The 143,556-nt window shown below is 40.9% G+C and overlaps 4 protein-coding genes and 17 non-coding genes across 28 annotated transcripts in view; 12 read left to right on the forward strand and 9 right to left on the reverse strand.

Annotated features, from left to right (window-relative positions):
- Nucleotides 1-37,434, reverse strand: part of znf423 (zinc finger protein 423) — a 189,833-nt gene extending 152,399 nt beyond the window's left edge. The window contains exons 1-2 of one of the 3 annotated variants that reach the window (XM_047351984.1): nucleotides 36,243-37,434; nucleotides 7,210-7,272 (exon numbers count right to left, since the gene is read on the reverse strand). In XM_047351984.1, the coding sequence (XP_047207940.1) occupies nucleotides 7,210-7,272; nucleotides 36,243-36,282 (103 nt within the window). In that variant the 5' untranslated portion in view covers nucleotides 36,283-37,434. The remainder of the gene's footprint in view (nucleotides 1-7,209; nucleotides 7,273-36,242) is intronic. The other 2 variants (XM_047351989.1, XM_047351997.1) reach the window with 2 other exon arrangements.
- A 22,369-nt stretch (nucleotides 37,435-59,803) lies between these two features.
- On the reverse strand, nucleotides 59,804-76,797 carry si:ch211-216l23.2 (uncharacterized protein LOC565061 homolog). Its single transcript, XM_047380746.1, has 9 exons — nucleotides 76,578-76,797; nucleotides 76,340-76,426; nucleotides 74,399-74,472; nucleotides 74,112-74,250; nucleotides 67,450-67,649; nucleotides 62,357-62,635; nucleotides 62,099-62,272; nucleotides 60,831-61,076; nucleotides 59,804-60,725 (listed from the first exon to the last, which is right to left on the reverse strand). Exons 1-9 carry the CDS (start codon nucleotides 76,637-76,639, stop codon nucleotides 60,688-60,690), a joined length of 1,299 nt encoding a protein of 432 aa, XP_047236702.1. The 5' UTR covers nucleotides 76,640-76,797; the 3' UTR covers nucleotides 59,804-60,687.
- An 8,567-nt stretch (nucleotides 76,798-85,364) lies between these two features.
- Nucleotides 85,365-119,117, forward strand: cnot1 (CCR4-NOT transcription complex, subunit 1). Its single transcript, XM_047381795.1, has 49 exons — nucleotides 85,365-85,502; nucleotides 87,821-88,119; nucleotides 91,129-91,236; nucleotides 91,558-91,656; nucleotides 91,993-92,061; nucleotides 92,205-92,259; nucleotides 92,379-92,582; nucleotides 92,674-92,842; nucleotides 93,878-94,004; nucleotides 98,499-98,609; nucleotides 99,579-99,749; nucleotides 99,854-99,981; nucleotides 100,175-100,415; nucleotides 100,539-100,658; nucleotides 100,781-100,903; nucleotides 101,016-101,167; nucleotides 102,004-102,154; nucleotides 102,334-102,547; nucleotides 102,771-102,881; nucleotides 104,100-104,224; nucleotides 104,823-105,109; nucleotides 105,185-105,263; nucleotides 105,396-105,635; nucleotides 105,712-105,852; nucleotides 105,947-106,126; nucleotides 106,265-106,381; nucleotides 106,467-106,577; nucleotides 106,878-106,955; nucleotides 107,890-108,067; nucleotides 108,276-108,430; nucleotides 108,618-108,914; nucleotides 109,008-109,148; nucleotides 110,511-110,615; nucleotides 110,739-110,858; nucleotides 112,416-112,610; nucleotides 112,754-112,896; nucleotides 113,011-113,119; nucleotides 113,227-113,396; nucleotides 113,978-114,209; nucleotides 114,307-114,555; nucleotides 114,703-114,866; nucleotides 115,891-116,008; nucleotides 116,089-116,190; nucleotides 116,365-116,538; nucleotides 116,609-116,758; nucleotides 116,843-117,023; nucleotides 117,795-117,927; nucleotides 118,013-118,147; nucleotides 118,227-119,117. Exons 2-49 carry the CDS (start codon nucleotides 88,018-88,020, stop codon nucleotides 118,303-118,305), a joined length of 7,143 nt encoding a protein of 2,380 aa, XP_047237751.1. The 5' UTR covers nucleotides 85,365-85,502; nucleotides 87,821-88,017; the 3' UTR covers nucleotides 118,306-119,117.
- Nucleotides 119,118-120,149: 1,032 nt separating this feature from the next.
- trnap-agg lies at nucleotides 120,150-120,221 on the forward strand. Its single transcript has one exon. It is a non-coding gene; the product is annotated as a tRNA-Pro (tRNA).
- A 990-nt stretch (nucleotides 120,222-121,211) lies between these two features.
- setd6 (SET domain containing 6, protein lysine methyltransferase) overlaps nucleotides 121,212-143,556 on the reverse strand; it is a 78,895-nt gene continuing 56,550 nt past the window's right edge. For 3 of the 6 annotated variants that reach the window (XM_047381745.1, XM_047381721.1, XM_047381752.1), the window contains 8 exons: nucleotides 130,626-130,700; nucleotides 128,990-129,134; nucleotides 128,763-128,904; nucleotides 128,501-128,695; nucleotides 128,266-128,401; nucleotides 126,662-126,842; nucleotides 121,718-121,854; nucleotides 121,212-121,614 (listed from right to left, as the gene is read on the reverse strand). In XM_047381745.1, coding sequence (XP_047237701.1) covers nucleotides 121,291-121,614; nucleotides 121,718-121,854; nucleotides 126,662-126,842; nucleotides 128,266-128,401; nucleotides 128,501-128,695; nucleotides 128,763-128,904; nucleotides 128,990-129,134; nucleotides 130,626-130,700 — 1,335 coding nt within the window. In that variant the 3' untranslated portion in view covers nucleotides 121,212-121,290. Of the gene's footprint in view, nucleotides 121,615-121,717; nucleotides 121,855-126,661; nucleotides 126,843-128,265; nucleotides 128,402-128,500; nucleotides 128,696-128,762; nucleotides 128,905-128,989; nucleotides 129,135-130,625; nucleotides 130,701-130,978; nucleotides 131,127-143,556 lie in introns of those variants that run through there. The other 3 variants (XM_047381727.1, XM_047381761.1, XM_047381736.1) reach the window with 2 other exon arrangements.
- trnap-agg lies at nucleotides 125,800-125,871 on the forward strand. Its single transcript has one exon. It is a non-coding gene; the product is annotated as a tRNA-Pro (tRNA).
- On the reverse strand, nucleotides 132,336-132,407 carry trnap-ugg. Its single transcript has one exon. It is a non-coding gene; the product is annotated as a tRNA-Pro (tRNA).
- On the forward strand, nucleotides 132,538-132,609 carry trnap-cgg. Its single transcript has one exon. It is a non-coding gene; the product is annotated as a tRNA-Pro (tRNA).
- Nucleotides 134,103-134,174, reverse strand: trnap-ugg. Its single transcript has one exon. It is a non-coding gene; the product is annotated as a tRNA-Pro (tRNA).
- Nucleotides 134,305-134,376, forward strand: trnap-cgg. Its single transcript has one exon. It is a non-coding gene; the product is annotated as a tRNA-Pro (tRNA).
- trnap-ugg lies at nucleotides 135,189-135,260 on the reverse strand. Its single transcript has one exon. It is a non-coding gene; the product is annotated as a tRNA-Pro (tRNA).
- trnap-cgg lies at nucleotides 135,391-135,462 on the forward strand. The gene has a single exon. It is a non-coding gene; the product is annotated as a tRNA-Pro (tRNA).
- trnap-cgg lies at nucleotides 136,481-136,552 on the forward strand. The gene has a single exon. It is a non-coding gene; the product is annotated as a tRNA-Pro (tRNA).
- On the forward strand, nucleotides 137,569-137,640 carry trnap-cgg. The gene has a single exon. It is a non-coding gene; the product is annotated as a tRNA-Pro (tRNA).
- trnap-ugg lies at nucleotides 139,131-139,202 on the reverse strand. Its single transcript has one exon. It is a non-coding gene; the product is annotated as a tRNA-Pro (tRNA).
- Nucleotides 139,333-139,404, forward strand: trnap-cgg. Its single transcript has one exon. It is a non-coding gene; the product is annotated as a tRNA-Pro (tRNA).
- trnap-cgg lies at nucleotides 140,421-140,493 on the forward strand. Its single transcript has one exon. It is a non-coding gene; the product is annotated as a tRNA-Pro (tRNA).
- Nucleotides 141,983-142,054, reverse strand: trnap-ugg. The gene has a single exon. It is a non-coding gene; the product is annotated as a tRNA-Pro (tRNA).
- Nucleotides 142,185-142,256, forward strand: trnap-cgg. The gene has a single exon. It is a non-coding gene; the product is annotated as a tRNA-Pro (tRNA).
- trnap-ugg lies at nucleotides 143,070-143,141 on the reverse strand. Its single transcript has one exon. It is a non-coding gene; the product is annotated as a tRNA-Pro (tRNA).
- Nucleotides 143,272-143,343, forward strand: trnap-cgg. The gene has a single exon. It is a non-coding gene; the product is annotated as a tRNA-Pro (tRNA).

A 143,556-nucleotide genomic window follows, 5' to 3' on the forward strand; every position in this document is an offset into this window, starting at 1 on the left:
ACAACCAATATCTGGCAGATTATTTTATTAAATAAGTGCACAAAACCACAGCTTGTCTTCCTAATGTTCCATTTTCAATTGGACCAGAGCGTCCAGCCTACCGGACCATCCAGCAGTACCATCGGTGGAGAGAAGAATAGATGAATTAAGTTTAGGCAACATGACCTGATCAGCGATCAAAGCAAGACATTTTCAGTTAAATCCAAATGTTTACATAGACTGCAGAAAAAGAAACATAACCTATTTTGAATCACCTAACATTTTCTGTTTTAGGTCAGCGATGAGAGAAAGACACCTAGATACTTGAACTCCTCCACTTCAGGCAGAGGTTGAGCCCCGACCCGAAGGGAGCAGTTCACCTTGGCCTCAGATTTAGAGGTGCTGATTCTCCTTCCGGCCACTTCACACTCAGCCGTGAACCGGTCCATGATCGTCATCATGCACTGAAGACAACACCAGAGCCACATAATCTGCAAAAAGCATCAAGTCCATGACCCCACCTTGAGATCCTGTCCACAAACACCACAAAAAGGACTGAGGACAACAGGCTGCCCTGGTGGGGCCGACTTTGTGCCAAAACTGTGGACCCAGCGCCCCAAACTCCTGCACCACCCCTCATAAATGCCTTGAAGGACATCGTTGCAAGTCTTTGATTCGGGTGTGTCGGAGCAGGGATGCAGAATGTAGTTTGTAACAGACATGAACCCAAGTATTTCTTTGAAAAAGGAAAGCAGTGTGCTTAGGCTGTGAACATGCATGTTTTCAGGAATTAAAACTTGAATTTCAGTCATCAGACTAAACATACAGTGAAACACAAAAACTGCTAATTTTTGACAGTTGATTTTTAAAAGATATCCAAGTTTTATAGACATCTTTGTTTTTTCAACTATAGTTTTTACGACGTTCCGTGTCCTCTCAGCAATTTCTCTGTCATTAACTTTGAATGCATTTATTGAATACACTACTGTTTTATTGATTTATTTTTTTATTACCTGGCATTGAAATCCCTTCAAACTTTGATGTGTTTTTTTTTCTCCCTAGGTGAAAATAGACTTACAGTACATAAAATAAATATTCTTTTTGTTTGGAAAACCCACCGCCACCGACCTCACAAAAAATAGAAAAATAAATGTATAATATTGTCATGGCAATCTTCAGTTCTGTCCTGTCTGCAGAAGGTAGTTTTATGAAGTTTCAAATGTTAAATATTTTTCAAATTATGATTTTCTTGTAATTTCAGAATGACTCAAGTAAAGGATTTACTTTATTAAAATTTTGCACTGTAAGATTATGCTACTGAATTATAAGATTAACTTTTTTAAACACTTCTTAGACTTCTTTCTGGGAAACATTTTTGAAATATTTCTTTTTCAGAAAATAATGTCCCAGTAATCCCAAAAATATTTTCAAGACAGCGTTGGGGCTCAGCAGTGACAGACACAAATGTCTGGTCAAAACATCACAAATCTCAAAACGAATGTGACATAAATTATATTTTTGTTCACCTTTCAAACCTTTTATTGTTTGTGTTCCTGCTACTGTAACGTAATACGAGACGAAATAAGATGCTGTAAAGGTAAAAAGATGAACACGTGGGGGCAGAAATGAATGTGGCTGAACACAACAACAACAGGCCTGCACTGTGTGTCCCAGGAGAGCCCCACCACCATCCACTGTGGTACCTTTTGCCTCCTCTGAGGCAATGCTCAGATGTGTGTGTTGGGTAGGTGCATAAAGAAGCTAATTTCTCCTCGACGGAGGTGTTGAAGAGGGGACATAAGGAGGTTCTTGCAGCCTGTATGTGTCTGTTTCCACAATGCAAGGCTTCCAAACCTCATGGGAGAAGATCTGCTGAGCTACAGAGACCACACTGAGATACACGCATACAGCTAAACATGCACACACTCCTCTGGGACATGATGTGCTCAGGGAGGTTAGCACCCAACACCAATGTCTGGAAACAGGATGATGAAAGACCCATTAACGTCATGGAAGGAAGAGAAAGAGACACACAAACATACAGACTGAACAATATATTTTAAAAAAACATGTTGAAATAATAGATGTGAACCAAACTCCAACAGATCACCAAAGAGTACGAAATAAGATGACAGCTTGGTAATTTTCTTATTTATGATTTACATAAATTCCAAAAATAGACCAACAATGTGCTTAAATGGTGCAAAACAGACAGAAAAAACAGAACAGACACAAGCAGACAATAGGAGGTCAGTCACACACACACAGAGACACAGGAACTGTTTTCCTGTGGCAGCCTTGGGGAAATTAAAACTACATTACGGACCTCCAGAGGGGAGCAGTGAGAGAGCGATGGAGGAAGAGGACGATGGGGAGAGGAAGCAGGGGAAGGGACAAGAGCAAGAGGAAGGAGTCCAGTTTTTCTCAGCACCGGCCAACATACGGACCTCACAGATAAGCAGAGCTTTGATCTGCAAACCCTGTTTTCTTACTGATGAATCCACGCATCCATCATTTCCTATACCTGCCTAATCCTAGGCAGGGTCACTGGTCAGGTATCTAGAGCAGGCAACGAGCTAGAGGCAAGGCACGACCTGGATAGATAGCCTAAATCTGAAGAAATGGTGCTGAAGACTTCAACAAGACCAAGACCAGGTTAATACAGATAACTGATCTTAAATAAGGACAGCTGGACGTTTCCCATTGCACTATGATAAGGATTTGTTTGACATCACTTCTGGAGAAATGTTTTATTGAGGTTTTATTGAGCTTTTTGGCCACAGTGACGAGAGCTATGCTTGGACCTAAAAAAACAAAAAAACACTGTATAACCTTTCGACCTGGTGGCAGGATCATACTGTGGGGCCGATTCACTGCCTCTAACACCAGTGTGTTGCACAAATTAGATCCAATACTGAAAAGGAACTACCCCGAAATTCTTCAACTTCACCTCATATTAACCTTATTCTGGCTTGTTTACAATCCTAGTGGTAGTAATTCATTGTTTCAAACCTTCATTTGGGGTTCTTTCCTTTAGTCATTTATCTTGCATCCACAAGGAGGTAAACAACAAGACAATTAACCCTAAATACACCTCAACTGGTTATGGAATCAACGAAGAAGTCCCACAGCAGTGTGTGACTAAGCTGGTGACCAGTATGAGAAGAACGTGCCAGGCAGTTGTGGTTCTGTCTGGTTCTCCCACGCACTTCCGAGGCTCTTGTTAATTCAAACTTCAACCATCCAAACCACTAGGTAACACCAAACAAGAGTTAATGGCAGAAAACAGCTGTTTAGCACTGGTAGAGAGGCTGGGTTTTCATGGCTCCAACCCACAATCATCTCTGCTGCACACAAATGCATCCTCCTCACAAATGTGGCACCATTTAAAGGAAAACAGACTTTCCAACTGTACAAGATTTACTCCCAAAAAGCAGCATTACAACAAAGAAATAATCAGTCAAAAAGAGAAAAACTTCTATCCAGAGCTGTAAATATCCATGTTTTCAAAATAATCAATGGCGTGTTGGATTTCTAGATTACTGGATAGCTGCAGCTCTAAATTTGACACAGATCTGTCACATGATAGTTGCAGGCGGCTGTTTCTCAGTACTCCACTCAAGTGTGTGACACCACACAGCGAATAACAATAATCCGGTTGGTCTCAGCTTCTCGGTTTCAGCCTGGGGACTTGACAAACCTTTTCCACGATGACTCACCGTCTGTTAAGAGTGTCAGCGTGAACACACAGAACGGGCAGCGGAGTGTAGTCTGTAGCAGACTGAGAGAAATGTCACAGACGTTCAGAGGAAAACCGGATGTGACTGTCTCATATGCATTGCCTTCTTCTCTTCTCAGTTTTTGCCCAAGTAGACTGGAGTGAAGTGAAAACAAGGAAGTAAGCTGTTTTTCTGATTTTCTGAGAGTCTGAAAGGGCAGAGGGGAGCAAGGGAGGAGGATGTTGAGACACCTTCAGTTTCAGTGAACTTATCTGGGACAGAGAGGCCAAGGAGAAAAGGAAAATTGAGGAGGAGGAAAGGGAGGTTAAGCTGTCTTGATGCAGTTCCCTCCGACTTCACTCCTGTGGGCCTTTTCCCAACCCAACACACATTTTCCAGAAAAAGATAGATGGAAATGGTGTTAGAGTAAAAAGTATAGAGAATGATGGAAGGATAGGTAAAAGTCTCTGAATCTGGTAGCAGAATGGGAAGGTGCTTTTTTGTTACATCCCGTTGCTACATCCCTGAGAGCAGAGGAGTTGTCATTTTGAAACTAGGGAATAAGACGTAATTCTCACTCCCAACTCCTTCTACACACATAGTTAACAAGCAAACGAAGGAGAGTAAGTAAGGAAAAGAAAGTAAAGAAAGTAAGTGGTTAAGGGCTGCAGAGGAGAGAAAACAGCTAGAATGGGAGAAATTTGCACAGAAATGGTGAAAATCTGATGCAGAAAGCTGCAGGGATCAGACACAGGCAGTAAAACTGAAAGTGTGGCTGAGTAAGGGAATATGGGACAGAATGTTTTTACTGGAGGAACACTCAGATAGGTGTGTGTGTGTGTGTGTGTGTGTGTGTGTGTGTGTGTGTGTGTGTCATGGGACTCCAGCTTCCTGCAGGAACCGACACACACAGCATTTCTACTGAACCACTCAGGACCAAAGTCAGCACCCCGCTGAAAACACACACACTGCGGCAGACTTCAGGCTGCACGGCAGCCCCTGGAGGAGCGTTAACAGAGGTTCGGATGGGGTTGGAAATGGGAGGGTTTGGCACGTCATAGACACCCCAGGAGTGATTCCTTTCCTTTCATCCCCGTAGAGCTGAACGAAAGACAGGGCCAGGAGAGGCTGAGAGGGAGCTAACTGGATATTTACCACATTCAGCAGTATCTCGTTTCCCTGCAGAGATCCAGTTAGAGGAAGTGCTTTACCGCTCCCTGATATGTTTAAACCAGAGCAGAGAAAACTCAGAGCAGAAACTCACCTAACAGTTCTTTTTCTGCCAAGATATGGAAAAGGTATGCTGATACAAACTAAAAACACATGATAGAAGTGAGAATTCAGTCGCCTAACATTTGGTTTGCTCCTGCCAACAGCTCAGTAGCCTGCTCTGATGTTTGTTGGCACTTCCAGGACAGATCACGACATTGATGGTCCAAATATACGCCTGGTATGCTGCAGGATTCAACTCGGACCTCCGTTAGCTTCCTCCACGGCATCGGCAATAAATGAGATACCTGTAACAAGGCCTTACAGAAGTGCACAGATGTTAAAGTTGTTGAGCAGCGTTTACATATCAGCCATCAGTGCCAAAAGGTCTCTTAGAACCCATCCACTCACTAAAACGGTTCAGAACAGTTTGATGTTTCAGGGACTGGATCATTTCGGTCGTCTTTGGCAGGAGTCTATCAGCGTCCCACACCTTAACCTGGCAACCTTTGGTCACTCCACCTTTAAAAGTTCTCAGATCCCCTCAGATTCTGAGGCCATCTCTGGACCACAGCCATCAACGGTTCTAGACAGGGGCCAACAGGGGCCAGTGCCGCTGTAAAACTGGTCCTGGCCCCTGGTATGAAGACATAATACTAAATCAATTTCTCATGATGATATGCGAAGGCACAGACACCATAACTGATTGATGCCTTGGACCAATTTTATTTTTTAACTTTACAGTTTTACTTTAACGATTAATTAAAAATGAAGGTGTTGCACTTTTAGCTTCAGCCATATTGAGATAGGATTGCAGGTTTCATCTGCTAGATCAGTGGTCTGCAACCTGCAGCTCCAGAGCCACAAGCCTCTCTGCAGCTTACTTAATGTATGAAACGATGAAATATTGCCCTATTTTTGTTTTGTTTTTATTCTTTTGTTCTCTAACCCCATGAAAAAACACTGGCCCCACCCTGAACCCCCTGGCAAATTTGGTCTAGAAACACCACTGTCCGCAGCACTTTTCAGGTGAGCCCAGAGATTTCGTTCTGGACTCATCAGCTTCAGCTTTCCAGCAGACATCTGAAGGTTTGGAGCCAAGACCAGAACACATTCTCCCTCAAGGTTCTGTGAGATTTTAGCCAAGCCGGGAAGTTTTCTTTGGAAGACAAAAGCTTCGGCCTTTCAACCTACTGTTTGGTCCAGTTATATGGACCAAACAGGATACTGTTGTAACATGTAGAAAATGACCAGTACTTGTGGAAAGATTCTCTAACCTGGTTCTGATTTCTTATCTTATCAGTTTTGGAGAAACATCTGATTTTTGGAGTGTGCCTGTTGACTCATGTTTTCTCAGATTTATTGACCTCTGTCTTTATTTTTACATTAAAAATATAAAATATAATACTGTGTAACAATACTGTGGAATATTTTGTCCCTTTCTCCTGACTGATACCTTTGAACAATGAGATCCTCTGGATTCTTTGCAACCTCTCTGGAATCTTGATGCAAAATCACAGTGCTTCAACCATATTTTCATTTCAGGCTCTGCACAGTTATGTAGCTAGTTTTTGTTTGTTTGTTTTTTTGCAGAAATTTCTTTTTAACCCCTAGTAGGTTAGAAAATCCCAATAAAATATAAAATTATGTTTAGTATTATGTAGAGCTGAGAATTTACTGGCTCCTCAACAGGGGTTTGATACTTCTTTTAAGCAACGTTTCACCTTTCCTTGATTTCATAGCAGATATGATTGTTGCAACTGTTATTGATCTTCACTGTCCATGCAGATCTGCAGAAAATGTACTGCATTTTTTTGTTTTAATAAGAAAGACAAATGTTGAAATATGAATGCATTTCTAAATTTTCATGTGGGGGTGAAAACAAGAAGGAAGAGATCAGGGACCGAGAGGGAGAGACAGAACAGAGATGATCTTAATGAACAACAAATCAAAAACAAATATAGAAAACAGACAGAGAGAAAAAGGAAAGCTCATCCATCTCTACCTCTTCATCCCAAGACATAATCAGACCACAGAGGACAGAAATCCCTCTCTCCTCCCTCCATCATCTCTTCCATTCAGTCCACATATTTTTCCAGTTCATTCCCATCATTCCTGCTCTTCTCAAATCCCCTCTTCTCTCCAACATCCTTTTCCTTTAACTAAAACTTTAACCAAACCCTTCAAGCTTTGTTTACAAAGTCTTTGTCAGCAAGCAGTTATAAATCACAGTCTGTTGGACCGTTTGAGTTTACCAGGAAGGGCTCTTTGGTCAAATGTTTCCTTATGATTTATGACTAACCTGTCTGGACGGCAGCTTCATCCCAAGTCCCACTTCCCTCCGAGGGTTCTCCCTCTTCCACCGCTGAGGAGAAAACAGGAGGGACACAAAGAAGAAAGAAACATTATGGGTTGTAAAATTCAAAGGGAAAAATACAACTAAAGATAATGACCAAAAACGATTACTATTTTTTCCAAAGGAAAAGTTCAGCAAAAACATGAAAATGTTTTCCTTTTACTTTCCAATTTGGATTCAAGTTTCAAGCCGTCTGCATAAACCATGATGGCTGTATGCAGTGCACAACCTGGTGTTTGGAGAACTTTGAGCTGTTTGGGCCAGAGTTTAAACTGAACGTGACTAAAGGTTACAGGATTAACCCCTATTCAACCAAGCAGTCAGAACAGAGGCTATAAAAAAAGTTTATAAGGCTTTAAATATGTTAGAAAGTGGTTTTCAATTGGACTTTCAGGAAGCACTGAACCACTACAATGCTTGGATCAAATGTTCGCCATGTCACAACTTCCTGGTTGCACCTTGAGATGAGAACAACTGCCTCAAAGCTCCTGATAGAAATGTTTGTAAAGTTTGTTCTAATAAATACGGGCTAAAGGTTTTTGGTACACATTATCTTTACAGCGTTAATAATGTGGATTAACACTGCGCACCTGGCCAAGAAGGACGCCGAATGCTTACTAAAGACCTTATGAGGACCGAGCCATTAGAGGGTCCAACCTGAGGAACCTCCAAGATTTTATCATGTTTCAAATATTCAGAATTTTAAATGATGAGAAAAATTAAACTAACTAAAATATAAGAAACATTAAATTAATAGAAAAAAAAAAATCTAAATTCAGATTTTAACAAGCAAACTGACAACTGAAGTTATAAGATTCACACGCTGAGCCGATCACAACAAGAATGTGATACCAACTTCCTGGGTACAATGGGAAGGAGGAAAGCACAGCTGGCACACAAACAGGAAACGGCTGGAGTCAGCACACAATGGGATTTCCTCCTCTCCCCTTCCCTAACATGTAGCGTCGCACATCTCCCTTACGCACAGCCGCTTCTGATCCCTGCAAATCCTTCGCTCTCATCCCACTCCCGCCGCTGACCTCTGCCCTCCTCTTCCAGAACAGAATACCTCTCTCCACATCCTCAACAACTCCTCCCTGACCGCCACCATCCTCTCATTAGACCTGAGCCAAGATCTCAGATCAAAACAAGAAGTTATAAATCCTCAGAGGGTTCCTTTATGAAGATAAACACTGGAGCAGGAGCTGAACTCCACTGTTCACTTACTAAATATGGGTTTTGTAAGATTTTCAGGTGAAAGATCTGACTAGCTCTTTGAATAAGAGCATGGGTAGATATTTATTTAAATAAGTTCCTGCAATTTTTTGAATAAGTAAATGAAATTAGGCATTAGTTGAAGGTTTTACCTGTTTTATGGGTCGGGTTCCATTTTGATGCAATAAAGTGATTTTGGTTTCAAAATTATAAAAACTTCCTTTTATACTGTTGCTGCAGCTTAACCTCATTTCAGTGAGAAGACAGAGAGCTGCTTTCTGGTTGTATGGTGTGTGGGGGTAAGGATGTCTATCTGGTTGCTGCTGTCAGTCAGCTGTGTATGTTTAAATCTGCTCATTTATGTAAAACATTTTCTTTGTATACAGTTTATGACATCACTATGTATTTTCTATTTGTGTGCAACTTTTTTTGGCTGTAAGAAAAAACTCCCAAAGTAAAATCAGCAAAGAAGCGACGTGGAGCAACACAGGGCCGTGCCATTTGGATTGGTGGCCTCAGGCTGAAATCCATTTCGACATCAGTATCAGGTTTGAAATAGATCCTGGACCGGATCATCCACACTGCTAAATGCTCTTAGAGACATGAGTTTTGCCTGAATGGGTCTGAGCGGGTCAAAGCTTTAAAAAAAACAAGAGATCAGAACAAGGCCACAAACCTCTGACTGTTGCATCTCTATGAAAAGGTGATTAAATATTGTTTTTAAAAACTGTGGCAGATGTAAGAATAACTTTGATTCTGATAAAAGCCCATTTTTCCTGATGAGGCTGCAGGGAATAACATGCGTTTCATTAGCCGAGCACACACACAGCTTTATTTAGACTCTATGCGTCCTCCTCAGAGACTGCCGCAGAGTGTTACCGTGAACCGTGAGAGTCTGTGCATCACATGTGCAACTGTGTGCAGGTACTAAAAATAATCAAGCCAAAATCTGCATTTCATCATTAAAGTAAGAGAGGAAAGAGGTAAAAAAAAAACAACAACAAAAAAAACAAGTGAATCAAAGCATCAAATTAATTTCTTTACACCTCACACAGAAATCCACCTTCCTGTATTAGGCCTGTTTGGATTTTTTTTAAACTGGCACAAGAAAACAATTAACAACCCAGCAACACCCCAGTAACTCTGATTTTACACCAAAAGTAACACCTTCATACTCTTTTCCTCCCGAACAACTGCAGAAACAGCTCAATTAATACTTTTCCCAGAACCTGGTTAGTCAAAGCCTGCAGACACAGACAGGAGTAATGACCAGTAAATTTACAAACGTACAAATCATGAAACCTCTGGACTTTTTAGCACAGTAAGATTTTCTGCAGAAAATATGCAGTGACTCCATAAAAGAAGAAGTATTAAGGATATTAATTTACACAGAAGGCATAACATGAAATACATTTCATTAAATCTGTATGAAAAATGTTAGAAGAGGCTCCCTGCCTTATGCGCATAACACTAGACCTCTGTTTGGATGCTTCCTAGCAGTTACAGAGCAAATCCAAACCAACAAATATGTGAGCAGAAAAACCTGCTGTCTGATTTCCTGGTGCAGTAACTCCTCTAAGATTGCCGCTGTACGTATGCAGAAATGTGAAAAAATGTGAGCCTTTATTGAGATGCTTCTTGTAGCCATCTACCATCTCTGACATCAATTTGAGGAAAGTCTGCTCCACTCCTCACTTTCAACTGTGAGATGTTTGAGGTGTTTCTTAAATGTTCAGCCCGTTTTATCCCACAGCAGCTCAATGAGATCAAGATCTGGGCTTTGACTCGCTCCAGAACGTTTCTTTTCTTAATTTTTGGTGGATGTATTGGGATCATTGTCATGTTACAGGGTCCAGTTCAGCTTCAGTTTTAATATCTTTCCAGATGTTCTCATATTTTTCTCTAATACCATCTGATAAACAATATCATTCATGGTGGAGTCTAAGACGGTGAGCTGGCAAAGTCCTGCTAGAGCAAACATCCCCATACCGAGACGCTTCCAACTCCATGCTTCACAGGAATGTATAGGGTTTATGCTAAACATGTCCTCTGTTCTGGTGTCCATACAATAACATTTTCGACTCATCTGTCTAAAGACCGTTATTCCAGAAGACCTGGTGTTTGTGTTTGTTTTTGCTGGAAAACTCCAGTCTGTTTCTTCATGTTTTTCATCGAGAGCAAAAAAGGTTTTCCTCCATGCACACCTTCCATGAAAGTTTTGTGGGCTTCTTTCAGCATCTTGCAGTCTGCTTTCAGGGTGAAGCTGCTTGGATGACCGGACATGGTCATGTAGGCAGCTGTTTTAGTTAGTCTGATCCGAGTAACGATCTTCTGATCGAGTGCACCTGATACAATACATCTGTGTGTGATTTTAGTCATTTTAAAGAGGAATAAATGTGCAAGTCTCCTTCTTTATCATCAGAAATCCCTTCGTATTACATTATATGCAACATTTTACAGTTTTTATGATTAATTTATATTTTTCATTATAGGTCAGATTTATATTTATATGTCCAAATATGCTGCAAAAAAAACAAAAGTTGTCATAAGGTAACCTAAGTTTTTCATGAAAGCTTTCTTCTGGAGTAAACCATAATCAGATGCAAAAACATGCATCTCACAAGCTGAGGAACACACTCCAGCAGTAACCTCTGCATTACAACAGCTGCAAAACTAAACAACAGAACACTCCTGTCTCTGTTGTAATGAGATGCTACGCTTCATTAAGCACACAATTATACCAGGTTGTCCACAGCGACAAACCCACATTTACATGCAAATCGAACCTGGGATGCAAATTAGAATTTTTTTCAAAACCAGGGTTTGTGGTCAAAAGCAGACAGGAGTCTTGATTTAAATACGAGTGCTGTCAGCAAAACTCCAGAGCCAGAGGATATTAAACCAAACACAAAAATTACTGTCTGTTGTTTTTGGCTTTATGTATCCATCTTCTGAATCTTAGGTGAATATAGGGGTTCTCAATGAGATGAGAGTAAAATTTAGCTTTTCAGCAACAGACAAGACCCACAAACCCATGTGGGTCTTGTGTAAAATCCACTGTTAGGTACGCTGGAGAATCTGGGATGCTGTGGGCCTGGTTCTCTTTATAAGGCTCTGAGAACCTTATAGTGCAATGCATCATGAACTTTTTCAAATATCCGGAAATTTAAAACAAAAATCTGGTGGACTTCGTCAGTTAACAGAGAATGAGCCGTCAATGGTTCACCAGACATAAAATTAACTGTCTTCCAGGACCATCTCAGTTCTTAGATCTAAATGCTACAGAAGACCTGTGGAGCTGAAGAGAAGAAAGCATCAGAGAGGGCCCAGGGCTCTGGATGATCTAGAGAAGGGGTGCCCAACCCCAGTCCTGGAGAGCTACTACATGCATCCCTTCTCCAACACACCTAAATCCAATGGCTGAAATGATCTCATCCGCATTCATTCAGCTCTTCAGAGGCCTGGTAAGGAGTCATTTATTTGATTCAGGTGTGTTGGAGAAGGGATGCATCAATGCACACTCCTAGCTTGTCAAATGTTATAGGATAAGACAAAGTGCTGTTCTATAAGCAAAAGTAGATTGTGCAAAGCATTAACAGCACAGGTACCAAAAATTATGACAAGGGTGATTTTGTTCAAAATAATTATTTCTCACCTTTTTATTACCATGATTCTGGGTGAAAACCCCAGTAGATGATTACATCCTGAAATACTCACACCAGCTGATCTGGCTCCAACAGCTATGCATTATTCTAAGTCACTTAAATTCCATCTCTTCCCCACTCTGATGGTCACTTTGAACTTCAGCAGGTCATCTTTACCACGTCAGGATTTCTGCATGCATTGAGCTGCTGCCATGTTTTGGCTGATTCGCTATTTGTGTAAACAAGCACCTGAACAGGGGTGCCTAAAAAAGTGGCCATTTCCATGTGCTTGATGCTATTTTTAAGCAAACTGAAATAAGGTTCATTTCTTAAATTCTGGTTTTTATAATGGCTGTTTTTTCATCCTCCATATTTTTCTCGTACACCACAGGCGATTTGACGGCAGACAAATGCTACAGCATGCCTGAGCATCATCACCATGTTCTCATGAACAAATATTTACATAGTTGTTGTTGTCATTAATTATCTGCTCACGCTCCTGCAAAGCAAAGCAGCCCAGCCCTCTTCTTCTTCTCCTGTATTTTTAACCCATTTTCACTGTTTACATGCACCTCTCATTTTTAGTTCTTCCTTGATCTCTTAATGGCTCCGGCTTTTATCCCGTCTCACCCTCAGTGTTTTATTCTCATTTCCCACTTTTCCTTCATCTACCACACAATAGGCTTGCTACCATCTCTGTTTAATGTCCAGTGAAAGGAAAGCATAGCTAAGAAAATCCTTTGTCTTTTTTCGGTCTAAACAGCCTGCACACACAGTATCAAGGCCATATAATCCCAAAGCAGCCCTAGGTTCCAGTTATTCCCAGACCTATTTGATGAACGGGTCACTGTGGCCAATCTTACATCGGCCAGGCAGCCCAAAGAGGCGGGATGTGGGTCAGAGTAGCCAATGATAGGCGGATTCTCCTCCCAGAGGGCCGAGCTGATTGACAACCCGTGTTGGATGGAAGTCAAGAGGGTAATTGTCATCTGAAACTCTCTCCCTCTTTATCTGTCTGTCTCCCCCTTTTCTTCGTGCCACCTCCCTCTCTGCCCCCCCCACCCCATCTTCCACCAAAACCAGGATTCCCTCTTGGAACCAGAAGGACACTCTCATTGGCTGGCCCTCCCATCCCTCAGGAGCGACTTTGTGACGCTACTGGCCTGGAGCTGATGCCAATCTCCATCCCCAGCCAGCCCTCAGGGACCATCTCCCCCCCCCCCCCCATCCCAACACCAACATCACAAACTTCAATAGCCAGTGTCAAACACACACACACACACAAACAGATCAAGTCAGGGGACGGGGACAGAAGCTGATTAACCAAATACTTTTATCAGCAGTAAAACTGCTCTCTCTGCCTGCCTGCACTCTGCACAAAACAGCCTTAAAACACAAAAACATCCCCAGCAGTGTGTTACGGGCCAGAAACACCAGGCCACTCTGAGGTTTGGGACTCGCTGAGTGTTTGTCCATGTCTGCCTTTGTTTGTGGCAGTGTGGATGTGTTGAGAGACAGTGTTAGCATTGGGCTTGGATGGATGGATGGAAGAGAGGAAGAAAAACAAGCACACAAAGCCTGGCGGACAAGCTCCGTCGCCTTCGCTATCTTTTCCCTTTCCACTGCCTCTGTTATCATAAGTCTCTTCCCTTTCCCTCTGATTTGACCCAAAAGGCTTTTGCTATCTGATTCTGATTCTAGCTGCTACAGCAAAGTTGGTTTAGTCTTTACAGCCTGCCAGAGTCTCAATTTTACAACAAACAGCGCTGTGAAAAATATTTCCCCTTTAAAGATTTCTCCTGTTTTTGCTTTTTGATCACACTTTAAAAACTTCAGATCATCAAACCAATTTCAAAGAAAACCAGAGTAAATACAAAACGCTGTTTTCCAAAGAGGATTTTTTCTCAAGAAAAAAACACAACATGGTTCTATGTGAAAATATAATTACCCTCTTTGTTCAATCATTCATTAACTGAGATTTAAAACATATTTGGAAAGCTGAGTTGAATTTCATAACACACACCCAGAGCTGATTACTGCCAGATAGGTAGAACCAAGAAATCACTTAAACAGAACCTGTCTGACAACATGAAGAAGTCCAAAAGATCTCAAACAGCAACACGTCAGCTGAGATGCAAAATTATTCAAATCTATCAGTCTGGAAATAGTTACTAGACTATTTACAGGCCAGTGGTGCCCAAATTTTAATTCAGGTGGGCCACATGTGTCAAGTTGAAAGAACTTGTGAGCCACAAAAAAATAAAGTATTGTTAAATAAAAACAAAAATGTAAACTTATTGCGACTTTTTATTTTTTTGCTCACTGTATACTAAACATGCAACATTGCAGAAATAGGATTTGTAAATCCTCTTAGACCTGAAAAGTAAAAAGAATGTTTGGCTTATTAAAAGAAAGACAGAATGCCCTAATTTTTGGGTTAATTATTTTGCTTTTCCTTGGTCTACAAAACAAAATTATCTATTCTTAGGAACAAGAAGAGGATATGAGGCAATCTTTATTCGATAACGCTTTCTGTATTTTGCTAAGTTTCATTAGTAAATAAGTGCACAGAAGTCTACATTTCTATCAAAGTTGCTGGATGTTTGAGGTCCTACATACTGTAAACTTAAAATGAAAGTAAAAGATTTGTTTACTAAAAGACAAATACTTTGCGTTGTATGCTGCTAATAATCATTCCGAGGGCCTCGAATGGCCCACGAGCCTTACTTTGGAAACCCCTTCTGGCTGTAACGCTGATCTGGACTTCGGATCATTGGACTCTGTGGTCTCTCTTATAGTCAGTTAGAAACATAGCTTTTTAGTAATTTCTCATTTTTGTTTTTTTATGCATTGTTGGCTCTTGTTAGGCATTTGTGATTTTATATCTGAATCAGAATGAACTTTATTACCAAGTTTGTACAGACAAACAAGGAATTTGACTCCGGTACACTTTGCTCTCAGTGAAGATTACTATTAATATTTTCTTTTATATTTATATAATAATGGAAATAGAAAATATCTTTTTAAATTTTAAATATCTTCAAAGGTGCTATATGAATAAGGTTTTACTTAGTTACACAGAATGCACACAGTATTAGGACTGTTATTATGGGGTTATTACAGATGCAGGGTAAACAAATTTGACAACTCAATCAAAAGCAGTTATTGTTTGGAGCAAAAAAAAAAATCTTACTTTCATTTGTATCTGAATTTCTGTGTCCAATGATCAAAAACAGAAATTCCACCTGGATATAATTAATTTTAACAGCTATTACATTTTATTATGGATATAATTAACTTAATTATGCCAACTGTGAACTTTTAAACTAATTTCTAGTTTACATTGACCAGATAAAGACAGGAGAGAACAGAATCTGTCCGGGTAGAAGTTGAGAGGTCAGAGGTGATCTGTGTTGAGCCTAAAACACAGACAAAACGATGCTTTTATTGTTCGTAAAGGCTTGTTTTAGATCAGTTTGCTGTGCGTATACAGAAACAAAGACTGCACATTTACAAAGCTTTACAAATGCAGAAAGAGCTCCAACACTCAACAAACACACAATTTTCTCTCACACACACACACTTACAATCAGATGAGCCCAGAGTTGATGTTCAGGGCCAAACATCACAGCTTGAGATTAAAGAGCCTCTCTGATCTGACATTTGTTTTTCTGTCTGTCAGAGCGAGAGAGAGAGGCGGGAAGAGAAATCGATCGCAGAAGAGACGTGCAGCAGAGGGGGAGGTAAAAACAAGGGGAAAAGGAATGAGGCTGAGGACTAAAGTTAGAGCAAGAAGGTTACAGTCCATTCGCCAACAATTCCAGGGTTTTAATATATGAACGGAGTGGTTTTGACAGGATCCAAAAAGAAAAGAACAAAACCACACACCCCACAACGCAAAAATCAAATGAAAAAGTGACAGAAGGCAAATAAGTCATGATTATAGGCAGACTATAAGGTAAGTTGACGAGTTTTCTAAATGTGTACATTCCTCCTGATAGTGACTGGCTCTTTTATAAATACGTACTCGAGATATTGACAACAAAAAGCCAGGGCACCACAATCTGTGGTGGGAATTTAAAATCTGTATGAACCCCAGGCTGGACTCCACCAATGCCAAAACTGAAGTTCTAAGTATTCACAGAAAACGCAAGATTTTAATGAACAAACTGGGAATAAAAGATGTGTGGAGGGAAATAAACCCTTCAGGTCGATCTTGCACTCATTATTCATATGTCCATTTGGACAGCAAAATTAAATCCAGTTGTTGGAGGCTTAACACAAATATCCTCAATAATGAAATTATTAAAGAAAAACTGAAAAGCGAAACTAAATGTTATTTGGAAAATAATGATAATGAGGAGAGGAGGTAAATCCGGTAACGATACTTTAAAGGCGGCCATTAGAGGTAAAATTATGTCATTCTCTTCCCATTAAAATATTTTTTGCAACAACAGAAAATTAGCACATTAGAGGCTGAATTCATGAAATTGGACAGGGAGCACCTTAAAGACCCTTAAAGATTGTACAAAAGCTAGGATTACAACCCTAAAAAAAGAGATAGCCCAAATCAGTACAGTAGAATTACAAAAAAAAACAACTCTTATTTACAAAACAACAATATTACGAGGCAGGGGCAAAATCATTGAAGCTTTTGTCATACAGATTGAGAAAGCCACAGGCAGAAAGATTAATACATAAAATAAGAAATCCCTTAACAAAAGCAATAGAAACAGACTTAGGGAAAATTCAAAAAATGCTTTGAAGACTACTACAAAGAACTGATTTCTGAGATAACAAAAGAGGAATTATACACATGTGGACAAAATTGTTGGTACCCCTCGGTTAATGAAAGAAAAACCCACAATGGTCCCAGAAATAACTTGAATCTGACAAAGGTAATAATGAATAAAAATTCTATGAAAATGAACAAATGAAAATCAGACGTTGCTTTTCAAACACGCTTCAACAGAATTACTTAAAAAAATAAACTGATGAAACAGGCCTGGACAAAAATGATGGTACCCTTAACTTAATATTTTGTTGCACAACCTTTTGAGGAAATCGCTGCAATCAAACGATTCCTATAACTGTCATTGAGACTTCTGCACCTCTCAGCAGGTATTCTGGACCACTCCTCATGAGCAAACTGCTCCAGTTGTCTCAGGTTTGAAGGGAGCCTTTTCCAGACGGCATGTTTCAGCTCCTTCCAAAGATGCTCAATAGGATTTAGGTCAGGGCTCATAGAGGGCCACTTCAGAATAGTCCAATGTTTTCCTCTTAGCCATTCTTGGTGTTTTTAGTTGTGTGTTTGGATCATTATCCTGTTGAAAGACCCATGACCTGAGACTGAGACCAAGCTTTCTGACACTGAGCAGCACATTTATCTCTAGAATCTCTTGATAGTCTTCATTATACCCTGGACAGATTCAAGACACCCTGTGCCAGATGCAGCAAAGCAGACCCAGAACATAACAGAACCTCCTCCATGTTTCACAGTAGGGCCCGTGTTCTTTTCTTCATATGCTTCATTTTTCCATCTGTGAACATAGAGCTGATGTGCCTTGTCAAAAAGATCAATTTTTGTCTCATCGGTCCATAGGACATTCTCCCAGAAGCTTTGTGGCTTGTCAAAATGTAGTTTGGCAAATTCCAGTCTGGCTTTTTTATAATTTGTTTTCAACAATGGTCTCCTTGGTCGTCTCCCATTAAGTTCACTTTGCCTCAAACAACATCGGATGGTGCGATCTGACACTGATGATCCTTGAGCTTAAAGTTCACCTTTAATCTCTTTAGATGTTTTCTGGGATCTTTTGTTACCGTTCATATTATCCATCTCTTTGTTTTGTCATCAATGTTCCTCCTGCGACCACGTCCAGGGAGGTTGGCTACAGTCCCATGGATCTTAAATTTCTGAATAATATGTGCAACTGTAGTCACAAGAACATGAAGCTGCTTGGAGATGGTCTTATAACCTTTACCTTTAACATGCTTGTCTATAATTTTCTTTCTAATCTCCTGAGACAACTCTTTCCTTCGCTTCCTCTGGTCCATGTTGAGTGTGGTACCATGTCACCAAACAGCACAGCTGGTTCAAAACACATCAAACAACTGAGTCCTTTACTGAAACTTAAGCTCTATGCTTACCAACACATTTTAATGGACTTCAAACCACTGCAGACTGCATGGTTAAAATGTGGTCCAGGACTGAAGTTGGGCACCTTTACTCTACATCTAGATCTACATATACATAATATTTGGGTTTGGTTTATGTGACAACAATAAAAGGCAGCATCAGTGCTCTAAGTTGTACATACCAGCAAATACATTGATAATATGAGCACAGATGATGTTAAAATAATTTATTTTAGGCATACTGAAGGTGGAAGTGGAACGATTAGGATAGGATGCGTTCAGAATCCCAAGATGTGTTTCAACCTTATAGAGGTATTATGTCCATTTTTAAAGGTAACGTATTTAAACATTTAATCATAATAGTTTTTATCTGAACTGAAAATGTGTTTTTATGCTTTTTGAAACAGCTATCATGGGATTAAATGGTGTATGTTTCAAGTTTTTTTATTTTGAGTTCTTCTTGGTTGTTTTTTATTGATCCATGCGTTTGAAATAAATGTGAAAAAGGTGAAGAAGAGAACACATGTGAGACAGGAGGAGAGGTGAAGGAGGGCAAAGAATGAAGAGAGAGAGGGCAGCAGCAGGAGGATGAGGAGGAGGAGGAGGAAAGCATTCCTCTGGAGCACCTCGACTCTTGGGAGGCCTCCAGAAATAACTGAACTAGAAGACACCCCCGCCTCCCAGTAAATACAGCCTGCATTTACCAGTACAGACTGGGCTCAGAGCTCACCATCAGAACACCTAGCTGCAACACAAATGCTGTGGAGAAGAGATGAGCTGTGTAGTTTGGCTGCAGCAGTTCATGCATAACCACAAACACATATGCAGTACATGAACGAGGGCATGGAGGGTTGGAGGGTGCATAATTGCTTTCTCTTGTAGTGCAGGCTCAGGAGTGCTTTTTGACTGAAGACACCAATTTCACGCTAAGGCATTATTTAGCTTGATACAAACTTGATTAGGCTTTAAGGACGGTGAGACAGAGAGAGAGAGGGACCGTCAGAGAGGAAAAAAGGGAAATAAACAGCTTTGTGTCGCTGGCGGACAGATTAACTCGCTCGTCATGCTCCTTCTGGGAGAAACGGGGAAATTATACACACAGCACAGCGAGTGTGCTCTCAAAGTGTGCCTCGTTGTTTGCTTTATTATTCTCCACCAGCCTTGTAATCAAATATGCTACATATTTTCTATTTTTAAAACATTACCACAAAACCAACTACTCAAACTGTTTCAGCCTGTTCATGTGCTTTCTTTTAAGAAAAATTTGTTCAATTTATCAATAATGTTTTTTTAAATGCAGATAACTCTCCAGAATTTAGAGAAAACTCCCCAGTCAAGACTGTCACTCGCTCAGTCACAAGTAATCAAGGAGGAATGTGCCTAGAAACCTTTTCACACTGAAAACCTTTTGATCCTTCCCTGCAGGCATTTAAGCACAAGTTCCCGCCGAGTTTTGCTAAACTCATTGGTTCTGCATGCTGATGTCTACAATTAACACAGAACAGAGTTTATTTATTGCTGACATCCTCCAAATATTATAAAAATGTTTAAAACACATAAACCAAACATTAGGAAAGAGATATTGCAAATATAAAATATGCTTTGCGATGTACAATATCCAAATCAAGTAAATATATGATTGAAGTAAAACATTAGTAATCCATCTTGCAGGCGAACAGGAAGACAACTTTCTGCTATCTGTATACACACACAAAAACTTCCCCTAAACCAACACCAGGTGGAGGGCAACAGTTGCCATCAAGTGACAACAGACGATAACTATTTTACCGCTTTTACAGATCGGACCAGTAAAAAGCCCGCAACCTTCAGTCATGCAACATTTAAAGGGTCTCTTTATGCACTTCTTGCAGCAGCTAGCTGTGCTACAATGCTAACAGGATTCTTTTAGAGACTTTGTAAGTAATTAAAAATGTTTTGTCAACATCTTTAAGCAGCAAAAACCTAAATTAAAAGCATGACAGACACGAAGCTTCATAAGAAGGGAAGGAGATCAGTAACTTTTTTTCTCAGCTTTTCGTTTATGATCAACAATTTAACATTTCTTTATCAGATGCAAGTGAAGAAATTTAAAACTTAATTTACCGACACTGCTCGGGTCTTATTTTTCCATGAAACAGTTTTTACAACATCTTTTTCAGCGAGGAGCCTCTGTCTCTCGCTGTTTTACTCTTTCTCTTTTCTCCTGCTGCAGCTCGCTCCATTGTAGGGCTCCCAGCAGGACGCCGTTGCCTTTTGACTGGGAGGTGAATGGAAAGGAGTTAGAAAAACCAACTGAAGACTCCAGCGCTGAAAGGAAACATCGCTGGGTCTATAGTGAGGCGCGCTCTACAAAGAGCAGGAGGAAGCGCTCGATAAAAAGCAGAAACACAACAGAAGCAGCTTGTTCTGCAGAAGACTCCCCTATCCGAGGACAATGAACATTAGTTTGGGTTTCAACCTGGGTTCTGTGCTTTTTGGGGCTGTGGATACGTTTTGAAATGTATGTGTATGAATTAGCCAAATGGTGAAGTGGTAAAAGTAATAAAAGATAAACTGTGGGAACCTCTTTGGCCAAATGCTTTGGATCATTATCCTGCAGAAAAACCCAATGATAATCTATTTTTAGTTCTCTAGCTGAGGTCACCAGATTTTTATCTAAAATGTCCTTTTAAAGAGCTCTAACAAGATTTGTAGGACCTTGGAGAAACAGTCCCACAGCATTCCAGATCCCTCACCATACCGAACATTGGGCATGATGTGCTTTTTCTTCCATTCATCCATTGTTTCGCAGGGGACCCACCTTTTTCTCAGATTTTCCATGTGAGATTTTGCTGCTATGATTAAAGATTCAAATATCTGTACATCTTTACCAAGGATTGCCAAAACATCTGCCCTATTCTGCACTTATATATGTCATATAAAAACTAGTTATCCAAAATGAAGTTTTAGTGCAGCAATAACTTTTTTATGAAATTTGTTTATTTTAATCAGCATTTTGTCCGAAAACATTACTGAAACAGGGACTTTTGACCTGGCCTGAAACTCACACTCAGGAGGTTAGACGAGGTCAGAACATGAAACACAAAGCTCCATCTTAGACGCACTAACAGTCCTTTTTCCCAAAAGTCCTCCTTTCATCAACATCAGTGCGTGGCACACAGAGTGGAAGGGGAGCACAGTAAATTCATTATGCATCAGCCAGGTGTGCAAAGGGGAACTGCTAATTGCCCCCTCCACTAATGTTTAATGTACACAATATGATTGGGTGGGAGAAGTGGAAGAGGAGAGGAAATGGAGAAGATCTAGGTGATTTAAGAGCTTACAAGTAGAAGAGTACAGAAAACCTTACGCCCAAAAGTTTTAAAATTCAAATATAATTACAGATATTCTGTTGATGAGCTTCAAGAGGTAGTCACTTGAAATGGTTTTCACTTCACAAGTGTGCCCTGTCAGGTTTAATAAGTGGGATTTCAAGCCTTATAAATGGGGTTGGGACCATCAGTTGTGTTGTGCAGGAGGTGGATACAGTACACAGCTGATAGTCCTACTGAATAGACTGTCAGAATTTGTATTATGGCAAGAAAAAAGCAGCTAAGTAAAGAAAAACGAGTGGCCATCATTACTTTAAGAAATGAAGGTCAGTCAGTCCGAACAATTGGGAAAACTTTGAAAGTGTCCACAAGTGCAGTCGCAAAAACCATGAAGCGCTACAAAGAAACTGGCTCACATGAGGACCACCCCAGGAAAGGAAGACCAAGAGTCACCTCTGCTGCGGACGATAAGTTCATCCGAGTCACCAGCCTCAGAAATCGCAGGTTAACAGCAGCTCAGATTAGAGAACAGGTCAATGCACACAGAGTTCTAGCAGCAGACACATCTCAAGAACAACTGTTAAGAGGAGACTGTGTGAATCAGGCCTTCATGGTAAAATAGCTGCTAAGAAACCCCTGCTGAGGACAGGCAACAAGCAGAAGAGACTTGTTTGGGCTAAAGAACACAAGGAATGGACATTAGACCAGTGGAAATCTGTGCTTTGGTCTGATGAGTCCCAAGTTTGAGATCTTTGGTTCCAACCACTGTGTCTTTGTGCGGTGCAGAAGAGGTGAACAGATGGACTCTACATGCCTGGTTCCCACCGTGAAGCATGGAGGAGGAGGTGTGATGGTGTGGGGGTACTTTGCTGGTGACACTGTTGGGGATTTATTCAAAATTGAAGGCATATTGAACCAGCATGGCTACCACAGCATCTTGCAGTGGCATGCTATTCCATCCGGTTTGCGTTTAGTTGGACCATCATTTATTTTTCAACTGGACAATGACCCCAAACACACCTCCAGGCTGTGTAAGGGCAATTTGACCAAGAAGGAAAGTGATGGGGTGCTGCGCCAGATGACCTGGCCTCAACAGTCACCGGACCTGAACCCAATCAAGATGGTTTGGGGTGAGCTGGACTGCAGAGTGAAGGCAAAAGGGCCAACAAGAGCTAAGCATCTCTTGGAACTCCTTCAAGACTTTTGGAAAACCATTTCAGGTGACGACCTCTTGAAGCTCATCAACAGAATACCAAGAGTGTGTGGAGCAGTAATCAAAGCAAAAGGTGGCTACTTTGAAGAACCTAGAATATAAGACATATTTTCAGTTGTTTCACACTTTTTTGTTCAGTATATAATTCCACGTGTTAATTCATAGTTTTGATGCCTTCAGTGTGAATCTACAATATTCATAGTCATGAAAATAAAGAAAACTCTTTCAATGAGAAGGTGTGTCCAAACTTTTGGTCTATAGATATCTATGTAGCTAAACCATTAATGTAAAAAGCTACATTTGTGGTGGAAACTTCAGTCTGAGCTAACTGAAATCTCTTTAAACATTTATAAGACAGACAGATGACAAAACATTCTGTTCATACAGTAGGACCAGCATCATCTGACTCTTCTTCAAAGCTGAAGGCCTCTAATATGCTCAGGGTTGTGGTGGCGAGAAGGACGTGGGGAACAGGGATGGTGTTAAAGGTTCAGTGAGTTTGCAGCTGATAAACAAGGCTAGCTAAGCTGCTATGATGGCATGCTCCTTGTCCGCTTCTCACCACACACATGCACCTGCACAACCACACCAGGTCGGCTGCTGATAAGAAGAAGCGACTGGCAGATCTCACTGAGGGACACTCGGAGCAAAACCACATGAACCTGGAACAATCTTTTCTCATCCATTGTTTCAAACATTTATTTGTTTGGTTCCATAGAAAGATCATCACATGCCATGCCTTAAAGCTGTTCTGGTTGATAAAAATTAAAATGGCTTCAAACTTTGTCATCAACCTCCAGCTTCACTGCCATCTCATCCTTGGCCTCTTTAGGATTTCAGAGCTTAAATTGAAAAACTGTATTTATGCAAAGGCATGACAGCTTTGCTGTGGCATTCTTTAAAAACCTGAAAATGAGAGCTTCCAGCTTTTGGCTGAAGAACAGCAACAAAAGAAGGGATCATAATTCTCCAACTTTATCGTCTCTTCATTTGCTCTTTGTTATATCCAGGAAAAAATGTCGTTTCAACAACCAAGGAACCATCATGGCTCAAGCCTATACCGTGAACTGTAAACTGCTAGATCAGGGAAGCCTGTTTTACATCACTGTGTTGCTCCTGCTCAAAAACTGACACCTTTAAGCTAGACCAACATTTTAAACTGTTCACAGAGACAAGCCAATTGCTTTCGGGAAAAAAGTTTTACAGTCAAACGAAACAAAGATTGAGCTTTTTGGCTACAATAACAAGAACAAGTTAAGGTGAGGCTTCAAAACTAAGACACTGTACCCACTGTCGAGCATGGTGGCGGTAGTATCATGATTAATTCCTAAAAGATATATTTCAGGTGATTTCAAAAAGCCTAATGCAAAGGGTGTCCAGCTCCAGTCTCTATAGGCTGGTGTCCTGCGTGTTTCTTTGGTTCAACACACATGCATCAAAAGAATAGTACTAAGGAGGTAACTTAACTATTTGGATGTGTTACCAGTTTGCCAAGGTCTGAAGGAAGACCCAAACGGTCCCCTTCAGATGAAAAGAAACTAGTTAGGATGTTTAGGAACAACTCAGAAGCCAGCAAGGCACAAACTACAAACTGGAAATTGCTGGAACTAGTATCAGTGTCCATAGTGAGCTCTGTTTTACATCACCATAAACTGAGAGGGTGCCAAACACGTAAGGATTCTCTGCTTCAAAACTGACACCTTCGAGCTTGACTAAAATTTGCAGTGGAGCACACTGACAGCTAAATGCCTTATGGAGAAACATTGTATCATCAGATCAGGTGCAGACTGGCTAGAAATATGTTAAGATGTTAATCTGACTGACACTCTAGTCTGACATATCTCCAGGAACTCTAGTTTAAACCTTTACTGAAACTGTCTGATTTAAATCTTACACGTCTTTGTTTCAAAAAGGTATCATAAAATGGAAAACTGTTTAGGCTGGAAAGACTCAACATTGATCTATATTCTAAAGAAATACCGGCTCATATTCCTGAATAATATCTAGAATCTATTCTGGAGCAGCTAAAAAAAAGTCAGGAGTGATTACATCCAATATTTGCACTTTGTTTTCTTCCCAGAGTGAATCTACTTAGCTATGTGTTACTCTCTACGCTTTCCATTTTCAAATAATTTGGTTGTAATTGTGCATAGATCCACATGAGTCCATTACATTCAATTCATGGTGCCACTAGGCTCCGTCAATCACCAATTACATTAGCTTGTTTTGTCTAGTTAATCAAAAAATAGCAAAAACTCAAATCCACCCCCTGCTGAGGAGTCAATAGAATTTCTAACAAAGCTTTTAAAGAGCCATTTAATGGCTAAGCAATCCTTAATTCAAAGCCACAACAGGCATTTTGTTCAGGAGTGACACGACGTGGCTACATGTGCATCGCAAACCCGATCTAAAGCTACACAAACACTAATGAGATGTTTTAAAAGGGCACACAAAGCAAGACCCAGTGTTGCTAAAATTCAGAAGTACCTGTGAAACACTGCAGCCTTCATGTAATCTGAGCCACATGTTAGAGGTTAGAGTTTTATTAGAGTGGGTCGTCCTGTGAAAAAGTATGCGCTCTGCCAAAGCGTGACACTAAAGACCCCGCTGATGGTAAAGCCAGATGGATGGAGAAAGACAAACAGACAGGAGATTGGTGCTTAACACATAATACTTGTGTGACATAATGCACAGCCTTTACAGTAAAACACAAGAACCATGCTACGTCTTTCCAAACAAAACTTATTCTGTGCTGCTTAATAAATGCTACTCTCAAACTGGTTTCTAACGCCATGTCATTTTCAGTGAATTTAATTTTGACGTGTTGCAGTTGTTTATTTCAGCTCCTGAGCTGGGAACATACAATAACTCCGTTTTTTCTATTCCCTTCTTTTGATCTGGATTTTCCTGTAACATTTAAAATAAAATATCTTGATCCTTGATTCTCTAGGCTTTGAAGGTCTTCCATATGCTTTTTTTTCCAATCACTTCAGTCTAGTATGTTGGTTAAATTGGTTAATCTGACCTACCTAGAAAGAAAAACGCTCCTAAACTCAAAAGATCTACCAACACAAAACAAAAAACTAAGCAGGGGCACAGTTTTAATTTGTTTGACGGGCAGAAAGGGTTTTAGGATTGTAACTCCAGCAAAGATGATTCCCCAAAAACTGCTGAAACTATAGGCCTACAATAGATGATTAACCAAAACATTATCCATTCAATTTATTTTTACTTGATAAACACTTTCATTTCAGTTGAGTCGCACTTAATTTATTAGATGATATTAGTTGAGCTTAGCATTCTATAGTTTGGCTTAGCTTAGTATTCCATAGCTAGGGTTAACCTTATTTAGCTAAGAGCTCAGTGTATGTTCTCCTTGATTAGACAACTGGATGCAATCTGCTGGGTTTCCTTAGACAGAAAAACTTTTTATCCATTTATTTCAATAAATAACTAACTTTGACTGCACTGTTCAATGGTTAGGACTAATTGGAATGTATGAACCTGACTGTTGTGAAGTGCCTTGAGACAACATGTGTTGTGAATTGGCGCTATATAAATAAAACTGAATTGGGAAAAACACTGAATTGAACTACTTTCATTAACTTTTGCCTGTTTTAGCTATGCCTACTTTCACCTGACTTACAATACCCCATTCTAGTTCAGCTCATCATATCTTAGCCCAGCATAGCGTCGGCCTGTTATATTTGCTTAGCCTACCTTAGTTCAGTTTAGCTTGGCCTACTTTCCTTTAAGGCACTAAACGTATCTCTAATCTAACATTTTTTTGTTTAAATTACTTTATCCCCACAACACCCTGTCCTAATGCAGTTTAACATAGTTTAGCCTACCCTACCTCTGTGTTTATTTTGCTTTGCATACCTAAAGTCAGTTAAGCTAAGCTAAAATGTCAGGTCTCTTCTTATTTTAGCATGCTTTATCTTAGTTTAGCCTACCTTACCTGAGCACATTTAGCATGACATAGTTCAGCTTTGCTACTTAAGGTTACTGCATGTTAACCATACTCAGCTTTCCATACCTTAGTTTTAGCCTACGTTAGCTTAGTTTACACTAGCTTTGATAAATTAGCTTACCATGGCTTCACTTGGTTCCTTGCCTGGTTAAGCAAAAAAAAAAAACACAGTAAATCGGATGGTCTGACTTTCTGAAGGTGACTGAACCTACCCATAAGCAGATCTAACTATTTTATTTTCTTTCTAAATATTTTTAAGCACTTTTTGCTTCAAGTTGACCTAACCAACTTTCACATTATATTTAACATTCCTTAATGAACACTTTATATCTGTCCTCCCTAAATTTTGGTAAATGGACATCATTCGTTGTTTATTATCCTAAACCATTATAAAAGCACTGTTTATCTTATCATCAGTCATTCTTGCATCTGGCTGAGTACTTCAGTTACTAGAAATGTAGCTGTACATGTAAAAATCAGGTCTCACTAATTTAAAACTGCGTTAAAAGGCAATCAAAGTCCAAAGACAAAAAAAGTTTAAAGCCTGAAAAATTGTAGATCAAGACTACTGTAAAAGTTAAAAGGAAAGTCTATTAAGAAATTAATGGAAAAACAGTAGTATTTTTTTCAAGAAAGACCAACAGCACCATTAACAATGAGGTAGACTGATGTAGTATTATATAATTTTCCCTTAGGAAGGTTGAGCAAATTTGACTTTCCTTATTTTACTTTAAGATTGATGCAAAAAAATAGGTTTTGTTATCATTTTTGCAAATTAACTACAGGCTGACCATTAATGTGACCTTCAGATGTCAAATACATTTTTAACACACTGCTTATACAGTAAATGTGTACTAATTCCCTATATCGATGGACGAATGACCAATATATCGGTCTGACTGTGAAGAAAGCATTGAAGATCATGTGTCACGGAGTGACATTTTGGACTTTGTTTTACGGTTTCTTGTGATGGTTTATTTTGTCTAGTTGTTTCTATTAAGTTTATTAGTTTGTCTTTTCTCCCTCTTCCGCCTCCTAGTGTTTACTACTTAAGTTCTTTTATGGTTGTTTTCTTTGTATGTATTATTATTCACCCTTGGATTCTTATTTAGTATCTCTGTGTTTCTGTTTATTTGTTTATTAGTTACTTTGCCCATCCTCGGCCTTTGTATTTGTTTCACCTGTTCCTTCTGCTTCCCTGCCTCCTTGTCACACCTGATCCCTGTTCCGTTGATTATCTGCCTTTGTTATCTCACAGTATATAAGTTGGTTTTGTGTCTTTGTTCAGGGCTGGTTCCTTGTGTTCGTCACTACCCCTTTCCCTACCATGATTATGCTTTGTTTATGCTTCGCTTGGAGACTTATGCTATGTTTTGCCATAGTACCTGCAGTGTTTTGTAAGTTTTGGATTTTGACTCTGATGGCATGGTTGCAATGGTTGCTGCAGGTATGCAATTCATACCTGCAGTGTTTTGTTACGTTTTTGACCTTTTTGAGAATAAACTAAGATGCGGCTGCCAAGCTCTTGTCTGCACTTTGGTCCGACCCAAAATCCCTTCTTGACATCATGATGTTTTTAGGGTATACAAACTAATCTGAAAACTCATACTCGTTGCCTGCCACTTATTCGGAGCTGGGTCATGGGGGCAGCAGTCTCAGCAGAGAAGCCCAGATATCCCTCTCCCCAGACATCTCCTTCAGCTCCTCTGGGGGAAGTCCTAAGCGTCCCAGGACAGCTGAAAAAACATAGTCCCTCCAGTTTAACCTGGGCAGGCCCCTGGACCTCTGCCCAGTGGGATGTATCTGAAACATCCCATGAGGGAGGCGTCCAGGGGGCGTCCGGAACAGATGACCGAGCCACCTCAGATGACTCCCCTCGAATGGGTAGGGGCCTTACTCTGTTATCCTCCCGAATGTCTGAGCTCCTCACCCTATCTCTATGGGAGTGTCCGGCAACCCTTCGGAAGAAGCTCATTTCAACCACTTGTATCGTCTTTCTTTCGGTAACGACCCAAAGTTCATGAACATAGGCGAGTGTAGGAACGTAGAACGACCACTAAATTGACGGTGTAGCCTTTCGGCTCAGCTCTTTCCTTACCACAATTGAACAGCTCAGAGTCCACATTATTGCAGCAGCAGCACCAATCTGTGTCAATCATCCACTCCATTTTCCCCTCACTAGTGAACAAGACACCAAGATACATGAACTATTCCACTTGAGGTAAGGACTTCCTTCCACCTGGAGGGGGCAAGCCACCTTTTTCTGGTCAAGACCTGTGGCCTTGGACTTTGAGAAGCTTATTCTCTTACTCACCACTGGTCTGCAGACCAGACCCATGCCTGCCCTAAGCTGCGCCTAGAAATCCTGTCTATAAAAAAATTAACAAGACCAGAGACAAGGGGCAGAGTCGGACATCTACCTGGAACAGGTCCAACTTAATGCTGGCAATATGAACCAGACTCCAGAACAAGACCAGATTGCGCACAGCAAAGGGTCCCGGACATCGTATTCTTGAAGCACCCCCCACAGGGCACCATGAGGGACACGGTAAAATGCCTTCTCCGGGTCCAGAAAGCCCATGTGGACCAGTTGGGAAACCTCCGATAAACCCTCTAGCACCCCGTAAAGAGTGTAGAGCTGGTCCAGTGTTCCACGTCCTGAACAAAAACCACACTGATCCTCCTGAAGCTGGGTTTTGATTATTGGCCAGACTCTCCTCTCCAGCACTCCTCAGCAGAATCAGAATTGACAGAATCATTGAGAGAATCATTTTTCTGTCCAAAACTTTGATATCATCCATTCTTGATTGAAATGAAAAGCTGATGATTCCAAGGTCCAGCAAACAAGCTGAAGCCAACTCTGAAACCTGGATAAAGGCAAAGGATCCTGATGATGTAACTCCACTGAGAATCTGTTTACACTAATCAGTGAAACACTAAATCTGTATGCATGCAAGGATGGGACAGAAAGAGCAGAATGGTTGAAAAGCAGAAAGGAGGAGATGGAGTGGAATGATATCATTAGCTCAGATCCCTCTAGCAGCAAATCCAACCTCCATAGAGCTCATTTGGCTCCAAAGAAACAGTGGAAAACAAAGCAAAAAATGTCTGAAAAGTTAGCGCTCCACTCCGGTCTTCCTGCTCTTCTCCATCTCCCTGTCACATGTGCTCAGCTCCCGTTTAATGTCCTGCAAATGAAGCGGATTTATTAATGTGTAATTAAGTAATAATCATCACTACATAATGCATGAGAGACTCCAGGGGCTGAGGGCTGAGAGGGAGAGAGAGAGATAGCAGACACAGAACGAGATTTCTGCCTTCCTCGCTTCACTAAAGACACACATTAAAAACGGATTAATCCACTGAAATAATATTTTGATAAGAGCGAAGTGGAGCTCGCTTTCATTTCTTCCTTAGGCTCATCTCTGTTTTTTTTTAAGCCAGGAGCTTGTTTTATGGCACCATCATCGCACCATTAGTCCATGTTCAATTAACAGACAGCAATTAGTCAGGTCCCGTCCCTGCTAACAGGGTCTAATCGCCGCAGAGGCTTAACTGCTCCACTAAATCCGTCAAAACGCACACAGACGCAGCACTCAGGACTTCTGCTTATTGAAGCAGCACTGAGAAGATATTCTTAAACATGACCACATATCTTCATGCAGAAATCTGGGCACCTCGTCAAAAAGAGCCATGTGAGAAAAGGATGGACTGATGAAACAAAGAACAGTATAGAACAATATAATACAAGTAAAGTTGACCATGACATCAGTAAATAATAACCATGCAATTAATAAGCATCCCACTGAATTAGAAGTAACTAAAACGTTGTGCAGCCTCATTATTTCCATTATTTTGAGGATCTATTTAAAGCAATTGCTCAAGCAAACGCACATAAACTACATCCATTATAACCTTATTTAGCTAGATTTGTTAATTTTATTTGCAGTTTCTACAGATGCTGTGTGAAAGTTTTGACAGATTTAAAGCTCCCGGATAAATTCATCAAGGTTTCAGTCTCTCAGACTTGCAAGTGCCTTGAGTGCCTTGTTGCTGAAAAGCGCTTTATAAATAAACTTGACTTGACTTGACAAGGAAAATGTCAACTGATGGATTCTTTGAGCAGCTATTTAACACGTAGTTCAAATAATGGATACATAATAGGCAAAAGAAGACCAGAAGGTTATATGAAACATTTTATATGCATTTAAGTGCTTGTTTGCATTATTTTTTGTCAATTCAATATATAAATGTTTACAGAAACAATGTTTGTAAATATGTGCAGAGGACTGTCATCAGATGAGTTATTTGCTAATCTGAGAGGTCATATTTTAAAAGAATGTTGCTTTGCACAAATATAAAATTTATCAAAGAAAACCCTAAAAGAAAACCCAGAGTTTGTGTTGACAGGATGGGAAAAATAAATCTGCTTTGTCAAATTTTGCAAACACACATAGAACATTAGAGTTTCGGGACATACAGTACAGGCCAAATATTTGGACACACCTTCTCATTGAAAGAGTTGTCTTTATTTTCATGACTATGAATATTGTAGCTTCACACTGAAGGCATCAAAACTATGAATTAACACATGTGGAATTATATACTGAACAAAAAAGTGTGAAACAACTGAAAATATGTCTTATATTCTAGATTCTTCAAAGTAGCCACCTTTTGCTTTGATTACTGCTCCACACACTCTTGGTATTCTGTTGATGAGCTTCAAGAGGTCGTCACCTGAAATGGTTTTCCAAAAGTCTTGAAGGAGTTCCAAGAGATGCTTAGCTCTTGTTGGCCCTTTTGCCTTCACTCTGCAGTCCAGCTCACCCCAAACCATCTTGATTGGGTTCAGGTCCGGTGACTGTTGAGGCCAGGTCATCTGGCGCAGCACCCCATCACTCTCCTTCTTGGTCAAATAGCCCTTATACAGCCTGGGAGGTGTGTTTGGGGTCATTGTCCAGTTGAAAAATAAATGATGGTCCAACTAAACGCAAACCGGATGGAATAGCATGCCACTGCAAGATGCTGTGGTAGCCATGCTGGTTCAATATGCCTTCAATTTTGAATAAATCCCCAACAGTGTCACCAGCAAAGTACCACCACACCTCCTCCTCCATGCTTCACGGTGGGAACCAGGCATATAGAGTCCATCCGTTCACCTCTTCTGCACCGTACAAAGACACGGTGGTTGGAACCAAAGATCTCAAACTTGGACTCATCAGACCAAAGCACAGATTTCCACTGGTCTAATGTCCATTCCTTTTGTTCTTTAGCCCAAACAAGTCTCTTCTGCTTGTTGCCTGTCCTCAGCAGTGGTTTCCTAGCAGCTATTTTACCATGAAGGCCTGATTCACACAGTCTCCTCTTAACAGTTGTTCTAGAGATGTGTCTGCTGCTAGAACTCTGTGTGGCATTGACCTGTTCTCTAATCTGAGCTGCTGTTAACCTGCGATTTCTGAGGCTGGTGACTCGGATTAACTTATCGTCCGCAGCAGAGGTGACTCTTGGTCTTCCTTTCCTGGGGCGGTCCTCATGTGAGCCAGTTTCTTTGTAGCGCTTGATGGTTTTTGTGACGGCACTTGGGGACACTTTAAAAGTTTTCCCAATTGTTCGGACTGACTGACCTTCATTTCTTAAAGTAATGATGGCCACTGGTTTTTCTTTAATTAGCTGCTTTTTTCTTGCCATAATACAAATTCTGACAGTCTATTCAGTAGGACTATCAGCTGTGTAGTGTATCCACCTCCTGTACAACACAACTGATGGTCCCAACCCCATTTATAAGGCTTGAAATCCCACTTATTAAACCTGACAGGGCACACCTGTGAAGTGAAAACCATTTCAAGTGACTACCTCTTGAAGCTCATCAACAGAATGCCAAGAGTGTGTGGACCAGTAATCAAAGCAAAAGGTGGCTACTTTGAAGAACCTAGAATATAAGACACATTTTCAGTTGTTTCACACTTTTTTGTTCAATATATAATTCTACATGTGTTAATTCATAGTTTTGATGCCTTCAGTGTGAAGCTACAATATTCATAGTCATGAAAAAAAAGACAACTCTTTCAATGAGAAGGTGTGTCCAAGCTTTTGGTCTGTACTGTAAATCCATCTAGAAAAGAGAGTAACATACCAAATTTTTGCAAAAGATTTGAACATTCGAGTGCTGACCAAACACTACACTTTAACCATTTTTTTTTTACATTTTTTGTGATTTTCAAAGCAAACTGTATCAACCTTGGCTTTCTACCTAAATATTGAATAAAACGTACAAATCATAGTCTGACATGGTACTTGTAGTGTAAGGAATTAATTTTCCATGTAATTGCATCATAAAAGACACCTCAGTTAGAGCTCCACAACATAAAATCGTAATCATCATGGTAATATCTTTATTTGTGCTATCGCAATCCCAAGGGACCGCTTCGATGCAATATTCATTAGATAATTCCATTTCAAGCTCCATGATTTCATCCTCTGCATGACAATATTATATATGATCAGCTGAATGGACTTTTACTGTCCTTGCTTCCTTTCAAAAGCATTGTTTAATGATGCACCAATCAGGCATTTCTTCAGCCGATACCAGTTTTAATCTGGTCTGACCAGCCCATTCTGATTATTTTTTTGTAAGGGTTGTCACACAAAGAGAAAATTTGCTGAAGGTTCCTTGACGGGATACTAAAAAACAAGACTGTCCTCGTTTATTCTTCAATTACCAGCCCCAAACCTACGTCTGATTTTCATCAGAATCAATAACGGGCATGCCGTTGGTTGATGCATTTATTGATTGAAAATAGAGGGACGCATGAGATTTGATGCATTTAATAAGGGAAACAACTTCTATTTTTTTTTTCCAGTATTTGACCTGCTGACCCCCCTTCACAGTCAATCTAGAAACAATTGATCAATTCCAAGCTTGCTAATTGATTGGTGCATTTGTAGTTAGTTTATTTCAAGCTCTTTGCATTCAGGCCTTGCTTGCTAATGATGCATTTGACCAGTTGTTTGGACCTTTACTGCTTCTGCCACTGATTAGGGATTCACTGATCAGCCTTTTCCTGGCCCAAACCAGGTTCTAATGAGAGGTCTGACCTGCTGATTCTGATTTGGACCGATTACAATAAATTTTAAAGGGCTTTAACACGTAAAGGAAAAAAGAACGTGCTCCTCGAGGTTTTATGATAGAGGTGGTGGCTTGGAATTAAACTATTTTAAAGAACATTATTTGTTCAATGGAAATATCTTGGAAATAGGAGGTTGGTGGGTGATGAATATCATCTGCTAAACAAGCACACAGCATGTTTAGCAGGCAGCTTTTCTTTGCACTGTTAAGTAGGTGGGTTAAGAGAAAGCAATAAATATAAATGGAAGATAGACTAAATTTGACCGCATTTTAGCTATAACCTCAGATTGATGCATGAATGATCCGTTCCAGAGCAGGTCACTGTGATTCGGTCCAGACCTGCAGCAGCAGAAATGGATGAGCAGGGACTCTGCCGCTCTTTGTTGCCGTTTTCCTGCGTGTGGCTGGACAGACACTAAGCCAGGCAGCCAGTCAGAGTTGGGTGAGCAGGTGAAAGACAGAAGAACATGAAAACACAGATAATCCCTCGGTGATGTTCACCTCAGCCTGGCCCTTCACCTGCTACAACCCCCTGCCTTTTACCCTTCACTCCCTCCCCTACTTTCTTTCTCCACCCCCAACTCCGGGTCGTGCCAAGCTGTCAGAGGGGCAAGGTGTGAACTAGAGATAGCAAACACACACAGGAGTAAACATAACACATGGTGCTTAAAGGCAAGACAACAAGGGCTGTATTTGCAGAAAACACACACACACACAGAGAGAGAGAGTGGTGGTCGTCTGCATCGGCTTTGCCTCGCTTCGCTCCGCTCGGCTGCGTCGCTGAAGCTAAGCTCTGGTTATCCAGGCTGCTGAGACCTGCCGGCCTCAACGACGAGATCCCACTTCCAAAAACATGAGCTCAGACAAACACACACAGAGCGCAGACGGATCCACTGATCCGGATGGGTTGCAACAACCATGTTCATCCCATCTTTCACATTCTGATCAGAGAGAAATACCGGACCCACTGCAAAATTTCATGTTTTCCGGATCTGAGCAGGACTTATCTGTGTAACTGTTATAGCAGTCACCATTTACAGCCAAATGTTGTGTTACAAAGTTAAATGCATGTTTTACCTTTCTTACAGAGCCTTCAGCCCAGCTGCACGTAAAGTTTGAGCGTTCTGAGCTAGAATATGCACACACTGTTAATGAATGTGGAAAACATTCAGCATTTTTATAGTAGAAACAGATCTGTGTTGCAGGAATCAACCCAAATTGAGCCCGATTGTTGTACTGATTAATGAGGCCGCTGTGGGAAGTGAGACCTCTCTCAGCCGATCAAATCTTCTTCCCTACGAGACCTAAGAAGCAACAGTTTAAAACTGTTTTCCTGTACACGCACCCCACAGTAGAAAGACTTAAAAAAAACAAAAAACAATCCCTGAGGGAGCGCGTTAACACATTATGTCAGAGATTCCTGTACAGCACATGCAGCTTTGCCTCTAATGTGCACTAAATGAATTGGGTCCTGCCTAAAAACTGAGCCTGAAAACCACTAAACATCACAATGCTCATCCAACAGTTCTGGAGTTATAATTAATGCCAGAAATGCTTCAGGGACAGTCACATGAAAAAGCAAAGGAATAGCCTGGATGGTTTTAGGAAATGGGGAAAAAGAGGGGGAGGGTTGGTCACCACATGGTTGGACAGTCCCGTTGCCCATCTGGGTCCCATAAAAGAAACAGAGAGGCCAAGGACACCGCATGTCCCCCCTCTACCCCGCCCCTGCCTGATGCCCACTCAGCCATCCACTGCAATGAACACCGCTCCATGACGATGGCGGAAAAACTCACGCCTCACTGAGCAACACTAAAACTTATTTTTGGAACCAAAACAATCAGAATGTGAATATGATCCCAAGCGTTGCACATGTAAATAATAGCAGTTATTGGAGTTAAATAAGATGCATAACCTTCCAGCTGGTAAAATATGATTTTCAGTTTTCTAACAACCTCCTCACCACCACCTATTAGTAATACAAAACTGAGATCTCTAGACTAATAAGGATCATAACTATAAACCAGTTAAGCCAGGGAACGCAAGCCCATTCATTAAACCACAAGTTGGTGGGAAAAAACACGCAGCCCACGATGTCAGAACAATGATCCACCCGTGACAGCTAATTAAAAAAAACAATTTCCACTCAGTCAAGTACACGGAGAAGACAAAACTATTTTATTTTTTGCTCAATCTGACCAAGTCAAACAAAAACAGATTTGGGGTTTTAATCAATCAGTTGCAGACCTTCACACAGCCTGCTTATAGCCCTTTGGGGGGAAATTAACTTAAATTAAATTAAGAAACAATGCAGCAGCAGCGGCTTAGTTCCCATTCCGCTCCCAAACCAGCACTTTCTTACCTTTAACAGAGCGCGGTTTGGCCTGTTTCCGTCTGGACATCTCCGCTTGGCTCTCGGAAATTTTGATTTTCTCTAACTGCTCTCGTTCCGCTCCTGGTTTCAGCTTCCCATGCAGGCAGCGGAGCAGCCGGGCTGTCCTTTCCTCTTCCTCCCTCTTCTTCTTCACCTCCACCACCTTTTCGCTGCCGCTGCTTCTTCGCCTGTTGCAATGCGGCAGCTTCGGCCACTGCCGTCAGTCCGACCACGAACAGCCCAGCACACTGTGAGTGGGAGGCAGTCAGCGGCTGCTGGGTTTTCCCTTCGAGGAGGAATAAAAATAAGGCTGGCGCAACCTGTGGGATGAGCGGACACAACTTCCTTGGTCGTCGCGACTCCGACACCCGCGATTTGTTTCGGCTGTTTCTTCTCTTCGCCTCGCTGCCGCGCCGCCGTCGCGCCGCCGCCGTCGCGCCGCCTGCGTTCCGCTTTCTCCGACCTCTTCCAGCGCTCGCGGACGGACCTGTGCGCGAGCTGCCACCCACGCGCGCGGCAACGCAAACACCTGGACAGGACCTCCACGCGTTGTGATAGAGAGAAGTGACAGCCACGCGGCGGTCCACGCAGAGTGTGGTTGTTTTTCTGTTGTTGTTTTTTTTTTTTTATAATTTCTAATGAAGCGCGCCTTCTTCCGCCCTGCGCTCCTCTCCTCTTCCTCTGAGCTTCTGTAGTTTAGTGTCACTGTTTCAGTCGGTTCTGGTTCCTTTTACACCCCTTCAGGAGCCGAACCGGACAGTCTCCTTGTGTTCCGTCCCTTAGTTCTACTCTAGGTAGTGTGGATCTGGTGGCATAGACAGTACGCTCCACCCCGAGGGGAAAGCTGATTTTACAACCCACGCTTTCTGTTTGTTAATATTTCCTACAGCGGCGCTAATAATCAGCAGCCTGATGTTTGCAGCGGTCTAACCCTGCGCTAGCCTCTGTCTCCCTGCTTTTTCTTTGTCCTGACTCGGGCTACCAGCCTCCCTCCTCCTCTGCCTGCCTCTGCTGGCGGGGCTGCGGCGCAGACACACATAATAAAGCCAAGGCAGGCAGTGCTTGGCTGGAAATGTAGCCACGTCCCAGCAGGGGGATGTGAGAGAAGGGTCCCGGCGGGGGAGCGCTCTGATCCCGCAGGGAGCAGCTCGGCACAGCCCGGGTTGGCTGAGGCAGAGAGGCAGGAGAGAGAGAGAGTGAGAGGGAGGCTGGGCAGAGGGAGGGAGAGAGGGGATGCATTGGAGGAGAGTTATGCAACAGCGGCGAGCTGTGGCCAAACGGCGCAACTGCGACGTGGACTTGAAATAACGGGGAGTGGAACTGAGGGAGAAAGTGGACTTGGACTCAGCAGAGGCGTGAAGGGAGGTCATAATGTTTAGCAGAAATGATTGTCAGCAAAGTGTCAGAGTGTGCAATTCTCACAGAAATAAAAAAAACAAAGCTCTGGTGGTCTCTGTTAACAGGTTAAAGTTAATTAAAGTAAATGCCTATTTTAAAAAAAAGACCAAAAGAAATATGACTTGTTTGGACGGCTTGAAGGAGAAAGTGTCTTCTCTCAAAAAAAAGATTATGGCAAATTTTCAAAGCTGCATCCGAACGACAACAATGTCATGGATAATTCCAGTAGAAATGTTTGACCACAATGCACAGAACCATGTTTGGAAAAAACAAAACGCCGCATATCACTACAAACACTGTAAAGCATGGTAGTGGAGGAATGGAGATGTGGGCATGTTTTAAACCCACAGGAGCTGGATACCTTGCATGAACTCCTCTGTATACCAAAATATTCTTGTGTCAAATAGGAGTCCATCTGTCCACCAGCTCAACCTCAGCTCAAACAGGGTCATCAATAGGATCCCAAACAACCTGGGTTACATGTTGCTCTTCTACAGTATATCACTGTGGCATTGTTTCTATAAGCTTCTGCAATGTCTGCAAGATTTATCTGTCCGGAGTTGCATACATTTTCTCCAAGATCTTGTAGAGATGATGGGAGAGATGGACCAGTGCACAAATTCCTCTCCAGCACATCCTAAAGATTATGAACAGGGAAAAGGTTTGGTCTCTGTGATGGCCAGTCCATGTGTGAGAACGGTATATCATGCTCTGTGAACCACTCTTTCACAATTTGAGCTCAGTAAAACTGCCATTGCCTTGATTCTTTGGGTTCATAACACAAGGCAACACAGAGCCATGCAGACACACACTCAGGCCCAAGGAAAAATTTGTGAGATCAATTTACCTAACAGTCTTGTTTTTGGGCTGTTGGAGGAAGTTTGAGTACCCTGAGAGCACCCAAACACAAAGTGCGTAAAAATACCGGGCCAAAATTCAAACACAGTCCTGTTTTTTTTATGATTTGACCTCACAAAATGTTTTAGTGATCACAGATCAAGATCATTTATTAATTATTTTCAACCACATTTCTTCCACAGAGATGAAGTTTCCCCACTATCCTCTCAGTTTTCAATAATGTGTTGGACAAGTCTTAATGCAATTTTTCTAGTTTCAGCATTCGTCTTTCCAAGATGCATGTCAATAATTTGACCATTCTGCAATAGATAAACATGTTGTCCAAAACCACAGGATATGTCTTCTGACATTAGGCTACTCCTTGCATTAGTTGGGTTTAAATAATTTGTTACCAACTAAAACATACGGTAATCATCCATGCACTATCTATTGCAGGCTGTCCATCCATCCATCATCCAATGGGAGGCTCTGACCTATTGGCTTTGTGAAATCCAGGTGGTGACTTTAGTTTGAATAGTGAAAACATGTTGCAGAGAGCACATGGATTCGGTTATTATTGGCCTCTGCCTTCCATGAATTTTCATTACATGATTTAGAGAAACTGGCAAGAATTTTTTTACACTAAAACTCTTTTTTTGTGAAGGTTTATAACTTTACATACACGCAGTTTCAGGGCTGCATGGTGGTGCAGTTGGTAGCATTGTTGCCTTGCAGCAAGAAGGTCCTGGGTTCAACTCCCAGCCAGGGGTCTTTCTTCTTCATGGAGTTTGCATGTTCTCCCCATTCATGCGTGGGTTCTCTCCAGGTACTCTGGCTTCCTCCCACAGTCCAAAAACATGGCTGTGGGTTTCTCTAAATTAGGTGTGAAGGGGTGTGTGTCTGTAAGGACTGGCAACCTGTCCAGGGTGTATCCCACCTCCTGCCCACACACTGCTGGAGATAGGCACCAGCTTCCCTGCGGGGGTCTTTCTGCATGGAGTTTGCATGTTCTCACGGGGGACTCCGGCTTTCTCCCACAGTCCGAAGACTTAATTGGTCTCTCTAAATTGCCCTTAGGTGTATGAATGAGTGTGTGCTTGGTTGTTTGTGTGTTGCCCTGCGATGGACTGGCAACCTGTCCAGGGTGTACCCCGCCTCTCGCCCAGAGATTGCTGGAGATAGGCACCAGCTTCCCTGCGACCCACTATGGAATAAGTGGTAGAAAATGACTGACTGAAATAGTTTCAGTGCTTGATGAGCATTTTTTTGTTCTTTAGATAACATACAATGCGCTTGCAGAAGAGCATGGCCTGTTGTGTAAGAGGGATGTAACCTCAGAGGTTTATAATCTGTTGACATTTTCCTTAAAAAAAGTGTGCCTCCTCCACTGGCCTTTGCTCTGTGAGTTTGGGGGTGCTGTGTCCCTTCTGAGAGCTGCTTTCACAGCGAAGCCACAGTGAACAGAAAGCATCTGACTCACTGTATACACATAATTCAATTAGCCACACATGTGTGTGCATTTATGTCTACATGGTTGTGTGTGCCTGCGTCTCCTTTGAAGCTCCTTTATTCCCAGTAAAGCAAAGAGGGGACACGTCTGTGGACAATATAAAGCAAACAAAGAGGGAGAAATGAAAATCACTGGATGCTTTGTTCTCATCTCTGCTCCAACCGAGCACTCCCTGACCGCAGCTGAGCTTTTCCATGTTCCCTGACTTTCCCTCTCTCGTCTTTCGCTCTGGTTGTCATGGATAGCCGAGCAACGTGGAGCTCCCAGTGCTGACCAGCAGGGCTGCAGATTGAGCCTCCCTGCCCCCCTACTACACCCCGTCCCCCCCACGGAGAGACAGAGAAGCCTTTAAGATCGGCCCCCCTGCTGGAGTTCCCGAAGGTAGGAGGAGGGGAGAGTTCTTTTCTCTATGCTCTCCTTCCCCTCCCTTCTCTCACCCTCAAACCTTCACCCTTCCCTCCACACAAAATGAGTCCACGCCAGGAGACCACGCGTGCATGTCTTTATGTGTATGTGTTTGCGTGTGAGGCTCCCCCTGTATGCTGCCAGTGGCATGGAGGGCCAAAAGCCCTCACTCAGTGGTCGGTCCTCCCTCCACCTCCGGCGCCCCTCCTCATTTGTGCCTGTAAATACAAAGAGCAAGGAAAAAAAGCCCACATTACAAGCTCCTTAAGGGTCAAGGACAGGCCCCACTCTGAATGGCTTCTAAGGGTCTTATTGTTGAATCACATAGCCAGCGATTACACCCTCTGTCATCTCCACCCGGATTTGGCTTTTTAATACACACAACAAGAGAACATCAAGCAGCAGCTTCTGAATAAGTCCGCCAACAGACATGCAGCGGGAATTGGTACAGACAGGACATCAATTGAATAAACCAGCAGCAGATGTAGCTTTATGGCTCCAAAATAGGGATTTGGCTCTAAGATTTCATACCTTAACAGCAGCGAGATGGAAAACAAGGAGCCAGAGGTGATTCCATGAAGATCTCGCTGATCTTACACTTTCACATTAAATGAAAGCTGCCGCTTGCTGTATACTTGTTTACTCAGTGAGATGGAGTTTTTAGCTACTGTTACTTTAAATTTCAAACCTGTATAAGCTATTTCTTGCAGGCAACATTAACATAAATGTATATTTTTTAAGATTTTGCAAAGAGTCCAGTTTTCTTGCATGAATAAAAGCTTGAATTAATGAACAATTAAAGCCTTGTTAATTGCAACTGATTTCTTTTATTGCTTCTCAAAGAGAAAAAAAAGTGAGGCATTATTTTGTTTTCTGGCATAGTTCTTGTATTTGTATTGTGTTCAGCTTGTCAAATACTCGTACTCGTTCTTGTCGTCTTCCACTTTATCTGGGGCTGGGTCACGAGGGCAGCAGACTTAGTAGAGACACCCAGACTTTCCTCTCCCCAGACACCACCTCCAGCTCCTCCAGGGAGAGTCCAAGACGTTCCCAGGCCAGCCGAGAAACTTAGTCCCTGGGCCTCCTCCCGGTGGGATGTGACTGGAACACCTCCCGAGGAAGGCGTCCAGGAGGCATCCGGTACAGATGTCCGAGCCACCTCAACTGGCTCCTCTCGATGTGGAAAAGAAGCGGCTCTACTCCGAGCCCCTCCCGGATGGCCAAACCCCTCACCCTATCTCTAAGGGAACAGAGGAAGCTCAATTTTGCCGCTTATATCAGGGATCTCGTTCTTTCAGTCATGACCCGGACCAGCACAGCGTCCTCATTTCTGCAGCAGCCACAGCAGTCCGTCTGCCGATTCTCCTCTCACTCGTGAACAAGACCCTTAGATACTTGAACTCCTTCACTTGAGGCAGAAGCTCCCCTCCATGGCCTCGGACTTGGAGGAGCTGATCACACTCGCCTACGAACCGCCCCAGTGCATGCTATATGTCTTGACTAGAGGGGGACAGCAGGACCACCTCATCTGCAAAAAGAAGAGATAAAATCCATTGCTCCCCAAACCAGAATCCCTCCGGCCCTTGCCTGAGCCTACAAATCCAAAATTATGAACAGGACCGGTGACAAAGGGCAGCCCTGCCAGAGTCCAACACGTACCAGGAACAGGTCTGACTTGGTGCCGGCAATGCGGACCAAACTCCTGCTTCGCTTGTACAGAAACCGGATGGTCCCTAATAAAGGGCCCCCTAATCCATACTCTTGGAGACTATTTTATGTGATTTGGTACACTTAAAGTTAGATTTTCAGAATGTTAGAACCTAAAGATTTAATTCGTTTTGGCATGATCTGGATCTGTAAAACCCTTTATTTGGAAGGTGTTTACCATGACTCTACAGGTAAATCATTTATTACACTGCTGAATACATTGAAAATGGTGCAAAATCTATTAAAAACATCAATATTTGTGGATTCTCTTCTTGAACTAATATATGCATTCATAAAGAAGTTAGCCAGATGGGTTAAGGAGTCAAAGATATACATTTCTGTTACTTTTTATGTGCTGAAAGCTGTATAAGCAACAGCAAAAGAAAGGTATGTTGTCAAAAATAGGTTGAAAAGAAACTAAACAAAACTGGATCTATGTATTATACCCTGAGAAAACTGAAGATAATTCAAAACAGATTTGTAAAAGTATGACATTTTCAAATCTTTAAATTAATTAATGAATAATGTAAAGACAATTATTACAAATGGGCTTGAGAGGAAACCGTTGTTCATTATTTAGCTTTCAGAATATGTTAATTAGGGTTAGTTTTGCTCCTTTTTTATCTTATCTCTCCATCCACACACAACCTGATGCAGAACGTCACACGACTCTAGATTTTTACAGCCATGTGGACATAGATGGATGACAACACAATGCAAGGTGTGAGCATCTGCAGCAGAAAAAAGACTGATAAGCTGAGTGCAGAGTCTGGGTCAGAAACCGCTGCGAGCTGTTTCCACATCAGTCCGCTTTCTGTCTCCCAGCTATCAAAGCCTGATATTCCTGAGGTGAAGAGGCAGTGAAGTCTATTCTCCACAACTGAACAAAGTGCTCCTGAACATGTCTCCTCTGCATTGTGCTGCTTCCCCACCTGCCACCTGCGAACACAGTTCATGTTATATTTATGCAGCCTAAAGCACACTCTCTCCCTGCCTGCCTTAATCCCTCTGCTGCCTCAGTTCTCTCTCTGCCTGTCCTCTGCTGTACTCAGATCTCAGGCGTTAACACTTTTTATTGTCTTCTTTCATTTGAAACAAGCAGATATGTGACTGATTATAATGCTGACACGAAGCTGCATCCTGTATCTGCAGTTAATGTGACCTGGAGTAGCAGTCCAAAAAAAAGAAGCTTGTTGTTCTGCAGATTTCCATTGAGCAGGTGCACTGCAGTCTTCTGCATTATTCCAAACTAGTTTGAATTTCAATTTAATGCATGCAAAGGTGTACATGGTACATCCATGAATGAAAAACAATGATCTGATTATGCGTGATCACTGCTGCTTGTGTGTTTGTCTTACTATAAGCTGCATTTGTCAGCTGATCCAAAGGTGAAAACAATGGAAAGAGTTTAGCCTGCAGCCACCTATCAATAAACATTCAGCATGGAGACAGAGAAAAAAGATCAACATCATTATGTTTGTTTCGAGGCTTTGCTAATTTCCAGCCTGATTCGCCTGCCAAGGATTTTGCAGAGGGAATAATGTATTTATGTGTGTTTGGAGTGATTCTATTAGTCAAAAAGATAAGACTTGACAAATCTGAAGTCTTTTTAGCATGTTCTCAAACGAGGTTCAGGTTCAAGTTCTTCCAAGCTCCTCCCAAGACTTTCTTGTAATCTTTTAAAGTGGTCTGTATCAATAAGTTTAGCAATAGGCCTTCATTTTTCACAGCAAAAGCAAGAATCGCATCCCTAGAACAGGGGTCTGCAACCTTCGGCCCCGGAGCCGTAAGTAGCTCTTTGGACCTTCCACAATGACCCTTAATAACTTTGGCAAAAAATAATAAAGAATCAACTAATGTTTCTAAATATAGATATAAAAACAAATGCAGGTTTTTAAATTTTCACAACAGAATGAGTCTAATGCCCCCTTTCCACTAGCTCGTTTTAGCCGGCGTGGCTCTGCTCCACTCGGTTTCGCTCTACTCGGTACTGTAACTGTTTCCACGATGTTTCCACTGACCCACTGATGGCTGAAGCCCCGCCACCAGCCATCAGTGCAGTGCTGCTATTAATGTCACTGTGTTACACTGTCACATTAATCTGCGTGAAAGGTTAAAAATTTTAAATAATAATTACATAGAATACTAATAACGTTTGTATTATTGTCTATGCAAGAATGTGTTCAAAAATGATCCATTGGGATAATCTGGACCACAGCCCATCCAGAACTTATAAAGGCTCAGGGGTTCTGATGTGGGGGGGCTGTGACAGGAGAAGCAGAGAGGAAAGATACTGCTGTCTGGACTGGTGAAGCTGCAGAGTTGCTTGAAGTTAACATTTTGGGCTTTATGAGGACGTTTTTATCTTATATTGGATATTCTTGCTCCGTGGATTCAGCAGGGACTTCCTCCTGTTTGATCCGATATAGGCAGTCTGATTACGGGCAGCTGCTCTCTGCCTGTTCCCTCGTCCTGCAGATGCTGGTTCTTTTAGGGTACGTCAATACATTTCTGAACCGAACATGCTGTTTCATGGTGGTATTGTTTTGTGTGTTTTGAGGGAAATGTGTCTGTGTCTGAAAAGTTAATTTTATGTGTGATTAGCTGGTTTAGGATGTTATTAAATACTGCGCCCCCTACCTGTGTGTAATTCAAAAAGCTGATGTGTCCTTTTTCTTTTCTTTCAGCATTCAGGCATAGTTTAGGATTTATAAATAGCAAAATTATATGTCGGTTATACCCACTCCGGCAAATGTGGTCCTTAATATTGTTGTAGTCGTTCTTGAGTTTTATTAACTTTTCTGTGTACTACCTCGGCAAAAACCTTCTCATTTCTCCTGGTCCCACAGCCAATCAGTGAACAGCAGTCTGTCCACACCACATGTAGGGCCAAATCGAGCCAGTGGAAAAGGGGCATTTAAGTATCAGCAATATGTTTTAGATCTCTTTTTCTTGTTATTAGTTTGGAAACTACATGCTTTTTTCATAATTTTCCCAAAATCTTCCCATAGAAGGAAGTGTATCCATCCTCTTTTTTGAAAAAGTTTTATGTTTTTCTTTATTTTAAAACCTAAAAATAAAAATAAAATGCCCATTCTTTAAAAACGACAACAGATTTCATGTAGTAGATATTTATCAAAAATTCTAAGTTGTCGTTTTTCAAAATGTTGTGTAATATTTGCGGCTCTAAACTATTTTTAATTAGCTGGACTGAGGGAAAAATTACTGTGAAGGTTGCAGAGCCCTGGCCTACAACAACAAACCGCTGGTGGTTCTGAGGCACACTACCATGTCTGGGTCACAGATACATTCATCAACATCTTAAGAGCAGAAAAACAGTTACAAGTATAACAATCAGAACAGCAATGGGAAAAAAAAGTATGGTTAAGGAATCAAGGACCTTTCACAGGTAAGAACACTATATCAACTGTCAAGCATGGTGGTGGTAGCATTATGCTGTGGAGCTGTTTCATTGCCAGTGCTACTGGCACATTAAACAAAAGAGATCGAAGAAAATGGACATGTCATGCTTTGTGAATTTGTAAAATTTGCAGACAGGAGCCTGGAAGTAGCATGGTGGAAAAAGGTTTTATAATGAAAAAGGTAAAATTACAGTATGAGCGTGAGGAGAACAGGACCAGAACCAGTAATGAGCAAAGAAAACCAGGGAGTTTATAGACTAAGGAGAGGAGGGAGAATGACATTGGATGCAGATGAGCTAATCAGGGAAATGTGGAACAGTTGTGGAGGAAACAGAACGTGGAGACAGAGGAAAGGAGACTAATTAACACAGAGGGAACTGAACTAAACACAAAGGAAACTACAAACTAAATGTCAGATAAGACTAATAATGATCTGAGAGGATAAGCTAAAACACAGAGAACAGAGTGCAAGAGTTAAGTAAGAAACTAAACCTAAATGGTAAGAGCTTTCTGAGACGACCTCCAAACTCGTCATCTTCACCTCGAACCACAATGACATGGTGGAGACTTGGACACGGTTTGAAGTGGACAATGATTCTGAATGTTCATCCGACCTGGTTCTGGAGTGGAATACAGGAGAATATCATCAGCTCATATGTCAACCCTGTTGAAAATTATTGAACTATGATCTGTACTATAAAGCAAGCAATATCATTCAGTGTAAATCAATTAAAATAATATTTTATTTGGTAGATATTTATATAAACGTTTATATTAAAGCTAAAATAATATTTCTGGGACCACAAGACTAATGAAAGTCATATAAACTATATCCACACTTTTAGCCACGAAGGCCAAAATCTTCAAGTTGAAAGTAGACACAGACAATACAAATTATATTTTTTTTAACTAAAAATGCCAAACATACAGTACAGACCAAAGGTTTGGACACACCTTCTCATTCAAAGAGTTTTCTTTATTTTCATGACTATGAATATTGTAGCTTCACACTGAAGGCATCAAAACTATGAATTAACACATGTGGAATTATTGCTATTAACATCCCATAATAATCCACCAGCATCACTGGCTAATAATCAAGCTCATCCTTTCACAGTAAAACAGGCGCACCAGCAGCACACCGGCTTCCTTTCACTCTTCATCACATGAAACAAAAACTGCTACTGAGACTTGAGTCTCAGACCACGACTGCAAGTCAAGTCTCAAGTCTTTAGCGAAAAATCTCTGTTGAGTCTCAAGTCTTATTTTTGTGACCCAAGTCCCCATCATTCGTGTTGCTGAGAACAAACATTTTTTATGAGAAAAAAATATATAAAACCAAAAAAACAGAGCCTTTCTATGTGTCCAGTGCTGAATGATTTATAGATCCCTTTTCTACAGAAGTTAGACTAATTTGTTTGTTTCATTAAAATATTTCAAGTTTAGATTATTGTTAAGCTGATAAAAATAAATACAGAAAACTACAGTACAGACCAAAAGTTTGGAAACACCTTCTCATTCAAAGAGCTTTCTTTATTTTCATGACTATGAATATTGTAGCTTCACACTGAAGGCATCAACACTATGAATTAACACATGTAGAATTATATACTGAACAAAAAAGTGTGAAACAACTGAAAATATGTCTTATATTCTAGGTTCTTCAAAGTAGCCACCTTTTGCTTTGATTACTGCTCCACACACTCTTGGTATTCTGTTGATGAGCTTCAAGAGGTCGTCACCTGAAATGGTTTTCCAACAGTCTTGAAGGAGTTCCCAGAGATGCTTAGCTCTTGTTGGCCCTTTTGCCTTCACTCTGCAGTCCAGCTCACCCCAAACCATCTCGATTGGGTTCAGGTCCGGTGACTGTTGAGGCCAGGTCATCTGGCGCAGCACCCCATCACTCTCCTTCTTGGTCAAATAGCCCTTACACAGCCTGGAGGTGTGTTTGGGGTCATTGTCCTGTTGAAAAATAAATGATGGTCCAACTAAACGCAAACCGGATGGAATAGCATGCCGCTGCAAGATGCTCTGGTAGCCATGCTGGTTCAGTATGCCTTCAATTTTGAATAAAACCCCAACAGTGTCACCAGCAAAGTACCCCCACACCATCACACCTCCTCCTCCATGCTTCACGGTGGGAACCAGGCATGTAGAGTCCATCTGTTCACCTCTTCTGCGCCACACAAAGACACGGTGGTTGGAACCAAAGATCTCAAACTTGGACTCATCAGACCAAAGCACAGATTTCCACTGGTCTAATGTCCATTCCTTGTGTTCTTTAGCCCAAACAAGTCTCTTCTGCTTGTTGCCTGTCCTCAGCAGTGGTTTCCTAGCAGCTATTTTACCATGAAGGCCTGATTCACACAGTCTCCTCTTAACAGTTGTTCTAGAGATGTGTCTGCTGCTAGAACTCTGTGTGGCATTGACCTGTTGTCTAATCTGAGCTGCTGTTAACCTGCGATTTCTGAGGCTGGTGACTCGGATGAACTTATCATCCGCAGCAGAGGTGACTCTTGGTCTTCCTTTCCTGGGGCGGTCCCCATGTGAGCCAGTTTCTTTGTAGCACTTGATGGTTTTTGCGACTGCACTTGGGGACACTATCAAAGTTTTCCCAATTGTTCGGACTGACTGATCTTCATTTCTTAAAGTAATGATGGCCACTCGTTTTTCATCACTTAGCTGCTTTTTTCTTGCCATAATACAAATTCTGACGGTCTATTCAGTAGGACTATCAGCTGTGTACTGTACCCACCTCCTGTACAACACAACTGATGGTCCCAACCCCATTTATAAGGCTTGAAATCCCACTTATTAAACCTGACAGGGCACACCTGTGAAGTGAAAACCATTTCAGGTGACTACCTCTTGAAGCTCATCAACAGAATGCCAAGAGTGTGTGGAGCAGTAATCAAAGCAAAAGGTGGCTACTTTGAAGAACCTAGAATATAAGACATATTTTCAGTTGTTTCACACTTTTTTGTTCAGTATATAATTCCACATGTGTTAATTCATAGTTTTGATGCCTTCAGTGTGAAGCTACAATATTCATAGTCATGAAAATAAAGAAAGCTCATAAAAAATGTTTGTTCTCAGCAACACGAATGATGGGGACTTGGGTCACAAAAATAAGACTTGAGACTCAACAAAGATTTTTCGCTAAAGACTTGAGACTTGACTTGCAGTCGTGGTCTGAGACTCAAGTCTCAGTAGCAGTTTTTGTTTCATGTGATGAAGAGTGAAAGGAAGCCGGTGTGCTGCTGGTGCGCCTGTTTTACTGTGAAAGGATGAGCTTGATTATTAGCCAGTGATGCTGGTGGATTATTATGGGATGTTAATAGCTCATAGCAATATGTTGATGTTAGATGTAGCTTCATAATAATGACCACATGAATTTCTCTTCAAATAAACGCTAAATTCAATGGACCATTTCAGAATAAAATAAATATAACTTACCCCTGACTGCTAAGCTAGCTGTAACATGACAGGGACACTTTCGGAAGAAAATATCAAAACAAAAGCACTTCCTGTTCCATTCACTTGGAGGTTTAACACTCATTTATTTACGTACTACACTTTGTCTTGTTCATTGTTGTAATTTATACCTTAAATGTGAACATGTTTAAAATTTTGAATTGATAACAAAGGTTTTAAATGTGGATTTAGACAATGGTTTCCCAAGATTATTAAAACTTTTGCAGCTCAGAGTGAGAAGAAAACCCTCCAAACCAGATTTAGTGCAATAAACAATAAAAGAGAGAACAATATGAAGACAGGGATAAACAGGGGTTAACTTAGTCATTACAAAGACAAAAAAGCACCTTGATTTATTCAGAAATTCAACATAGAATTTTAAAGCACAAACAGTACCGGTTTGGACTCCTAACCTACAGTAATGCAGGGTTGGAGGTGACCTAGGTATTCTGGGTCATTTGTTGTGAATTTGTCGTTGGAGTCTTGAGATTTGGCTTAGAAAAAAAGACTTGTGAACATTTCTGTAAGAATGCAATATGTGTCACTCTTTCTTTGAAAGAGGCTGCTGTGTTTTTGGCAAGTTTAGTGTATGGGTCAGTCCAAACCTGCAAAAGTCAGGTTTGTGGTCCTTACATTTTCCATTTTTTTAAAGGTTTTAATCTGTCAATAAAGATCTTGCTCTAAAGTTTGAATGAAAAATGTCCATCTGCATTAACAGCCTGTGCTGGTGGTCCACAGGCCACAGCTTGGACACCCCTGAATAAAAATGACCACAGACAGGAACCAAACAAATGAAAATACCAGTTATAATGGTGAAAAACTGAAATATAGTGTTTTATAAATGTTTGCTTATTAATGGGGAAATGTAAGATAAAATTCTTTGTTTTATTATTATCGATAGTCAGTATGATAGTCAGAATGATAGGAAAGGTAAAATATGAATTCATGGAGAGTGAAGAACATTATTATGACCACCATGAGGCAGCTCTGCTCAGTCTGACTTGGTCATAACAGCACACACCTTTGTTCAGTTTAACTGAAAGCTGTTATTGCTGCTCTCTCTCTAAATTTCTTGGCTCAGCAACAGGAAAGAACCTTTTCTTTGTGTTAATTTTGAACAGAAAAGTAGGAAATAGTGTCTCTAAAAGCCCTGTCCACACACACAATGACACGCTTGTATTCCTGAGTGTGTGCCACGTCTCTCAGGGTTGTGTGTGTCTCTGTCGTGAGACGTTGTTAAAAAGAAACTGTGGCAATGTGAAAGCCCCACAATGAAAACCAAATCTACTTTCCTTCACTTCCTTTTCTTTTTTCGTACTCTCGTTTCTCATTGGTGTTTAGCTCTGAACAATGGCACACTTCCCCTGACAAAGTTCCTCTGCAGGGAGCCCACCCCCTTCTTCCTAATTTTCCTTCACCTAAAACAGAAAAGAGCCCTGTTAAAGAGCGCCATTATTGCCAGGCCATTTTTTGTTTCTGTAGTCTCTGAAGAAAGAGGAAGTGTTATCTGTGGCGGACAAACTTAACCCAATTAAGATCTGGAGGGGCGCAGGGGCTTGGCTTGGGACACAACTGAGGCTGGTGAGCTTGCCAACAAGGCACTGGGCCAACCAGTCAGCCAGTAAACCAAGAAGGCAGGCAAGAAGCCAGTCGCCCACTCAGACAGTCAGTCAAACAGTCAACCAGCCGGAAAACCAACCAACAGCCTGTTCAGTACACCTACCAGGCCGTTAAAGAACTCAGCCTCCATGAGAGGCAGTCAGTATCAAACATCCCGCTACATGAAGAGCTGTTTGGTTTCTAAAACCTTTTCTTTAAATGTGATAACTGATTATGTTGCTGCATTTTGTCCACATAAAGTGATCTTTGATTAATTAGGTTAATGTGTTTTAATAAGTTCTTTTTTTCAAGTGTTTTTTAGCTCTACCTGCCTAATCTTTCATTGTAATCAGTCTTATCATCATTGTTTTCCTTACTAGTCATAAAAAGGAGCGTTGATTAAGTAAAAACAGGATGAAATGGTCACTATGTGGAGGTGAGAATTGCACTCATTCAAACAAAAAACATACAGACAGATTTGGGTGTAATTTGTTCCTCGTGCAGTCTGCTGATGGGTATTTAAATGATTCTGTTTGCAAACTGTCTGGAACAAGACCAGATGGGGTAACTGGGGGTATCACCAGTGGAGGGACTGTGCTTCAGGCAGTCACAGGAGCATCTGACAGCCAGAAAGGATTTTTTATAGAAGTGTTAGACCGCATCACCCGTACCTAAGGAGATGTCATAGAGGTCACTGTATAGGTTTGCTCTTAGGCCGGTGCTAAAGGAGCTAAAGATTAGGATGATGGCAAGGAGACCATACAATGTAAAAGACTTGAAGCTCATCATCAAAGACAAATGTGAAACACACCAGTGGAACACCATTCAAACCACTGTACACTAGAGCCAAATTCACAAACTCGCACTCGTTCGTACACCACTACACAGATCGGTAGGCAAGTCTGGGTTAAGTGTCTTGCCCAGGGGCACATTGACATGTAGCAGGAGGAAGCTGGAATCGAGCCACACTTTTTCAGATTGCAAGGCGACTACTCTCCTCACTGTGCCTCAGTTATAAGAAGGGTTTGATTGCTGTGATGCCACTGAAGATTTTCCCACTCATTAAGAAGAGTATAGATCATTTTTGACATTTTTAAATAAAATGTAAACAAAATTGTTATTTTTAAAACTGATGCCACTTTTATGTTGTTATATTATCTTTTGAGATATGCCTGTCTCATTTCTTTTGTGAAACGTATTTCCTGGTAAAATGAAAATTGGTTTAAATCTAAATCAGACAGGGGTATGAATAACTGACTATACCACAGGACCAGATTTAAAAGAAAAAAAATCTCTTCAAATGATCTTCCAATCTGGCTCTCCAGGATGATCCTGAACCCTGTATGGCCTGCACATGACAAAGATCTGGCCATTTCTCTCTTTGCTGAAAACAACAGATACGTTCAGTGGATCGCATTGCAGTGGTGTCATTCCTCAAACAGAGCCTTTTGCAATTAACTACACAACAAAAGACCTCTTGTCATATGCAAATCTGGACTGAGACTGAGACATCATCTCCCCATACATGAGAGCATCCACCCCTCACACAGACGCAGGCACAGCAGCATGTTCGAAAATCATCAAACCTTCCTCCCCCGGTGCCACACCTCACACTGGCACTCAAACAGACACGATCACCCCACGATCTACGTGCAAGTGCCAGATACACACTCTAACAGCCAAACATGTTGATAATTAGAGCCTTGTTATTGGAAGGTGTTATCACAACAATTAACACCCTAATGTGTGCGTGAACGCATGAATGTGTGTGGACGCGTTGTGTGGATGCTGGGTGTTGAGGACCTGTTTGTGTGTGCGTGTGCATTCCATTAATTCTGCCACAGAAGCTTGACGCACTCCTTCACAAAAACACACACAGCAAGAGTTCGATGTAACAATAAAACAGTTTCCTATTCCGTGAAGTTCCTGTGAATTCTGACACAAAGGAAATAGGTGGATGATATATTCTGATTGATATCCAGTAGGGAGCAGAGAAAGGAGGAGGAAGAGGAGGGGAAGTGAAAGGTACATGGAGAGAGAATGGGAGTTAAGAGGAACTGGAAAAAGGAAGGCAAAAACTGAAGCTGTACACCACAGAAAAATGGATTTCTCTAACTACCATTTTAATGACAGAGAATTGTGTCGATCGAGGTGGAAAGGTGCAAAGAGAAGAGGGGAAAATAAGAAGAATCGAAGTGAATGATGAGAAGGTGGAGGAGACGATGATAAACAAAACCTGTTTATCTGTTTTATTCTGGAGGCCAAGCCTTTTTTATTGGGCCTGAGATGTGAGCACTACAGAATATAGCCCATATTTTCCTGGAACGTACAGGTTACTTTTGTAGAACTGGGTACTTACTGGGTACTTTCAAGAACTAGGCTGTGTTATGTGAGTTATTTATTAATGACTTACATTGGGGCATTTTCTCAGAACCTACAGGGTAAAACGAACAAATATAGCCTGGTAAGTTTTGCAACATAACCTCTAAGTTTGGCGACAGTGATGGTAAGTTCCGAAAAGTACTTGGTAAGTAGTTCTGGTAATGTAAATTCTAAGTTCTGAAAGGTAACCTCAAATTTCTGGAAAAGTACTCGTACTCGTCGTCTTCCGCTTTATCCGGGACCAGGTCGCGGGGGCAGCAGTTTCAGCAGAGACACCCACACGTCTCTCTCCCCAGACACACAAAGTATCATCGAAGTTCTAAGATAGTGACCTCTAAGTTCTAGAAAAGAAACTTGAAAGTTCTGGAAAAGTGTTGATGAGTAAAACAAATACCGTTACAAAAGTTACAGAAGCTGTCCTGTATGTTTTTAAAAAGTGCTGATAAGTAACAAAAAGTAACTTGAATTTTATGGAAACTATTCTCTAAGAACTGGTAAAGTAATCTGTAAATTCTGGTAGAGCACAAGCTTTATCAGAGCTTTCAGTTTATGCACATTCATGTTCATAATGTGGAAAAGTGCTCACATTTTTCTCTGATCAGTTGTTTTTCAGTGGGTCTCCAAAGTCTTTAATCCAACATGAACTTTCTGTCATGCTTCTGTCAAAGTTTGTGCTGTCGATTGTCATTTGGACTTTGATTATTGGTTTTTTGAGTCAGAGTCATATTCTGTGACTGGTTTGCTTATATATTGTCTTTTCATGCTTACCGCTCAGCTTTAATACAGCTTGTTGTGCTTCACTGTGAAATCAGTTCACTTTATGCATCCTGGTTGGCTTTGCTTGATTCTTTTCTGGATTCTTTCGGCCTCCTAACACCTCTTAGTCTCACTTTGATTTTCTCTTTTTCTGTCAATTTAATTCGAAACTTTTATTACTCCCATCTCCTGCTCACCATCTGTTTGCCATTCATTTGTTTCTTTTGATTTCAGACAAGACAGAGGTTGTGGTCTTCTGAGGATCTGAAGAACAATCAATTTGGTGAATCACAGACTCTGGATGGGTTTGATGTGGCCTCCACTTCTTACGTAAAGAACCTTGTGTTGGCCAAAAAATGTCCTTTAAATCCCATATTAAACAGGTTTCTAGGATAATTTTCTTTCACCATCATTATATCATCAAAACCAGGAATATTTGATCTCAGAGCGATTTGGACTGAAGTATTACATGTGGTTGCAGAGTGTTGGAATTATTTCAGAACTTTTTCTCCACGAGGATGGACAGGAATGATGTTGATAGTACAGACTGTATTGCAGGTGTTGTCATGGTAGGAATAACTGGTACGATTGGGTTCAACTGCCTCCATTCACTCGGTCGCTGTCACAGCACTAAAATTAGCATCCAACATGCAGCTTTTTATTCGGCATTAGGATAAAAATGTCAAATCGTGAAGAGACGCTTGCTTAGGATGACAGACTGCTGCATAGTCAACAAGGCGGTGCTACCGGCTGATTTTCTTTGATGTATTGTCAAACGTTTTAGGAAAAGTCATTCTTCTGAACCTGACATTATTGTACTATCCAGTCATCGTCTGCAGGGTCACAGGGGGTCCGGTGCCTATCTCCAGCGTTTATTGGGCAACGCAGCAACACACACAACAAACAACCATACACTCACACACACTCATACCTATCAGATAGCCTAATCAACTTAATAGTGATGTTTTTGGAACGTGGGATGAAGTTGGAGTACCCAGAGAGAACCCACACATGGACAGGGATAACATGCAAACTCTATGCAAAAAGATCCTAGGCCAGGGTACAAATCTGGGACGTTCTTGCTCTAAAGCAATAGTGCTACCAACTGGACAACAGAGCAGCCCTTTATTGTAATATGAATGCATTGAATTGAAATGCTTGTAACTGGATTTAAATCCGGCTACTGGACTGCAACATATTGGAATAAATTTGGACTGAATCTCATTGTCTAAAGTAAGAGATTATTTGAACCAATTTGTATAGAAACGTGTCATCAGATAACTTATTTTAGACTTGAAGCTGTATTGAAATGAAATTCTTTAAGCCATATGGCAATACTTGAATTTCCTTTCAATGTCAAACAGAACCCCAGTGTCTTTTACTACATGGCTCAAACTATCCTTTAAAACGGACCCATCCATAGCTTTACCTTTAACTGAACTGGTGGGTATGTTGATATTTGGATTTATTTAACATGTATTTTATACTTTACTTGCTTATTGTATTTTAACAATCCCTCACAGACTCGGGATAGGCATTATAAGTCAGAAAACTCAGTTCTCAACATTTTCGATCCAAAGCCAAGCTCATTCCCAGAATTCTGCTCCTTGCCTCCAAAACCATTTGTGGTCTTCATGGGCAAGATTTCAAGGCGTAGTCATGGAGAGAAGGATTTCTGGTTTAGAAATGTCAAACTCTGTTTCCTTCTTGCAGATGTTGTGCTTCTGCTGCCGCTTTCAAGACACTTCAGCAACACTGGACTGCTACACAGCTGAGAAAGTGCAGAGAATAAAGGTCCGGGACTCTGAGGTCATGTTTGTCCCCTGGGAAAATGTGTTGTGCTCCATCTGGGTCGAGAATGAGTATCTGGTTAAATCAGAGGACCTCAGATATGTCAGTATTTTTCCTATCCTAGATGGATAGATGATTGCTCTGGTCTTTCGCAGTGAAGACGGAGCTGAACTGTAAAGTAAAGCTCAGGTCCTCTTATTGGTTCATCTACGTTGAAACCCTCACATATGACAGAAGGAATGAGATCTTGTTAAAAAAAAGAGCTTCCTTCGTTAGAAAGGCTAGGTTTCCCTCGTGACATGCACAAAATCATCCCAAAACTGAGTAAGAGGAACACAAAGTATGGATGAATGGTTGTGTTGTTCCTTACTATGATCCACCTTTTTATACCTCCATGTAAGTTTTTATTCAGTAGAACATTAAGGTGATTAAAGACTATTTCTTCTAAATACAAAAAAATTCTAGTGGCCACTGTTAAAAGGCCATCAAGAGCTAAATTTAGAAAAAGGATGTAATTCAGCCAAATTAGAGACAATTTTTACAATCTTGCAAAACCAAAAAGATCATCAATTTAGTTAGGATGTAATCAAAGGGTAACGGTACAAAATAGTGATTAGAAACCTGCAGAAATCTCTGTTAAATGCAGGAAAAATAACCAAAGTGAAATGTTTAAATTATGAATTTCAGACACCGGAACGGCAGCATTATCCTGTCTTCAGACACGTGTCCAATCAGAGTGTGTGTGTAGGCTGGTTTAATGAGGTGGAGACAGATGTCCATTACTTCCTGAGATGATGGGCTCTTCGCAGCAGCGCTCCCACAGCTGGAGAAGAAGAGGAGGAGGCACCATGAGGAGAACATTCAGCTATATTCACATTGTGTATGTTTGTGTCAGAGCATCTTTAACTCCCACTTCATATGCTATGATAATAATAATAATATTACTTATGTTACACTTTTAAAAGTAGGAGATGGGTTTTCTTTTTCTTAAGGAAAGGAATTGGAAGTTTATGACCAAAAGAACATAACTGGTGAGAAATGTGTGAGAAAAAAGTAATAAATCATTCCTTTGTTTAATGCCTTATCAGGATTAATTGAAAAACAGAATTTCTTCCATATTCAGATTCAACACAGATCAGGATCACTAATTAACTTTGTCTCTTCCAGCTCTGCACATCAACCTGGCTAAAAATTTATTCTTTGCAATGTAGCACATTCAGACTGGATGGAGAGTTTTGCCAAAGATTCACAATTAGATTTAGCGCTGGACTTTGACTAGACTAGGCCATTGTAACACTGTGTTAGAATGGCTTGGTGCCGGAAGGTGAACCTCCACCCTGGTCTCAAGTCATCTACAGCCTCTAACAGGTTTTCTTCCAGCATTGGCCTGTATTTAGCTCCATCTATCTTCCCATTAACTCTGAGCAACTTCCCTGTCCTTCTGGAAGAAAAGAATCCCACAGCATAATGCTGCCACCACGTTTCTCATTGAGGACTGTGTGTTTAGGTTGATGTGCATATCTAGTTTTCCAACAAATATTGAGTTCTACATGTGTGGTAAAAACTTCAATTTTGGTCTCATTTGACCAGAGTACTTGTTTCACATGTTCACTGTGTCCTCACACACCTTCTAACAAACTGCAAACATGTCTTCTTCCTGCTAAATTCTTGCCACTCTTCCATTAAGACCAGGTTTATGGATGTTTGCTTCTTATTATCCCATAAACAGATTCTCCCAATTAAGCTGTGGATCTCTGTAGCTCCTCCAGAGTTACTCTGAGTTTCTTGACTACATCTCTCATTAATACTGTCCTGACAGCTTCAGTGGAAGAACAAGGTTTGGTAGGTAGAATTTAAGATATTCTTTTAGAACCTAACTCTGCTTTAAACGTCTCTACAACCTTCTCACTGACCTGTCTGCTGTGTTCCTTGGTCTTCATGATGCTGCTCGTTCTCTAGAAAACCTTATTCTAGACTTTTCCTTTCTTCCTTTGCTTTCCTTTTACTTGTTTTGTGTAAATTGACGAGAGCCTGCATTTTATTAGATTCTTTTGTAGATACTGTCTCTTTTTAAATTTTAACTCCTTTTATGACATTTTTGAAAAATTATATTTGCATATATTATAGTAACTACACGACTGATTTAATTTAAATGACTTGATGTTTGGGGCGTTTGCACTTTTAGCTGTTTGAGATAAAATTCAATGATTGAAAGGGGCTCAATCAATAAACGCCTGCTTACATTCTATGTTTTCCCTCTGTTCATTCTCAGTCCCTTATTGTTATTGCTGTCTTGTTTTTGCATTTAAATATCACCTCTGTAATATCTTGATTTAGGCTTATTTCGAAATAAAAACCTATGATTTATCTGCCTGTTTGATCCTTGCATGTCTCCTCAACTTACTGAGGTTTAACAAAATTACGTTTCTATAAATGTTAAATTCTTTTAATTATTTTCTAAAACATTTCCTTTGTTATTAAATGATTAGTAGTTAAAAACACGGACATGAAGGTAAAAACTGAGTTGACTGATAAAATCCTGTTTTCAGTGCAGTCATAAAAGCTGGAGTCTGTCGCCATCTAGAGTTGAAAATGTTCTTAAAGCAACACACGGTTTGGCAGAGGACAGACACAGGCTCTTTCTTTATAATCACAATAACCAAATGCTCAAACAAACAGAATAAAAGGGAAGTAGTTTATTCATTTCTGTTCAGGCACACAGAAGTCCTGCAGGGCAGATTATTTTGGGTCTTTGGTTTTAAATCGACAGAAACTACTTGTTTTCTTCATCACAGCAGTTAAATGCTCCACAGCTGAACATCTAATGGGTTCTCCTGATCTCTTTTTACCAAATGTTGATGTTTTATTATGTTTAATATACTTTTCCACAATCATCATTTTTTGTGTACGGTATAAAGTTGTGAACAAATTAGGACACCCCATTATATCTTCATTAATAAAGTGTTTGCACATTGTATCATTCCAAAATGTAACCTTGTTCTATTCATTAAACAGAAGATATCAACAAAATGTGTTTTCTGGCTGAGAAAAAAGTTAGGACATCCTAGACCCAAATAAAAAGTTTTAGCATTCTTGGTTTAAAATACCTTCAGTGTGACGCATCTTGCATCCATCTGGAATCTCCGACATCGGTCTGAGAAACATGTCCCACTCAAATGGGGTTTCATGCAAATTAATGATCAAGATCTAGGCTTTGACTTGAACTTTCTATTTCCTATTTCTCAGCGAATCCTTGTTGGATTTAATGGTATCCTTGGAGTCATTGTCATGTAGCAGGGTCCAATTCTGCTTCAGCTTTCATTAATTTACCGATGGTTACACAGGTAGGTTGGGTTCCATGATGGTGAGCTGGCAAGGTCCAGCTGCAGCAAAGCATCCCCACACCATGACACTTCCACCTCCATGTTTCCTAGTTGGTATGAAGTTCATTTCCTTGAATGTGGTCTTTGGTTTATGTCAAATCGGTCCTGGAGTCAGAATAATTCAGTTTTAGATCCACTTGACTGAAGAAACTTTAGTCTGGTTTTATGTTTTCTTAGAGAGCAAAGGGTTCCTGCTTGCAGGCTTGTCTGATCGGATTGACCGATATTCCAGTTAGGCAGATCCGTCCATCACCGCTCCCAACAAACTAAGTTATTTCCCTGCTATTATTTGCAGTTTTCCATATTCTTGTTTCTGCATAAATACACAGAGAACAGTTTGTACATGTTTAAATGATTTCACTCAGATACACATTTCTTGGAATCTGAGTGTGTTAGTTGTACATTTCACCTGACTGTGAAGTCTTTGTTTTATTTTTGCTACCTTTTTTTGTTTCTGCATGCTTCCATTTGCCTGTCACTTTGCTGCTGATGCACCTAAATTTCCTCAGTGCGGGACAAAAGAAGATATTTCTATTCCCATGTCCCTTACAAGTAATGATTTGATTACCGAACAAGCAGCGCAGCTGTTTTCGGTTACTCTACCAACAGCCACTAGTACATTATTTGCAACAGATATCTAATTTCTACTAAAAACAGTGACTGGCCTGGATAGTGATGTTGGACTTTTTGTTACCACCTGTATTCAGTTTATTGCCACATCTGTGTTTGGACTCTGATTCAGATCAAATGGAGGAACGATGAGTTTTCCAGAGAAAACAAATCCTAAATCTTTAAATAATTTAAATAGAGCAGAGATGCAGAAATTTCCTTAACCTCAAATCAATGTCTTCGGCCCAATAACGTTAACAGCCAAGAAAAACAAAAGAAATGAAAGGATTTTATTTGAGGTTCTGCTGGTACGTCAGTTACCTTTTACTAAAAAAAATTATTAATGCAGAATATTGGCTAACAAAGTGTTAGTTACATAAATGCAATTTTTAATAGTTTGAAGATGACAAAGTTCTCCATTTCTAAACTAAACACGGAAGCACTTTAAGACTTTTTATCCTCCCAACATGAACTTTAATACAGCTGCACTTCAACAAAAACATTCAGAGACTCATTATTTACATCTAAAATAATTACACCATGTACAGGAATTAATCACCAGCAGCAATACAGAACAAATAAGAAGTTTAACAAAAATATGCTTTTAACAGGTGTTCTCTTTAAGGTGTGCAGAGTGTGAAGTTTTCTGTCCAGTGGCACCAACAGAACCAGTGTTAGAGTCCATAGACGTCTAACCTCTCCTTCCACAGCGGCAGTAATAAAGACGATGGGTGGCAAAGTGCTGATAATTTACAGCTTCAACTCAGTTTTATATAAAAAAATAACATGCAATGCATCAGAAATGAATTAAAATGCAATATATCAGAAATATTTGCAGCTAAGTAAACTTAGCATAATTATTTCCCGTGTCACAAAGAGCAACATTTTTAGTTACCTCCACTCTTCTCGTTACGTTTGAAGCTCCTTCATCGGAAGAAAATAACACAGCAGACAGATAAGTAAACATAAAAGGACTGTTTGCAGCAATTGCAATTTTTAATCTGCAAACTGAAAGATAGACATTATAAAGTGAACATGAAAATATCCATATTATATTTACATTGTTTTATTTTTTAATAGGAAAAGAAACTCAAGCAGGAGAGTCCTGCTCTAAAGTTGTCTGAAATGCTAAAACGCTCTATATATTATAACACCGGTCTTCAGTGTCGTGGTCCACTCAGCCGGGGATGGGGGCCACCTGAAAAGATGTAAAATGATTTTAGTAATATTTGCAACTAACCTTAAAATCTATCCTGCAGTTAGCTGGTCTGAAAGGCCAGAGATCTCAAATGAAATGACTCACCTGGCGTTGAAAGAAGAGGAGGACGAGAACCCTTTAAGGTAGGAGGGCCCACCCTGGGCCTGATCGGGGCCCTAAGGCCCGGATAGAGTGAAGGAGTGTGGTGGAGCAGGGGTCCTCGAGACAGACCTGGAGCACCGTATGGATCGAGTGAGGGGGGAACCCGAGAACCTGGGGGTCCCAGTGACATACCAGGAGGAGACCGATGCAAAGAGAGGAGTGGCGGAGGTTTGGTTTTGGTGAAAGTGCCTGAGAAGGAAAATGTTTAAGAACATAGGAATGAAAAGATGTTAAACTTATTATAAAGAAACATACAGTACCTAGTGGTCATAACATGAATTTGTTTTCCCATTTTGTCACAAAATTGGTAAATACAGTCCATCTGTAGTTAATTAAGTCTCAGTATGAATCCAGCTGTTCTATGAATGCTTCAGACATTTGTTAGAGAACATTAGAGAACAAACAGCATCATGAAGACCACAGAACATAGACAGGTCAATGAGAATGTTGGGTTTGGTTCTAAAACAATACCCCAAGCTTTGAACATCTCCCAGACCTCTGTTCAATTCATCATCTGAAAATGGAGAGACGATGGACCACCTGCAGACCTACCAAGACAAGACAAGCCACCTAAACTGACAGGGTGAGCAAAGAGAGCATTAATCAAAGAGGCAGCCAAGAGGCCAATGGTAACTGGATGAGCTGCAGGGATTAACAACTTAAGCGGATCTGCTGATTGCAGTCATCCACAACTCTGGCCTTAATGGAAGAGTTGAAGGAAAAAGTCAAGTCCTGTTGGCAGTTTGCTTGGTGAAACATGTTGGTGGCAGCATCATGCTGTGAGGATGTTTTTCTTCAGAAGAACTAGGGAACCTAGTCAGAGATTATGGGAAGATGATTGACAGAGTTAAATCCAGGCCAATCCTGGAAGAAAACCTGTTAGTGGAACCTTTCTTTTCCCATGGAGATGAGACAATCCACTAAAGACCCACAGCTGTAACTGAACCAAACTATTTGCCAACAACAGTACTGGCTCAGTGGGTCTAAACACAAACACACACCACTGTTCAGATTTTCATGTGTAAAACATTTTAAAAACCAAGAACAAACAAGTTTATGCTACTTTCTCTGTAACACAAAACATTTACAGTTGTAAGACGATAGTGAGAAAGTTAAACCAGTGTCCCTGAAAGGCTCAGCAAGTTATTGCCAGTATTTATTTACTGTATCGACATTCAGTAAAATAAGAGGCGGCTGCTTGCAGTCCTAACCTGGTGTCGGCAGGAGACCTACAGATGCAGGTGGGGAGCGCTCCCCAATAGAACCTGCTACAGAGGCAGACTGAGGCTGTGTTGGTCCAGGTGGGGTAGGGAGCAGAGGAGGTGGTTTACCCAATCCTGGGGGAATCATGTTCCCCTTATCATCCTCATCATCTAAGGCCAGAGCTGAAAAAAGATAACCAGGAGCGTAAAGGTCAACAGTTTGTTCAGACAACGTACAAGACCTGGAATCAATCAACAGAGTTTCACCTTGCAAATGGTCCTGCCGGGAAGCGATGTACTCCGAGATGGTTTCCAACTCCTCAATATACAAATGCACCCCCTCGGCCAACAGCGTAAGGAGATGTCGGGTTTCGGAGGGAACCGTGTGCCGTGCAATTTTTTCTCGATCCAGAAAGTCATCTAGCAGCTGAGATGCCTGCGCAGCAATATCTGCAGGATCCCTTGGTGAAGTCTCTTTAAGAAGTCCACGACTGTACTCAGCTTGGACAAAGTCCAGAGCCTGGTCTTTAGGCATGTTGCGATGGACTGGGAGGAAAATGGGAATGTTAAAGTTAATTTTTTTCCCATCGTACTGAGATGGATTTTGTTTTTCATTACTTGTTTAGTTAATAGATTAATTTGAGTTTAAAACACTTGAAGTTTGAGATTAGGTCTTCTAGGAATGGGTAGCGCTGTGGAGGGTGTAAATGGTGGGAAATGTATTTCTTTTGCAGTTTTGCATTGTGCATTTTCAGAAAATTCAGTTTTTGACAATGCATTTAGCCGTTTCATCTAGTCATTAAGGACCAACAAGGTAACACATTTTAATGTGCCAAAAATCATCGCCAACTCAATGGCAAATTACTGAATTGTTGAATCCATTTTGGGTGATTTAACACCATGTTTTCTGAAGTGTTTTTGGTTATAACTAGATGATCTACTCATCAAAAATCAGAATGTGTCTACTGAACATTGTGCTATAATTGTTACCATTTTGAGGTAAGCAGTAGTCCTATGTGGGTGAAAAACTGTTTCATGGGTGTGAAACGCCTTTTTGTTAGCTTATGTTAATGTTGATTATTTAATCGGAGAAATTTGGAGGCAAAAGTCTCTCTTACTTTTGTGTTGAAAGTGAAAGTTTAAAAGTTTGGTATGTAGGTTTGGTGCAAATGATAAACTTGTGTTTGTTCAATCATTTTCTTTTTCATATAATATTGCTTCTTGACATTAAATGGTATACCATTAAAAGTCTGTATTTCCCCTAAATGGTGCCACATTGGTAAGGAAAATGTGTGTCTTAAGCAGCGGAGTATGTGTTCGAAAAAGGCAGAGAAGCCTGCCTGCAGTCCTGACCTCAACTCTACTGAAAACTTTCATTAGCTTGGGCGTGCTGTTCATGCCAGTGTGACAAACACTACCACCTGGGTGACCTGCGACAAATGCTGGTTGGGGAATACAATGGCATCCCACAGCACTGCGTGACCAAGCTGGTGCCCAGCATGAGAGGTGCCAGGCTGCTGTGGTGGTTTAGGGTTCTCCAACACACTGCTAAAGCCCATGTTTGTTAAATTAATAAGTTGTTAAATTGACAACATGCCTCATTTCTTCAAACTTCACCATAAAAATCAAATAAACACCAAACAGTCCATAACAGAATAAGCTGTTAATGCATTTTCCTTACAAAGGTGTAACAATTTCAATAAAAATAAACAGGATTTCCAACGCCATAAGCGTCGTTATAAAGACAAATAATTATCCAACCCAAATTTCCTTATTTCTTGTGGCAAGTTTAGGCTAATTTTCTTTACTCTGTCACGCTACTATGGTGCTCTTGCTTTATGAGGGTTTCATATTTGTATGCAGACTGGTGGTGCATGGGGTACTGAAAGTGAATGTCAGTTTCAGATTTTGAAAATGGCATCAAATGCCACTGAACAACTAAGTGGAAAGTAACTGGAAACCTGAGTCGTGTTTCAGTTGACTGGGTCATTTGCCCCCCTCACAAAACCTTTAACATTAGGTCTTTCAACTGTTAATGAAAACAGATTTAGCAAGTTATAATAAATATACTGCGGGTAAGTATTGAGCACATTAACGTTTTTCTCAGCAAATATATTTCTAATATTTCCATTAAAATGATTGTTGGCAACAATACAGGTGCAGCACACACACAAAGAAAAACCTGCAATGAGGAAAATGAAACTAGTAACATCCATTGCTCTGGTGTAATTTTGACCCATTCTTCCACATAAATGTTCTTTAACTCTTGAATGTTCAGGGGGTCCTTTCTGTGCACTCTGATCTTTTTTTTTCGGTAATTTCTGATTAGATACAAGTCAGGTGATTGACCGGGCCATTCTAAAAGTTCTTTTTGTGAAATCAATCAAGACTTTCCTTGGTAGTGTCGAAAAGCCTACTGCTATGCCTGGAAATTCTTGCTGGTTCAATCTTCAGATTCTTATTAAGTTTTCATGTACATTGCTCCATTCATCAGTCCTTCAGGTATATGAAGTCTGCCACAATGGTGTTTTTGGGGTGATGTCCATGTGTGTTCATTTACGGTTTTGATGCCTTCAGTGAGACTCTACATACAATGTACATAGTCATAAACATAAAGAAATTAAATGAGAAAGGGTTTCTAAAACTTTTGACCGGTGGTGTATATTCTCCCAGGATTTCACTGGCTTTTTTAAATCTTCTGCAGCAAACTTAAAACAAGCTTTAATATAGTTTTTCTTCAGCAGTGGAGACTTGTGCAGTGAGTGTGCATATAGGTCATTACAATTGAGTGAATTACACTGTTTTCATAGGAAAAACTTTACCTGCCTTTACCTTTCCTGGTCTTTCTGAAGCTCTCTGCAAGTGTTCCTGGGCTCTTGCCCGACTCTTAATTATTATTTTGACTCTTCTGTCAGAAATCTTACAAGGAGCACATGGCTGTGGTTGGTTTAATCTAATATTCTGCTTTTCCAGATTATGGCTCCAACACTTACTACACTATTTACAAGTTAAGAAATGCAGTTGTAACTATTGGCCTTAGTATGTTTTGCAACAATAAGACTTTTTAGCTAACATCTATTTGCTTTTACCAACTGTACCACTCTTTGTACCACCAAGAGTAAGATAATGAGAAAACTACTTATAGGCCATCAGTTAATATAAAACTAGCCTATATTAAAAACGCACACTTAAAGCAGGATTGCTTTCTAAATACTGACAGATTTCAGCTCTTTGCTTTCAATGACTTTCTGCACATCATTTTTTTTTTCCATGTATTTGGAACTCATTTCCTGTATGAAATGCATTTCATTACACAAATTTAATGACATTTGTTTGCATTTCTTTATCTCTGGATTACTTGGGTTGTTACTGACATCTGGTGTGAATGTTCATGTCCATTGAAATATTTTAAATACACTGCTCAAAAAAATAAAGGGAACACTTAGACAACACAAAATAACTCCAAGTAAATCAAACTTCTGTGAAATCAAACTGTCCACTTAGGAAGCAACACTGATTGACAATCAGTTTCACATCTGTTGTTCAAATGGAAAAGACAACAGGGGGAAATCTTTGGCGATTAGCAAGACTCACTCAATAAAGGAGTGGTTCTGCAGGTGGGGACCACAGACCACTTCTCAGTACCGATGCTTTCTGGCTGATGTTTTGGTCACTTTTGAATGGTGGTGGTGCTTTCACACTCGTGGTAGCATGAGACGGACTCTACAACCCACACAAGTGGCTCAGGTAGTGCAGCTCATCCAGGATGGCACATCAATGCGAACTGTGGCAAGAAGGTTTGGTGTGTCTGTCAGCGTAGTGTCCAGAGCCTGGAGGTGCTACCAGGAGACAGGCCAGTACACCAGGAGACGTGGAGGAGACCGTAGGAGGACAACAACCCAGCAGCAGGACCGCTACCTCCACCTTTGTGCAAGGAGAAACAGGAGGAGCACTGCCAGAGCCCAGCAAAATGACCTCCAGCAGGCCACAAATGTGCATGTGTCTGCACAAACGGTTAGAAACCAACTCCATGAGGATGGTATGAGGTCCTGACGTCCACAAATGAGGGTTGAGCTCACAGCCCAACACCGTGCAGGACGCTTGGCATTTGCCAGAGAACACCAGGATTGGTAAATTTGCCACTGGCGCCCTGTGCTCTTCACAGATGAAAGCAGGTTCACATTGAGCACATGTGACAGACATGACAGAGTCTGGAGACACCGTGGAGAGCGATCTGCTGCCTGCAACATCCTCCAGCATGACCGGTTTGGCAGTGGGTCAGTAATGGTGTGGGGCGGCATTTCTTTGGAGGGCCACATGGCCCTCCGTGTGCTCGCTAGAGGTAGCCTGACTGCCATTAGGTACCGAGATGAGATCCTCAGACCCCTTGTGAGACCATATGCTGGTGCGGTTGGCCCTGGGTTCCTCCTAATGCAGGACGATGCTAGACCTCATGTGGCTGGAGTGTGTCAGCAGTTCCTGCAAGATGAAGACATTGAAGCTATGGACTGGCCCGCCCATTCCCCAGACCTGAATCTGATTGAGCACATCTGGGACATCATGTCTTGCTCCATCCACCAACGTCACGTTGCACCACAGACTGTCCAGGAGTTGGCTTTAATTTTGTGTGAGACTCCAAATCCAGGCCTCCCTTGGTTATATAAATTTGATTTCTATTGATGATTTTTGTGTGATTTTGTTGTCAGCACATTCAATTTTGTACAGAACAAAGTATTCAATGAGAATATTTCATTAATTCAGATCTAGGATGTGTTGTTTTAGTGTTCCCTTTATTTTTTTGAACAGTGTATATATTTACTGAGAAAAATGCTGACATGTTCAATACCCGCTAAAATAACCTATACAGTTAATTCCTGTCATAATGTGAAGGTTTTGACAAAAGTAAACCCCCCTCGGCTTTAGCCAAAAAAGAACAAATGACCCGTCTTTGACACAGTTGTATAAGTTTATTTTTTGCTAGACTTCCGAGTTTGCATTTAGTGTTTTGTCGCGTTTTTTATTTCTCAAAGAGAACAAGAGGCTATTTTACTAAAAGTTTGCTAATGATGTGTATTTGATTCAGAGTTGAGTTTTAGTACCTCTTTAAAATGATTTGTTAATTTTAAAGCCCTAAATGTAATGCAGCAATTTATAGGTAAAATATGCAAGCTTTATGTAACTTTATATGTAAATGTTGAAAGCGCAATATGCGGTTTTTTGGTTCAAATGGAAAGAGTCTTTGTCAAAATGGGTGTTGTAAAATCCCAAAGCGTAAATCACATAGTGCCCTGTAAAGAACCGAGGGTTGCAATGCACATGTTTTAGGGAGGCTTAAAGGATCACGAGGGGTACGAACTTACTTTTGAGGGACTCTGAGAATATGATAACAGTGCAGGAGGACAGAGCTATGTTTTTCTGCTCCACCAGTATACATAACGGGGAGCCAACTGCTCGGACATCCTGCAGGGCCCGGGTCAGGCCCGATTCCGCTTGAAGGTAGAGCATTTCCACTGACAGGCCACGCTCCTGCAAGCACTGGCTTAGCGATTTGGGGTAATCCCTTTGAGAGGAAGAGAAACACTTTGTTAACTAGGCTTTTCTGTGTTGAGTTAATTAGATGGCATATACAAGAACCATTTTTGAGGTGTAGAGAGAGATATTTCTTTAGCTAAAATGTTTTTTTAAATAAACAAAGACAAAAAAAAACAACTATTTTTTGAGTTTCAGATGATGACTAGGACTTTTTCCAGATATAAAATGTGTAAGCAATCATTTAATGTTGTGTAGATCTGAGTGATAATGGGAAGTATATGATGTTCTCTATGACTGGCCACTTTTTTAGAACCACCAGTTTAATGGCTCGGTGCCACAAATACTGAATTAGCCAATCCCATGACAGCAATTCAATGTATTTAAGAATGTAGAATCTTGAAGACAACTTGATGGAGTTAAAACAAGCCCCATTAGAATGGAGGAGAAAGGGGATTCACGTGATTTTGAACGTAGCATGGCTGCTGGTGCCAGATAAACAGCAACCATCTATCAAGTTTACAGAGAATGGTCTGTCTTTGGTGGTGGTGTTACAGTGTGGGCAGGTGTGTAGTCTGTATAGAACTGCCCTACGCTTTGTGAATGTTACAGTGACAAGCCTATACTACCTAAATAACATCACTAATCCAGTCATTGTACCCCTGCATGAACATGGGCCTAATTTCCTCTTCACGGGCATCAATACTCCAGCTCATCTAGGTCAAAACAGCAAGGAACAGCTGCTGGAGACTGGGGTACCTCCAATGGTGTGGTCTACATCTTCTCCAGACCTTAATCCTATAGAAAACCTACGGGATCAGCCGAGTTGCTGTCTAGAGGCTCGTAACTCTGTACCCCAGAACCTCAATGACCTGTGGGCCGACCTTCAAAAAGAGTTGGATGCCATGCCTCAGCAGACAATCAGTCAACTTGTGAACAGCATGAGACGTCATCAAGCTGTAATTAATGCTCAAGATCACATGAAGCGTTAATGAGACATTGACATTTTCTGTTGTGGTATGCCCACCACTGTTGTTGGCTTGTGCTGCAATAAGCTTCAATAAGCTGCAATAAGTTTCAGATTAGTAAATCAATATCGTATGCTTCTACTTTAATGCTATACTTTCATGATATATCACTGCTGTGTGAACTTCCATAAATTTCACCCAGAAGCCAAATATCCCTGCGGGTAGTGTATTTGAGAATATTATTTAATACAACTATCGTATACCGTTTTGGCAGTACAATTACCTGAGTGCAACCATAATGATGTTTAACTGCCTGTTAACACTATCCTTCCACTTATGTCTTCTGGTATCTGTTCTAGACACAACCGCACCTTGCAAATAAATTATCTATACCAAATGATGTCCAAATTGGACCATTAATTCTGTGTGTTTGACTTTGTCAGCGAGTGTATTTTAATCCAAATAAGAAATTCTATCGACCAACTTCTCATTTCCATTTTTAGCAGAAATCATTGCAAAGTGTGTTGCAAGAAACATCTGAAAAAGTCAAAAGGTCAAATATTCCACCCATTCTCCAGAAAATGTTTCCTGTGTGAACAATGCTGCTCCTGCTGCGGTCATTATTTTGGGAAACGTGAAAATGTTTCTACCGTCAGACTGCAGGTATTTAGACTGCCTTATTAGTGAGTTTGTTGTTGTGTGATTGAAGGATTCAGTAAATGAGAAAAATTCCATCATAAACTATGAAATGATTTTAGTGGGGATCTGATTCTTTGCATTTTTAAAGCCATTTTGTTGAATGTGGTGTTTGGTGGCAAAAACAATATAAATTAAAAAAATTCACAGAATAAATACAAAGTTTTTCTATCAAGCAATGTTGTGTGGAAGAGTCCTGAAGCATGTTTTGGTTGGGGGTGACATTATGTACCGTCACCCCCAACCAAAAAAACAGCCAAGGAACAACATTTAAAACTTTGAACATAGCATGGTTACTGGTGTTATTGTTACATAACTTAGATTATTTTATTTGTGTTCAGTGCATTTTTCATGTAGTAATGCATCTAGTTTTTGGGGTTTTGCTAAAAAACCTTTGGATTAAAAAACAAAACAAAAAAAGTACACCCCATTTCTACTGTATAATTAATTAAACTCCTGTACATAAACAATGATCTGGTCTTTACCAGGTTCTGAAATTTTCTAAATCAGACCGTAAGTTTATAAAAAACACAGATTGCACCCTGTTCTTGCTTTATTCAACAAAGATGAAGATACAATGGAAGAGCTGAGACTGAAACCAAGTCCACCCTATGATCCAACAGCTTTTAAAACCACCTTTAGCAGTGATGGTGTTTAATAGATCCATTCTTGTTTTTAAAGTGGCTTCACCTAATTGAGGTTTGCCAACATGTGTTTCTGCATAGCCCTCTGAATGTCCCACCACGTATTTTAATAACATCGAGGACAGGACTTTGCCTAGGTGACTGCAACACCTTGAAGTTTTTTTTCGTTTTCAGTGATTCTGTAGGAGATTTGCTGCAGTGTTTGGGATCCTTGTGCTGTTAATCATCCAGTTTGGGCCAAGCTTCAGGTGTCGGACAAATCGCCTCACCTTTGACTCTAGAATACTTTGTTAGAAAGAGGAGTTCACGGTCGACTTAAGGACTGCAAGAAGTCTAAATCCTGGCTGCAAAACAAGTCCAAATTATCATTACTCCACCACCGTGCTTGACAGTTGGTTGAGGTTTGTGTTGTTTTCCAGACATGGCTTTTTGCTTTATGGTCAAACATCTCTACTTTAGTGTCATCGGTCCATAAAGACATTATTCAAGTCTTGTGCTTTACTCAGATGCAGCTTTGCAAACCTAAGTCTTGCTGCTATGTTCTGGTCAGAGAGAAGCTTTCGCCATCAACACTACTTTAATGCTAACTGAGGCCTGTAGAGCCTGATATGGACCCAATAGGATTTTGCCTCTCTGAGGATTGCATGCTCTACTCATTGGGCTGAATTTTGCTGCTACCTGGAAAACTGACAGCTGTCCTAAATGTTTTCCATTTGTAAATAATCTTTCTTTCAAAGGTCACTGCTGAGGTCTCTGCCTTAGCAATGTGTTAACACACAAAGCAAACTGCTAAAACTTACACTGATGATGATCAGTTAATCGATGCATCTTCAATCCTGTGAAATGCAGCAAGAATTTATTTAGAGGAGAGTTCACTTAATTTTTCACTCCCAGCTTTTCTAATGTGGTTTCATTATTGTCCAATAAATGGTAGTGTTTAATCTGTTGTGTTTTTCTACGCGTGAACTGAGATTTAAAAAACGCTTCACAACCTGGTAAAGAACAGATAGTTTTTGTTTTTTTTAACGTGTCCTGTCCGGCACAGTAGCGCTCAGAATTGTTGTCTGAGTGCCAATAAATTGCCCATCAGATTTACTTTCACAGGCGGAGCTTTAAAAGCTCTGCTTGATATTTATAAAAGAAACTTTATTATAAACTTATTTGGGAATATTTCAATTGTTACGGACACGGAGACTGAAATGAAAAGGAAAAAAAGAAGCTCAAAAAAGAGAGTGATGGGGCAAAAGGGAAAAAGGGGAGAGACAGGCAGACAGCGCCGGCACCGCCCAGACCCGGGCGACCCCGGCCTGGCTCCCGCCCCGAACCCGGTCCCCAACAACCCCCATCCACCTCCGGAGATATCGTATGTACAAAAGAGGGGTCCATATGGCTCAAACCAGCCCGCCAACTGGAGCCGCCCCAAGACGGAGCAGTCCCGACCCCCCAATAAGCTCTGATCCCAACCCCATGAGTCTCCCACCCCCAGTGAACCCCAACAAGAACCGCCCCACAGGGCCACCCCCAACAAGGACACCGATATCGAACACACCCCCCCCCCCCCCAAGCACCACAAATCCCCTCGCCCACAGGGACACAACCCCACAGGTGAACGGCCGAGAAGCCGATGAAGCCACACCAACACAGCGCAAGCTCCATACACAGGCCCGCTCTAAGAACCCCCGCCGCACCCCACTCCCCCACCAAACAGCGCGCCGCAACGGCAAGGCAAGGGCCCCGCGCAACGCCACCCCCGCCCACTGGCACAACAGGGCAGACCCCACCGAGCACCGCACCTACAACAGGACCCCCAACCCCGCACCATGACAGGACAAACTCATCCACCAAGAAGTCCCCGGCCAGAGGCAGGCACCCAGGGCCAGTGTCCCCAACCACGCCCCCCTCAGCCACAAAAAACACTACATCACTGCCACTGCAACGACCGCCCAGGGAGAAACACTATCCAGCTCAGCTCCACCATCGCCGCCCAGCCGATCCAAACGCCAGTGACCCCACACCCTACCCACAGGCTGCAGCCCCTCCACGCCACCCCCCAGCCCCGATCCCCCCCCCGAACACAACAGCCAGCAGAGCAGCACACCTCCAAGCCCGCCCAACCCCCCCAGACAGCGCCAGCAGCCCCAGCTCACTAGTCCACGAAAGGGATACATGCACCAGCCGGGTACCTAGGCCATGCAGGCCAACCGCTCCAGGCCAAGCACAACCCGCCTGCCGCCCCGGTGCAGTCACAAGACATGCTCTGCCGCCCCACCCACCCGAGTGCCAACCGCAGCTCGGCGCCCGACCATGGGCCAGAACCACAGAAGGAAGCAGTGGAAGAAGGCCACGGCGGCCCCAGTTACCGGGCACCCCACCAACTCCACCCCCAAACCCCGGGGACGCCCCAAGCAGTCCAGCCGGCCAGCCCCTCCACCAAAGCGGGGCCACATCCCAATCAACGCCGGCTAAGACCCGCCTGCCGGAGCCCAGCACCCCCCCAGCCGGCAGACCAGGGCCCAAAACCAGGGGCCGAGATCCAAGGGAACCCAAGCGATCCCGAGAGAGCCGAAACGCCAGCCCCAGCACCAGACAATCCCCAAGACCCGACCCCCAACCCAGACCCGACTAGAGGGCCCACTCTTTCTCCCGGCCTCCGACCACAGATGGGAAATAGCGAACGGGGGTGTGAAAAGACCCCAAGCCTGCCTCCGCCAGCTCAAATGTGGTGTTGACGCGTGTTGTTGTAGTGTGCATTTAAAAAGAAAAAAAACGGTGGGGAAGAGGGTCTGCTGCCACCCCCCCACACACACACTCTGAACCCTCAGTGTCTACATGCAATTATACCCTTAGAGGTGAGCGCAGGCACCAGAGGTTAGGCTACTGGGATATCCTCCCTCTTGATGCCACTGAGTGCGCCCACCCCCGAGGTCCTACATGTGAATGTCATGAAAATGTTATAAGTGAGAGTGTCTAAGTTGTACAATAAAATGGGGGCACAGGCTGTCATGGAACCGCAGAGTTGGAAAACCCTTGTGTTCTGATTTGCAAACCCTGGAATAGAAAACTTTTTAAACTGTCACTGTATTCAAAGCAAATGAAGACTTACCTGTCTGATGGCTACACAGCGATCCAACAGGCACCAACAAAGAGATTTAAGTTTAAATGTGAAATGTTTGGTGTTTTTGGGGACTTATTTGTATGTTTGTATGACAGCGGAGAAAAATCCGTTTCTCTAAAAAAACAGGAAAGTGTTTAAATTCTTCAGAATAAATGCTGAAATTTGAAATAAAACAATAAGTACCGATCAGACACAAAGCGAGTCAACAAGATGTCCCTACGGCGTTTATATGTTAACATAAGAAAATTATGATGTAGATGTCCAAACATAAAAACTGTTTATGTTCCAAAATCAGTGGCAATTACTAGTCTGAACCATTGTAGTTTTTCTGTGTGGGGATGGTTGAAAGATTAAATAGTTTGTGTTTGATATGAATGTCTGCTGTTCCACATTGTGTTAAGAGAAAAAAACAAAAGTTATATTGCTCCGAGAAAGAAGTGGAACCGGAAACCTTAATTAGATGCAACATATAGAGTGCAACAAGTTCAAATATTTCAACCCTGGCTTTTTTGTGAGCGTTTTAACTTCTTGAATGATTTGTGCCAAGCTTCATTCTGCTGCATTTATTTCTGTTTGGCTCAAAGTGGACTACAAGTTTGCTATCCTAATTTGTCATAAACTTTATGTTTGTCTTCTTCATTTGAAAATTGTGTCATTTAGTGTAAAGTTATGTGTGATTAAATGCGTTCATTTATGACCACCTGGCATCTTTAAACCCAGCTCCCATCACATTGGCTTCAAATAGCCAATGTTGTGAAAAATATGAAAGATAATGTTATATAAAGGATATATGTTCAATAATGACAAATACTTTTAAGCAAGAGTGAAATTCTCTGAGCTTAAAAAAAACAGTTATTGTAAGAATAAGAACATTAAAAGAAATTCAAATAAATCTTATCTGTTGGGAAGATAACAGCTAGATTAAAAACAGAATGTCCACATCCTTCTAACAAAAGCGATGCTAAAAACCCTGAGCAGAACATCCAAAACTAAACTGCAATAGATTTCTCACAGTGATTCAAGGAGCCTCATAAAAACTCTGAATAACTGCTAGAAAATAAAAAACTCACAGGAACTTGTTGGTGACAGAGAGGACCACGCAATCAGCCGGCTTTCTCTCATCCTGAACTTGCTTGTAGAACTTCTGGTAAAGAGATTTACGCCTGTCAGCCGGATTGGCAACCTCAGCTTTGACCGGAGGGTTTAGGACTGCAAAATATTTAGAAGAACATGGGAGGAGATAGGATGGGTGGAGGAGAGTGCAAAGTTAGATTGTGGGGGTTATTTAAGGGACAAGAATGAGTAATTTCATATCAAAAATATAAAAGATGTAGCATAGTGAAAATGAAAGTCTCACCACTTGGCTGAGGCTTGTATGCCTCAAACTTTACACTAGTGGAGTAACCTTGAAGCTGTTCCAGTTCCTCATAACTAACAAAAAAAAACAAAAAAAAACAGCAAAAAATCTTAAAATTTGCAGGATTATTATGAATTTATGTCTTGAGGTCATGATGAAATTATATGGATACATGTGCATTGAAAATCTAGACCACCAATTACAAACAAGGGATGGGCACGGTGCTGGTGGTGTAGGGGTTAAGTGCGCAACCATATACGGACGCTACAGTCCTCGAAGCGGCCCGGGTTCGAGTCCAGGACCCGGCGACCTTTGCCAAATGTCTCCCCCTCTCTTTGCCCCTCCTTCCTGTCTGCCTACTATCAAAAATAAAGGCCTCTAGTGCTGAAAAAAAATCCTTTAAAAAAAAAAAAAAAAACAGGAGATACAACCAGAATACACAATAGGGTGAGTATTAAGGTGCATGTTGTTGGGGACTCCAATTATTTAGTTCAAATATAAAGTTTTTTTATTTATTTAGTCTTTTTGTAGAAATGTCTGCAGAATCCACACTTAAATTCTTGAGACGCGTACATTTGTTAAAGCTAACCTAAAAAAAAAAAACAACAGGTGTTGTTGGGGACGACCTAACTAGTGCAGCATGCACTGCTGCAGAAACCACACACCTTGAAGAGCCACTTGTCCACGAACACACAGTCGGTACAATAGTGGAAACTGAAAAGTTGACACTGAGCGGAAGGATAACGTTTAAAATGTCTCCCCTGGTTGTTTTCCCCTTCTGCAAAAATAGTATCAGGTCTAAACTGAAAAACGATCATTTGAAATAGCCCAAAGAAACAATCCTGTGGAAGGACCACCCTGCTACCACTTTCTAGAGTCTCATTTTATTAATAAAACAAGGCTGGATTGTAACTTTTCTACACTACTGGAACATCCCACCTTCTTCTTGCATTGTTTCAACTTGCAAATTTTAAGCTTGAAGCAATCACCCCTCACCACCCCCTCCATCTGCACATCCTACTTGCATCCGGTTGTTTGCAAAATGTGTTGGAAGTGATCCATTAAATGCATGTTTTATACTCTATCTTGTTGCTCTGTTTGGACTAATATAGATGCTACCGTGACAAAATAATTCCCTCTCTATCTATGCAGTTTTTTATGTTTGTACACATACCTATTATTTGCAAAGCTCTGCAGCATTTAAACAGGTAGGCACAACTTAAAATCAACAAAATGTTACTACATTCCTAATTCCTGGGGTGTATTAATTTTGTCTCAAAAACTGTCTTTTGATGAGCATCTCATGCCTTTTTCCGCAGGCTTTTTACTTATTTACAGACTTCCAAATACATACTATCAGAAGTACATATATTCTTGTTAAATGCATACATTTCTTATAAAGATTTGATAATTAAATAAGACAAAGTTCTGAAGTATAAAAAAATCTCAAAACTGCTAGAGTTTCTGATGTATCATGTTTAACACTGAGGAAAAGTATGTAAAATAGGCACTGTACATGTTTTCATGTGGTTCAAATAATCCAGATGAGGCAGGTGCCATTAGAGCTGTCTAAAGTCTAATAGTGACGAGGGTCTTTATTATAGATGTTAGTAAAACTGCTGGATAAAAATATCCTATTTATTCTAATGTTTTAAAGACTAGCTTCAGGTTGAAATATTACATGTTGAGGCAAATATTGCTCCAAATACATATTTATTCAACTTAGTGAAAGAATAACACACTAAAATCATAATGAGTTAAATTTGTGTGTATAAAAACACCACAACAGTCTCCAAAAACAATAACCAACCGGGCTTCCATAGACAGCAAACAAACACTGTCAAAGAGTCTAGTTTGCAGTTATAGTTGTATCCTAATCTGCATCCTGCGTCTCTGTCATGCGTTCAAGCCGCCGTGTTAGCCTCAGTTAGCCGCTATTACCTGTCTAGGGCGTCCTTTAGCTCCTCGGTTCTTTCTTCTCTGCTCGGGTACGGAGCCGCTCTCCGGAAAAGACGTAGCTGCTGAGCACTGCAACACAACAATGACCGTTTTAAAGTCGGTGTTTACGATAATTTAGGTATAGAAGTGCGAACCGATGCAGAAACATGCACTCGTAATTTGCCAAACTTTTTATTCACTGCTTCTGTGCAGGCTAGCTGCTAATGCTACAGAAGCTAACCTTCCGTTTGAATTGCCGGACGGTCTCCGTACAATTGCGGTTGGCTTCGCCCAAGTCGACATTTTCTCTAAACTGCAACTGCACCTCGACTGAAACAACGCCTTTAATCATACGGAGCAGAAAAATGTCGTGTTATTTTCCTCCACTTCTGTATGTAGCGTGGAAACAACAGTGGAAATGAGGAGGGTCACTCGGTCTGATGAGCCACTTTTCAGGCAACTACCGCCACCTAGCGGATTGTAAGCGAAAAGTCAGCGTCACTGGTTTGTGCTTCTGGTGGTTCAAATTAAAACTGATCAAGTGGAGATGTTTGTTTCTGTCTGTTGTTTTCGACACACTATGGAAATAAATAAACAAACAGAAAAATGCATAAACCCCATGTATGATTCGACTGAACTCCTCGTTATTTTCAAATGAGTCTATATTAAGTCATATCGAGTGAAAATGTATTTAAAAAATATACGACTCTCATTCATGCGCACAGATATTGTAAACAAACAAAATGCAAAAACCCCATGAATGATTTAAAAGAACTGCTCGTTATTTTCTGATGACTCTATATTAAGTCATATCAAGTCAAAAAGACTAGCAACTGGAAAAAAATAGTAAAAAGGCACATGGAAAGGACAAAATGTACGCTTTACAGTAAATAATAACAATAATGAGTCTAACAAAAAATATGTACAAGACACACACATTCACATTCAGAGATAAATATTGTAAAAATAGAATTATAAAAATGCATTTATACAAAACTCAAGATTTCCATATAAGTAAAACTTAACAACTGGCTTGAGAGGAAAACAAAATTATGCTTTATCATACTTTAAAGAAAACCCTATTTTTACTGATTTTGGCACTGATCCCAGTTTGAGCCAGTCCTTCAGATGTACAAAGGCAGTTTATTACAGCTTATTAAAGCAAAATACCTTTATGCAGTCCAACTTTATTTAAAAAGCACTTAAAACACAACATCAACCAAAGTGCTGTACAGCAATGGCTACTTGCAGGTAAATATTTTTATAGGCCACATGACCACATTTCCCTGCTGTAGACCATTATAGAAAATACAGTTGAGCCACCATTTATCAAAGCAGGTATAAAACGTCCACAAGGCAGGTACAAAATGTTACATGGTCAATATAAAATATCCAGTCACAGACAGCCCAAAAGGTAATGCACAAAATGACCAAAACTGCAGAATGAAATGACAAGCGACTAAATGACCAGCTCCTGTTTTGTGAAAGATACTTCTGACAAACAAGAGAACCGCAGTTTTTGTCTACAAGTTGTTTTTAATGTAGTGTTTAATATAACTGTAGAGCTGAGGGCTATGTATGTAAGTTATTGTAGCTTTTTAGTTTTTAAGAAATATTTTCCTCTAACAGACTTACAGTATTTGTTTTTGAGTTGAATTGTAAAGGATATATGCCACATTGAAGGTGAAGAAATGATTTGTTATGGTCTATTTCTTTTATGTAAAAAGGTGATTATTGTCCCTAGGGTCAATAATCACCTCCTTGGTTTTCTCCTCCTCTGATCAGTCCTTGTAGTTTCAACTGTAAACTTTGCAGTGTTGGTGTAGTTCTCACCGGTGAAAAGGGTATACAAAAGTAGGCTCAACACACAACCCCGGGGGTCTCGGTGCCCCTAGTTTTGATGCTTGGTGTCTGATTCCGAAGGACTGGGGTCAGGCTACCTTGATTTATCACCTTCTGTATCATTTATGCTATACTGGTGTTAATTAATTCATTTTAAATGTAATTTAAGCCAGTTTAGCAGATAATGACATCTTAAACAGCTGCAATAAAAAGAGAGCTAAAACAAATAAACAATAAATTCTAGATTTTTTTATTTACACTTGCTTTCGAAAATATATAAAAGTTTATGCCAAATATGTTTTAGAAATTTAAATATCAACATTATAACCTTTAATTGATTGATTATTAATTCAGTGCCATAAAAAAGTATTTGACCCCCTACAATTTTTTATTTTTCTTTTGCTTTTTATTTCCCTCTTTAATGTTTCATATCATCAAAAAAATTTTTGTATCTGACAAAGATAACCAGAGTAAATAAAAGCAGTGCTTTTTAAATCATAATTTAATAGTTTTGACTCCCACCTCAGTAAAGTATAACTTAACTGTGATTAAACATATTTTTTGTTTCACTTTCACCACCCACACACAGGCTTGATTGCTGTCAGACCTGTAGACAACATGAAGTAGGCTGGGGGTCCAAAAAACAATGTGGGTTACATTGATAACTGGCAAACATTTTGGGGACAACCTGGTCTGATCCCAAGAGACGGCATCCATCCCACTTTGGATGGAGCAGCTCTTCTTTCTAGGAATCTGGACGAATTTATTAGTTCTCCAAACCTCTGACAACCCAGGGTTCAGACCAGGAAACAGTGTCGTAGTTTAACACTCCTCTCTGCAGCTTCTGTACTGCTACCCACCCATTACCCTATTAAGACAGTGTTGAATAGATTAAAAAATAATCCAAAAGGAGGAAATCAGGAAAATCTCATAAAAATAAACACAACTCAGACTAAAAATAAAAATAAAACAATTAAATGTGGCTTACTGAACATAAGATCTCTCTCTTCAAAGACATTGCTAGTTAGTGACCTGATTTGTGACAATCAGATTGATTTATTTTGCCTCACAGAAACTTGGCTGCAGCAAGAGGATTACATTACTATAAATGAGTCAATTCCTACTAATTATTAAAATTTTCACATTCCTCGAAATACTGGGCGAGGAGGAGGAGTAGCAACCGGTTCGATTTATTGATTAGTCCCAGACCAATCAATAACTAAAACTTTTTGAATATTTAATCCTTAGTTTTCCTCATCCAAATTGCAAAGCACTAAAACCACTTCTGTTTGTTGTTTTGTACCGTCCACCAGGTCCTTACTCTCAATTTTTAGATCAGTTTTCAGACCTTTTATCTGATTTAATGTTAAATACAGATAAGGTTATTATAGTGGGGGATTTTAACATTCATGTTGACACTGAAAGTGATATCTTAAATATAGCCTTTAATGCTATCTTAGACTCAATTGGGTTTGCTCAAAACATTAACAAACCTACCCATCTTTGTCTTCATTCTCTGGACCTTGTGCTGACATATGGCATTGAGTGTAAAGACATAACAATATTTTCTCATAACCCTGTCCTGTCTGACCATTTCTTAATAACCTTTGAGTTTAATTTAACCGAGTACTCCACACCTGAAAGAAAATGTCATTATTGTAGATCATTATCAGACAATGCTGTAACAACCTTTAAGGAATCTGTTCCACTTTCCTCATTATCACAGAAAAGCACAGTGGAGGGCAATAATTTTGTTTCTTCCCCTTTACAAATTGATTATTTTGTTCATAGTGTTTCTTCATCATTGCGTGGTGCATTAGACAATGCAGCCTCCTTGAAAAAGAAGGTAATTATTCATAGGAGGCTAGCTCCTTGGTTTAATTTAGATCTGCGTACTTTAAAGCACAGTGTTAGAAAATTGGAGAGAAAATGGCGCTCTACACACCTAGAGGATTCCTACTTAATCTGGAAAAATAGCCTACTGTTGTATAAAAAGACACTTCACCAAGCTAGAACAGCTTATTTCTCATCATTAATAGAAGAGAACAAGAATAATCCTTGGTTTCTCTTTAGTACAGTTGCTAAACTTACACAGAGTCATAGCTCTGTTGAGCCATCCATTCCCTTAGCTCTCAGCAGTCATGACTTTATGGGATTCTTCTTAAATAAAATTGATTCTATTAAAAATAAAATCTTTGACATACTCCTGAAGATAATTACTTCATCCTCAGCAAGTGAGACAACATTGGAAATAACTGCAGAACCTGATTTGTGTTTGTACTGTTTTGATCCTGTGGAGCTTCCTGAGTTATCAGAAATATTAGCTTCATCTAAACCTTCAACTTGTATGTTAGACCCAATCCCAACCAAATTATTTAAGGAAGTGTTCCCTCTGATTACCAGCCCCATTTTAGATATGATTAATTTATCCTTAGTAAATGGATATGTACCACAGGCTTTTAAGGTAGCTGTAATTAAACCTTTACTTAAGAAACCATCGCTTGATCGAGATGACTTGAAAAATTACAGACCTATATCCAATCTTCCATTCTTATCTAAACTTCTTGAGAAAACAGTTGCTAATCAAATGTGTGAGCATTTACACAGCAATGACCTGTTTGAAGAGTTTCAGTCAGGCTTCAGAGCTCATCATAGCACTGAAACAACTCTGCTGAAAGTCACTAATGATATTCTTATGGCCTCAGATAATGGACTTGTGTCTGTACTGGTTCTGTTAGATTTCAGTGCTGCATTTGATGCAGTCGATCATAATATTCTCTTAAAAAAGCTGGAATAAGATGTAGGGATCAGGGGAACAGCGCTAGGCTGGTTTAAATCTCATCTGTCTGACAGATTCCAGTTTGTTCATGTAAATGATAAATCATCTTTAAACTCCAGGGTTAATTGTGGAGTACCACAGGGTTCAGTACTTGGGCCAATTCTCTTTACTATATATATATGCTTCCAATAGGTCAAATTATCAGGCTGCATAGAATACATTTTTACTGTTACGCTGATGATACTCAGGTTTACTTATCCATAAACCCTGATGAACCCAACCAGTTAGATAGACTACAAGCATGTCTTGAAGACATAAAAACTTGGATGACTTTAAATCTTTTGCTTCTAAATTCAGACAAGACAGAAGTTGTTGTCTTTGGACCGGAGTCTTAAAAAAAGAAACTGCTTAGTCAATCACTTAACCTGGATGGCATTAAATTGACCTCCGATAATAAAGTAAAAACCCTTGGTGTTATTTTTGACCAGGACATGTCATTTAAATCCCATATTAAACAGATTTCTAGGATTTCCTTCTTTCATCTCCGGAACATTGTCAACATTAGAAATATCCTGTCCAGGAGTGATGCTGAAAAACTAGTCCATGCATTTGTTACTTCAAGGCTGGACTATTGTAATTCTTTACTATCAGGATGTCCACAAAATGCAGTTAAAAGCCTTCAGGTGATTCAAAATGCTGCAGCAAGAGTTCTGATGAAAATTAATAAGATAGATAATTTTCTACTGCTTCTTCTGTAGTGGGTCACAGGGAGCTGGTGCCTCCAGCAGTCTACTGGCAAGAGGCAGGGTACACCCTGGACACATCACCAGTCCATCACAGAACAACACACAAACAACCATGCACACACTCATTCACACACCAAAGGGAAATTTAGAATGACCAATTAACCTAACAGGCATGACTTTGGACTGTGGGAGGAAGCCAGAGTACCTGATGAGAACCCATGCATGCACAGGGAGAACATGCAAACTCCATGCAGAAAGACTCCCGGACTGGAATCAAACCCAGGACCCTCTTGCTGCAAGGCAACAGTGCTACCAACTGCGCCACTGCAGATCATACTTCTCCTATTTTAGCTTCCCTTCATTGGCTCCCTGTTAAATCCAGAACAGAATTTAAAATTCTCCTCCTCACATATAAAGCCCTTAATGATCTAGCTCCATCATACATCAGAGATCTGATTGTTCCATATGTTCCTAACAGAGCATTTCGTTCTCAGACTGCAGGTTTACTGGTGGTTCCTAGAGTCTCTAGAAGTAGAATGGGAGGCAGATCCTTTAGTTATCAGGCTCCTCTCCTGTGGAACCAGCTCCCAGTTTTGGTTCGTGAGGCAGACACCCTGTCTACTTTTAAGGCTAGGCTTAAAACTTTCCTTTTTGATAAAGCTTATAGTTATAGTGGCTTAGGATATCCTGAGTTATCTTTATTATTTATTTACCTCCGTCTTCCTCCCTCCTTGTTGGATGGAGTAAAGGGAGTCAGGTTTAGTCTAAACCGGCTCAGTTATGGTTGAGGTGCAAACACACCCTCAATTTCTGCTACTTCTATGACTCCTTCTCTTTTCCAATGGTTATAATCAGTCTGACAGAGAGAGGTATCCCAATCCTTGTGGTTTTTAGTATAACAATGGTCATTGGTGGGCTCCAGATGGACAAACTTTATCAGTTTATTATTTTACTTAGTGGCCTTACACGTGGCCCGTTCTGGGGTGGCCGGGCTCTGGCACTTGGTGGTTTGGTCTGGCCTCCCCGGCGGCCCCGCGCCGTTCCGGACACTTTGTGGGGTGCCTTGAGATGACATCGTTGTAAATAAGCTCTATATAAATAAATAAACTGAAACTGAAACTATCTCTAGTTATGCTGCTATAGGGTTAGGCTGCTGGAGGACATAATGACCACTTTCACCCTCTTTGATACATTCTCACACTACTCTCCAATTTTGCATTATTTGCTGTTATTTCAGTTTTTAACTTTGTGTTCTCTCTCTTTTCTTTTCCTAGAAGCTACACCTGGCCTGGCTCTGTGTCTACCTGTGACACCTTTCTGGAGAGGGGCATTGTCCAAGTTTCTGCTGGAAACAACTTAATGCTCACCTTCTACCGATGATCCACATGGCCCTGGCTTTCAGTGTTTAACCCTTTCTCTCTCCTAGACATGGCTGCTGGCTGAGCTTCTACTGTGACTAACTCTATGTGCTCTCTTTCAGACTCTAACCTTGAAAACCGGCACAGAGTTTATCTGTTTTTTCTTTCTAGATGAAATGACTAAAGGAGCTACATCCACTAACATTTACTTTTCCTTCCCATAGAAAGTACTCCTGGATCAGTGCTTCTTTGTTCTCTTTGTGTCTCTGCTCTGTTCTTTCTCTCAAACCTCCAGTCGGTCGTGGCAGATGGCCGCTCACACTAAGCCTGGTTCTGCTGGAGATTTCTTCCTGTTAAAAGGGAGTTTTTCCTCTCCACTGTCGCTACATGCATGCTCAGTATGAGGGATTGCTGCAAAGTCAACGCCAGTGACTGCCCACTGTCTCTACATGCTCATCCAGGAGGAGTGAATGCTGCAAGTCTCTGATTGGATGAAATCTGCTGGGTTTCCTTAGATAGAAACACTTTTTATTCAATTTGAATAAATAACTGAATCTGACTGCACTGTTCAATGGTTAGGATTAATTGGAATGTTTGTACCTGACTTTTGTGAAGAGCCTTGAGACAACATGTGTTGTGAATTGGCGCTAAATAAATAAACTGAATTGAATTAATACATCACGTCCTATACTAAAGAAATACAAGAATAAATATAAAACAATCATTGATGATGAACCTTCCATCCAGAAGGTCACAGAAGAAACCACAACATCTAAAGCTCTGCAGGCTTTGCTTGCCGTTAAAGTCAGAGTTAATGATTCAGCAATAAGAAGGAGAGACTGAGTAAGAATTGTCTGTGTGGGAGAGTTCCAGCGCCAGAACCAATGCTGACCAAAAATAACGCAAAAGATGTTGTTACATTTTTCAAGAAGATCTTAATGATCCCCAACACTTTAGGAAACATATTTTGTGGACTGACAAAACAAAATTAAAACCTTTTAGAATGTATGCATCCTACATCAACTTAATCTTTTAATGACCCAAAAAAAACAACACAACAATTAAGATTGTGGATTGGCATAGTCAAACCTGGTGTAAGGTCCAATGCTGTAGCCTGACCTTAAACAGCTCATTAATACTCAAAAACCTTCTAATGCAGGTGAATTGTGCAAAGAGTGGGCCAACATTCCTCCAGAGTGATGTAAAGACTCATTGCTGATTATTCCAAATGAATGGCAAGAAGATCAACGTAGCTGGGCTGGCTTCAAGTGTTGTGTGAAAGAGGCTTTTCTTTTCTTTATGGCAGGTGTTCATTGCTTTGTCTGTTTACTGTGCTCACAACTCACAGCCAGTCAGTTCAGAAAGGGCTCATACTGAGCCTGGCTCTGGTTCTGCTGGCGGTTTCTTCCTGTTAAAACGGGGTTATCCCTGCTCCACTGTTGATTTAAGCTTGCTCAGGATTAGGGGTTGCACTAAAGATAGGATGTTAAGAAACTGTTTTTTTTTTATGTTTACCAATGTGCTTTGTAGGATCTAGTTTCTCTGTTTTAAAACATATTTGGATGGGCATAAACGTCTTTATAAATGGATTCACACCTTAATTAGGTGGTGAGATGAAATTTATTGAGTAATGGCACACAGAGCCGGACCACCACAGAAGCAAACTAAGCAAACTAATCGCTGCTCAGAGCCCCAAAACATTTGGGTCTCACATAAATGAATTCCAACACAGACCAATGAAATTACTATTAAATTTGATTTGACAGTTTCGGCAGATATAAATTAAAATGTTTCAAATTGTTTAAAATTTCAGCAAATAATAACCAGTTATCCGTGATTGCTTTTAGGCTCAGGCAATTAAACTTGACCCCCTCTCCTAGATTTTACTAAATCTGTATTGAAATTCTGTTAGTGGTTGTAATGCTCAAAGCAGGAAGAGGGGCCCCAAATGGCCCCATACAACATTAGGCCAGACCTATTGACACTATAGCAATAAAACGGAATTACGTTTTTATTTTACTTTTAACGGCTGTAGAGGTGGTAAAAACAAATTGTTAAGAGGAACTGCTCCTGCCCCGCTTTCCGAGACAACGTGAGGTTTCTGTATCAGGAATTTATTCAGTATTACTGTGTTTTTAGTAGCGAAAAAACTGTTTAAGAGAAAAAATCAAAAGTACACGCCAAATCCCATCTGTGCTGACAGAATGGAAAAACTGCTAATTTAGTTGCTTCAAATCTTTATATTATTTACTTCAGGTGAACTTAGTGGGCACCTCATGCACGCCCCCGTTTGGTAGCGTGAGCGCGCCATGGCGGTGACAGACGCCATTTTATTTTGAAAATCAACCTGAACTGGAGGCGCTGCAACCCTTCCATTTCATCAAGTTTGTTGTGGGGAAACTAGAAGGAATGACGATCTGAACTACTTTCCTGGAAGCACGGTGAGACTGAAAATTTATTTAACAAATATCAGTCGAAAGCATTACATACAAAGCAAAACCAGAGATTTAAACAGGAAGGATGTCCGTTTTCCACCAACATAAGGGGGAGTCTAATTCCTGAAAACAGCTGTCATTTTCTTTAGCAAAAAAAGTAGCTTCTGTTTAGTCAATTTTTCTTTTAGTTTAGGTAAATTAGATATCACATTTGTGTTCTGTAGGTGGTATCTTACGACGCGCACATTTGGCTGAGTTGATTTGTATTGATTGTTTTAATAAATCAACATTTGTAGCTACGTTAGCATATTCAGAGATTAGTTGGAGCCTGGGGAGGCGAGCTAACAAGGCTAATGCTGCCGTTGGCGAACTATATCTTGTAAAACTAATTATAAATGTTTAAATTAAAGCTTTATAGCGACTACAGGAATCCTTATAACCAATCATATGAATGAATGAACTTTTAAAACTGTATAATATTTGATTTATTTTTTTCCGTTCCGTCCACAATTATATGAAACATGCTCGTGCTGCTAACGTTAGCTTCTCGTGAATGCTAAATTTGTGAGCTGTAGCTTTGAGAAGATTTGAAATATTTCCTATGTTGATCTTTTCAAAGTTTAAATATTAACGGAGAACACATCTTTATCATATCATACATTAATGGATAGTGAGCTATGTTTTACTGGCGTTCAATTGATTAGATATATTAGCTAGGCTCCTAACGGTGTTTACCAGCGTCATGGTGGTGCTAGCTGATCTAAACACCTTGGTTTCCTTATGGGTTACTGATGTGTGGTCGCTAGTTTTTTCCAAAGCTAGTAAAATATTTGCATATCAGTAACATACGTAGTAGTGTCAAGACTCCTTCGAACACTTTGCTTTATTACTTTCACTTGCGTTAGCTTCTTAGATTTGCTAACTTGCATTAGCACGTTCTTTGTCCACAGAGAGACTTTTGTTATTTTTATATCTACTTGCTGGAATGCGTTGAAAGGACGACACTGAAGTTTGCATTAGATTTAACTCTTGGGTAATAAGGGCATCTTTTTACTTGCAGTTTTTTGTTAATCTGTGCTAAGTTTGGATTGGTCAGCTATAGTATAAAATGGAAAATATTTACATTAGTCAATCTGAACCGGGTTATTCTACACCGAAGACGAACTTTTTTAAACGGTGTGCTATTTGTGAAGTTGTGATTCTTTTGTGTTTTAGTTTGCTAACACAACAAATTATCACAGAAATATCTTTAAATCAGCAGGTTGTAATCTAGACCAATGGTTTTTGATCCTTTTCTCTTGCTCCAAGAGGAAACATGAAAGACTGCCTCAGGGAAATGCATTTAAAGTTTGTTTGAAGTTACACCTTTCCATAAGGTTTCGAGTAACTCTTAAGTTTTTTGGTGTAATCACTATGACAGAATTATTAGGTATAGTTTTATTGCCAAAAAACTCGTCCTTTTATTTTGGCGATTTAACTTTTCTTTCCTGCACACACTTAGTAGTTGGGATTGATGCAGTTAACCGAAATACTGCTATAGTTACACTTTTCCACAAAGTTTAGTGCAACAGTACTTGGCTTTTAAAGCATAACTGCTATGAAACAATTTGAGATCATGCTGTCTTTGGCCAGATTTTACATTTGAAACTCCGATGTTGTGGTGGGCGGATATGTGTATCCCCAGATCGCAGTGACATGCTGGTATAATTGGGAATCAAACAATTTATTGGATTAAGCGTGATTAATCGAGTATTGTAATAATCGTCAACTAATTTAGTAATCAAGTGGTCGTTAACTGGCATATACACACTCTAAAACCTGCCATTTGCAACAAAAGCAACCCACTTGGAGCAGCAATAAAGCCAAAACTGTACAAAAAATATGTACATTTTGCATTTAGGATGAAAACCCCTCTTTGTCTGTAAATATGATCTATCCATAACTCCTCAAGTGGCATAGCTTTAGCTTCACCTGGTTTAAATTATGAAAATAAAATAAAAAACATATTCAGCACAACTTGGTTTGGACCGCACAGTGTAAACACTGACCACCACTGTAAGATAAAAAGTTCTGGGAACTACAATTTCTGGAGGAAAAATGTTTTGGGTCTCATAGTCGAAACGCGCCTTATGTGGGTTTTACTTAAATGGAACAAATTCTAGAGTAAAATTAGCACATTTGTGCTTTTGCTTGGTAGGACAATACATTTAACTGTTCTTTATGAATAACATTGTCTTGTCTTAAAATTAGCTGTTCACATAGTGTTGTTCACACAAAACATTTTTCTGTTAAATGTTTTATAAAAAGTTGTTCTTCATTTACAGATGCTGTCCATGGTTTTAAACTGAAGGATTCTACCTGTTTGCACTGGGAACCACTGATCGGAGAACACATTTGGAAGTCAACATTTGTCACACCTTTTGGGGGGGGGGAGCAGAAGTAACCTATCACTGAAGTGACTAAAGGGGAATAATGGTGATTTTGCGCCGTGCTCGGCTGCTTGCTTCCGCCCCAACCAGCAATGAATCTTGACTCGCTCTCGCTGGCTTTGTCTCAAATCAGTTATCTGGTGGACAATTTAACAAAGAAAAACTACAGAGCCAGCCAGCAAGAAATACAGCATGTAAGTAGTAGCAACATCCACTATGCTTCTTTTGTATGATGTTTAATTTAAATCTGTATATCTGCTTCCTGATCTTGATGTAAACTGTCAGAGGATACAGGAGATTTGCCATTTAATTCAATTCCTTTGTGGGTAGCTTGTCCACAGTGGCTCATTTAATGAATATTTAATTTCTTGCATTTTCATGAAATACAAAGACTTCTCCATATGAAACCCAAAAGTACCTCTTGTGTATGACAGTGATAGTCATTGTGTTTCTTACTCATACAGATTTGTGTTGACACTTTAAATAAATGTTTTTATGTACTTGACTAAACTAATATGTTGACATCCTTTGTTCAGTTTGGCTGTCATCTAGACACCAGTTTGGGGAAAATTTCTTTGCCTCTTTAAACAAAGCTAGCTGCAGAGTTTAGTTTTCAGTTTAAGGGGCAGTGATGTGAGTCAATGACTCCAACTATATTATAGCAAAATAGTTATGAAAAAACCCAAATTTTCAGTACCCCCAAAATGTACGTTTGACTTTGTTTTCCTCATATCACCCATGCTCTTTACATTCTAGGAAGTCATCAATCATCGTTGCCTCTTTTTCATTCACGCTTCCAGCACCGCACGGCTCCACTCCACTCAATCGTGTGCCACTCCGCACAAAAGCTGTTGGGTTTCCATCAACTCACTGGTGGCTGGAATTATGGCTTGAAGCCCCACCTCCAGCCATCAGTGCTGCTAACCCTTTGGTGTCAGTCTACCAAACATGAGATGTGTTTCAAGTACAAACATGCAGAGTAAAATAAACACTCATGTCGCACATCTTGTACTCTAACAGTGATTTTCAACAACTGCCACAGCTTTCGTTTTGACCCACTTCGACAACTGTGGTCCTTAATATTGTTGTAGTTACTCTTGAGTTTTTTCAGCTTTGGTGTCATTCTCTCTGCTACCTTAGTGAACACCTTCTCATGCCACTGCTACAGCTGATCACGACCATAGCCAATCAGTGAACAGCAGTCTGTTCACGTTACATTTCTGCCCTGCTCAGCCCTGATGGGACCTGCTTCTGAGGAGGTACCAAGAAAGTTAGTACTGGGCCAGAGATGGTCGCAAAACAGAATGGAGACTGCTGCTGTTTTGCTATCAAGAAATAATGATTTAGTCTGCTCACTGTGCCTGTCTCAGGCTCATCAGAAGTTGGTTGTTATTGGTTTTGCAACAGAAATTCCTTAGTTTTATTTTGTTCTAATGTACAGGTCCTTCTCAAAATATTAGCATATTGTGATAAAGTTCATTATTTTCCATAATGTAATGATGAAAATTTAACATTCATATATTTTAGATTCATTGCACACTAACTGAAATATTTCAGGTCTTTTATTGTCTTAATACGGATGATTTTGGCATACAGCTCATGAAAACCCAAAATTCCTATCTCACAAAATTAGCATATCATTAAAAGGGTCTCTAAACGAGCTATGAACCTAATCATCTGAATCAACGAGTTAACTCTAAACACCTGCAAAAGATTCCTGAGGCCTTTAAAACTCCCAGCCTGGTTCATCACTCAAAACCCCAATCATGGGTAAGACTGCCGACCTGACTGCTGTCCAGAAGGCCACTATTGACACCCTCAAGGAAGAGGGTAAGACACAGAAAGACATTTCTGAACGAATAGGCTGTTCCCAGAGTGCTGTATCAAGGCACCTCAGTGGGAAGTCTGTGGGAAGGAAAAAGTGTGGCAGAAAACGCTGCACAACTGAGAAGAGGTGACCGGACCCTGAGGAAGATTGTGGAGAAGGGCCGATTCCAGACCTTGGGGGACCTGCGGAAGCAGTGGACTGAGTCTGGAGTAGAAACATCCAGAGCCACCGTGCACAGGCGTGTGCAGGAAATGGGCTACAGGTGCCGCATTCCCCAGGTCAAGTCACTTTTGAACCAGAAACAGCGGCAGAAGCGCCTGACCTGGGCTACAGAGAAGCAGCACTGGACTGTTGCTCAGTGGTCCAAAGTACTTTTTTCGGATGAAAGCAAATTCTGCATGTCATTCAGAAATCAAGGTGCCAGAGTCTGGAGGAAGACTGGGGAGAAGTAAATGCCAAAATGCCAGAAGTCCAGTGTCAAGTACCCACAGTCAGTGATGGTCTGGGGTGCCGTGTCAGCTGCTGGTGTTGGTCCACTGTGTTTTATCAAGGGCAGGGTCAATGCAGCTAGCTATCAGGAGATTTTGGAGCACTTCATGCTTCCATCTGCTGAAAAGCTTTATGGAGATGAGATTTCATTTTTCAGCACGACCTGGCACCTGCTCACAGTGCCAAAACCACTGGTAAATGGTTTACTGACCATGGTATCACTGTGCTCAATTGGCCTGCCAACTCTCCTGACCTGAACCCCATAGAGAATCTGTGGGATATTGTGAAGAGAACGTTGAGAGACTCAAGACCCAACACTCTGGATGAGCTAAAGGCTGCTATAGAAGCATCCTGGGCCTCCATAAGACCTCAGCAGTGCCACAGGCTGATTGCCTCCATGCCACGCCGCATTGAAGCAGTCATTTCTGCAAAAGGATTCCCGACCAAGTATTGAGTGCATAACTGTACATGATTATTTGAAGGTTGACGTTTTTTGTATTAAAAACACTTTTCTTTTATTGGTGGGATGAAATATGCTAATTTTGTGAGATAAGAATTTTGGGTTTTCATGAGCTGTATGCCAAAATCATCCGTATTAAGACAATAAAAGACCTAAAATATTTCAGTTAGTGTGCAATGAATCTAAAATATATGAATGTTAAATTTTCATCATTACATTATGGAAAATAATGAACTTTATCACAATATGCTAATATTTTGAGAAGGACCTGTATATCTGTGGAAGGAACTAAATACAATACCTCAAAGCCTCACGTTGAACAGCTGTTTTGAGAAGGAGATATGGATTGCTTATTGAAGAGCTAGTAGAAGGCTTTATCTCCATGGATTGTGTAAAACACCTTTTCCCCATTATGTGTGATTCCAGATTGTAAATCGTCACGGTCCTGAGGCAGACAGGCATTTACTACGCTGTCTCTTCTCCCATGTGGATTTTAGTGGCGATGGTAAAAGCAGTGGCAAGGACTTTCACCAGGTAATCGTTAATAAGAAAAATATTTTGGATTTCTCTTTATCACCAGATTGGGTGGTTGTTATAGCATGTCTTTATGTCTTGGCTTTATGAGCTATTTTAAAACTTTTAACTTAAACCAGTCCTTTGTTCTGTATAAAAGAAGTCTTACCAAACAGAAATGGAAAATGACCCTTTAAGTCTGTTCACTGAAAGCAGTTTCCTCCTTTTAACGTCTGAATAGTCTGACATATCTTACTGCTAATTGTTAAATTTTTTATTTTAAGATGTTCTTGTTTCATCTGTTGATACATATCTTTTTTTTTTTTTTTTACTCCCTTGCAGACACAATTTCTGATTCAGGAGTGTGTATCGCTGATATCAAAGCCAAACTTTATCTCTACTCTCTGTTACGCCATCGACAATCCCCTGCACTACCAGAAGGTAAGGACCAAGGGTTATAAAATGCTAACACATTCTGTTAGCTCACACTGGTCATTTCCTTAACTACTTTGACGGCTCTGGATCGGCAACCAGTGGTTCTATCATCGGTTTTGTTTTGGAGCTCAGCTTGTTATCCTTCGCTCTTGCTTTGCATATATGGTTCTGTCTTTTTCTCAGATTTTAGGGTTGAAGTGAAATTTGGTCCATTAAATAATTATGTAACAGAACTGCAGTATTGTAGGCTAATTACTGCATGTCTAATATTTGCATCAATCAGAAAATGTAAACAATTGAAGCTCATTTGATCTAAGAGTTTCTCCTTAATTTATCTTTTAGAGTTTGAAGCCATCTGCCCACCTGTTTACTCAACTGAGTAAAGTACTTAAACTCAGCAAGGTTCAAGAGGTAAGATGGTGTTTTCACTGGACTTCTAGAGATATGTGTTAACTCAAAACGACTGCAACTAAAAACCATTGTGTCCTGTTTAACACAGAAGTTATTAGACATGGCTGAACCATCTTTAAATGATTTATTTTTCCATTTTCCAGGTAATTTTTGGCCTTGCTTTGCTTAACTCCAGCAACACAGATCTTCGGGGATTCGGTAAGCACTGTAGTAGAGCCTCACATATGTTTGAACATAAAGTATTTTCAGCATCGTGCTAATTTCTTATTTTTAGTTTAACCCTGACAATTTTTTTTCTGTTTTTGTGTTTGTTTCAGCTGCACAGTTCATCAAGCAGAAACTTCCCGATATTCTGCGGTCATACGTTGACGCAGATCTCGGAGGAAACCAAGAAGGTGGCTTCCAAGACATTCCCATAGAGGTGTTGCACCTGCTGCTCTCCCATCTACTGTTTGGACAGAAGGGAGCCTGTGGGGTTGGGCAGGAGCAGATTGACGCCTTCCTCAAGACACTTTGCCGAGGTATAAAAAACGTACTATCAATCTGTCTGGTCATGAGTCACTAACGTCTCAAACTGAACTTCTATGACCATATTTGTGTCCTGTTTCTCAGATTTCCCCCAGGAGCGCTGTCCTGTGGTGCTCGCACCACTGCTGTACCCTGAAAAACGGGACATTCCCATGGACAGGATCTTAGCAGACTCCGGGGACTTAGCTAAGACCATCATGGAGAGTTCTCTTGCAGACTTCATTCAGGAAGTTGGTTATGGCTTTTGTGCCAGGTAAGTTCATTGAACTGTAGTAAAAGCAGACAAATTCCACACTTTTTTTTTCTCTGACAATTTCATCCTGTAAATGACTTAACATGTTTCAAACTTAATAAGCAAAATCAGTCTACAGCATCTTCCAATTCATTTAATCCAGTGGTAACTAAAGCAAAAAGGAGATGCTGTATAGATACAGGGGTTGGACAATGAAAGTGAAACACCTGTCATTTTAGTGTGGGAGGTTTCATGGTTAAATTGGACCAGCCTGATAGCCAGTCTTCATTGATTGCACATTGCACCAGTAAGATCAGAGTGTGAGCCATTGAGAACAAACTTTGGACACAACTAAATTAAACTATATATAAATTCTGCTTAATTTTCAGTTATTCTGTTTTTGCCAGCCATCCTGTCATTTATATATTTTTATCATAAAATACTTTGCATGATTTAAATTGTAAGGATCTCAGCTTTCCAACTTTATATTGAATCTGCTTATGCGTTAAACACAGCAAGTGTGTATGAAGAAATACTGGACGTAAAATACAGTATGGTCTTGCAAAATGTTTTAAAAATGCTATATTTCTGGGGGGAAAAAATTCTATTTGATTTCTGATATAAAGTTGCATCACTGCAACAATTGGTTGCAAATTAACCCCCAATTTGTTGAACCAGGCTCACACTGAGCCTGGTTCTGCTGTAGGTTTCTTCCTGTTAAAAGGGAATTTTTCCTCTCCACTGTCGCTACATGCTCATCCAGGAGGAGTGAATGCCGCAAGTCAATGACTTGATACTCGGTGCTGGGTTTCCTTAAAAAACTTTTTAACCAATTTAAATAAACTGAATTTCACTACAGTGTTTGATAATTAGGATTAATTGGAATGTATGAACCTGCCTTGAAATCTGTATTATTCGATCGAATCGACTTTGTAAAGTGCCTTGAGACAACGTTTTGTGAATTGGAGCTTCATAAATAAAACTGAATTGAAATGAATTGGAGGAAGTCTGGTCTGTTCTCTTTTATTGACATGGTTGGTGTCCTTCTGTCTCCAGTCTTGATGAATGCAGGAACATAATCCTCCAGTATGGTTTGAGAGAGGTGACGGCCAGCCAGGTAGCCAGGGTTCTGGGAATGATGGCTCGTACACACTCCGGCCTATCTGATGGTATCCCACTTCAGGTAAGTAACCTTTTAGATTAAGCATAAGCTATGAGGATACCAAGGGGGCACCTTAGATTAGGGGTAGAAATCTGTTTGATATATCACTATATATGTTGTGGAAATTTATTCTTGAGTACTCAGGATATTGATTGTATGCATCGCATGTGACACAAAGCCTTATACATTGAATCTGTTCGTTATATTGCCCAGCCATACGTTGGATACTTGGAAAACAGATTAAACATTGCAAACAAGACTTGGTCTAGGAGCTAAGATAGGCAGGTCCAAACCCACCCAATAAAGGTCATAAGGTTATCCACTGTTTCTTTAAATTTTGCTTCCAAGAAGACTGATATTCTGTTACATTTTCAAAGCTGTCTTTTTACCAGCAGCACTTGTATGGAGCTAAATTGGGGCCATAAAGTTTGTTCAAATGAAAAAAATTTCAACCTGAAAAATTATTTTTAACCTCCCCCAAAAACATGTAAAACTGGAAAATAAGTTCAAAACTACTTTTCAGATTCAAGTTTTTTTTTTTTTTACTTGCAGATTTTTTTTTCGGCTTCAAACTTTTGGCCCCGTTTTGGCGTGGGGGGCGGGGCCTCAGATCACGGGGGTGAGGAATCATGACTGACAGCTCAACACAGCGGCTGAACAACATATTCCCAGCTGTTGCATTCAGGGACCGTGGGAACTGGAATTATCTGTAATACATCATTGATATTCTATATATATATGATTGGTTTTGAAAGATAACATGCTTCACCGATAGAAGCAGCTTACGTGAAAACACGACGCGCATCTCGGAGGAGAAAATATTATCTTGACTGATTTGCACAGCATTTTAAGTCCGTGTTGCAGATTTCCCATGCTCTCAACATCAAGCAAAAGAACTAAGCGGCGGGAATGAAACCAGATGCAAAACGAGCCGGTATTTTCCAAATATCCTTGCATAATTAAGCCTGGACTTGTTTTCACAAGGATTGGACTCGGGTTTTGGTTTCTGGTGCATTTTTGATTAAAACGTGTTTGGTCTTCATTTAGTGAAGTGACTCACAGCCAGGGGCAAACTGGCATACGGGGCAACCGTGGAAATCCCCGGTGGACCGCTGGCTTAGGCATTTCTTATTTTGTGAATGTTTAGTTTTTAATAACCGCCTTTCACAGACGCAGGGCGCTGGGCTGGTGATTCAGCTCGTGGGCCGGTGGTTCACTCTTCAGCCCATGAACCACCGACCCACCGCCCTGCACAGACGCAGGGCGAGCGCGACATCAAGTACGGAAGATGCGACAGTTTGTGGGGCGCTGATATGTTTCTGGACCATTGTGCCCTAAACTATGCCATATCAACCTGTTAAAGATAACCTTTATTTATATGACTCATAGCAGTTTTTCCCATTTATACCATAATGATATAAAGCATAAGTTCTAATGTTTCCTTTTTGTTAGAATAGGACAAGAATGTTATGATTTGGGGTTGTTTGGTTTATGTTTCGGGTTTTTTCTTTATATGTTCTTCACAGCTCAAGTTTTGAATCATGCTTCTGTTTATTATTTTCCTGTTTATGTTTTTGTTTCATGTTTTTCTAGTTATAGTTCTATCAGTTTGTTTCCTTGGATTTGCGTTCTGTTTTGCTCCTGTCACGTTGTGTTCCCTGTTAATCAACTTTATTCGGTTCACCTGCACCTAGTTAATCTGTCTTGCTTCACCTGGTTCACACTCCATATATACACACCTGTTCTGTTTACACATCGCGGAAACATTTCTCAAATCATGTCTTGTTTTGTGGATCATGCCAAGCCTGTCCTACCTGTCAGTTTATTGTTTTCTTCCTGCCTCTTCTGAGAGTGAGTTTTTGTTTTTTATTAAATTGTTTTTCACTTACCATCACGCTGCCTGCTCGTCTGCATTCTGGGCTTCTATCTCGCTAGCCCTAACAAAGAAAGCTCATCGACACACATTACAAGGATAAATGGCCCAAGGTTTGTCGTGAATGACCTGTGGCTGGGGCACTGGGTTTGATGGTGGAGCAGGCTGTAACTGGTTTGATTAGAAACCTACAGCACACTTCGATTAAGGATGGACACCCTCTACTACACAACCTACCAGATAGGCACCACAATGGTGACACATAGTCTACTGATAAACACTGAGGGAGGGAACATCCATTGCATCGGAGTGCCAGATATAAAAACTATATGTGACCTTCTATCGGGGTTCTACGTCACCCTTTTTCACAGACGAGCCTCGGCGCTGATCTCTGTAATCATTCCTCTGCCTAATTTATATTAAAGGAGCTGAAAGTTAGAAACTGTTTGAGAGTCGTTCCTTTAAGAGTCTTTAGATAGAGTGTGTGATCGCTTCTGGGGACCGAGGATCGGAGAAACTCCGAGAGGTCTGACCGCCAACAGAGTGCAATAGCTCAGACAAACCTCTCTTCTGCTCCAGTCTGGCAGATCATCTCTGCTGTGCGCTGGCAAACAGCTGATCTGTAACACATGAACATGCGCTGCAGGGCGGCCAGCTGAGTTGGCAATGAAGAGCGGAGATCAGAAAAAAAGCCCGGGCTACAAAAACAAACAGTGGCACTCATTAAAAACTGTATATATATATATATATATATATATATACACATACAAAGTGAACTACCGTCCCACCAAGCCAGTGGTCCACCGGGGATTTCCACGGTTGCCCCGTATGCCAGTTTGCCCCTGGCTGTGAGTCACTTCACTAAATGAAGACCAAACACGTTTTAATCAAAAATGCACCAGAAACCAAAACCCGAGTCCAATCCTTGTGAAAACAAGTCCAGGCTTAATTATGCAAGGATATTTGGAAAATACCGGCTCGTTTTGCATCTGGTTTCATTCCCGCCGCTTAGTTCTTTTGCTTGATGTTGAGAGCATGGGAAATCTGCAACACGGACTTAAAATGCTGTGCAAATCAGTCAAGATCATATTTTCTCCTCCGAGATGCACGTCGTGTTTTCACGTAAGCTGCTTCTATTGGTGAAGCATGTTATCTTTCAAAACCAATCATATATATATAGAATATCAATGATGTATTACAGATAATTCCAGTTCCCACGGTCCCTGAATGCAACAGCTGGGAATATGTTGTTCAGCCGCTGTGTTGAGCTGTCAGTCATGATTCCTCACCCCGTGATCTGAGGCCCCGCCCCCCACGCCAAAACGGGGCCAAAAGTTTGAAGCCGAAAAAAAAATCTGCAAGTAAAAAAAAACAAAACTTGAATCTGAAAAGTAGTTTTGAACTTATTTTCCAGTTTTACATGTTTTTTTTTTTAAGTTGCAAAACTTTTTTTTACAGTTTTCAAATTTTTTTCGGGGAGGTTCAAAATAATGTTTCAGGTTCAAATGTTTTGCTTTTGAACAAACTTTTATTTTTTAGGTTCAAATTTTTTTTTTGAACAAACTTTATGGCCCCAATTTAGCTCCATTCCTAAATCTGCCAGTAGGGCATGAAACTCTGGGACCCTGGAAGTAGAGATGGAAACTTTTACCATGCTGTATTTCTTGTGACAATAGAAAACATAAAGGAAGTCACCAAAATCCATTTGGCTGTAAATCTGTTGCATACAGTCAGAGCTACACAAAAATAATACCTCTCCAGAAATAAAATTCAGCCATATATGCTGCTTCACTAGAACCGTGACATTCATTAGTTCACCTGTGCTGCTTAACAGTACGTGATGGTTTAATTTAACTGTGTATTTAAATGTAAAGGCAGCGTTTATTGATGCTCTCATGGAGTTTTGGGGGTGTTTCAAACGCTATTTATCTTTATCACAGGATGAACTTTTTTTATCAGTTTTATTTTCAGTGACAATAAGCAGTACGATAGTTGCCTATCCCTACCTGGTAGCAACATGTAAAAAAAAGTTGGGGGCTTGCACACCAAACACAGCATCCGCTGTAAGTTTGCACACTGTTGTTTGTGTAAAATGTCTACTGGGTGTGCAAAATCCTGTCACAGCGCGCCGCGGTCAAAGCTCAGCCAAACTGAACCCCCAAGCACTCCCACTTTAATGGCCGTATAAACACCTTAATTTCTTTAGTTGGCACATTAGCGCTTTCTCCTCGTCCGATGACGCCATAACAGAAAGTGTGGGAAATGTAGGAATTTCTCATGAGAAATGTAGGAAATTGGTACACACGGCTATGAAACCTCAAATGTCTGTGTACTCCTCACCGTACGCCCGACTATGTGGGAGCCTTAACTTTGTAACTTTGTGCACCGGTGAGCTTGAGCAGAGCCAAATGTTTTTTTTTTTCCATGCAGCATAGAGTACACACAAATTAGTTTTTGAGCGCGGTGCAGCTTTTGTATCAGGTGGGGTTGAAGCACCATTTAAATGGAGCTCAACAGAAGTGACAGTACTGGTTGCTGCTCAAGTTCAGTGAGGATATGTTTCTTCTAGTTTAATTACATGTTCTAATGAACTTCACACATTATTACATAGTCATTATGTGTCTTTTTGATTTTCCCCACAGTCCATCTCTGCTCCAGGAAGTGGACTTTGGAGTGATGGGAAGGATAAGAGCGACGGTTCACAGGCACATACGTGGAATGTTGAGGTCCTCATTGACATCTTCAAAGAACTGGTAAGAAAAGGCTTTGAATAAATAAAAATAAATCTTCATGGTTTTTTTTTTTGCTGAATGGTTGTTAGGAGCATTTATTGTTTTTTAATAGTAATTGACTATAGTAAATAAGAGTGTAATTACTGTTGTCAACACTACAACTCTTAATTAAAGTGACTTGCTATTATTTCCTGGAGCGCTGCCAGTTGTTGTTCAACCATTTTAATACAGATTGTTGTTAAAGGACATCAAATGGTTGAAAGAATAGATTTGTGTTATGTGCAAAGTTAAGCTGTGTTCAAATGTATAAATCTGTTATTATTAAATTATTTATTTATAATATAAACATATTTTTATATGTTATCCCAAGTCCGTAAACTTGCATTTGGGTGTCTAATGTTTTTATTCATTATTAGTGGCTGCTCAGAATCTGCCTTTGCATCATTGAACAGTTCTCCCTATTTAAACAGCACAAGGCTTTAACTTTAGAATATATTCTTATAATTGTGGGCTGTTTTTGTATGGTGGTTCCTTTGTGAGATTAAACATGTTTGTTCAGTGGATAAACTTCAGTTTGTTCCAGTTCTTGGTAGATAGAGCTGCACAATAAATCAAACTATCATTTCAATATAGGTGTTTGCAAAATTGAAATGGCAAAGGACTACTTGGAATGAATTTTTGCTTGATTAATATATTTCAAGGTTGTATGTATGCCCTCAGTTCCCGCACCACATTTGTTTTTAGTTGGTGAACTAAAGCTCACAGAGAGCGGTGTGGATATTGAGTGTTCGTAAAAAAAGAAATGAGCCAAGAAAAGTTGGGTAAATCCTAATTGATATTGTCATTTTCAACAATGCGTTATTATTAATATATTTTTCAGAGATTGTCCCACACTAGTTCTGGATCTTTGCAGAAACTTCTTCTAAGTGCCAAATAGTAAATTGTATAAAACGTTTCTGTTTTTTATGTAAATTTTTTTCATGACTCTAGAATCCTAACCTGAACTTCAAAGAGGTGACGTATGAACTGGACCACCCTGGATTTATAATCCGGGATAGTAAAGGCCTGCAGATCGTGGTGTATGGGATCCAACGAGGGCTAGGGATGGAGGTCTTCCCTGTGGACCTAATTTACCGTCCGTGGAAGCATGCTGAGGGACAGGTAATCGATGTCCATTGGCTAGCTTGTAGAAGACAGTCTAAAGTGTATCTTCAAAATGGTAAGAATTTGGCACAGTATTTAACAATGTGAGCTTTGTTTTCCAGTTGTCGTTTGTTCAGCACTCCCTGATGAACCCAGATGTGTTCTGCTTTGCTGACTACCCCTGTCACACTGTGGTCATTGACCTCCTGAAAGCCCCACCTGAGGATGACAACAGGGAGATTGCTACATGGTATGGAAGCCTAGTTCTTACTGCTTTACACAGGGGATATAATATTAAATGTGGTACACGTTTAGGGTTTTACTCTGACAACATTCACCTCAACATATAAAAGGTTTGAATAACTCTTTAGAAGTTTGCGTCTCTTAAGGTATCGGACACTTGCAGCTGATTTCATTCATAAAGTTTTTGTGACCTCCCGCAGGAAAAGTCTGGACTTGGTGGAGAGTCTTCTCAGACTCTCTGAGGTTGGGCAATACGAGCAGGTGAAGCAGCTCTTCAATTTTCCAATCAAGCACTGCCCGGACATGTTGGTGTTGGCACTACTGCAGATCTCCACCTCCTGGCACACGTTACGCCATGAGCTCATTTCCACTCTCATGCCAATCTTTCTGGGCAACCACCCCAACTCTGCCATTATTCTGCACTATGCGTGGCATGGACAGGTTGGTCATTTTATAATTTTACCTCAGTAAATCAATATCCCATCACTTTTGGATGACTGTTTTGTTCTTCTACCTTGATCTTCTACTCAAAGCAACCTGTTTGTTTGGCCTCCTACTCAACAGGGGCAGTCTCCTTCCATTCGTCAGCTGATTATGCATTCAATGGCTGAGTGGTACATGAGAGGGGAGCAATATGACCAGGCCAAGCTGTCTCGTATCCTGGATGTGGCCCAGGACCTAAAGGTTTATTTATACAGTGCAAAGAGTTTGATCTTTGACTTTCCAAATAAATGTATTGATGTTTATGGCTAGAATGAATCTAAACATCCATGGTGCCAAATGAATAAATAAGCTTATCTTTTCAGTCTCTCTCGATGCTGCTGAATGGTACTCCATTTGCCTTTGTCATTGACCTCGCTGCACTTGCCTCCCGCCGTGAATACCTCAAACTTGATAAATGGCTGACTGACAAAATCCGAGAGCATGGGGTAAGTCTGTGAATTAAATGGAGATCAATTCAATTCCATCACATTTTGCTAAGTATTAGTCACTGAAACCTAAAATGTTTATTCATTTATTTAAATTTTTTACCCATCATAGGAACCGTTTATCCAGGCATGTGTTACATTTCTGAAGAGACGCTGCCCATCCATCATGGGAGGTCTGGCTCCTGACAAAGACCAGCCCAAAAGTGCCCAGCTACCCCCAGAGACTTTAGCCACCATGCTTGCCTGTTTGCAGTCATGTGCTGGGTGAGAAGCTACAATATTAGTTGTGGAAAATTGTTGGTTTTTCATTGGTCAGAGCACGTCATATTATAAATTTGTGCTTTAAGCTGTTTGAGCTCCGGCGATGATCAGCACGATTGGAAACTAGAAAATACGACCCTTTTCCAGTCATTGAATGCCCCATACCTCACTGCTAACAGGTCACGCTAAAAATAAAAATGTTTGGTGTGGAAGCTTTTACTGAGGAGGAACTCTTGAAGTTTGCTGTGTTCAGCATCTGTGAAGGTTTTACAACATATCTGCAGAAACCTGGTTGAACATTGTACAACAAAGTTGATTTATGAGCCTTTTCAGCTTTCGTTCTCCACCCGTTATGAAAGTTTCTGAATTTTAGAACATTCACAGTTTAAGTAAAATTTGACATTCTCTAGGGAAGACACAGAGACCAATATTTGCACTTACCAATGCTAATCGCTAAAATAGGATGCTATATGCATGAGCTGGGCGATAAGAACAAAATGATAATTCCAATATTTTTATCTGTTTTGAAGTTTTGGTAATTATCCTGATACAATTTGTTTTCTTGGGTGTCATCTGATTTAAACTGAACAGTATTAGCAGATCGAAGCTTTCAGCGAGGCATCAGAAAGTCCTCGTCTATTCTTAGGGTGGAGTAAACACCTGAAGAAGTGGACTTCAGTTCACATATCCGTTGAAACTTATTTTTAACTGTACATTCTCTGATTACCACTGTTGCTTTTATATATTAAAAAAAAAAATGTTGTTTGATCTTTTTTGTTGTCCAACCAGTGATGTGTGCACAAGTACATTTAATTTTCCTTTTTCCCGTCCGTCTCCAGGAGCGTGTCCCAGGAATTGTCGGAGACGATCCTCACCATGGTTGCCAATCGTAGCAACGTAATGAATAAAGCTCGGCAGCCTCCACCAGGAGTGATGCCAAAGGGGCGCGCCCCAAGCACCAGCAGCCTGGATGCCATCTCACCTGTACAGGTATCATCATGTGAAAGACAAACGGTACTTTGATAGAAAACATTTTAATCAATGCCAACATTCTCCACTATATGCTGTGTGTAGTTGTAGATCTCATCTGGACATTTTTTGTTGTTGTTGGACAAACACAGATGGAAGTTTTTGCTCTTCTTCAGTCTTTTCCTCATTCTGTTCTCCAGATGGACACTCTGACCGGCATAAGCTCCTTGAGTCTGGGCAGCACCGCCACCTCCCACACTCAGAGCATGCAGTGCTTCGCCACCTCACTGAGCTCAGCTCTCAGTAATCCTCTGTCCCCTTCAAAGGCCTTCCCACCTCTTCCAAACCCTAACCCCAGCACACCTTTTGGGGTTCATAGCAGTATCAGTTCACAGCTTCCTGGCATGGACTCTGGTACTTATCCTTTTTGGTTCTTCTTTCACACAATGTCATGTTTGGTCAGAAAGTCAAGCTGCATTGTCACCGTTAGTTTAGTGTCTTCACTAAGACATTAAATTCATCAGGGAGTAGTTTTTGCACATAGCCAACATGAATCCAAGGTACTTGAGTAAAAACACGGTTAAGGGTAAGTTAGGTTGGTTAAGCTTGGTGTAACTGAAGTTTTGGTTTTGTTCAGGTATCGGCTCCAGCATTGGCTCCAGTCTGGGAATGTCATCAGTAAGCACGGATCCTTTTGGCACCAGGAAGATGAGCACACCTGGCTTGAACCCTCCTACCTTTCAGCAGAGTAAGATGAAGGCCTGTAAGTGGCGATGGTAGTGGTGTGACTGAGAGCCCCGCCCTGCGTTGCTCTGCGCTGTATTTCCTTTTCAAGTAATAATTGCCTTGGTTTTTTTATTTTTATTTTAACTGGAGCACTTTGATTTGGAGCCTTGACGCAGTTTGAAGTCAATTATCAGAAACTTTAACACTGATGCAGTTTTAATTTTGTAACTGATTTTGACATTTTTTTGAAGAGGAAATACAGATCAGTCTTCCATTCCTTGTCTGCTTACGCTGACTGTCTCACTTTAATGTGTTTGGAAAAGATGCACCTATCGGAGATCAAACTCGGCCAGTTTTCACTTGATCGGAAAACATATCCATTAAATCCATCAAATCTAAAAACTCCCATCGTTTCAAGTCTATATGCATTTATTTGATGCTGCTTTTCTTTGTTTAATAAAAACCAAGAAACAATTAGAGAATATTTTTAAAGCATTAATGGGGTCAACTTTGTTATCCCTTCATTTTCTGTTGGATTATTAAGCAATTACCACTGTTGATGAACCTGTAGTACAATTAATGTCTCATGTTATGGTCCTTAAAATAAAAATAAATAACAAAACAGAATCCAAATTAGCATGTCAGAAAATAGATTTTGATCAACCTGGTTGATGTATCTCATGTGGTTAGTGTCGTGTTTTGTTGTGTGAAAAAGGTTTGCTTTAAGTAACAATTTGAATTTTTAATTCTCTTGAACATCAAAGGCTAAAACCCAAACCAAAGACATCCATAGTTTTTGTTTTTTAATCGCATTCATCCTGTTTAGTGTTGTCGAATTAAAATCACTGCTTGGACCCAGATGAGACACAAAAGTTCTGATTTCAGGGTTCATTTCAGTTTTTACAATAAAAGGGAAAGATCACAATTACTACAGGACAATTCATGCAGATTTGACAAGTAGAAGTCATTTTTAAGTGGAGTTTAGCCCTAAAGCGTCAGCTAAGTAGCACTTTACTAAACTGCTAAATCAGAAGGGAATCAGCTTTGGAGCATAAAAATATCAAGACACCAACTCTGTAAATGTGTTGTACTGAAATGTGCAAAAAAAAATATATATACATATAAACTGCTGAGAAAAAGTAGACATTTTTAGCTTTTTATTGTGCTTGTTTTTATCATTCGGTCAGTGCTGCTACTCTAAAGTGTGATTTAAAGAATAACATTTCTGCTCTTCTTCTAGCTGATCTCTCTCAGGTGTGGCCAGAGGCTAACCAGCACTTTAGTAAGGAGATTGACGATGAAGCAAACAGTTACTTCCAGCGTATCTACAACCACCCACCTCACCCGACCATGTCTGTGGACGAAGTAAGCCCCATTTTTATTGATATTGTTCACAGGTTTTATTTCCTAGGAGTGGATATGTTAAAGTTATTGATCAAATTGTAAATTGTCTGCAATCAAAGTCTTTATGTGTAGAAAACGTTTTGTGTGGAAAATATTTTATTTCCAGATTGTTCTATTGTGTAAACATTGTCCCTCTGTCCAATGATTTAACTGTATGTCCATCAGTCTGTCCATTCTTTTGTACATCCACCTATCCATCCCCCAGTCCAGTTATTTCAGTGTCTGTCCATCCATCTGTTTGTTCATGGTTCAACTGCCTGTCCAATTATTAATCTGTACGTTAATCCATTTATTCATCTCTCTGTCTATCCATCTGTTTCTCAGTCTGTCCGTTCAGTTATTTGTCTCTCCATGCATTCATCCTTTTATCCTTCCTCCACCATCCTGTCATCATCCCAGGTTTTTCCAGGTTCCATATGTAAAGCCTGACCACTGTAGAAACATCTGCCATAAATTCAGAGTGACCTTTTTATCATTATTCTGTTTCAAAGGGGGACTACAAACCCTGGTATTGTGGGTCTGTGAAGTCAACCTCAATATTGTTGATGCTTCTGTCCAGGTGTTGGAGATGCTTCAGAGGTTTAAGGACTCGACCATCAAGCGAGAACGAGAGGTGTTCAATTGCATGCTTCGAAACTTATTTGAGGAATACAGATTCTTCCCTCAGTACCCAGACAAAGAACTGCACATAACTGCCTGCCTCTTTGGTGGCATTATTGAGAAGGGTCTCGTCACCTACATGGCGCTGGGTCTGGCCCTGCGATACGTTCTGGAAGCCTTGCGCAAACCATTCGGATCCAAAATGTATTATTTTGGAATTGCTGCACTGGATAGATTCAAAAACAGGTATTTACATAGTTCTAATAATAACATCCATATAGAATGTACTATGTCATGCTGATTTATTATTAATATTTCTAGACTTAAAGACTACCCTCAGTATTGTCAACATCTGGCCTCAATTGCTCACTTCTTGCAGTTTCCTCACCATTTACAAGAGGTAATAATGTTTTACGAACGTTTGTTTGGTCATCTCACATAACACGTTTCTCTTTTCTCTGCCTGGACTGTGTCTCACCTTCATGTAGATTAACCCTCCCGCTCTGCCTCTTTAAACATCCTGTGTGTGCAGTACATCGAATATGGCCAACAGTCACGGGACCCTCCGGTGAAGATGCAGGGATCCATCACTACACCTGGAAGTCTCGCTCTGGCCCAGGTTCAGGCCCAGTCCCAGCCGCCTCCCAGCCTCAAAGCCCCACAGCCAGGCCAACCCAGCACCCTCGTCACCACCACCACCACAACAACCACTGCAGCCAAAACGGGCACCATCTCAAGGCCCACAGCCAGCACCTTCAAGAAGGATATGCCTGTAGGTTTGCTTAAATGTTACATCCTCAGTTGTCATGTACGATAACGTGCTCACAAATGGTTGTTTATACCTGCAGCCTTCCATAAACACTACTAACATCGACACGCTGCTGGTGGCCACCGATCAAACAGAACGGATTGTAGAACCTCCAGAGAATGTCCAAGAGAAGATTGCTTTTATCTTCAATAACCTTTCTCAGTCCAACATGACACAGAAGGTGAAGAGAAATGCAAAGATGTGACTTTCTCAGGTGTTTCTTATTTTTTTACAATGCTCTTCTTTAAGCGACATCTGCGTTACTTTTGAAACAGGTTGAAGAGTTGAAGGAAACCGTAAAGGAAGAGTTTATGCCATGGGTGTCTCAGTACCTCGTGATGAAGCGTGTCAGCATTGAGCCAAACTTTCACAGTTTGTATTCCAACTTTTTGGACACGCTCAAAAACCCCGAGTTTGTCAAGATGGTTCTCAATGAAACTTACAGAAATATCAAGGTACATGTTAACTTCCAAAGGTGGTCAGTTAAACCCTTTAAGAGGTTAAATCTTGTTTATATCATTGTTTCATTATAATTTCCAAACATTACCATAATAATGATTTAAAACCTAACAATGCTCATCTGTTTGTGACAGGTCCTTCTAACCTCTGACAAGGCAGCTGCTAACTTCTCTGACCGCTCCCTGCTGAAGAACCTTGGCCACTGGTTGGGCATGATTACACTGGCCAAAAACAAGCCTATCCTCTACACAGTAAGAGCTGGCATCATGCTGTAAACATGTTGCGGTGTTTGTCTCCTTCAACAGAAACCTAAGCTCAATTTCCTTCTGTTTTCAGGACCTGGAACTCAAATCTCTGTTACTAGAAGCCTATGTGAAAGGCCAGCAGGAGCTCCTTTATGTGGTTCCCTTTGTGGCCAAGGTCTTGGAGTCTAGTCTACGGAGCATGGTGAGAAGGGCCGATGGATATCTCCATGCTGTTAAATCTGAATTTGTTCCACTGCTCTAGTTATTAAATTTGTGTGTTTCTAGTTTAGTTCACACATAAATGCTAATGTCGTTCTCCAGAAACACAAAAAACACCCAAAAAACAACAAATCTAAATTGTGACGTTCTTTAACTTTACGGGTTTTTGTGTTCAAGCTTTTTCCTTTGCTACTTTATGTACAGACATTTGATGAATGATTTATAAATGTGCCTAATAAATAAAATTTGATTTCATTATTAAATATTCATTTCCATGTTGTAGGTCTTCAGGCCTCAGAACCCTTGGACCATGGCCATTATGAATGTTCTCGCTGAGCTCCATCAGGAGCATGACCTCAAGGTAAATAACTTCCGCTTAGCATCTTCCATCCCAGAGGTGTGACTGGAGATGAGGTGTAGCCAAACAAAGCAGCTTTGGTTTACTTACAGATTTTACTGATCTCATCTCAGATTTGGCTTTAATTATTTTACCCATAATATAAAACGTCAATTAGATTAGATTAGACGGTATAAAATGTTTGCATAGTCAGCAACAGTAATTCTAGTTCATCTGACTATTGTTTTATTTTATAACAGGCAAGTAGTAGTAACTGGTTCTGGTCATTTCACCGCTTCATACCTGTCAGTTTGGATCATTTTCTAGTTGACTCCTTAGACGGTACAAAAAGGAGTCATTAACTCTTTGGTACGACCAAGTGTCAGTTTGCACCCTCCACTGGGGTGATTTGTATCTGCTTCAGCAGCTAATGATTTAAAGTAATTTTCTAAATCTAATACTGTTTTGTAATAATTGACTCCTTTAAAGCGAATCTACCAGCAGAAATTCACTTAGAAGTAATCAGATTTAATTTGGGGTCGTAATCTCGTTTCATTAGTCACTGGCTCAAAGCAAATTACAACCAAAATAAATGGAAATAGGATGCGATAGAAAGCCTTCAAAAAATAGTACATAATATTATGCAAGATTTGTCTGATGTACTAATCACTATCATTTAAAAACTGCTGAAATAAAAAAAACACAACACAACGTTTGTGTCACTGGAGGTTAAATTAAGTGTTAAAGTATCAGGTTATTTAAGTACACCCTCAAACCCCAGAGGGGGTACTTTTATTCCCAACATGCCCTGGATCTGCTGTTTTATGTGTGTGCACCTGTGACCTGTGTTCCTTCAGATAAAGTAACTATTTGTTGACTGTCGCTCTCATCCTGCGCTCCGCAGCTAAATTCATGGTGACGTGTCTTTTATGACTATGTATTTGTTTCATTGCTGTAGTTGAACTTGAAGTTTGAGATTGAAGTTCTGTGTAAGAACTTGTCTCTGGACATCAATGAGCTGAAGCCAGGAAACCTGCTGAAGGACAAAGACAAGCTGAAGAACCTGGAGGAGCAACTATCTGCACCAAAGAAAGAAGCAAAGCCACCAGAGGAGATCTTGCCACCTTCTACCACAGGTTGTTGCGCCATATTGAGTTTTTCTTTTCACATTTTTCAGAAGTTATGACAACTGTAAACATAAATCTGCTGTAGTGTTGCACTAAAATATTTCAGCATTAAAATAACACTTTTCTTCATACTTTTAGTACTTATTTATTGGTATTATTGTATTTCTAATCTGCTTGTTCTTGGATTTTAATCATATTAACCTTTTGTGACCAACAGGAGACTTTGTTCCATTTGCAGCTACTCCGACAACCCCAGCTGCTACCACAACCACGTGCACCACCACTGGGCCTCCCACTCCGCAGTTCAGTTACCATGACATCAATGTGTACGCCCTGGCAGGCCTGGCTCCACATATCAATATAAATATCAATGTAAGTAAAAAGTCGTGGAGACATCGTCCAGAAAGAAGGCTGTTGTTGGGCTGAGCATGAATTAAGAAAATGAGACCAGACCCTATGTGCGAAATTCAAATACATGCTGCATAAGAACCACATAGTACACCAGACCACCTCGCAGTTGATGTCACTGGGATCTCTCTCTTTTTCTTCCTCCCTGTAGATCGCTCTGCTGCAGGCTCATCCTCAGCTCAAACAGTGCGTACGTCAGTCTGTGGAGCGAGCGGTCCAGGAGCTTGTGCACCCAGTAGTGGACCGTTCCATCAAAATTGCAATGACGACATGTGAGCAGATCATCAGGAAGGACTTTGCCCTGGATTCAGAGGAGTCTCGCATGCGTGTGGCTGCCCACCACATGATGAGAAACCTGACGGCTGGCATGGCCATGATCACGTGCCGCGAGCCTCTGCTGATGAGCATCGCCACCAACCTAAAGAACAGCTTTGCTGCTGCACTCAGGGTGAGCTGAACACTAGTAGCTGCAAATGATGCTTTTCTATATTGTCATGTTGGAGGCCTTCAGGCTTTCTAAGTTTATTGTTGTTGTTCCTAGGCTCCAACCCCACAGCAAAGAGAAATGATGGAAGAGGCAGCAGCCAGGATTGCTCAGGACAACTGTGAACTGGCTTGTTGCTTCATTCAGAAAACAGCTGTGGAAAAGGCTGGACCTGAAATGGACAAGAGACTAGCCACGGTGAGGTCTTGGGTGGAAAACCCCACATGTCTAATGATAATTTAGAGTTTGCATGCTCCGATGAGGCATAACATTATGACAGGCAAAGTGAATAACATTGATTCTTCTCCATTATGGCACTTGTTGGTAAGTGGAATATGTCAGATGCAAAGGGTTTGTGCTTGTTTGACAAGAGCCAAATTGTCATTACCAAACAGCTGGGTCAGACCTGCAGCTCTTCTGGGGTGTTCCCTGTCTGCAGTGCTAAACTTCTATCAGAAGGGGTTCAAAGCAGAAAAAGTGAAGAACTTTTGAAAGGGTCATTGATTCATGTGGGGAGTAAAGGTTGGCCTGCGTGGTCCGATCCAACAGATGAGCTACTGTAGCTCAAACTGCTGGAGACGTTGATGCTGGTTCTGACAGGAAGGTGTCAGATTACACGGTGCATCACAGTTTGTGGTGTATGAAGCTGCGTAGCTGCTGACTAGTCAAGGTGGAAATGGTGTAGCAGCATAAAACAACATGGCACGAAGCAAAATATGGTTTATGAATGGATTGGGGAAGACAAAAACTGGGGGTGGCAGGAGAAACGCTGCTGTGTTGATGGTGAAGCTCCAGAGTTTACCTGAAGAAGTTAACATTTTTGGCTTCATGAGGGAGCTTCTGTCTCAGCCATGGTAATAATGAGGACAAGGACTTTAAAGAGTAAAACTACAGACCTCGGACCGTGCTGAAGTTAGTTTTAGGTTGGATATTCGTGCTCTGCTGATTCCTCCCGTTTGATCTGATACAGGCAGTCGGATTACTGGCAGTTGCTCTCTGTCTGCTCCCTCCTCCTGCAGACGCTGGTTCCCTTAAGGACCGTCAATACATTTCCGAACCGAACACGCTGTTTCATGAGGGTATTGTTTTCTGTGTTTTGGGGGAAATGTTTCTGCGTCTAAACAGCTGATTTTATGTGTGATCAGCTGGTTTAGGATGTTATTAAACACAGCGCCCCCTACCTGTCTGTAATTCAGAAAGCTGATTTGTCATTTTTCTTTTCTTTCAGCCCCCAAGCATGGTTATAATTTGTAAATAGTTAAAATTATATTTCAGTTCGACCCGCTCCGGCAAATGTGGTCCTTAATATTATTGTAGTCGCTCTTGAGTTTTATTAACTTTTGTCTGTACTACCTTGGCAAAAACCTTCTCATTTCTTCTGGTCCCACGGCCAATCAGTGAACAGCAGTCTGTTTTACTTCACATGTAGTGAAAATGCTCACAAAGCGAGCCGGGTGGAGTTGAGTAGGGCCAAATCGAGCCAGTGGAATAAGGGGTAAAATTAAAAGTTTCTTTCTATTAATAGTACTGATCCGTGTTTTAATGTGATCTTGGCTGAAGGAGTTTGAACTGAGGAAGCATGCACGCCAGGAAGGACGCCGCTACTGTGATCCTGTCGTTCTGACCTACCAGGCTGAGCGGATGCCCGAACAGATCAGACTCAAGGTAACATCACCACACGACCCGGTCATAAAAATATCGGTTAAAGCTGGACTTGCCTTACTTGCTGCTGCTGTGTCATTTTTCTAGAAGACTTGTTGTAGCAACATGTTTTATTCTTCATCCCAGGTGGGAGGAGTTGACCCTAAACAGCTGGCTGTTTATGAGGAGTTTGCGAGGAACATTCCAGGTTTCTTACCGAGCAACGATCTCTCCCAACCCACTGGCTTCCTGGCTCAGCCCATGAAGGTAAATTTATGTTCAGTCCCAAAAACAAAGCTTAAGCATTGAAATAATTTAACAAAAGGGAAGTTTGAGTTGTGGTTGGACAGGGTCAAAAAAAAAAAAAAAAAAAAAGTCAAAAATAATTTGGCGGCTTGAAAAGTCTTAAACTAGATTTTCCATACATTTAGTGGGCCTGTCACAATTAGCAATAAATCGATTAATCTCATGAATTAAATAAATTTCATGATGAATTCAAATGAGCTCAGTAATTTAATGTTTGCATGCTTGTTTGTTCTCCTTGTGTCTCCCTCTCTTTCTACTAAAGAAGACTGGATGACAAAAGGGTTCCCTCTGGTTCATCAGTCTCAACTCGCCCCTCCCTTCTCGTTTCCTTAGCGTAAGCAGGAGTGAACTGTTGCGTCGGGTACTTACCCAGGCGCATGGTCTCATACCTCAGAGTGTAGCATGAAAGCCCCGAGGAGAAGCCTAGAGAAACTCTAGTTGAGATTAGGAAAAATAGAGGTAGTTTCACAGCCGAACGAGACAGCTGCAGGGTGGGAGCACTGTGGATTCAAACCGAATGACTGTGGTGAACCACACTTGTGCGAGCCGGTATGTCGCATTTGTTGTAAAACAGTAGCAACTAAACGTGGCAATACACAAACCTGCATCTGCACCTAAAACATAATCATCCGATGCAATTTTCCCGTCTAGGGAAAAGAACTACAACATGGGCGTCTCAGTCTTCCGACAGTCCACAATCACTGCAGTATTTAATGATTATTCTGCCAGACTGAAGTAGCTACAGATTCACATATGACCTGTTGAGGCATCTGCTTTTATTGCTTTTGTTGTTGGTGTGCACATTTTGTTTCTAAAAATGGCAGTTTTGCCTGTTTTCCCTGTCTGAGCCTAATGATTCATATTATTTGGAGGACAATTTTGTTTAGAGAGACTTCATAATTCATTTTTTATTGTTGCTTTTGGTTGTTTATTTTTGTATTTTTAAAATATCGTCCAGTTCCAGTGTTAAATGTTTTTTATAAATTAAAGTGACTGACTGACTGATCTTGAAGAGGGTGTAGCTACTTGCATTATTATGCTGTTATCAATATATTAGTTAAAAATGGTCTCCAGACCACAATATTATCATTTATAACAATAACTTCCGGGACAGCAAAGTTTATTATCGAGACAGACCTAACATTTAGTTATACCCTCTTTTTGGTTTTTTTCCATTGACTTTTTACGATTTTACTATATGAATTGTTCTGGATTTGTTTATTGGGACCTGCAGCAATGCAGTTTGTTGTGTCCAGCAAATAATTTCCCTGTCCCTGCCGAGCCTTGTAAGGATGCTACTCCCAAAACTGACTTTTTCTAGTTTATGAAATGAAAATCTAAATGTCAAGACATGATTTAGCATTGCATAGTTTAAATTAAGTTAATGTATCTAAAATATTCATTTGTAATTAATGTAAACCTTGCATTTAAACTGTGGTCTTAAAAAAAATCTAAAATTAACTTGAGGACTAAGAAAAATATTTAATGGTTTAACTCCATTTCCATTTTGTTCCTTAGCAACAGGCCTGGGCCACTGATGACGTGGCTCAGATCTACGATAAATGCATCACAGACTTGGAGCAGCACCTTCATGCCATTCCTTCAACTCTCACCATGAACCCTCTGACCCTGGGCCTGCGAAACCTACTGGAAGCGGTGGTTTTGGCACGAACCTCCAGGGATGGCATCGCTGCACTAGGCCTCCTGCAGAAGGTAGGACTGTTTCCCTAGCAAACACCAGGTAGCAGGTAACGGGTAACACTGCGGATTCAGAGGAGCTTTCTGCCCTTCAGTCTCTAGAAACCGAGGGGCTAAAACTGCTCCAGATGTGTAACCAAACTGTTTTATCTTGTAAGGCTGTTGAAGGTCTCCTGGATGCTACCAGTGGGGCGGATGCTGACTTGCTGCTTCGCTACAGAGAGTGCCACTTGTTGGTGCTGAAAGCCCTGCAGGACGGACGGGCCTATGGACCACAGTGGTGCAATAAGCAGATTACCAGGTAAATTTATATGTCTGTGTTTTAGTGCATGGTAATACTAATAGTTATATTGTGGACTCGGCATCGTTACTGTACTGTGTTTCCACTGCTCTGTAATCTGCTCTATGTTCACAGGTGTCTGATTGAATGCCGCGATGAATACAAATATAACGTGGAAGCAGTGGAGCTTCTGATCAGGAACCATCTGGTCAACATGCAGCAGTATGATGTGCACCTGGCACAGGTAGAATCACTGACATGATTTACTGGCGTTCTTCCTTTACTCCGTTACCCTGCAGGTAACAATCATTAGTCTGAGGCGTTACTGAGTTTATTTTTGTTTTATTTCAGTCAATGGAAAACGGACTGCACTACATGGCGGTCGCTTTCGCCATGCAGTTGGTGAAGCTGCTGCTGGTCGACGAACGCAGCGTGAGCCACGTCACTGAAGCGGACCTCTTCCAGACGATTGAGATTCTGATGAGAACCTGTGCACACTCCAGAGCCAACGCGCCAGAGGGGTAAATGACCACATTTCCAAATGAAACAAAACTAAACCATAAGAGTTGTCCAGAAAGGTCCAACCTCCATTATCTTACATTTTGCTTTCAGGCAGCCAGACTTCATTGTAATCTTTCTCCAAATACACTGACATTTATCTGAGGTCCAGCAGGTTTTAGCAACAGAAAACCGGCTGAGCTATAGAACATGAGAAGATGCCCTCGTTTTGGGTCAGATTGCTGTTCCTATAGAACCAGCTTGGGTTTCTGCTTTGGGGTCCGTCAGGTCTCGGCTCTCTCTGGAGTCGACTGCTAATCAAGCAGACAGGCTGCTGTAGATTACCAGCTGTAGCGTTAAGCAGCTTTATTTTAAGCGTGGTCTGAAGCAACAACGAGCTGGAATAGTGTCCATTGCTTTAATGTGAAGGCTAGAGAAATGTCAGACCTGAGAAACTGTTTCTGACAAGTGATCTTTGTTGCTCTGTGATAAGAGAGTTGATTTCATGTCTCTTAATCCAACACCAACAAGATGTAAATGTCTGTGGAACCAGAACCTTCTGCCTGCTTTGGAGCTCCGCCGACTTACTACTTCTAATCCACAGGCTTCCCCAGCTGATGGATGTTGTTCGCTCCAATTATGAAGCCATGATTGACCGGGCCCATGGAGGACCCAACTTCATGATGCACTCTGGGATCTCCCAGGCTTCAGAATACGATGATCCTCCAGGTCTGAGGGAGAAGGCAGAGTACCTCCTGAGGGAGTGGGTCAACCTGTATCACTCAGCTGCAGCTGGCCGGGACAGCACCAAAGCTTTCTCTGCCTTTGTCGGCCAGGTTAACGCTCCTTTTAGATGTTTTAACCTTTGAACTGCTCAGATAAATTCATGACGTCTATTGTTCCTCACATCCTCCCTGGTTTTTATTTCCTCAGATGCACCAGCAGGGCATTCTGAAGACCGACGACCTGATCACGCGGTTCTTCCGGCTGTGCACAGAAATGTGCGTGGAGATCAGCTATCGAGCACAGGCCGAACAGCAGCACAACCCAGCAGCCAGCGTAGCCATCATCAGAGCCAAATGTTACCACAACCTGGATGCCTTCGTCAGGCTCATAGCCCTACTTGTCAAGCACTCTGGAGAGGCCACTAACACCGTGACAAAGATCAACCTTCTCAACAAGGTAGATATCAATCAAAGGATGAAATAACATTTTCAGCTAGATGTTGATCATCTAGTTCAGAGGTTTGGGTTGTTGATCCCATATTTAGAAATGAAGAGTTGAGAAGATGACTAGAAGTCGACTCTGACTCTGCCACTCCTCCTTCAGGTCCTGGGGATTGTTGTCGGCGTGCTGATCCAGGACCACGATGTTCGTCACACGGACTTCCAGCAGCTGCCGTATCATCGCATTTTTATCATGCTGCTGTTGGAGCTCAATGCCCCCGAACACGTCCTGGAGACCATCAACTTTCAGACCCTAACTGCCTTCTGGTAAAATAGACAAATTAAGCTCAGTTTAGGTTTTAGTTAGTCTTGAAGATGGTTTAAATTAGTCCAAAGAATATTTCTGAACCTATTTTAATTTGTTTCAACGAGTGGAGAGCAGGGATGTACGATATATCTGCATTAACATCGGTATCAGACGATTTTAGTCATATTTTAAAATTTATAGGATTCGGTCTCATAAGTAAAACTGGGCGGATATTAACAACCGATGTTTATTTCCATCTTTGTGTTTCTGGAGGGGAGGATGCAGCGATGCAGCGCAGGATCGTGAGAGAAGGAATGTCAGCAATGGGGTCATTTTTTTTCCAGTGTTGAAAGGGTAGAGAAACAAATATATGTATCTGTAAATATTGGAAATTGATGCCGATACCGACACAAAAGGTCTGGCCTGCTTTGTTCAATCAGTCTTGTCTACAGTGCTTCTAATTCGAGGTGTAAAAAGTTAAATGGGTAAAAAAAGACGAAGTTATCAAGATGCCTAAAGGTTTACATAATTAGTATTAGCAACCGGGAAGTTAGTGGTAGCTGGAGGAAGAGGATTACATGTTTCATTATCTTTTGGCTTCTAAATGCTTCCCTGCACAGTAATAAAGTCCAAAACTCAGTCATTTTGAACATTTTCTTCCCTTCGGTGGTTGAAAAATTCCCGCTTCACCTTTACTGCTTTCTGCAGGAATTTTTAATAGTGTGCTAACCGAATACAATGTAATTTTATTTAAATTAAACAATAAAACTAGCTAAAAATGATTTCTGAATATTAACCATGGTCATCTTTTAAAATCAGTAACGGTTTCATCCCTTCCACATTAAAGCTCATTTATGAAGCTGAAGCAAAAGGAGGAAAATGAAACTGGTTGATCTGAGAGAGCATAGAACTGCACTAGATAGAATGTGTCCTATAGACGATGACTGTCCATGATTGACATCATTTTATTTATCACAAACCCCCAGTTTTCCATAGTTGTTTTTATGGATATTCATTTTTAAATAACGTTTTTTTGTCCTTCAGCAACACCTTCCACATCCTGAGACCCACTAAAGCTCCTGGCTTCGTGTACGCCTGGCTGGAACTGATCTCCCATCGCATCTTCATCGCCAGGATGCTCGCACACACGCCCCAGCAGAAGGTAGGACCGGCTCATATCCACCCACCCTATCAGAAATGTGCTTTTGTGTGTTTTTTTTCCACATGTCTGATGTTTTTCAGGGTTGGCCCATGTACGCACAGCTGCTGATTGACCTCTTTAAGTATCTGGCCCCCTTCCTGAGGAATGTAGAGCTCAACAAACCTATGCAAATCCTCTACAAGGTTGAGCCATGTTTGTTTTCTTTTTGAATAACTGAAATTACACATTTAATTGTTTGCTGCAGTTAATGACGGACAATCCTCATTCTGTGGTCTTGTCAGATGTTTGGCTGTCTAAACTTTATGTTACATGTTGTTGATGTTTTTCCTTGCTGTTTGCTGTTCTGGGCTCTTCAGGGAACACTGCGGGTGCTTCTGGTCCTGCTGCATGACTTCCCAGAGTTCCTCTGTGATTACCATTATGGCTTCTGTGACGTTATCCCACCCAACTGCATTCAGCTCCGCAACCTTATCCTCAGTGCCTTCCCCCGCAACATGAGGCTCCCGGACCCTTTCACGCCCAACTTAAAGGTAACCAAACACTAGTTCGCAGCGATGCCGACTTTTAAACTTTAAAATAAATTTTCTTCTGCTCTTTCAGGTGGACATGCTGAGTGAGATAAACATCGCTCCCCGTATCCTCACCAACTTCACAGGCGTCATGCCGTCTCAGTTCAAGAAGGATCTGGACTCCTACCTGAAGACGCGCTCTCCTGTGACTTTCCTGTCTGAGCTGCGCAGCAACCTGCAGGTTCGACCTCCCCGAACGTCTGCTCTCACTGGGACTGTTGCACCTCAAACATGAGGATGATGTCATTGTTTGGTTTTCTCCTAGGTGTCGAACGAACCAGGGAACCGCTACAACATCCAGCTGATCAATGCTTTAGTGTTGTATGTTGGCACACAGGCCATCGCTCACATCCACAACAAGGGCAGCACCCCATCTATGAGCACCATCACCCACTCTGCACACATGGACATCTTCCAGAACCTGGCTGTGGACCTGGACACTGAAGGTAGTAAAGGCCTCTCTTCTTCATTTAGTCTCAGTCTAGCAGATTAAGTTGGGTCCCTGAAATATTGTAGAACCAGAAGGATTAAAGACTTTTGTTGGAATCCACAACATTACTTTGGTGTTTTGTGAAAGTATTCATACCTCTGGACCTTTTCCAAATTTTGTCACATTACAACCACACATATTTGAGTGTATTTTTGGGATTTTTGTGAAAGATTAACACAAAGTAATGCATAATTGTGCAGTAAAAGGAAAATGTACATTGTTTTCTGAATCTGAAAACTGGAAAATTTGGGAAGCATTTGTGTTCAACCCTCTTTTACTTTGGTGACCCCCAAATAAAATCTACTTGCACCAGTTCTTCAGATTTGACCTAATTAGCAAATGGAGTCCAACTGGTAGTAATTCAGTGTCCTTATAAATCCAGCTGTTCTGTGAAAGCCTAATAACAGCAAAACTATTATTCAGATGCAGGTCTGGCCTTGATGTAAGGGTGGTGAGAAGAAAGCAATACATAAATACAAATGGATGAAATACTTTTCAGCTTTTTATTTGCAAATAAATTTAAAAATCATGTTCCTCCAACTTTACAATCACCTCTTTGTGCTGGTTTGTCACATTAAATCCCAATAACATATTTTGATGTTTGTGGTTGTAACAAAATGAAATAAAGACATTCAAGGGGTGTGAATACTTTTGGAAGGCACGGTATATGTTGAACTTAAGGACCTTCGTTCATCCTGATGAAGTTGTCATCTTCATGTGTTTCCAGGGCGGTATTTGTTCCTGAACGCAATCGCCAATCAGCTGCGATACCCCAACAGTCATACTCACTACTTCAGCTGCACCATGCTCTACCTGTTTGCTGAGGCCAACACTGAGGCCATTCAGGAGCAGATCACGAGGTGAGACCATCTCAGGGTCTAGGCTGTCCTGATTAGATGTGGATCAGAACTTCTGTTTGCCAACTGCGTTCTCCTTGTCCTCCAGGGTTCTATTGGAAAGGCTGATTGTGAACCGGCCTCACCCGTGGGGTCTTCTGATCACCTTCATTGAGCTGATCAAGAATCCTGCCTTCAAGTTCTGGAGTCACGACTTTGTACACTGTGCCCCTGAGATTGAAAAGTAGGTTTGACTCGATCTGAGAAGAATCAAACCCTCAGAGAAGAAGCTGTGATGTTTAACATTTGTTCTGTTTCTGCAGGTTGTTCCAGTCTGTGGCTCAGTGCTGCATGGGGCAGAAGCAAGCCCAGCAAGTGATGGAGGGCACTGGTGCCAGCTAACTGTTTCAGAGAGACGCCGTGGCCTTCACCCATCCCGCCACCACACACCCAGCTCCCAATTCACTGTTGGCACTGGATAAACTGGCAAACAGTTTCTTTGTTTTTGTTTTTTTTTCTCTATTAAATGTGGCCAGAAGGACTACTGTTCACGGATCCAAGGAGTTTCGTTGTTCCCCTTCGGGATGGAGGGATTTGGAGGAGAAAAGCTGTTTTAAAAATGCTTCTTTTGTTGTAAATATTGAAAAAAGGGAGAGCAGGGAAGTGGACGAATGAATTGCAGTTCAGTTAGAACGCACCGATGACATGTATTGACACCTGAACATAGTTTCACTCACTATCAAAGTCCTTGGTTTGCTTCCCTCCCACAGATCCTGATTTGTGACTTTGTTTTGCTTTCCGAGGCTGAATGGTTGACGATGGAAGAGAAAACTGCCTGCGACTTTTTTTTTTTATTTTTTTTTTTAGTTTTTTCTTCTTTTTTTTTTGAGTGGGACTGAAAGTTGTGGTCAAGTCTCTCAGGTGTGATGGTGGTGGAGACTGGTTGCTGATAGTTTGTCCATTTCAAACTGGTTCTGGAGGTCTCCCTGGCACTTGTATAAATGTGCAAAGTGATAATACCATCATAAATGACAACTTGTACAAAGTTCCGAACTGAAGAACAATAGAAGGACCAATACAGCCCATTTTGTAACATTTTGAATGTTTTGTAAATGTATTGGTCCATGTGTTGTATTTTGTAGTCCTTTCTAGTTTGCCTTTAGTTCTTGCTACTTAACAGCAGTATGCATAAATAAAGAAAATAAAGCATTCAAGCTGCAGCCATGTTTGTTTTTTCTACAGCAACAATACAATCTGATTAAATACCAGGACTAATCTTTATATATGACTCCTTTCATTTCATGATCTCAAAACAATCTTTAAATAATCAGATGTTTGTGCTTATGTATTTATAAATGCATTATTTTTAATTGTGGTATCTTTCAGCAACAATGTGCTGGTGGAATTTGCTGCATTATTACCTCTGCTTAAGGCAGAAGATGAAAGACTGCACAGTTTCTACACATTGTTCATGTTAAAATGTCAAACTTTTCCAGACCCAAGTCCATTTTAGCTAATTTTAATAAATAAATTTAAAGTTTTACTTTGAATTGATGTCTGATATTCTTACTGTGGTCAATCCTAAAATACGGAGTCCACAAAACACCCAGAAGACAGTAAAGAACAGAAGGAAGCATTTATAGATGGACAAATGGATGGATGTGTGTGTGTATAGAGAGATATTTATTTATATATATATATATATATATATATATATATACTCCTTATCCCAGTGCTTAAAACATCCATCCATCCACTTAATGGCTTTTTTATGTGTGAGGTATGTTTGGTGGTAAGCGAGGCAGCAGGGATTCTACATTTATACAGCATTGCTGGTATAAATTTGGGCTCCTCTGATTGCTTGGAAGCCAACAAATGGGTTTCTGTAACCTTCTGACAAAAACATTTTCTTTCCCAGAACTTATTCTGGTCTTTATTTCCTGTTGCTGTGAAGAGGAATGTGCAGGAAAGATGGTTTAGTTGCAGAAGTTGCTCTCAACTCAGTTAAATGTAAAACTCAGTGTTGTTCCTGTTAGTTTGATCCAAATTGTCCTCACCAGCCCCAGACCCTGAATGAGTGTTTAGGGGGTTGTGAAAGATTGAAACCTTGAAAACTCCTTGTTTTCAGTACCGCACACCGACCACCAGAGAGCGCTGTTGCACCCCTAAAAGCCTGACCTGCCACATCAGCAGACTGTACACCCATAGTTAGGAGAGGATGGCAGATGTGGACAGCTGTTGAAGGAGGCTCGTTGGTCTAGGGGTATGATTCTCGCTTAGGGTGCGAGAGGTCCCGGGTTCAAATCCCGGACGAGCCCTTTTTCCACACATCCAAGGAGGAAGTCAGGAGTGTCCTGACTTTTTGAGATGATGGTGGTGAGAGTTTGCAGTTAAGTCTTTGCATTCTTAAGTTTGAGGATATATGGGTTCATAAACTCAGCATCCTGTCTAAAGTTATATTGAGGCATTGGTTTAGTTGTTATAAAATGGTTTACTTCAATCTACCCTGGTCTGTTTAGTAGTTTTGCCAAGAAACCAGTTAAAAAATTCTTCACAATAATACCACCATCACAGGAGACCATTTAGTTTGGGTAGACTTGATCTGTCCTCAGATTTCAACTCCTTATTTCTCCTGCAGTGAATTTATGAAGGCAGACATGTCTTGGTAGGTCTGCAGGTGGTCCATCTGCTCTCCATGTTCACATGGTGGACTGAACAGAGCTCTGTGAGATGTTCAGAGCTTCCAATATTGTTCTAGAAACTAACCCTGCTTCAAACGTCACCACAACCTTCTCCCTGACCTGTCTGCTGTGTTCTTTGGTCTTCATGAAGCTGTTTGTTTTCTAATGTTCTCATTAAACCTCTGAGGCCTTCACAGAACAGCTGGATTTATACTGAGATCACAGTAGACACAGGTGGACTTGATTTACTAATCAAGTGACTTCTGAAGGCAATTGCCTTGCTGCAAGAAGGTCCCATGTTCACGTCCTGGCCTGGAGTATGCATGATCTCCCTGTGCATGTGTAGGTTGTCACCAGGTATCATGGCTTCCTGCCACAGTCCAAAAACATGACTTTTAGGTTAATTGGTCTGCATGCCACAGGTTTTCTATTTTTAGTTGTAAAAATGTACAAACCATAATAATCTCCCTTACAAACCAATGTATCATTGTAAATACACTTGTTTTCTTGCGTATGTAAAGTGACAAAATGTAAAAACGTTTTAGGGGGGTGAAAACGTTTTCAACCACCTAACAGCAGCTCAGTGTAGTGGTTGTTGCCTGCAGCTGTGAGAAAGAAAAAACATGCTCATAAAGAGATGTTTATTGACCGTTTTCAGACAGGGGTTGCTCTCAGCTTAGACTGTTGTTTCCTTTCAGAGCAGAACTTAGGACTTGGTGAGCTGCAGCAGTCTGTGCAGGATCATCTTCTGTCCAAAGTGAACCTGCAGCGCCCTCCACTGTCGGCTGCTCAGTCCTTTAAGAGCTGCTTGGTCCTCCATCAGCAGCCGATCGCTCTCCAGCTCTCCGTCTCCGTACGACTTCAGAGTGAGCCGGGCTGCTTCATGGATCAGTCGTTTCCAAGAGGCCTTTAAATCAGGAAGACCTTCGTTGGAGAAAATCTGGGTGATCTTATCATCATCTTCATCGTCTTCCTCCCACCCTTCGTTGTCTTTAAATTCTGAGAATTCGTCCGGTGACATGCACAGAAGCTGTAAGCACAAAGAGGGAAGTCAAATGTCATGTTTTCTTCTCATGGTGTCACTTTTAGTGTTGGATAGAGAAAAAGCAGCTCAGTTGTTTGTGCTCCATCACCTTGAGTGCAGAGTGTAGCTCAGACTCTGTGAGGCAGCCCTGTTTACTGAACACCAGAGCTCCATTCTCCTGCATCATCTGGCACAGAACCTGGAAGCGCTCATCGAAAATCTGCCGCTCAGAATCAGACTGAATGTCTGCGAGGAGATAAGAAGATGAAAGACTGCAGAGTTTCTACACAGTGTTCATGTTAAAATGTCAAACGTTTCCAGACCCAACCGTTTACAGCTCCAAGTCCATTTTAGCTAATTTTAATAAATAAATACAAAGTTTTACTTTGAATTGATGTCTGATATTCTTACTGTGGTCAATCCTAAAATACAGAGACCACAAAACATCCCGGACCGAGCACTGCTGATGCCGGACTTCCAGCTGTTCAGAGCGGATCGCAGCGCGGAGCTATCGGGGAAGAAGCGAGGAGGCGGAATCTGCTTTTATATAAATGAAAGTTGGTGCAGAGATGTAAAAGTGCTGGAAAAAACATGTAGTCCGGATCTGGAGTCATTTTTCATAATCTGTAAACCGTTTTATTCGCCAAGAGAGTTTTCCTCGTTTATAATAATCGGCTCATATTTTCCACCGCATGGCTGCACTTCTGCTGCTGAAAAACATCTCGCTGAGCTGATTACAGACCTGGAGAAAAAATACACGGACTCTTTCATCATAATACTGGGAGATTTTAACAGAACAAACCTCTCAAATGAACTCCCCAAATACAGACAGCATATTAAGTGTCCCACCAGAGATAAAAACACACTGGACCATTGTTACACAGCTTTAAAGGACTCATATCATGCTGTTACCAGGGCTGCTCTGGGTTTTTCAGATCATTATCTAATCCACCTCATCCCAACCTACAGACAAAGACTAAGAGCTTCCAAACCCAAGGTTCACACTGTTAAGAAGTGGACTGAGGAATCAAAGCAGATGCTACAGGCCTGCTTTGAATGTACAGACTGGACTGTTTTTGAAACTTCAGCCACTGACTTAAACCAACTAACTGATGTGGTGACATCATACATCAGTTTCTGTGAGGACATGTGTGTGCAGACCAAGACCTTCTGCACCTTTGGGAACAATAAGCCATGGTTTACTCAACATCTCAGGAATCTGCGCAGGGAAAAGGAAGAAGCTCACAGCAGTGGAGATTGGGCGCGGTACAGGCAGGCCAGGAACAAACTAACAAAGAAGATCAAAACAGCCAAGAGAAGCTACAGTGAGAAGCTGAAGAACATCCTTTCTACTGGTGACACTTCAGCTGTATGGACCGGTCTGAGAAACCTGACTGCCTATAGGAACCCCTCCACCCATCCTGAACAGAGTTGTCTCCTGGCCAACCGTCTGAATGGCTTCTACTGCAGACATTACAAGAAGCCATTCACACCTCAAATCATCTCCACCACATCCCATTCAGGAACAAGTTCTTCCCATTAGGTAATCAACCCCCTACCTTCAGATCCTCTGCCTGCACTAAAGATGTAAACAGGCTCTTCCAGCGCATGAAAACAAAGAAAGCTGGAGGACCTGATAACGTCTCCCCATCATGCCTGAAAGCCTGTGCAAATCAACTCGCTCCGATCTTCACCCGGATCTTCAACAACTCATTGGAGAAATGTGAGGTCCCCTCCTGCCTCAAACGATCCACCATCATCCCGGTTCCCAAGAAACCCACCATCCTAAGATTAAATGACTACAGGCCTGTAGTCCTGACGTCTGTGGTCATGAAATCCTTTGAGTGGCTGGTGTTTAAGCACCTGAAAGACATCACAGGCCCCCTGCTGGACCCCTGCAGTTTGCTTACCGAGCAAACAGGTCGGCAGATGATGCTGTTAACTTAGGTCTACACTTCATCCTGCAACACCTCGACCACCCAGGGACGTACGCCAGGATCCTGTTTGTAGACTTCAGCTCGGCCTTCAACACCATCATACCAGACATCCTCCACCAGAAGCTCACCCAGCTCAACGTCCCAGCCTCCACCTGTCAGTGGATCAACAGCTTCCTGACGGACCGACAGCAGCAGGTGAGACTGGGGAGCCTCTTCTTCCGATCCAGATCAATAAGTACTGGTGCCCCCCAGGGGTGTGTTCTATCCCCACTCCTCTTCTCTCTGTACACAAATGACTGCACCTCATCGGACTCGTCCGTGAAACTCCTGAAGTTTGCAGACGACACCACTGTGATTGGACTGATCCAGGACGGTGATGAGTCTGCATACAGACAGCAGGTGGATCGGCTGGTACACTGGTGCGGTCAGAACTACCTTGAACTGAACCCACTCAAGACTGTGGAAATGGTGGTGGACTTTTGGAGAACACCACCCCCATACACCCCCCTCACCATCCTCAACAACACTGTATCGTCCGTGGACCACTTCAGGTTCTTAGGAACCACCATCTCTGAGGACCTGAGATGGTCTTCACACATAGACACTGTTCGAAAGAAGGCCCAGCGGAGACTGTACTTCCTGAGGCAACTCAAGATGTTCAACCTTCCACGGGAGCTGCTGGTCATCTTCTACACTGCCATCATTCAATCTGTCCTGTCTTCATCCATCTCAGTGTGGTTTGGATCATCCACAAAACAGGACAGGTCCAGACAGCAACAAATAATCAGGACTGCAGAGAGAATAATCAGGGCTGACCTTCCCTCCATCCAGGACTTATACAGGTCTAGGGTCAGGAAAAGAGCTGCTAACATCTCTGCAGACCCCACACACCCTGCACATAAACTGTTTAGAGCTTTACCTTCAGTCCGCTGCTACAGAGACAGTTTCTTCCTCCAGGCTGTTTCTCTGATGAACATTTAATAGAGAACAAAACAACAGCATACAGATGTTACAAATGCACCTTTTTATTATATATGTATATATATATATATATATGGCCCTTTTGCCTTCACTCTTTGTTTGTATGTTTTTGAAGTTAAGACAAACTTTACTTGAAGGGTGAATTTAAACAGGTTGATCATAACGCGCCGTCCGCGCTTATGCACTTTAAGCCTTTTATTAACCCTGGTATTTTAAAGGTATCTGTTTGATTCTGGTGCTAAAGAATATTTAACAGAAAGATTGTTAGTTTCAAGCTAGTGAATAATAGTCCCTGAACATCATTTACTAGATTTGATAACTAAGTAAACACCATTAAGCCCATTTCTCCAGAAAGATTTGGCTCTTTCCAAAATATTCCCTTAATATTTCTTCAAATATTATTTTAATAAATAAAGGCAGTTAATTAGACACCGTTGAGAAATGATCATCCAACAGGTTGGTTTTATTCAGTAGATCATTATTTAAAACATTATTTTATTAAAATAATATTTTATCTGATCTTGCATTGTGAATGGTTGTCTAAATGTTTGCTGATTATTCCCTAAGTTGGTTCCAAGACAAACTTAACTTCACTTCCAGATTCTTCAAGATAATCCTTGGTTCTCAAACATAAACATTGCATGGTAATGTTGCATCACTCTTTTGGTCATGATTTCTAATAATCTTTAATCAACTTGTTTATATTGTACATAGTCCATTAGTCTTCGTCATTCTTTAATTCTGCTTGGTAGTTTAGTTGGATTGTTTTAACAAAGTAAAGAGTTTGTTGATTGAAATATGTTTGACTTTGAGTTGACTTATTTTTGTTAATAAATTCTGGTATTTTAAGAAATTGTGTGAATTCATTCCCTATATGTGCAGAGTTTATGCTGTTCAATAATGCCAGAGCTCGTCTCACACCTTTCTATTTTGTCCTAATACCATCGCCTTACTGGGCTGGTATTCACAGGACAACCTTTAACAGACCTAAATGTTATTTAATAAAATATTAATATTAAATAATATTCTCAGATTCATAATCACAACAGGTGTGTCCAAACTTTTGGTCTGTACTGTATGTAGCCGAGTACAGTGAGTCACAGATCAGAGCCTTGAACCTCCTGAAGACAGTTTAAAACGAGGCTTGTTTTCAATACAGCACACTAACCACCAGAAGGCGCTAGACCCCTAAAAGCCTGACCTGCCACATCAACACAAAGTATGTCTAAAGTGAGCAGACCAGGGCTCACTGTAGAAGTGGACAGCAACAGGAGGCTCGTTGGTCTAGGGGTATGATTCTCGCTTAGGGTGCGAGAGGTCCCGGGTTCAAATCCCGGACGAGCCCTTTGTTTTAGCGTATGAGCGAGACGCAAATCTGTAATCTTTATGTAAACTTTTTGTTGATAGGAGGAAACAGAAGCCTAATTGCATCTCAAACAATCCTACTTAAATACTTAAATTGAGAATATGATTTAAGAGAACATAATTAAGTTTCCTGCCCCACATTTATTTAAAGCCTTTGTTTATTTTAAAATAGTTGACTTAATTCTGCGATGGTCAGTTTTTGTTATTTAGCAGAGAAACCAGTTACGTAAATAACATTTCTGACAAATGCTTGGGTTTGAGATCTTCTTGCAGCTCTTTTATAGACATTATGAAAACAAGTATTCAAAGCAAATATCACCTCAATACAGGAGACCTTTTAGTTTCTCTCCAGTTAAGTTACCCTTTTCACAAATTAAACTGTTTCTCCACATTCTTGCCAAAGAGACACGTTTGTTACTTATTGAAGGATCAAGTCTGAGGTACTGTATAGTTCTTGCGTATAAAAGACCACCACATTGAGCTTTGCATTTTAAATGCAATGAAGCAGATGGAAAACCATCATTTAGAAGTACAGGGTCATAGGGAGCACTCTGTGCACCAAGTGGCTGTAACCCTACAAATGATGCAGTTTGCTTTTATCTGACTTACATCTTAACTAAAGACCTCTGACTTTAAACTGGTCTTTTCATGAGACAAGAATTATTCATATACGTATGTAAGTAATGCAGTTCTTTTAAGAAAAGTTTAAGACCAGCAGAGCACTCAGGGGGAAGAGTTTATTAGACGTTCTAAGCCTCTTAAGTTTTTACCTTGCGTGGCAGCTTGATAGAGGCAGGAGATGGGAATGTCAGCCGTGTCGTTGCTGTTGCCCGGATATGGCTCCGTGAAGCCGTACATGTGCAGAAGCTGCCAGTTGGCCATCTGTCCGTACGTGTTGAACACCTCCTCGCCTCTAAGTATGTGCCGCAGAGAAACCATCCTCAGGCTGTCCTGCAAAAAAAGGATGCAGTGAAGAGACTCTCAACTGTCTGAGGTAAACAGGTGACTCTCTACATGTTTTTGACACCGCAGATCACAAGATGAAAATTAGGTGATTGAAGGAATAGCACACATTCGGCTCAGAAATCTTGATGAAAGATGATGTGCGACTAATTAATTAGAAATCAGACTGATTAAAAATCATGTGTGGGGTCCCACAAAGTTCAATACTGGGGCAACAGTTGTTTATTTTAAAAACAGGTTTAAGTTACAAATCTAGGCTGTTAAATTTGTTTTGTTTTCTGATGGTACAAATATGTTTAGTTTTGGTTTTGGCTCAGCTAACAGATGCAAACGGCACCAAAAAATAAGAAGATGGCTGTGGAGATATTATGATTGAAGATTAACAAGGTAAATCGCATTTGGTACCCAAAAAAACATTCTTATAGAAGAAGAAGAAATTTAAAGAATGTATGAAAATTAATTTTATTGGTCATCATTGATGACCTAGTGTGTTAAACATTATATACATAAATTCATCACACATATTGTATCAAATGCTTGATTGATGATTTGGGAAAATTCAAAAGAAAATCCAATTTTAATAATGCAAAAAACTTTAAGAAGCATTTGTGTAGTGAAGCTAACCGTTGTAAGGATGCGAACCTTCATCCACTTTAACGTTCTGTTCTCCAGGTTCCCTCACACAGTCACAGTTCAGTCAAAGCAAACTTCTTATCCAAGCAGGTGGTGGCACAAGACGTCGTGAACATGAATTATTGGGGTTATGTTGTTTTGTCTGAGGGGCCTGCCGTTACATGCTAAAGTTCTTCCTACATGAATAATCCTAATTGGCTAATATAGAAACTCAGAAAACTTAAAAATCATTTATGATTAGTTGCGGTTTTGAGTAATGCTTACTGATTTGAGTAAAAACCTTGCTAGTAAATTCTGTGTTAATTCAGTGGGACATATCATGGCTCCATGGTGGAGCAACTGTTGCACCGTTGCCTTACAAGAAGAAGGTCGTGGGTCTGAATCTTAGCTAGAGGTTATTTGGATGATAGATGTAATGTTCAAGAAGCAAGAGAAGACGTCCAGTGGCCTTCTACTTAAGGATTTTCATGTCTTGTATGACGGAGAATCTACACCAACGTATCAGGTCTAAGTGTTAATGTATTGTTTATGTCAATAGTTGAATTACTTTGTTAAATGGTCTTTGCCAGTTAAAATCAGACAAAAATACAAACTTTTGCTTTTGTTCTGTCAATGCGTGGTGTTTAGGATCTGTTTAAACAGGATGGAGCATTAAGGGAAGGTGAAGCAAGCTTCACCTTTTCCATCACTTCTGGTTTATGCTTGATGAAGGTGTTTCTTCCCTTTTTTGTAAACTGGAAGAAACATATTAAAATAAAAACCAAATAAGTCTCCTCACTGGATTAAACTCCAGATTAGCGTTGTGGTTGGACACATGGTTGAGCATGTCTGCCATGGGAACCATCATTGGAGGGACCTTCTTCTCCTGCTCCTTATCATCTTCATCGTCATCTTCCTCCTGCGGCTCCTGGAAGCTTCAGATGGAGCAGAAACAAAATGGGCTCAGAAAGATGAAGAAAGCAATGATTAAACTTAAAAACATAAAGGTTTTGGGTTTGTGCATGCTGTGCAACCTGTAGGCCATGACGAAGGCCACCAGCTGGGTGTACAGCTCCAGAGTGTGTGTGTTGGGGTTCCACAGCTCAGGATGTCTCATTATGAAAGGCAGGACTATGTCTGTGTACTCTCTCTGGATATTGGACAAGTCTGTGGTGACTGCCTCAGGGATTCCTGTTCCCTTCAGCAGGTTGTCTCGTTCCTCTTTAGACCTGATGAAATCACATTAAATTATAAGAAGTCACCTAGCTGAGCATAAGTGTGAGAGATTAAACCTACCAGAACATGGGGTGATCCAAGGCTTTGAAGCCAGGCCACAGAGAGAGGTAAGGTTTCCAGTAGGACTTAGAGGACGTAGACTCATAAAGCAGAGCCAGCAGCAGGGGAACCCAACCGGAAGAGCTCTCCAGAAACGACTTCTCTGTGCATAAAAAAGAAAAAAACATTATGGAGAACGTCAAATCGGGTAGCTTTGATGTTTTAAAAAACATTTTCAGTAGAGTCACCTTTCTTCAACAAGGCAGAAACCTTTGTTGTTTCCTGATGGAGGAGAGCAGATCTGGGGATAGTAAACAAAACCTCCCCTTCTTCTATGTCTTCCTTCGCTAGCATCCCATAATCTGCCACTGTTCCCACTGTGCTCACACACACCTGCAGACAAAAACACTGGGATCATTTTCAGGCACCTGGGCCGGATAATGTCACACACCAAACCAGGCTTCTAACATGAGATAAAGGTGATTCTTGTGTTAAGTTCTTTCTTTATTGAATTTAAATTTAAAAAAAACTTGTAAATCTGTTCTCTCTGAGCTCTGAGCAATTTGGAACCAATTTCCACCTGAAATTACATAACTTAAATAAATCTAGTATAGCTCCACAGTTATAAAGTCTAAATGCAAAGGGTTGGTACCTGTATAAAGGTAAGGCATAAAAGAATATTTTTCCAGTGGAACCACTATTGCAAATGTTACTATGTCTGATTTATGTGTGAAAAAACAAAGAAAAAATGAAATTTTTTGAGCCTCACCAAAATGTTTCAGTAAATGAACATTGCATAACACCATGAAAATCCCTTTGAAATCCTTGGAAAAGCCTCAGGTATTATCCATCATCCATGCAATTTTACGAGGTTTCCAGGGCCTTGGAAGAAAACCAGGCCCAGAGCATCACAGATCCTCCACCGTACAGGTGGATTAAGGTGCTATTCCTCACATTTATCCTTTGTTTTACACCTGAACACTTGAGAGTGGTTGTTACTGAAAAGCGCTTAGTCTCATTTGACCAAATTACACAGTTCCAGCAGCATTCAGGAAACTCAGCATGTTGATGTTTCTGATAGGACAGACAGATTTTTACCTGGTATGCCTCCCAAGCAACCAGCAGGCAACCAGATAGCATCTAATGGTTGTTATTAAGACCTCCCCTTAGAGGTTAGAGGTAAGATAAACTTGGGTTCTTGTCCAGCCCGTGTCACGTTGTTGTTTTACCCCAGGGGAACAGAAACTTAGATTTTTTTATTAGAAGTTATTACAAACTCCGACAAACTTAACAACATAGAAATAAAATTGCATTAGTTGCATTTATTTTAAAGGAATTGTAGGGTGTACAAATCGTTGTGCCACTGCTGATTTCTTTCCACTGGATAAACACAAATTAAAGGTTCATGTTTTCTACATTTTCCAGTGTGAGATTATGCTACTGCAACAAAATACATTTATTTAAAGGAATTTTACACATTTTTACCAGGCGTGCCAATAAACGTGGCAAATGGTGTATTTTAAAAATGAAACCCATTTGCCTGGCTGGAGGTCAGAGTGCAGACATGTGGGTGCATAGTGTAACTAGAAAGACCTCCGCCAAGGCAACAGGGTCAAAAGACGCATGTCAGCTTTTTCTATACTGATGAGCTATGCTCTGAATGCCAGCTGCTAACAGGCTGAGGAAGGACCATGGCCCGGTAATGTTAAAGAATCCTTTAAAAACTCCTGGATCCTCTGATCATCTGTTACTTGTCATAATACACACCTTGTCGGAACCTTTCATCCAAATCTGTTCAGAAGGCTTCGAAATACTTTGCAAACTGACAGACAGGCGGACAAACCAACCCCGACGATAACCCACTTGGCGGAGGTAATAACAAACCTTATTACTGAGGACCAGACCAACTCTGTCACACCACTGAAGGAAGTCCTGCAGACGCCTTGAACGATCATCCACCTGCATCAAACCACATAAACATGCACTGATATCTGGCACTGTTGTTTTGCTCTCAGATTCATGAGTTTACACCTAATAAGGCAGCCTGAGGAACTTCTATAGCGCTGCGAGTCGTTGCCAATGACAACATGGATTTCAATAAACTCTTTGCTAGTTAAATCGGAGTTAGCAGTTAGCATGACAACTTTAGATCAGTACGGCTTCTGTAAACGATCTGATACAGAGTGAATCAGTTAACTAATGTCATTTTTATTTGTTAAATCGGAAAAAGTTACAACCTTTAATCGCTTCGCTTCAGTTGCCATCGTAAAACTGTAGGACTGACCAGGTGCTAATCCCACTCAGCTAGCTACTTCGGCTAAATGCGGGCTGCACCACTGCTTAGTTTTACCCGAGCGCTGACTTGTAGGCAGGTGTCTCTACCAGCACAGGCTTTATTTCATACAAATGGCGGACAGAGACACGCATTGTTTTATTTCAACTAAGATTTGTTAGTATTTGTACAAAAATACTGTCAAAGCAAAAACATACCCTAAACATCTATATATATATATATAGATGTTTAGGGTATATATATATTTATATATATATATATATATATATATATATATATGTATATATATATATCTATATATATACATATATATATATCTATATATATGGATATATATATATATATATATTTATATAGATATATCTATATATATATAGATGTATATATACATATATCTAAATATATATATATATATATAGGTGTATATATATGTATATATGTGTGTGCCTGTTTCTGTGGTGTGCCGCATGGCTCGTTGGTCTAGGGGTATTATTCTCGCTTTGGGTGTGAGAGGTCCTGCGTTCAAATCCCAGAGGAGTCTTATTTTTCTTTGTTTATATATTTAGCATATTTAAGATCCAAAAATAACAGACAAAGAGAAACGTACATGAAAGGAAGTGCACGTTTCATCTGTGGTAAATCTTCTTCGTCATACTTCTACATAATATAATGACTTTCACTTGATATATAGTAAATTTTGCCATGGTGTGCTGTATTCCTTTACCATAACTAGCAAATTTCGAGTTGAGACCAAACCAAGAAGAGACAATATTTGAAAGCACATTCACAAAGAGTTGAGCCAAATTATGACCTAACCTTTCCTTGGTATTTGTAAGGGAATCAGTTAAAAGTTTTCCTGGGAATTAACTTGTCCTGATATGCTGGTGATTTATCAACCCCACTCATCTGAGAAGAGTTTTGGTGATATTTCTGAAACTGTGACTATATCTGAACTACCTGTGGAATGGTGTCAACATGGAATTTACAGTGGATGGTCAGTTAAGATCCAAAAAGCAATTGAGAACAACAGAAAGACATACATGAAAGGAAGCGCACGTTTCATCTGTGGTAAAGCTCTTATGTTTCACTTAACAGCTCAGACTGTGAGAGTTCTAAGAACCATGGACAAAACATCAGAGTACTTCCCACTAGCTAAACCAGCACCAAGGTAATGTGCACATTGAGAGATTTATGACATTCCTGAACACCTCAAAGCTCTACTGTGGAATAGATATGGATTATAACACCAGCTTTCTCAACTGTGCTGTCTTGACAACGTACTCTCTTTACACAGCCATAGCAGGCTCGTCCGGGATTTGAACCCGAGACCTCTTGCACCCAAAGCGAGAATCATACCCCTAGACCAACGAGCCAATGCCCTGTGTCACCCTTCTAAATGTGTGTGAACAGGACCAAACTGTCACCGACTGGTGGAAACCCAGGCGTTTTCATCATGCCATCTAGGTCGAGAGCACCCCCTACAGGTAGGTTTTGTTAGCTGTAGGCTCGTTGGTCTAGGGGTATGATTCTCGCTTCGGGTGTGAGAGGTCCTGGGTTCAAATCCCAGACGAGCCCTTCAGGGCACTTCTTGGACATCCACGCAGCTGTAGATTTGATGCATGAGGCATTAGATTGAATATCTTAGCAAAAGGACACATTTTGCATCTTTATGACAGGGAATCCTACTCAAAGCGGTGAACACAACTCTATGAGAACAAAGATATAAATTTTTCTTCGTCTTGCTTCTACATAATATAATGACTTTCACTTAATATATAGTAAATGTTGCCATGGCGTGCTGTATTCCTTTACAATAACTCTAGCAGATGTCGAGTTGAGACCAAACCAAGAAGAGACAATATTTGAAAGCACATTCACAAAGAGTTGAGCCAAATTATGACCTAACCTTTCTTTGGTATTTGTAAGGGAATCAGTTAAAGGTTTTCCTGGGAATTAACTTGTCCTGATATGCTGGTGATTTATCAACCCCACTCATCTGAGAAGAGTTTTGGTGATATTTCTGAAACTGTGACTATATCTGAACTACCTGTGGAATGGTGTCAACATGGAATTTACAGTGGATGGTCAGTTAAGATCCAAAAAGCAATTGAGAACAACAGAAAGACATACATGGAAGGAAGCGCACGTTTCATCTGTGGTAAAGCTCTTATGTTTCACTTAACAGCTCAGACTGTGAGAGTTCTAAGAACCATGGACAAAACATCTGAGTCCTACTCACTAGCAAAGCCAGGGACTTGAACCCTTGACCTCTCGCTTAAGGTGCAAGTGGTCCTGGGTTCAAATCCCAGATGAACCCATGTGGGCACTTCTTGGACATCCACGCAAGTGCAGATTTAATGTGTAAGCCATTAGATTGAATATGTTGACAATAGGACAAATGTGCATCTTTATGACAGGGAATCCTACTCAAGGCAGTGAACACAGCTCTATATGGCAAATGTTGCCATGGCGTGCTGTATTCCTTTACAATAACTCTAGCAGATGTCGAGTTGAGACCAAACCAAGAAGAGACAATATTTGAAAGCACATTCACAAAGAGTTGAGCCAAATTATGACCTAACCTTTCTTTGGTTTTTGTAAGGGAATCAGTTAAAGGTTTTCCTGGGAATTAACTTGTCCTGATATGCTGGTGATTTATCAACCCCACTCATCTGAGAAGAGTTTTGGTGATATTTCTGAAACTGTGACTATATCTGAACTACCTGTGGAATGGTGTCAACATGGAATTTACAGTGGATGGTCAGTTAAGATCCAAAAAGCAATTGAGAACAAAAGAAAGACATACATGGAAGGAAGCGCACGTTTCATCTGTGGTAAAGCTCTTATGTTTCACTTAACAGCTCAGACTGTGAGAGTTCTAAGAACAATGGACAAAACATCAGAGTACTTCCCACTAGCTAAACCAGCAACAAGGTAATGTGCACATTGAGAGCTTTATGACATTCCTGAACACCTCAAAGCTCTACTGTGGAATAGAAATGGATTATAACACCAGCTTTCTCAACTGTGCTGTCTTAGACAACGTACTCTCTTTACACAGCCATAGCAGGCTCGTCCGGGATTTGAACCCGAGACCTCTTGCACCCAAAGCGAGAATCATACCCCTAGACCAACGAGCCAATGCCCTGTGCCAACCTTCTAAATGTGTGTGAACAGGACCAAACTGTCACCAACTGGTGGAAACCCAGGCGTTTTCATCATGCCATCTAGGTCGAGAGCACCCCCTACAGGTAGGTTTTGTTAGCTGTAGGCTCGTTGGTCTAGGGGTATGATTCTCGCTTCGGGTGTGAGAGGTCCTGGGTTCAAATCCCAGACAAGCCCTTCAGGGCACTTCTTGGACATCCATGCAGCTGTAGATTTGATGCATGAGGCATTAGATTGAATATCTTAGCAAAAGGACACATTTTGCATCTTTATGACAGGGAATCCTACTCAAAGCGGTGAACACAACTCTATGAGAACAACGATATCAATTTTTCTTCGTCTTGCTTCTACATAATATAATGACTTTCACTTGATATAGTAAATATTTCCATGGTGTGCTGTATTCCTTTACCATAACTAGCAAATTTCGAGTTGAGACCAAACCAAGAAGAGACAATATTTGAAAGCACATTCACAAAGAGTTGAGCCAAATTATGACCTAACCTTTCTTTGGTATTTGTAAGGGAATCAGTTAAAGGTTTTCCTGGGAATTAACTTGTCCTGATATGCTGGTGATTTATCAACCCCACTCATCTGAGAAGATTTTTGGTGATATTTCTGAAACTGTGACTATATCTGAACTACCTGTGGAATGGTGTCAACATGGAATTTACAGTGGATGGTCAGTTAAGATCCAAAAAGCAATTGAGAACAACAGAAAGACATACATGGAAGGAAGCGCACGTTTCATCTGTGGTAAAGCTCTTATGTTTCACTTAACAGCTCAGACTGTGAGAGTTCTAAGAACCATGGACAAAACATCAGAGTACTTCCCACTAGCTAAACCAGCACCAAGGTAATGTGCACATTGAGAGCTTTATGACATTCCTGAACACCTCAAAGCTCTACTGTGGAATAGATATGGATTATAACACCAGCTTTCTCAACTGTGCTGTCTAGACAACGTACTCTCTTTACACAGCCATAGCAGGCTCATCTGGGATTTGAACCCGAGACCTCTCGCACCCAAAGCGAGAATCATACCCCTAGACCAACGAGCCACTGCTCTGTGCCACCCTTCTAAATGTGTGTGAACAGGACCAAACTGTCACCGACTGGTGGAAACCCAGGCGTTTTCATCATGCCATCTAGGCCGAGAGCACCCCCTACAGGTAGGTTTTGTTTGCTGTTGGCTCGTTGGTCTAGGGGTATGATTCTCGCTTCGGGTGTGAGAGTTCCCGGGTTCAAATCCCGGACGAGCCCTTCAGGGCATTTCTTGGACATCCACACAACTGTAGATTTGATGCGTAAGGCATTAGATTGAATATCTTAGCAAAAGGACACATTTTGCATCTTTATGACAGGGAATCCTACTCAAAGCGGTGAACACAACTCTATGAGAACAATGATATCAATTTTTCTTCGTCTTGCTTCTACATAATATAATGACTTTCACTTGATATATAGTAAATTTTTCCATGGTGTGCTGTATTCCTTTACCATAACTAGCAAATTTCGAGTTGAGACCAAACCAAGAAGAGACAATATTTGAAAGCACATTCACAAAGAGTTGAGCCAAATTATGACCTAACCTTTCCTTGGTATTTGTAAGGGAATCAGTTAAAGGTTTTCCTGGGAATTAACTTGTCCTGATATGCTGGTGATTTATCAACCCCACTCATCTGAGAAGAGTTTTGGTGATATTTCTGAAACTGTGACTATATCTGAACTACCTGTGGAATGGTGTCAACATGGAATTTACAGTGGATGGTCAGTTAAGATCCAAAAAGCAATTGAGAACAAAAGAAAGACATACATGGAAGGAAGCGCACGTTTCATCTGTGGTAAAGCTCTTATGTTTCACTTAACAGCTCAGACTGTGAGAGTTCTAAGAACCATGGACAAAACATCAGAGTACTTCCCACTAGCTAAACCAGCACCAAGGTAATGTGCACATTGAGAGCTTTATGACATTCCTGAACACCTCAAAGCTCTACTGTGGAATAGATATGGAATATAACACCAGCTTTCTCAACTGTGCTGTCTAGATAACGTACTCTCTTTACACAGCCATAGCAGGCTTGTCTGGGATTTGAACCCGAGACCTCTCGCACCCAAAGCGAGAATCATACCTCTAGACCAACGAGCCACTGCCCTGTGTCCACCCTTCTAAATGTGTGTGAACAGGTACCAAACTGTCACCGACTGGTGGAAACCCAGGCGTTTTCATCCTGCCATCTAGGCCGAGAGCACCCCCTACAGGTAGGTTTTTTTAGCTGTAGGCTCGTTGGTCTAGGGGTATGATTCTCGCTTCGGGTGTGAGAGGTCCTGGGTTCAAATCCTGGACGAGCCCTTCAGGGCACTTCTTGGACATCCACGCAACTGTAGATTTGATGTGTAAGGCATTAGATTGAATATCTTAGCAAAAGGACACATTTTGCATCTTTATGACAGGGAATCCTACTCAAAGCGGTGAACACAACTCTATGAGAACAACGATATCAATTTTTCTTCGTCTTGCTTCTACATAATATAATGACTTTCACTTGATATATAGTAAATTTTTCCATGGTGTGCTGTATTCCTTTACCATAACTAGCAAATTTCGCGTTGAGACCAAACCAAGAAGAGACAATATTTGAAAGCACATTCACAAAGAGTTGAGCCAAATTATGACCTAACCTTTCTTTGGTATTTGTAAGGGAATCAGTTAAAGGTTTTCCTGGGAATTAACTTGTCCTGATATGCTGGTGATTTATCAACCCCACTCATCTGAGAAGAGTTTTGGTGATATTTCTGAAACTGTGACTATATCTGAACTACCTGTGGAATGGTGTCAACATGGAATTTACAGTGGATGGTCAGTTAAGATCCAAAAAGCAATTGAGAACAACAGAAAGACATACATGGAAGGAAGCGCACGTTTCATCTGTGGTAAAGCTCTCATGTTTCACTTAACAGCTCAGACTGTGAGAGTTCTAAGAACCATGGACAAAACATCAGAGTACTTCCCACTAGCTAAACCAGCACCAAGGTAATGTGCACATTGAGAGCTTTATGACATTCCTGAACACCTCAAAGCTCTACTGTGGAATAGATATGGATTATAACACCAGCTTTCCCAACTGTGCTGTCTAGACAACGTACTCTCTTTACACAGTCATAGCAGGGTTGTCTGGGATTTGAACCTGAGACCTCTCGCACCCAAAGCGAGAATCATACCCCTAGACCAACGAGCCACTGCCCTGTGTCACCCTTCTAAATGTGTGTGAACAGGACCAAACTGTCACCGACTGGTGGAAACCCAGGCGTTTTCATCCTGCCATCTAGGCCGAGAGCACCCCCTACAGGTAAGTCTTGTTAGCTGTAGGCTCGTTGGTCTAGGGGTATGATTCTCGCTTCGGGTGTGAGAGGTCCTGGGTTCAAATCCCGGACGAGCCCTTCAGGGCACTTCTTGGACATCCACGCAACTGTAGATTTGATGTGTAAGGCATTAGATTGAATATCTTAGCAAAAGGACACATTTTGCATCTTTATGACAGGGAATCCTACTCAAAGCGGTGAACACAACTCTATGAGAACAACGATATCAATTTTTCTTCGTCTTGCTTCTACATAATATAATGACTTTCACTTGATATATAGTAAATTTTTCCATGGTGTGCTGTATTCCTTTACCATAACTAGCAAATTTCGCGTTGAGACCAAACCAAGAAGAGACAATATTTGAAAGCACATTCACAAAGAGTTGAGCCAAATTATGACCTAACCTTTCTTTGGTATTTGTAAGGGAATCAGTTAAAGGTTTTCCTGGGAATTAACTTGTCCTGATATGCTGGTGATTTATCAACCCCACTCATCTGAGAAGAGTTTTGGTGATATTTCTGAAACTGTGACTATATCTGAACTACCTGTGGAATGGTGTCAACATGGAATTTACAGTGGATGGTCAGTTAAGATCCAAAAAGCAATTGAGAACAACAGAAAGACATACATGGAAGGAAGCGCACGTTTCATCTGTGGTAAAGCTCTTATGTTTCACTTAACAGCTCAGACTGTGAGAGTTCTAAGAACCATGGACAAAACATCTGAGTCCTACTCACTAGCAAAGCCAGGGACTTGAACCCTTGACCTCTCGCTTAAGGTGCAAGTGGTCCTGGGTTCAAATCCCAGATGAACCCATGTGGGCACTTCTTGGACATCCACGCAAGTGCAGATTTAATGTGTAAGCCATTAGATTGAATATGTTGACAATAGGACAAATGTGCATCTTTATGACAGGGAATCCTACTCAAGGCAGTGAACACAGCTCTATATGGCAAATGTTGCCATGGCGTGCTGTATTCCTTTACAATAACTCTAGCAGATGTCGAGTTGAGACCAAACTAAGAAGAGACAATATTTGAAAGCACATTCACAAAGAGTTGAGCCAAATTATGACCTAACCTTTCTTTGGTTTTTGTAAGGGAATCAGTTAAAGGTTTTCCTGGGAATTAACTTGTCCTGATATGCTGGTGATTTATCAACCCCACTCATCTGAGAAGAGTTTTGGTGATATTTCTGAAACTGTGACTATATCTGAACTACCTGTGGAATGGTGTCAACATGGAATTTACAGTGGATGGTCAGTTAAGATCCAAAAAGCAATTGAGAACAAAAGAAAGACATACATGGAAGGAAGCGCACGTTTCATCTGTGGTAAAGCTCTTATGTTTCACTTAACAGCTCAGACTGTGAGAGTTCTAAGAACCATGGACAAAACATCAGAGTACTTCCCACTAGCTAAACCAGCAACAAGGTAATGTGCACATTGAGAGCTTTATGACATTCCTGAACACCTCAAAGCTCTACTGTGGAATAGATATGGATTATAACACCAGCTTTCTCAACTGTGCTGTCTTGACAACGTACTCTCTTTACACAGCCATAGCAGGCTCGTCCGGGATTTGAACCCGAGACCTCTTGCACCCAAAGCGAGAATCATACCCCTAGACCAACGAGCCAATGCCCTGTGCCAACCTTCTAAATGTGTGTGAACAGGACCAAACTGTCACCAACTGGTGGAAACCCAGGCGTTTTCATCATGCCATCTAGGTCGAGAGCACCCCCTACAGGTAGGTTTTGTTAGCTGTAGGCTCGTTGGTCTAGGGGTATGATTCTCGCTTCGGGTGTGAGAGGTCCTGGGTTCAAATCCCAGACGAGCCCTTCAGGGCACTTCTTGGACATCCATGCAGCTGTAGATTTGATGCATGAGGCATTAGATTGAATATCTTAGCAAAAGGACACATTTTGCATCTTTATGACAGGGAATCCTACTCAAAGCGGTGAACACAACTCTATGAGAACAACGATATCAATTTTTCTTCGTCTTGCTTCTACATAATATAATGACTTTCACTTGATATATAGTAAATTTTTCCATGGTGTGCTGTATTCCTTTACCATAACTAGCAAATTTCGCGTTGAGACCAAACCAAGAAGAGACAATATTTGAAAGCACATTCACAAAGAGTTGAGCCAAATTATGACCTAACCTTTCTTTGGTATTTGTAAGGGAATCAGTTAAAGGTTTTCCTGGGAATTAACTTGTCCTGATATGCTGGTGATTTATCAACCCCACTCATCTGAGAAGAGTTTTGGTGATATTTCTGAAACTGTGACTATATCTGAACTACCTGTGGAATGGTGTCAACATGGAATTTACAGTGGATGGTCAGTTAAGATCCAAAAAGCAATTGAGAACAACAGAAAGACATACATGGAAGGAAGCGCACGTTTCATCTGTGGTAAAGCTCTCATGTTTCACTTAACAGCTCAGACTGTGAGAGTTCTAAGAACCATGGACAAAACATCAGAGTACTTCCCACTAGCTAAACCAGCACCAAGGTAATGTGCACATTGAGAGCTTTATGACATTCCTGAACACCTCAAAGCTCTACTGTGGAATAGATATGGAATATAACACCAGCTTTCTCAACTGTGCTGTCTAGATAACGTACTCTCTTTACACAGCCATAGCAGGCTTGTCTGGGATTTGAACCTGAGACCTCTTGCACCCAAAGCGAGAATCATACCCCTAGACCAACGAGCCACTGCCCTGTGTCACCCTTCTAAATGTGTGTGAACAGGACCAAACTGTCACCGACTGGTGGAAACCCAGGCGTTTTCATCCTGCCATCTAGGCCGAGAGCACCCCCTACAGGTAAGTCTTGTTAGCTGTAGGCTCGTTGGTCTAGGGGTATGATTCTCGCTTCGGGTGTGAGAGGTCCTGGGTTCAAATCCCGGACGAGGCCTTCAGGGCACTTCTTGGACATCCACGCAACTGTAGATTTGATGTGTAAGGCATTAGATTGAATATCTTAGCAAAAGGACACATTTTGCATCTTTATGACAGGGAATCCTACTCAAAGCGGTGAACACAACTCTATGAGAACAACGATATCAATTTTTCTTCGTCTTGCTTCTACATAATATAATGACTTTCACTTGATATATAGTAAATTTTTCCATGGTGTGCTGTATTCCTTTACCATAACTAGCAAATTTCGCGTTGAGACCAAACCAAGAAGAGACAATATTTGAAAGCACATTCACAAAGAGTTGAGCCAAATTATGACCTAACCTTTCTTTGGTATTTGTAAGGGAATCAGTTAAAGGTTTTCCTGGGAATTAACTTGTCCTGATATGCTGGTGATTTATCAACCCCACTCATCTGAGAAGAGTTTTGGTGATATTTCTGAAACTGTGACTATATCTGAACTACCTGTGGAATGGTGTCAACATGGAATTTACAGTGGATGGTCAGTTAAGATCCAAAAAGCAATTGAGAACAACAGAAAGACATACATGGAAGGAAGCGCACGTTTCATCTGTGGTAAAGCTCTTATGTTTCACTTAACAGCTCAGACTGTGAGAGTTCTAAGAACCATGGACAAAACATCTGAGTCCTACTCACTAGCAAAGCCAGGGACTTGAACACTTGACCTCTCGCTTAAGGTGCAAGTGGTCCTGGGTTCAAATCCCAGATGAACCCATGTGGGCACTTCTTGGACATCCACGCAAGTGCAGATTTAATGTGTAAGCCATTAGATTGAATATGTTGACAATAGGACAAATGTGCATCTTTATGACAGGGAATCCTACTCAAGGCAGTGAACACAGCTCTATATGGCAAATGTTGCCATGGCGTGCTGTATTCCTTTACAATAACTCTAGCAGATGTCGAGTTGAGACCAAACTAAGAAGAGACAATATTTGAAAGCACATTCACAAAGAGTTGAGCCAAATTATGACCTAACCTTTCTTTGGTTTTTGTAAGGGAATCAGTTAAAGGTTTTCCTGGGAATTAACTTGTCCTGATATGCTGGTGATTTATCAACCCCACTCATCTGAGAAGAGTTTTGGTGATATTTCTGAAACTGTGACTATATCTGAACTACCTGTGGAATGGTGTCAACATGGAATTTACAGTGGATGGTCAGTTAAGATCCAAAAAGCAATTGAGAACAACAGAAAGACATACATGGAAGGAAGCGCACGTTTCATCTGTGGTAAAGCTCTTATGTTTCACTTAACAGCTCAGACTGTGAGAGTTCTAAGAACCATGGAAAAAATATCAGAGTACTTCCCACTAGCTAAACCAGCACCAAGGTAATGTGCACATTGAGAGCTTTATGACATTCCTGAACACCTCAAAGCTCTACTGTGGAACAGATATGGATTATAACACCAACTTTCTCAACTGTGCTGTCTTGACAACGTACTCTCTTTACACAGCCATAGCAGGCTCGTCCGGGATTTGAACCCGAGACCTCTTGCACCCAAAGCGAGAATCATACCCCTAGACCAACGAGCCAATGCCCTGTGCCAACCTTCTAAATGTGTGTGAACAGGACCAAACTGTCACCAACTGGTGGAAACCCAGGCGTTTTCATCATGCCATCTAGGTCGAGAGCACCCCCTACAGGTAGGTTTTGTTAGCTGTAGGCTCGTTGGTCTAGGGGTATGATTCTTGCTTCGGGTGTGAGAGGTCCTGGGTTCAAATCCCAGACGAGCCCTTCAGGGCACTTCTTGGACATCCATGCAGCTGTAGATTTGATGCATGAGGCATTAGATTGAATATCTTAGCAAAAGGACACATTTTGCATCTTTATGACAGGGAATCCTACTCAAAGCGGTGAACACAACTCTATGAGAACAACGATATCAATTTTTCTTCGTCTTGCTTCTACATAATATAATGACTTTCACTTGATATATAGTAAATATTTCCATGGTGTGCTGTATTCCTTTACCATAACTAGCAAATTTCGAGTTGAGACCAAACCAAGAAGAGACAATATTTGAAAGCACATTCACAAAGAGTTGAGCCAAATTATGACCTAACCTTTCTTTGGTTTTGTAAGGGAATCAGTTAAAGGTTTTCCTGGGAATTAACTTGTCCTGATATGCTGGTGATTTATCAACCCCACTCATCTGAGAAGAGTTTTGGTGATATTTCTGAAACTGTGACTATATCTGAACTACCTGTGGAATGGTGTCAACATGGAATTTACAGTGGATGGTCAGTTAAGATCCAAAAAGCAATTGAGAACAAAAGAAAGACATACATGGAAGGAAGCGCACGTTTCATCTGTGGTAAAGCTCTTATGTTTCACATAACAGCTCAGACTGGGAGAGTTCTAAGAACAATGGACAAAACATCAGAGTACTTCCCACTAGCTAAACCAGCAACAAGGTAATGTGCACATTGAGAGCTTTATGACATTCCTGAACACCTCAAAGCTCTACTGTGGAATAGAAATGGATTATAACACCAGCTTTCTCAACTGTGGTGTCTTGACAACGTACTCTCTTTACACAGCCATAGCAGGCTCGTCCGGGATTTGAACCCGAGACCTCTCGCACCCAAAGCGAGAATCATACCCCTAGACCAACGAGCCACTGCCCTGTGCCAACCTTCTAAATGTGTGTGAACAGGACCAAACTGTCACCGACTGGTGGAAACCCAGGCGTTTTCATCCTGCCATCTAGGCCGAGAGCACCCCCTACAGGTAGGTCTTGTTAGCTGTAGGCTCGTTAGTCTAGGGGTATGATTCTTGCTTCGGGTGTGAGAGGTCCTGGGTTCAAATCCCAGACGAGCCCTTCAGGGCACTTCTTGGACATCCATGCAGCTGTAGATTTGATGCATGAGGCATTAGATTGAATATCTTAGCAAAAGGACACATTTTGCATCTTTATGACAGGGAATCCTACTCAAAGCGGTGAACACAACTCTATGAGAACAACGATATCAATTTTTCTTCGTCTTGCTTCTACATAATATAATGACTTTCACTTGATATATAGTAAATATTT

Source organism: Girardinichthys multiradiatus, chromosome 2 (genome assembly GCF_021462225.1).
Source record: "Girardinichthys multiradiatus isolate DD_20200921_A chromosome 2, DD_fGirMul_XY1, whole genome shotgun sequence".
Lineage (NCBI taxonomy): Eukaryota > Metazoa > Chordata > Actinopteri > Cyprinodontiformes > Goodeidae > Girardinichthys > Girardinichthys multiradiatus.

Excerpts from the sequence above, each read along its gene's own strand:
- si:ch211-216l23.2 (XM_047380746.1), bottom strand. The coding sequence starts at position 76,639 with ATGTCGACTTGGGCGAAGCCAACCGCAATTGTACGGAGACCGTCCGGC. Across the intron at positions 76,427-76,577 it reads TCCGGCAATTCAAACGGAAG|TGCTCAGCAGCTACGTCTTT; the intron begins GTTAGCTTCTGT and ends GTTGTGTTGCAG. Across the intron at positions 74,251-74,398 it reads ATACAAGCCTCAGCCAAGTG|TCCTAAACCCTCCGGTCAAA; the intron begins GTGAGACTTTCA and ends AATATTTTGCAG.
- cnot1 (XM_047381795.1), top strand. The coding sequence starts at position 88,018 with ATGAATCTTGACTCGCTCTCGCTGGCTTTGTCTCAAATCAGTTATCTG. Across the intron at positions 98,610-99,578 it reads TTGACATCTTCAAAGAACTG|AATCCTAACCTGAACTTCAA; the intron begins GTAAGAAAAGGC and ends TCATGACTCTAG. Across the intron at positions 104,225-104,822 it reads CGACCATGTCTGTGGACGAA|GTGTTGGAGATGCTTCAGAG; the intron begins GTAAGCCCCATT and ends GCTTCTGTCCAG.